General features: G+C 45.5%; 1 protein-coding gene and 1 long non-coding RNA gene across 6 annotated transcripts; one reads left to right on the top strand and one right to left on the bottom strand.

Moving 5' to 3' along the window:
- Positions 1 to 2,581: 2,581 nt before the first annotated feature.
- LOC144326170 (uncharacterized) lies at positions 2,582 to 32,886 on the bottom strand. The gene is made up of 3 exons (XR_013391336.1): positions 32,039 to 32,886; positions 17,940 to 18,003; positions 2,582 to 2,913 (listed from the first exon to the last, which is right to left on the bottom strand). It is a non-coding gene; the product is annotated as an uncharacterized LOC144326170 (long non-coding RNA).
- A 9,023-nt stretch (positions 32,887 to 41,909) lies between these two features.
- On the top strand, positions 41,910 to 141,772 carry MVB12B (multivesicular body subunit 12B). Of its 5 annotated transcripts, XM_077922401.1 has the most exons (11): positions 42,369 to 42,804; positions 55,424 to 55,546; positions 69,880 to 69,987; positions 72,816 to 72,912; positions 73,802 to 73,931; positions 74,123 to 74,245; positions 83,267 to 83,364; positions 117,887 to 117,942; positions 121,297 to 121,356; positions 123,782 to 123,821; positions 136,864 to 141,772. In XM_077922401.1, the coding sequence occupies exons 1-10, from the start codon at positions 42,739 to 42,741 to the stop codon at positions 123,794 to 123,796; spliced, it is 876 nt and encodes a 291-aa protein (XP_077778527.1). In that variant the 5' UTR covers positions 42,369 to 42,738; the 3' UTR covers positions 123,797 to 123,821; positions 136,864 to 141,772. The 5 variants fall into 5 exon arrangements, with proteins under 5 accessions (XP_028571240.1, XP_028571242.1, XP_077778527.1 ...); XM_028715407.2 differs by lacking the exons at positions 42,369 to 42,804; positions 123,782 to 123,821 and adding an exon at positions 41,910 to 42,113; XM_028715409.2 differs by lacking the exons at positions 42,369 to 42,804; positions 123,782 to 123,821 and adding an exon at positions 42,124 to 42,257.
- Positions 141,773 to 144,179: the final 2,407 nt, after the last annotated feature.

Here is a 144,179-nt window from a genome sequence, read left to right as displayed (position 1 = left end):
TCTTATTTTTCGGTCTCCAGCTTGCTGTCCATGAAAGAAATGGCGATGGTTCAAAAGAAGGGTTTGCATTCACATGACAGTTTATTCAGTTTCCACGGCATTTCCATAACTGTTAATTTCCACGTTATATTTGAGCTTTCATATAAAAGCAATTCTGAAAAATTAATGGAATATAAAGCTTATGTGTTTAGTGCTCATTTCTGTTTTATTTGATTCGGGGGGGGGGTGTCCATTTCTACCCTCTTCTTTTTGGGGAAATAACTAGGAAATACCAGTGAATCCTGAAGAGTCAAATGTGTGGGAAATGGCAAAAGAAAAACTGCTGACTGCCTTGGTTCAGAAAGGGCGGGGGGGCTTGACTCACTCTCTAGCCAGAAAAGCCCCCAGCAGAGTTTAAAACAGAATTCTATGCAGGGTTTGCAAATTGTGGGGAATATGGGTTGTTAGATCTTTAAATGTCCCAATATTAAGCACTTATGATTGTTCTTCACCACCTCTACTCCTCTTGGAGTGAATAGACCACAGCCTTAAGTAAGTTTAAATGCTTTACTTACAGTAATCCGAGATCTCACTCATATATCATTCAAGGCCACAGCAGAACACAGGTAAGGTATTATTGGTTACAAAATAGAGACATTAGTCTCAAGCATGTGTCTCAGTCTGGAGCCCCAGCCTCAGAGGTCTGCTTACTCCCTCCCCAAATGATGTAGCCAAGCCTTTTCTAGCTGCATACAGCTGTGAAGTCCTTAACTGACTGGAAATTACACACAGTTATGTTTGACTGCATAAATATCCCATACCCTTAACCTCAGAAATATGGGGGGGTGGGTTTGGCAAAATTTGGGGCGGTATACTGGCATGCAGTTCTTTCTTGTTGTTTTCTTGAGAGAATGGTGGAGAAACAGAAGCATGCATGTGCAGAAAGGTGGAAGAGTAGTGAAGTTGTCCGTTCACATTCATTGTTGTGTCACACCACACCCACTGGTGTGATATGCCAGGTTCCCCCTCCCCCATAAAATTTACACACTATTTGATTGGTTTTTTTATAAAAAAACAACAACCCTCAAAACAGTATATCAGTCAAAAGGTCACAGTGTCATAATGCAACAGGTGCTGCAAGGCAAAAGGAACATTAGAAAATGGGGCTGAAACACTAGCATTATAATCTGGAAAACTAGTGGAGTATTCGTTTCAGTAACTAATGCAGTATTAGTTTCAGTATTCACTACATGTGAATGCATGCAATGAGTTACTCTTGTTTATTGTATCTCAGGCCTGAGGTGCTGGATTCTATTTGTTTGTTTGTTTGTTTATTGTTGCATTTTTATTTAAGGAACTCAAGGTGGCATACCTGGTTCACCCCTCCTCCTTTAATCCCTACAACAACCCTGTGAGGTAGGTTAGGCTAAGTGACTGTCCCAAGGTTGCCCAACGAATTTCAGGGCCAAGTAGAATTTGAACCCTGGTTTTCCAGGTCCTAATCCAACACACTAACCAGTACCCCACACTGTCTGAGAGTCCTCACTTTCCCTCACATTGGCATTCCCTGATCTGCAGATATTAACCACACAGAATGATGGCAGAGAGTTGTCATTTTCTGGGAAATCCTAGAGAGTTTGGGGTCCTTGGGCAATTGGGCAGAACAGCTGGAGGCAGAGATGATCCACATAACACTTGCCTCTGTTGGGTGGTGGCCTTTTGGATTGTGCTTCCAGCTAGGAAACGAGACTGTGGCTGGTCAGCTGCGTCATCCGCAACTGCATCTTCTCACTGAGAAGCTTCTCAATTTTTTGCAAAAAAGCCCTGGGAGGAAGGTCGTAATTACACCAGTCCAAAACTGCAATAAATGTGATGCATCAAAATTTACTGAGAATTAAAATCTGAAACATCTGTGAGGGCAGCAGATATATGGCTCGTTGGCTTGATCAGAGAGAGATTCCCCTGGCCTATTAAGTCTTGGCTTGAAGACTTGGTGGCCTACCATGGAACACTAGTTTTCAGAATGCAACTCTTGGACATAGTTCTTTCAAGTTCTGTTCTGTCACATTCAAGACTTAAATGCAGGGCACTTTCAAATGAACCTTTTTGGCAGTGACAAACACTTCTCTTTTCTTTTGGTAGGAGGGTATCATTTTGAAAGTATTCTTCTATTCAGGGAACATGGCCCTCACTCTGAACTGACTTTTCCCTCAATAATGTTGGCACATAGCAACATTTCGTGATCCCTCCAATGAGCTGAGTGTGTGTGGTTGATCCAGTGAGTTCACTGCCCTCCCTCGCAATTGGTTTAACCTGCTTTGAGTGAAATTGCCACTTGGCTACCATTAATTACATGGTCCCTGATATTCTCAGGCTACTTGTTCACTGAAGCTCTTGAAATTAGGAGGAGGAATTTGGTTGCAACAGATGAGGGGAAACAATTGCAACCAAGAATGGAAAAAGTGTGCATTCACCAATTGTGGGCATTATGCGGGGAGGTATTTCTGCACCTCAAAATCCCTGAATGTGAACATTCCAGTGTGGGGACATACAATGCAGCCCTGGTCAGATATATTAAAAATAAGAAGCTCTAAGCCAAAAGGATGACTTGTCTGGGATTGGTACTCTTTATTAAACACATTTTTTCTTTTGTGCAGGCAATAGGGGAACATACACACACACAAGACAATGGAAGAGTGTCCCTTTGGAGGTGAAGTCAAACCATTGGAGAGTTACAGCACCTGCTGTGGCTGTGGAGGCCAATACAGAAGAGACTTTTTTTGTTGGAGCTGGAGCAGACGAAGCTATTCAGTTGTGCTGATGCAGGAGTACTATGGCGTCTCTTCTTTCTGCGCTCCTCCCAGCAGTCATTCCTCCTCTGGTCACTGCTGTGGATACACAACCTGCCTGACTGTCTCCAGGCACTGCAGTTGTCTGCAAGGGATTACCACATGGCGGGGTTAATGTTGCAAACCTTCGTGTCACTTTTACAGACATCTTTGTTACACAGAGTTGGTCTGCCAATGGGCCAGCTCCCCATAGACCACGTCCTTGGGGATCCTGATTTCTTCCCTGTGGATATGACCAAGCCGGCATGAACATCACTGAGACAGGAGTGAGAACATGCTGGGAACGTGGGCTTGAGAGAGCACATCTTTGTTTGAGACTCTGTGATGCCCAATATCTTCCTAATGCAGCACATATGGAAGGTGCCTCTATCACCCTCAGTCAGTAGGACTAACACAGGATTCAACCAAGGTTTATAAGAATTAACAATTTTGTGGTGAGAGCATCCTTTGGGAAGGGCTGTAACTTGGTGGCAGAGCATCTGCTTTGCGTGCAAGAGGTTCCAGGTTCAATCCCCAGCATCTCCAGGCTGAGCTGGGAGAGATTCCCTACCTGGAACCCCGAAGAGCCACTGCCAGTCAGTGTAGACAATACTGAGCTAGATGGACCAATGGTCTGATCCAGCATAAGGCAGCTTCCTATGTTCCTATTTCCACAAGGCTAGAACTCAGGGTTGTCCAAAGCAACAGATGTGTAGCATATTCAAAACACACAAATATAAGAAGCTTCATCACACACTGTGAGTGCCTTGTTCACTTATGGAACTCACTGCCCCAGGGTGGCTCAGCTGGTAGAGCATGAGGCTCTTAATCTCAGAGTTGTGGGTTTGAGCCCCATGCTGTGTAAAATATTCCTGATTTGCAGAGAGTTGGACTCAATGATCCTCACAGTCTTTTCCAACTCTACAGGGGAATTATGGGGAATTGCTCAATGGCAGCCACAGGGAAAAGCTCTGCTGCCGCCATTGAATATAGGCTCTGTCCCTGTTCCATTTCTTCCCACAACCCCCACCAATTTCCAAGGCCATATGGTAGGCAAACCCAACTGTGAAAATAAGGAAGCACTGAGTGTTTCTTGCCTGGCTGGAACTTGTCCTTGACACCATCCTACAAACAGGACAGCCTGATCTCAAGCCATGACATATAGCTGAGTTGTAGAGGGCCTATAACTCTATTAATAGAGGGCCATCTTTCCATGCATAAAGTCTTCATTTTGCTGCCTGGTGCCTCCAGGTGGCAGCTGATGAGAAAGCCCCTTCTCTGAAACCTTCAAGAGCCGCTGCCTGTCAGAGGAGAGCAGGGATGGGAAACCTCAGGCCCAAGGACTAAATGTGGCCACCCTAGGCCTCTCCGTCTGGCCCTGAGACACATCACTCCCCGGCCCTGCATTGCACCCTCCTGGACTAATTTTGCCTGGCTGGAATATGCCATTGAACCCTCATCATGCTTCCTGCTTGACTGGATGAAGGACAGAGAGAGGCCTATTGTACAAAAGTAACATTGGCATTTGTGACTTCGCCCACTTTTGCCTCTGGCCCCACCCACCACTGGCATGGGGCTGCAGGAAGGTTGCCCCAAAAGGAATGCACCCCTCCAACTCGAAAGGGTTTCCTTCCCCCTGGTTTAGTCCATATGCAAATTCTTACATCTAAGCTTGCAAGCGATCAGCCTGCACAAAGAACGTCAAAGATATTGTCTGAAAATGAGGCTGGATATATGCGCCTTTAGAGAGGTTTAAAGACATAACCCCTTTCCATTACTGGCTTGTCCATTAGCCGATAAATACCTGAAATCACTCCATTAGACACTAATATTCGAACTTGGGTGAATTATTCAAGTGGGATGACCCAACAAACCGGGCAATATGGGAGTATAATTGCCAGCACCTGGCAGTTAAGTTCTGCCAGAGCAAGATAAGGGTGTAAAATGTGCCAGAAAGGTCAATTATTCGATAATCTTAATTCTGTAGGACCCTCTGGCTGTTAGCAAGAGACAGCACCAATTAAAACCCTTTTGTCAATTAGCAAGTGAAAACTTTCAAGATCCTCCACTAAATCTGCTTTTTTCTCTTTTCCTTTTTGGACCCTTCTTAGCAAGGATAGCTTTAAGAGTTTCAGGATGGCTTTGTTATTTATGAGCTTAGATAAACCAGGGCTTTGAAATATTTGTTTCATTATCATTAAGAATAATAAAAGATCATCTGTATTGCAGTGTTCTTAGGGATTTGGTGGTGGTGAAACCTCTGGCAGTGATTGGCTGAACTTCCCTGATATCATAGAAGGATGGGGCAGGCAGAAGTGGCTCTGACTCCCATTGGTAGAATTTCTCCCATCCTAGAGCAGCGGTGGAGAGCCTCAGGCCTGTGCCAGGTGCAGCCCTCTAGACCTCTCTATATGGCCCTTGGGACTCTCCTTGGGCCAAACCCCTTCTCAAGCTACACCCATTCTCCCCAGATGACACCCATTCACTGGCCCTGCTTCACGTCTTCCTTGAGTGTTTCTGCCTGTCCACAATCTGCCCCTGAACTGATATAACTTGGATAGAGGATGGTGAGGAATGTGTGAATGGGAGCAGAAACCAGCCTCCTGTACAGATTTGCATTTGTTGCTGCACTCATTTTTGCTTCTGGCTGCTCTAGTGGCCCCTAGAAAGTTGCCCCCAGAAGGGAATATGGCCCTTGAGTTGAAAAATGTTGCTTACCTCCAGGGGTGCCAACTTGAATAAAATATTGGGTGGGGGGTGAGCTCCACCCCACATAATCCATCATAAGACATAGCACACACGTGTCATTTGAATGGCAATGCCCATCACCTTTGGGGAGGCCAGCCCCCTCAAATATTTCGGGGTGGGGGGCAAAGGCACCTCGGCCCCTAGGAGTTGACTCCTATGCTTATCCTTGTCAAAGCAGGCAGGGACTTGACAGCAGTTTAAAGGAAGGTTGGGGAAAAGGATCGTGCGGCTGGCTAATTTTGGCTTTTTAAAAGAAACTCTGGCACCTGAAGACATAGGAAGATTAGAAGAGTTTGGATTTGATGTCCCACTTTATCACTACCCTGATGAATCTCAAAGCGGCTAACATTCTCCTTTCCCTTCCTCCCCCACAACAAACACTCTGTGAGGTGAGTGGGGCTGAGAGACTTCAAAGAAGTGTGACTAGCCCAGGGTCACCCAGCAGCTGCATGTGAAGGAGCTGGGAAGCGAACCTGGTTCACCAGATTACGAGTCTACCGCTCTTAACCACTACACCACACTGGCTGAAGTTAAACAGGGTTTTTATTTTGCAACCAAACTGGTAAAACGAAAGATGTGTGAGGATACAGAATTATTTCATGAAGCAATGGGATGCACCCTGAGGAAGTATCATCCACCCTGGGGCTTCCCATAAAAAGCAAGTCTAGAGTAAGAAACTAGGGAGCTGTCTGCTGTTTCCAGGATCTCTTCTCATTGTGAGACTTTTGCAGGTGAGTCAAGTTTGTTGGACCCTGGAAGGACCCACAAGAAAAAAGAATTGGTTTGATTTATATATATATTAGTGACTTTGCATTGATGTAACATTTTTATATGTAACTCTGCATTATTGTAATATTTTGTTATTGATTCAGGTTTTTTTTTGTACACCACTTAGAAATATTTTAAAGTTGGTAAGTGGTATGGAAATAAACCCATCCGGAGTAAATATGCAGGGGGGCCATGTGTTCTCTGGCTTGGCAAGTGTGGAAAACTAGCATACTGGGCTGGGCAGGCCTTTTGGTTTGATACAGCAGGGCTCTTCTGATGCCTACAAAATGAATATACGTAGTTGTTTGTCGCCTGGCTTCAGGAGCCTGGTCCATTAGAATGAATGGGGCACTGCCCCACTCACCTCATTCTGCCCACAGCCAACCCTCACACCTGCCTTCCTGCTTGCTTATGATCAATTCAGCCCTGGCTATAACCTTCCTCCTACTTAGTCTCAGTGATACCCTTGAAGAACTCAGCAGGGAGAAGGATGGGGGACAAACTAGAATAAGTTGGCTCCCCTTTTTATTGACTCTGGCCTTACCAGTCATTGGCTCTGGCTCTCCTTGCTGTTGGTCTCTGAGTCTTCTGCCCCACCAGTCCCAATGGGCAAGAGCCACCATTTGTTCTGTCCTTCTCTGCTTCCTAATGCTCTCATTAAAAGCTCATGCAACAAGAAAGCCCTTCCTGTTGAATCAAAATGGAATCTGTGGTCAGAAGCAGTAATGCTTCTGAATGCCAGCTGCTGGAGACTGCAGGAGAGTAGACTGCTCTTGTGCTCAGGTCCTGCTTGTAGTTTTCCCATAACGAGCAACTGGCTGGCCGCTGTGAGAACAGGATGCTGGACTAGGTGGGCCACTGGCCTCATCCAGCAGGCTCTCCTTATGCTCTTACAATCTCAAACATCACTGGTTCCTATGAATGCTTGGACTACCAAATCTCTTGTTCTCTCACCCCCACCCCCACACGCTATCTGTACCAGCACGGTGTTTGCTGTCTCCAACCATGACAGGACTACAATACTTTATGTAAATACCTTCCAAGTGGAGCTCCTCATTATTAATGCAGACAGTTTCCGAAGGCAGAGGCAAACAGCGTTTGGCAGTGAAGCCTTTTTAATGAGGATGTCATTAAGGAATTCAGCTCGCAAACCGCCGTCCGATTCCCCATGCTCCTCCTCTCCCTCTCCTGTTCACATAACATTTTTTAAGCCTATTTATTTTTACAAACCTAGAAATCTGGACATTATCTTCTGAGTCCCCCACCCTTTTTTTAATTAACCAATTTATTAGTGGGACACATTCAGCCAGCTGAATCATGAGAATGCTGGCTTTTGACCCTCTTCCCCATTTTCCCCGCCGTTGAATGTGCAATAGGACTCATTATTTATCATCTTCGACCTCCAGGGTTGCTATAAATTCAGCCCTCTCCCTTCCGAAATTCTGGCACGCTGGGCAGAGTCGATAGGTGGGATTGGAATGAAAGAGGAGCGCCAGAAGGTTGGCCCTCAAATGAGTGGTCTGGAGGTAGCCTGGAAGCAGAGACACAGAAGGCCACAGTCTACTGCAAACCTTTGTTAGAGCAAATTGCTCAATCTGTGGTCTTCTTTCCCCATGAGTTCTGGCATTGGACCAGGACGTGACTCCACCACCATTTCACTAGCCATTTCACCCAAACCAAGGAAGGACCCACACACTCTCAGAGAAGGCCTCCATTACTTGACCTTCTTGAGCACTTATGGACTCTAATTCCAATCAGGCCCAGACCATGGTCAGGGATAATGGGAGATGTAGTCCAGCAACATCTGGAAGGCCACCAGTCTGCTACCCCTGTTTCCCAAGCATCACTATTCATGCTTCGGTTAGAGACGGGTCCCAGGTCTGAAAAAAGTTGAAGACTACTGTTCTGGAGGACAATGGCCATATGAGAGACCCTATTGATATAACTTCCCCAGGTCTGACCTATCTACTAGGCTGCAGCCAAGTCCAGTGGAACAAAATAACTTTTCTGGCTGAGTCAGCAGGGAGAAAGTGGCCTTCTGGATGTGACAAGAAGCTTCCTACTAACTAGCAAGAAGTATCAGGACCCTAAGAACCAGATTAGAGCTGTGGTGGTTGTGTGTGTGTTCAGCTGGCCCTAAGTGCCTTATTCCCTATGCCATTGTGGCAGAAGACCACCTGCTTTTCCTCTATGCTTCTCCCTCAACTGGTCAGGAGGGGTGTTGCAGTTGTCAGGTGACCTGTGTGACCAATAGTCTTTTACTAAGCCTTACCAAACTGCGGGAGGCAGTGGAAGACAGAAGTGCCTGGCGTGTTCTGGTCCATGGGGTCACGAAGAGTAAACGACTGAACAACAACAAAAGCCTTACAAAGGTTTGAATTGCCTGGACTGGTTTAGGTTCAGCACTTGTCTGGATGGCACCTGGCCTTCTGTCTTCCTGACTTGGAGAAAGAAATCTGAGACACTGAGTTATAACCAACTAAATTATGTTCAGAGTAGACCTATTGGAATCCATGGACCCAAGTTAGTTTATTAATGTCCATTAATTTCAATGGATCTGCTCCAAGTATAACTACCATTGGGGACACTCCATTGTATTCTGCCACACACAACCATGCATAGCCCATCCTTTGTGCAAGTCTGGCACAGAACGTTTGCAACGTGTAAAGGATCCTAATCTTCTTGTTTATTTATTTACTTTATTATATTTCTATCCCACATTTCCTCAGAGGTGCTCAAGGTGGTGTACATAGTTCTCCTCCTACTCCACATTTGATCCCCGCAACAACCTTGTGAGGTAGGTCAGGAGAGACTGTGACTAGCCCATGGTCAACCAGAGAGCTTGCCAAGTCTGCATTTGAACCCTGGTCTCCTGCATCCTAGTTTGACACTCTAACCACTACACTACATTGGCTCCTACAATCCATCAGCTCTTGCTTTTTGATCCTCTATTGCTACTCCCCAAAATGTTTCCTCTCCTCTCCTCCATTAGGAAAACTCCCATCCAGCCACTCAGGCTGTTCGTCCCTCTAGCTCATTATGCAGATAGCCCTGAATGCAAAGTTTCTGCAATCAATAATGCAGATGAGCAACAAGAAGCAAAATGTCAAGAAGGAGTCCTGTCGCTTTGGCATATGGCCAGCTAGCCAACAGAACAACACCTGAGCAGGTCCATCTATACTCTCCCAGTATTTTCTGTAGAGGCTTTCGGGGATATTGTTGGCAGGGTGCAATGACCCTGCAAGAGTCAGGTGGCAAAGTGAATAATTTTTCAGGACCAGAATCTGCTAGCTTGCCAAAATGAAGCAGGCGCAGGTATATCCAAGGTCCCTTGGGCAGAAGATCACTTGGTGGCCAGTGTGAGAACAGGCTATGAATATAATGGATACTTTAGGAGAGGAGTGGGGAGCAGTTTCAAGCCTGAGAGCCACATTCCTTTCAGAGCGACAAATGCCTGCCATGGCTGGGGCTAGAGGCAAAAGTGGGTGGAGCAACAAATGTAAGAATTACGTTTATACAGTAGGCTAGTTTTGGTCACACACTTGCACACCCCTCTCTATCCTCCATCTAGGAAAGCAAAAGACATTATCAGGGTCCAAGGACATATTCTAGCCAGGCAAAAACACTTAAGGAGGACCAGTGAGTGGTGCAGCCTATTCAGAGTGGCAGTGCTGTGCACCCTTCCTCTGTTTTGGCTTTGTGATGCCTTTGTGGTCCCTTTATGGCTAGGATTGCTTCAGGAACCTTTCAAAGTATCCTTGTTTTTGTTTTACATGGCAATAGAGATACAAATCAAGGTAAGGGAAGCAGCTGTGGAGAGTCGTTGAATAGCACACACAAAGAAAGTAGGGAGATGGTTAACCTGTCTCCACCACTCTATTGTCACAACTTGAGTATCTATCCAATATTGTCTGTGACTGTCTTTGTTCACTGGAATATAGCTTTCAAATTCTGCCTCGACTTTACACTCTTCCCATTTCCATACCATTTTGTGCGGCTCACCGTTCAACCAGCGCTAGAAAGTTTGCAGGCACCTCGATTGCTTTTGTAAGGTGTCAACAGCTCCACTGTGTGGTGAAAGGACAATATGCATTTCCAAAACAGGCATCTTCTTGGTCTGTTACAGCCTTCCTAAGCCTATTACTGTCTAGGTGTTTTGGACCACAACTCCCATCAGCCCCCAGCCAGAGCAGTCATAGTGCAAATCACACGGAGGGTTCCAGATGGAAAACGTCTGGTCACTTACCATGGCATTCAAAACATGCTTTGGAGAACTTTGGTGGTCCTCAGGAGCTTATTGGTGGATCCTCAATGAGAAAATCAGAAATGGTGGAGTCATTTCCCCAAGGCCTGCCAGTGTGATATAGTGTTTGGAGTGTCAGGCTAGTACTTGGGAGACCAGGGTTCAAATTCCCACTTAGCCATGAAGCTGGGTGACCTTGGGCCAATCACTGCCTCTCAGTCTGACTTATTTCGAAGGTTGTTGTAAGGATAAAATGAGAAGAGGAGAACCATGTGTGCCATTTTGAGAGCTGGTGAGGTGAGATTAAGACTTGCAAGACAAAAGTTCAAATCCCTTTTCAGCTGTGAAGCTCTCTAGTGATCTCTGGCTGGCCAGTTACTCTCAGCTTAACCTGCCTACAGGGTTGCTGTGAGGGACTACATATGTCACCCTGAGCTATTTGGAGGAAAAGTGGGATAGATATGTGATAGAGGAAAGAAAGAAAGAAAGAAAGAAAAAGAGAGAGAGAGAGAGAGAGAGAGAAAGAAAGAAAGAAAGAAAGAAAGAAAGAAAGAAAGAAAGAAAGAGTCTGCCTACTTCCTCTACTCTCCTCTCTTGCCAAGGAGTCTTAGATGATTTTTATATTAATTTTTGGAAGCACCTCTACACTATTGAACAAAATATTCTCCTAAGTACACTCCCAGAATCCTCTGTGAAATTTTGTGTGTGCTGAAACCAATCAGTGTTTGTAAAAGAGTGAGAGCTATGCGGAAGGACCATCCCATAGTTCAGTGAAAGAACATCTGCCTTGTAAGCAGAAGGTCCCAGGTTCAATCCCCAGCATCTCCAGATGCGGCTGAGAAAGGCTGCCTGTCTGAAATTCTGGAGGAATGCTGCTAGACAGTGTAGACAACACTGAGCTAGATGGACTTAGTATAAGGCAGATTCCTATGCTCCTTAGAGCTTTGGGGTTAAACAGACCTCCTCCTCAGAGTAAATGCTCAAAATTAAAAAGGAACATTCGATACATCTATGCAAAAGCATGGCTTTATGTCCTTTAAAATTTGTTTTAATTGTTTTCAAATAATAAAAATTAAAAGTTCATAATAATAATGATGATAGACCTATTACAAAAGATGAATGCCAAAGATTAAATCAAATTAAATCCTGTGGTTCCTGTATTAAGTAAGTCCATCACATTGTCAGGACGTCCATCGGTGCTCATTCCCGGGGGTCTCAATCGATTCCAAAATGGTACAAATAAAGTCCAATTTCCCCGAAAAGTCTCTAATGAGGTAGTTCTTCCCAGCAGTGCTTACAAATAGTTATCTTGTTCATTAACATGATATTTCTCATTGTTCCCCCTCCATAGTCCCACAGATGCTAAGTGCTCTGCCTTCAGTGATTTTGCTAACAATAGATGTTCAAATTAAAGGGGGAACGATTGATATGTCTGGGCAAAGAAACAGCTTTAAGTCCTTGGCTATGAATTGTCCCAGTCTTGCAACTACAAATTTCCTGCAGATGGCATTAGGCTGGGGGAAGGGTGGGGAAGGCCAGACCCCGGGGCTGAGAAGAGCCCCCAGCAACTTGGTCAGGCCACACCCCTCACCAGCCCTGCACTGCATCCTCTTTGAGTGCTTTTGCCTGGCTGGAATGTGTCGTTGAACCCTGATAATGCCTCTCCCTTGTGTGGATGGAGAACAGAGAAAAGTGTGTGAGCATGTGTAGAAACTAGCCTACTGTAAAGAGCTATTTGCTCCACCCACTTTTGCCTCTGGCCCCACCCAGGAAGATGCTCCCCCCCCCCCATAAGGATGTTCAGAAGGTAATGCAGCCCTCAGGCTGGAAATGGCTCCCCCACCCTAGACACACAAACACACACACACACACCCTTTTGAAAGAAACAGTTTGGCGAATGGATGGATGTTGTAAAGAGGCACATTTGACTTCTGTGTGGCTGCAATCTAGCCTACTATTCAAAGGTAAAATTTACATTCACACCTCAATTCTCTTTTGCTTCTGGCCCCACCCATTGTTGGCATGTGGCCCCTGAATAGTTGCCTGCAAAGGAATGAGGCTCTCGGGCTGAAAACGGTTCCTTATCCCTAGCCTAGGGCTTTGTCATGTGCTACAGCTAAGGTCTCAAGTTACTCAGAGGCATGTTGGGGGAAACCAGCAGTGGACCTGTCCCCTTTAATATTTGCTTGCCTGCCTGCTTGTTTTGTATACCACCCTTCATGCGAAGTTCACAGGGCTGTTCACAACGTAAAAATGCAAAATGAGAACACAAGATGCATAATAAAACAAAAACCAAACAAACCAATAGCCCCCACACCCACAAACACATTTAAAAGGCCACAGAATCAAACAAAGGCATCGTTATAGGAAACCGTTTCTGCCTGGTGCCTAAAGCAGAAATGGAGCCACAGCAGAAAAGGCCAACTCTTATGTTGCTGCCCTCCAGACTTTTGTAGAGGAGGCATGCAAAAAAGGGCCTCAGATTATGATCACAGAGAGGCGGTCCTTGATCCTGAGCCATTTCAGGCTTTATAGGTCAAAACCAGCACTTTGAATTGGGACCAGAAACTAATTGGTAGCCAGTTCAGTTGGGTCAGGATTGGTATTATATGCTCAAACTATTTTACCCCCAGTGAGCAACCTGGCCACCCAATTGTGCACCACCTGAAGTTCTAAACTGTCTTCAAAGGCAGCACCATGTAAATAACATGTTGCAGTAATCTAACCTAAGGGTTACCAGAGCATAGACAACAGTAGTTAGGCTATCCTAGTCCAGATAGGGGCGCAGGTGGGTCACCAGCCAAAGCTGATGGAAAGGGCTCTGCACCACTGAAGTCACCTGAGCCTCAAGTGGCAGCAAAGGATCCAGGAGTACCCCTAAACTATTTACCTGCTCCTTCAGAGGGAGTATAACCCCATCAAGAGCAGGCAACCTCTCACCCATCCGGTCTAGGAAGCCACTCACTAACAGTGCCTCAGTCTTATTTGGATTAAGGTTCAGTTTCTTGGCTTTCATCCAATCCATTACCAAGGCAAGGCAACGGTCTAGCACAATCAGTGAATACTTGCAGATAGAAATAGAACTATGTATCATCAGCAGATTACTCACAACATACTCTAGCACTAGGAATAACCCCACTCAGTGATTTCATTTAGATGTTAAACAGCCTAGAGCAGGGGTCTGCAACACGTGGCTCCGGAGCCGCATGTGGCTCTTTTACACCTTTGCCGCGGCTCTGGGGCGGATACTAGTGAGGGGAGGAGGCGCATCGTGCGCCCCGAAACTCCCCACTGTGGGGGTGCTGTACTGGCTGTGATGTCGCATGGGGGCGGTGCGTGCATTAGTCACGCACCGTCCCAACATCACCTTCCCGCCCGCCCGCTACATTGTAAGGGGCATGTACGCTGGTCACTGCATTGAAAGAGGGCATGTACGCTGGTCACTGTTTTGAAGGGGAGTAAAGAACACACACACACAAAAAGGTAACTTGTTAATTTAACGTTTGTTTCTATGAGGAGGAGTAATTCTGAGGGGTCAAACAAAGAAATAATAAAAAAAGTGACAAAAAAGTTATTTTTATAATGACGAGTTTTGCGGCTCCCAGTTTTTTCCCCCTTCGAAAACGGGTCCAAGTGGCTCTTTTTGTCTTAAAGGTTGCAGACCCCTGGCCTAGAGGATAAAACTGAACCTTGAGGAACCCCATACTTCGGCTCCACAAGGCCGAAGAACACTCCCCTAGCATCACCCTCTGGAAATAACCATCCAAGTAGGACTGGAAAGGTGCTGAAAGCCTAAATCTCAACTGGTAGTGGTCTGACCCTGACAAGGGGCTGGTGTCAACAACACCCACTTTCAGATCACCCTCTTCCTGCCTAGTTGAGAAAACAAGGTCCAGAATGTGGCCTGCCATATGTGTTGGGTCGGTGACATATTCTGACAGTCCTATGGTCGTAATGGCAGCCATGAAATCCTGAGCCACCCTAGAGCCAATTGCCTCAGCATGGATGTTTAAGTCCCACAAAATCAGCAGCCTGGAAGTCTTCAGCACTGCCTCCGAAACCAGCTGCCACCTCAGGCTAGGAGAGTGCTGGGCAGCGAGGCAGGTGGTAAACCAGCAGAATCCCTGATCTGTCCCAACCGTCCAATGTCAGGAACACACGCTCTATAGATGGAATCTATAGACCATAGCAACTGCCTCTCCCCAACCCTCAAATCTGCCCTGATGTTGCACCGAGTACCCAGGTATGACCAACTCCACCCTGCTCACCCACCCAGGTCTCAGTGATACAGGCTGAATCGGGTTCCTCAACTACAATCAGATCGTGGATGAGGGAGTCTTACTCTGGGCCCACCTGACACTCATCAACAGCATCCGCAGACCCAAGGGCTGGCTGATAGGACAGCCGCAATTGCCCAGGTCAGAGGAGGGGCCGCTACACAGCACAGTCGCCAGCTGCCTGTGCTGTGTGCCCCCTACCTGGCCTGCCCCACCTCCCACCCCATACCTCCTCCCCTTGCACTGAGCCCCTGCGATTAGACCATTCCACTGCTCTCTGCAGTTCTTCTCTTCACAGGCACATATTCCACACCTTAATTTAAACAAACAAACAAAACTCCAAATTTAAAAAAAAAAAAACGTTAAAAAACCTGTTAAAAACAAGTTAAAATATTTGCTTGTTGAGGATGCAGGGATGGACAAAGACTACCTGAAAATGGAGAAAATTCCCTCCCCCCAGTACTGAAAAGAATTAAGTCACCGTGAGAGGTTTTGAAGGCACTTACGAAACACAGATACACACAGAGAACCAGAAATGAAGTAAACAGCAGTAGTTTATGTTCAGCACCTATAGCATTAATTTACAGATTTCTTGGAAGGCTGTGGTGCGGCAGGCTGATAAAGGAAGCACGACATCAAAGCTCGCGTGCATTCTTTTCTTTTAAAGCCATCAGCTGATCCCTAGAAGGCTTCATTGCACCAGCTCTGTTTTCTCAAGATCTATATAACATTATTTGAAATGCCCCTCCCCTCCTCAAATAATGCATGTTTGAAAAACCAGTGTGATCTCCCCCCCCCCGCCGCCACCCCATATCCTCCCTATGTTTCCAGAACGTTTTCCTCAATCTGCCAGCGTCAACATGAAGATTCTACCCCAAATTAATCGGGATGCTACATTCCCTCTGCAGAATACATCTGATGAACACCTCTGGAGAACAGCCCACTTTCTATTCAAAGAACACCAAAGAGAAGCACACACGATCACCCAATCTTTATTCCTACCCCCACCCCACCCCACTTTCTCGGCAAAGATAATTGCATATTGTCAGGTATGACGGCACCTGAAAAAAATGTATTAATCTCAGAGGCATTGATACTGAGAAAAGTGTGTGTGTGTGTGTCTTTGTTGAAAAGGCTTGCTTTTAATAAAAGCACAGTGAAGGGTCGCTTCTTACTGATAGACCAGCTCATGCATGCACATTCCTCACTTCAAGACTGCAATGCCAGAGACCTTTTCAGACGGCAGTCATTGGAGGCTGATATGAAGTCCTGCCGGGTGCACATTGGATGCCCCCCCCCCATCCTGCATTGAAAGCTACCAACTCTGATTGCTTATGGTCCCTCCGTTATGGAAGGCAGGAATGCCCCTGGATACCAGCTGCTGGAAACCACAGGAGAGGAGAGCACTGTGCTGCGCAGGCCCTGCTTGTGGACTTCCCATTGGGGCAGCTGGTTGGCCTCTGTGAAACTAGGATGTTTGACTATCCAGGCCTTTGGCCTGATCTAGCAGGGCTCTTCTTATGTTCTCATGTTTTGCAGCATTCCCAATCATACAGCAGAAGCAGCAGCAACAACAACAACTGCCTGATTCACATCTTCTGATAGAGAGAAGTTCCCACACAACAAAACTAAATGCTGTGTGCACACCGCAACAAGCTGGGGAAATCAAAGTTTCACTGGCACCAGACAGGTGTCAACTGAGTGTTCATATAGTCAGGGCTTGGAATGTAGGAAGCTACTTTGTACTGGTCCATAGCTCAGTATTGTCTACTCTGATTGGCAGTGGCTCTCTGGGGTTTCCCAGCCCTGCCTGGAGATGTCATTGGGACCGAACCTGGGACCTTTTGCTTACAAGGCACATGCTCTACCATTGAGCTATGGATGACCCTTCCTCATAGCTCTTGCACTCTGCCACTGTGACTCTTCTCCTTGCATCCTAACCCTTCCTGGTGGATCAGTGGAGGATCTGATTCCGCCAAAGAACTTGGAGAAGGGAGGCCTCATGTGCTCAGCCTCTTGACGGAGTCTTCTGCCTGGGTATACTCACTGGCTGACCTTGGGCCAATCACTCACCCTTAGCCTAACCTATCTCACAGGGTTGTTGTGAGGATAAAATGGACAGAGATAGAGAACTATGTATACCACTTTGAACTCCTTGGAAGAAAGGTAGAATTGATATTTTTGCTTGTGAATCAGGATGTAAACAGGGGTAGGAAGCCTCTGGCCCATGGGCCTAATTAGGCCTACCAGCCTTCCCTGTTTGGCTCACAAGACCTTTTGACCCAGCCACCCTCACCTGCCCTATACCTGCCATCATATATGACATCAGGGGTGAGGCAGCTAAAGATGGAGCTGGGCCAAAGTCACTTTGCACTTGCAAATTCTTGTGCATGCTGCTTTGTAATCTCCAATGACCTGCATGTGCAAAAGCAGGTCATCTATTGTCACTGTGACATAAAGTGATAGACAGGTAAATGGACTCATCCACCTGTTAAACGTGGCCTGTGTGGTGTGGGGGATCTAAGGATCTGACCTGCTGGCTGGGTTTAGTTTCCCCACCTCTTCTGTGCCGCATGTGGCAAGATATATTATGTCTGAGGATCTAACAGTGGTGTGTCCTTTACAGCAGCTGTCTTGAACTCCCCAGTAAGGGGCGGGGACCTCCTCTTGCTCCCAAGGTCTACAGATGGCCTCTGCCCCCTCTTCAGAGAAGGTCCCGTCCCATCTGATTCAGGATCTCTGGGAGCTGCCAGGTCCTGACATTTCTTCACCATGAAATATACGTTCCCAAAGGCAGATGAGGATCATCGCCATGCCATTGCAGAAATTACCTGATGGAAATTCTGGTCCAGGGAGATGTGTCGGAGGCCCCACGGCAAATGAGTGCGACCTTCTGAGTACCCCTCCCCTGCTACGAAGGCTTGATGGGGCTAACATGGAACGGCGCTCCCAGGATCTGCCGTGTCCCCGGCGACACCTCTGAATGACAGCCAACAACCGGCGTCTCTGCACAGCAGGAGGCAGAGCGCGGCTTTTGACAAACACTCACAGGGAAATAATAAAGTGGCAAACTAATTTTGCATCGGACACACTTACCAGAGCATAAAGAGCCTCTGAAAAGGAGACATCTTGTGCCATCTATCTTCCTTAAACACCCAAGCTGTGACAAAGTGGAAAGCAAAATTATGATGAATGATGGGACATATTTCCGTCGGTACCTGGGCGCTTTAACCTGGCGGAATGGGTGCTAATGAAAGACAGAACTTCTGCCGGTGTTGCGGGGGGAGATCTACTTGCAACACACACACACATACACACAAGTCTGTATTATAAATTGGTGCTTCGTTTTCATCAAAAGCGCATAATGAAGGAGCATCTCGTGACATAAATTAAAACCGGCAAGTGATGGGTCAGCATTGCGCCATGTTGCGCGAAGACAAATGGCCGCCGATCCCTTGACAGTGGCTGTATCTCATTTACAATATTTTTCTCTCTCCCTGTGTGTGTGAGTGTGCGAGTACATTTCCCGATTGCAAAGGGGAACATAGCGAGGTTTTGTTCGTCAATGGCGTCAGCGTCATTTATTTTACTGCCTCATTTGAATATGATGAATACCAGAGTCCTTTATTTGTTCACAACAACCAAATAATTGTAGATCCACCAGTTTAGCTGCAATTAATCATGGGATGGGTTCTCCCCCTCCTGCCACCCCTTCTCCCCCAACAATCCGCTATAAACATGACATTGAACAATAAAAACATTAACCTCTGCTTGCAACAACGGAAATATGTGTGTGTGCATGTGTAAATACACACACACACACACACACACACACACACACACACAAATATGCACATGCACCTATGTACAGACACATGTGAGCACGCACACACACCAAAGATCTATCTGGCTGTTCAAACCTCTTGCAAGGTTAGTGGTCCATAGTCAATATATTTCCAGATGTGGCAACTCAAATTTATTATGTAATTAGCTTCAACTCTCTTCCTTTTCCACAAGCTTGTGGGGTGGGGGTGGTTAACAATGGCTAAAAATAAAACCACACAGAATGCAATTCCTATTTTTACCTCTGATAAGGAGCTCGATGCTGACGAGCTGCTCAGAGCTCAGCCTAGATGGGTGCAAGAAGACCACAGCGCAGTTCTGGGGGGCCTGATTTGAATGCAGAAGTTCCCCAGTTTGATTCCTGCCATCTCCAAAGAAAAGGGATTAGATGGCACAGGGCTTTGTGAACTGGTTTCTCTTCCCCTGCCCCTACCAGTGCTTTGTATTTTGATAATGTGGATGTTCACTACAAGCTACTTTGGGCACACGGTATATAAACTAAGTCAATTAAATGATCAATAAATCATCCAACCCCCTTCTTTATGTGCCCACTCTAAGTCAGGCCTGGAGACTGACAACAAGGGAGAGAGGGTCTTTTTAGTGGTGGCTCCCCTGCCTGTGGAATGCTCTCCCAGGTAAGGCCTGTTTGGTTAACAACATTGGCATCTTTTCATGAATTTGAGAAGTCTCTAAACTTGATAGTGAGTAGAGCCTGCCCTGTGTTAGACAGCTCAGAAGTCGGGACCAATGAATAACTAAGGTCGCAGGAATTCACCAGAACTCAGGTGCTGAGCAAACCTCAACTGGAACCTGAAGCCTTCTGGTATACTTTTTCCTGTCCTGTCCAGGAGGATCTAATGGCTAGCCTAGCTTCAGTCTGGGACCTTAAGGTACTTCACTGGGCACTTGCCATGGTCAGCAGTATGAGGTGGGCAAAGAGGTGGGAACAAGGGACCACAGGAACCAAGCAGGAAACAAGGACTAGAAGGAGGGATCAATTAGCTAGCCAGATGTCATGACCAAAGAATAACCAGGGATGCAGGATTGCACCGGAGCTCAAGAATATCTTACCGCTCAAGTGAAGCTCAAGCTGAACAGTAAGCCAGTGATACTCTACTCTGAGTGGGTGGAGTCCAGGGCCTGAAGGTCCTTCACTGAGAAGCTGCCACTTGCAGTTCAATGGCTGGTCACATGGGGCAGCTACACATTGACCCAGCAGACCCCCTACCCTATTGTGTGCATATGAAGGAGCTGGGCAGGAATCTTTCCCATTTCAATCTCTGGAGAGGCAGGGATTGAAAGTAGGATCTTCCGCAGGCAAAGAAAGGGGCTCCACTGCTGAGCTTCACCCCTTCCCCAGGAGCAGGAAAAAGAGCAGCTATCTCCTCCTAGCCTGATCTCTTGGTGTCCTGGTTACAATCAATAAGTATTGAAACATACCATTGTGTCTTCAGGGAAAAAAGCAGTAGGACTACCGTCACTTGCTCTTACTTTGCATTGCTCTCATTTGCCCTCAGTGATATCATCATGCAATACTACCACAGAGTGCTGCCACTCCATTTACTACATGAAAAGGGGTATGGGAGAAATTCGGTTTGGTTCATGTTTCAAGTTTTCCCAAAACAACATGTGAAACGGAAACACAGCTGTCCTTCAAAATTCACACTTTCAAAACCTGATGTTCTCCAATGACGTTTGTTGTGTCACACACCACACCCACTGGTGTGAATGAAATTTATCAATACATGTTGATTTCTGCATTGTATTTGAGATTTCACATGATGTGAAAGGCATTTCTGGAAAACCAGTGGAATATAGTGCACGTATGGTGCTCATTTCTGTGTTATTTGATTCGGGGGGGGGCACATTTTAACGCAGAAAATCTTGGGAGTAAAGTGATATAATTTGGAGGGTGGTGTTCTAGCACACAGTTATTTCCTGCTTGTTTTCATGGGGGGGGGTGTCACAGGGAATAGAAGCAGCACACATGTGCACAAAGGAAGAGGGAGTAGCAATGTTGTCCAATGACATTTGCTGTTGTGTCATGCCACGCACACTGGCGTGAATGAAATTCAGTGTGACATGCTTTTAAACTGTGAAAAAGCTGCTGTTCCATAAAACCACAGGTACTGCAGTATAAGAGGAATATAAGAAAGCGGGACAGAAGCACTGGTAATTATAACTTGTAATTAAAACTAACCCAATATTCCCCATAGCTGAATGCACACTAAGGGTAACTCAGAGTGGACCTACTGAAATTAATGAGCATAAATTAGGTCCATTAATTCTAATAGGTCTACTCTGAGTAAAACATAGTGGCCCACAATCCTAGCCTTAATAATTCTCCATGAAGTCTGCTGAAAAGCTCCATATCTGTACGCTCAGCTGTCCCTGAGCCCCCTCCCACAATCCCTTGCACCTGCTGCTCCCTGACAAAGTCCCATGGCGCACGTGCAGTGGAGAGTGTTCCTTTTAGCACTCTGATTCCAGCCCGAGGCTCTGGAAAAGGAATGCATCCAGGATGCCCAAATGACAGCGCCTCCGGCAAAAGACACTTTAGCGCTCAGCAGCAGCAAAGTAAAAAGGGAAACAAACTTGCAGGGCATGGGTGACAGCGGGAGATGAATTCCATCGCAGGATCAAATCATTCTGCTTCTGACAGTTAAAGAGGTGGAAGGAACTAACACAGGTTCCTCTTAAGTCAGGCCTGTTCATCTAGGACAGGGTGGGAAACATTCGGCCATCCAGAGGTTGCTGAAGTACAACTCCTGGATGCTGTTGGACTACAGTTCCCATTATCCATGACCACTGGCAAATTGGTAAATAAGAGAGCAGGCAGGCGGCTGGGGAGCTGGCTGAGGTTAGTGGGGCACTGCCCCATTGCCTCTAATGCAACAGCCAATAATAATAATAATAATAATAATAATAATAATAATAATAATAATAATAAATTTTATTTATATCCCGCCCTCCCCAGCCGAAGCCGGGCTCAGGGCGGCTAACAACAATAAAACAGTACAAAAGTACAGCATAAACAACCTTCTAAAATCATTCATTATAAAATTAATTAATTCAAGCCACTGGCAGCCATTGGGCCAGAGCTCCGCGAAGATTGCCGAGGGAGGGAGGCAGGCTTTGCCCTGGCCAAAGGCCTGGTGGAACAGCTCTGTCTTGCAGGCTCTGCGGAAAGATGTCAAGTCCCGCAGGGCCCTGGTCTCTTGTGACAGAGTGTTCCACCAGATCGGAGCCACAGCCGAAAAAGCCCTGGCTCTAGTTGAGGCCAGCCTAACTTCTCTGTGGCCTGGGACCTTCAAGATGTTTTTATCTGAAGACCGTAAGTTTCTCTGTAGGGCATACCAGGAGAGGCGGTCCCGTAGGTACGAGGGTCCTAGGCCGTATAGGGCTTAAAGGTTAAAACCAGCACCTTAAACCTGATCCTGTACTCCACCGGGAGCCAGTGCAGCTGGTATAGCACCGGGTGAATATGATCTCGCAGCGAAGACCTCGTAAGGAGTCTCGCTGCAGCATTCTGCACCCGCTGGAGTTTCTGGGTCAGTCTCAAGGGCAGCCCCACGTAGAGCGAGTTACAATAATCCAGTCTGGAGGTGACCGTCGCGTGGATCACAGTGGCTAGGTCAGGGCGAGAGAGGTAAGGGGCCAACTGCTTAGCTTGGTGGAGATGGAAAAATGCCGCCTTTGTTATAGCTGCAATCTGCGCCTCCATGGAAAGGGAGGTGTCGAAGATTACACCCAAACTCTTAACGGACGGTGCTGGCACTAATTGCGCCCCCGCAAGAGATGGGAGTTGCCCCCCCAATCCCATATCGTCCCGTCCCAGCCACAGGACCTCTGTCTTCGAAGGATTTAGCTTCAACTGGCTCCCACGTAACCATCCAGCCACAGCTTCCAAACATCTGGTCAGTGTGTCTGGGGCCGAGTCAGGATGGCCATCCATCAACAGATAGAGTTGGGTGTCATCGGCAAGACAAGAAGAGCCTTGTTCAATCAGGCCAAAGGCCCACCTAGTCCAGATCCTGGTCTCACAGTGGCCAACCAGATGCCCAATGGGGAGGATAGCAAGGAGGACCGGAGAATAACAGAACTTATCCAGTTTGCAATCCCCACTTCCATTTCCACTTCTTCCCCTCTCTTTCACAATTCTATGCCACCAGTAGAGGCTGCTGTAATTGAATGAATGGGGAGCACTGCTCCACCAACCTCATCCCCTACCTGCCTGACTTCCTTCCTACTTGCAAGTTAGGTGATGATATATGGACTGGGGAAAGAAGTCTTTTGCCACTTGGCACTTGGCTGCAGATGCCTAAGGAACTGCCCCCATGGCAGTTAGATCAACTCTACTGGCTCTGCGAGGGACACGGGCGGCGCTGTGGGTTAAACCACAGATCCTAGGACTTGCCCATCAGAAGGTTGGCAGCTTGAATCCCCGTGACGGAGTTAGCTCCCGTTGCTCGGTCCCTACTCCTGCCAACCTAGCAGTTCGAAAGCATGTCAAAGTGCAAGTAGATAAATAGGTAGGTTCCTGCCTCTGGCAGGAAGGTAAATGGTGTTTCCGTGTGCTGCTCTGGTTCGCCAGAAACAGCTTAGTCATGCTGGCCACATGACCCGGAAGCTGTGTGCCAGCTCCCTCGGTCAATAAAGCGAGATGAGCGCCGCACCCCAGAGTTGGCCACGACTGGACCTAATGGTCAGGGGTCCCTTTACCTTTACCTGGCTCTGCAGCAGCACCTACAGTCCAGGGGGTGGCACTGCAAGTAAACCCCCTTCTTAGTCTCACCATCCCTCCTTTAGTAACTCAGCAGGAAGGAAGAAGGGGAAAAACCCAAAATTACTCTTACTTTCTTATGTCCCTGCTTATGACTCCTAGCAGCTGGTACTGGGAGGCATAGTGTTTCCGACAGCGGAGGTATAACATAGCCATCGTGGCTAGTTACCATTTCACAAAATTATAGAATTGCAGAGTTGGAACTTCTTAACTGCCACTGCTGAACTAGATCTTCCCCAGCCAACAAAGACCATGCATTCTCTAGCCTTGGGTGTGTTCCTCAGACAACTGCACGGAGCCTCATAATACAGAATTGGCCCCGGCTGACCCAAAGAGGCCGGCAGAGCAGAGCAACAAAGGAATGCAATGCGGGGACATCCTCCCTGCGCGAGGAGTCCTTAGCAGCCTGCAAGAGTTTCCCGTGCGGTGAATGCAGCAAGCACATCTCTCCCCTCCTTCCTCTCCCCCTCCCTCTCCAAATGGATGGTGGCGAAGGCGCACTCCAGCTGCCGGCGCCTCGCTGCCCTTGTGCGGTTCCCTGCCAGTTGTGCGTTGCCGATTGCAATGAGCGCCACCATCTGCCGTGCCACGTGGACATCATAATCTTCCCTTAATTACATTAGCTGTGCAATCAGTTACTGCATTACAAGGCCGACGATGAGCTTTTAAATCTTGGTGGAAATCATAAATAATTGCAATAAGTGCCAGGCGCCAGATGCGAATGCCAACGCCGTGCGCGCTAGATAAATAGTAACCTCACGACGCAGCATTCCGCGGCTGTCCAGCCACCGGGGCCGCTGGGTGCCTTCACTTTCCCCCGGTCTCCCGCGTTTGTGACCTGTTTGTGATCGTACCATTCTTGCATTAAAAGGGAAGAACAGGAGGAAGCAAGGAGAGAATGAAGGGAAAGAAAACTCGACCAGTCAGGCCTTTAAAAAAGAAACTGAGATGTTAGCCTTTAAAAAGAAAAAAAGTCTTCTGGTCTGGTATCACAAACTTTAAGATGCACGTGTGGGGAGGAAATGAGCCATTCAGGGGTCTTTGTTGTGTAAGAGCTGGCACGCTCTCAAAATTACCAGGAATGGTGGGGCAAGAATGGAAGCAGACGCTGCGGGGCTGGAAGCCGTTTCTCACAACTGGAAAGAAAGAAAGAAAGAAAGAAAGAAAGAAAGAAAGAAAGAAAGAAAGAAAGAAAGAAAGAAAAGTTGTAATTGATAGCAGAAGAGGTTAAGGAAGGACCTCTTTCCTGAATCCAAGCTGCAGGGAGAGATTTTGCAAGCCAAACTAGTCTTCTCTGTCCTGCTCTGATGGAGGGGGGAATAAATATCATCCATGGATGTATCATAAATGGTACTTCACACAAAAACACACATGGAATGGATGGGGAGGTGAAGTGTGTGTGTGGGGGGGGGTTCCATTATTTTCACTTTCTGAAACAAGACATAAACTGAAATGCACTTAGCCTTCAAAATTCACACTTCCCTGAATTGTTCAGTGCAGTGCTCCAACCAAATCATGTTTACAAAAAGTTATACAGTAGGATGAAATGCCTACAAAAATGTATATATCATAAGAAATCTGCACTAAAATTCTGCCAGGTTATTTCATTGACTTTTAAGAAAAAAACAGCAAGGTGGAGAACTGGGCTTAAGACTGGAAAAATAAAAAAGGAAATTGATAGATTCATTTTTCCCAAACGTATCCTATAGATATAAAAATGCATCATATAGATAGATGATGGATAGATAGATAGCTGATAGATAGATAGATGATAGATAGATAGATTAGATAGATAGAGATAGAGATAGAGATAGAGATAGAGATAGAGATAGAGATAGAGATAGAGATAGATAGATAGATGATAGATAGATAGATAGATAGATAGATAGATAGATAGATAGATATAGATAGATAGATAGATAGATAGATAGATAGATATAGATAGATAGAGATAGATAGAGATAGATAGATAGATAGATAGATGATAGATAGATAGATAGATAGATAGATAGATAGATAGATAGATAGATCTCCTTATTATAATTCAAAGGCTCTGATGTGTTAATGGATATTTGGCAATCTCTGGTTGAACAACAGTGGTGTTTCTTCATGCACATGTGAGTTACTTCTGTAACAGATCTAAAAGCATGGGCAGAATTTCTGGATCACCTCTAACACAACACTTTTCGCACATTTGGCTGTCACTTATGACAGCTTAGCTTACGCATGGTTGTGCATCACTTGTCATTCCTATCACCGGCTGCTGGTGTATGGTGTAAGGTCCGGGGGGGGGGCCTCTTGAACAGGGGACTCTGGGAGCAGGGCCCCAGGCACCTTACTCCTTCTGCCCACAGGTCTATTCTTGGACTGTCCAAGGAAGTTTCCAACTTATCTGCTGTGCTGGAATGGTCAAGGGCACTATTGCATCTCGTCAGCCCAGCTGCACTAGGTGACTGGAGGAATTAATTGGGGCCTCATTTTATCATCCTCAACCTGAGCAATTTGTCCACCTGGAAAGGTGCTAATCAGCTGTGCCTTCTTTGGAAACAGGTCACCAGTCCAACTTAGTCTATTTGCCGCAATAATTTTCTCTGCCTATTCTAGAGCCTGGCTACTAGCTTGTTTAAACCACCATACCATCTTTCTTTCTTTCTTTCTTTCTTTCTTTCTTTCTTTCTTTCTTTCTTTCTTTCTGTCTGTCTGTCTGTCTGTCTTTCTGTCTGTCTTTCTGTCTGTCTTTCATATTTCATCCTACTGGACAGCTGCTGCCAGTCAGTGCAGACAATACTGAGCTAGATGGACCAATTGTTTCTCTCTGTAGAAGGCAGCCTGCAGCATTCCTACCTGAGTCAGTCCCTTATTCATTTAATTTATAGCTTGCCTTTCCTCTCCAATGAGCCCAGGGTGACTAACAGGCACACAATTAAAAAACAAAGCAAAATCATTATAAAACTGATCAGAACATGCTAAAAACAATCTCAGGGATGCTAGGGACAGTACTCTTCAGCCACCAAATGCCTGGGTAAAGAGGAATGTTTTCAAATTCCTCCTGAAAGTTAGTAACAATGGAGACAGGAACATTCCATAATTGAGAAACCACCACTGAAAAGGCCCTGTCACAGGTAAGTGCCAACCTGTCCGCCCCCCCGGTGGTGGCACCACCAGCTAGGTCTGAACTGCAAATTGTAGGGTCTGAGGTGCTTAGCACTGGGTCCAAACTACTTGGGTCCAAAGCCATTTAGGCAGGGCTGTCTTAAGCATATGCGGTGCCGGGGTGCAAAAATCCGCCTGGTGCCCCCCTCCCGATGGAGCTGCTGTGGCTGGAGCTCAGTCGGATGCCAGATGTTGGTGACAGGGAGGGGGTTACAAATCAAATAAAATGGCCAGGGACTCTGCCGAGCCGATTTCTTTGTCACCTGCGTTGCCCTCCCTGCTCACATGTCGCACTCCGTCTCCAGCGAGGCGCCTAAAATTTGGGAAGCAGAGAAAGGGAAGGAGGAAAGTTAATGCTGGCGGCTGCCGGGCACCTAAGTGGCAAGCCTCTGCGGGCGGCTCGTGAAAGCCTGTCCAGGGGCCCGGAGCGCCTGCTCACTTTGGTCCCACGGTGCCGTGGCACCTTAAGACTTTGATGACGACTCCGCCGTCAGACGCTGGGCAGGAGGGCGGGGGGTTGGAGCGGAGAGCCACCCACAGCAGAAGAGCCCGCCAGGGCGCTCCGACAGATGGGCGGGCTCTTCCCCGGACTCAACTCTTGAGCCCCAGACTCTCGGCCTGGCGCCCTTGAGAGCCTGGTGCCCGGGTGCCCCGCACCCCTAGCGCCTATAGGTAAGACGGCCCAGCATTTAGGGCTCTAAATGCTAGTGCTAACACCTTGAATTGTGCCTGGTAGCTCACTGGCAGCTGGTGCAGTGCTTTCCGGACTGGGGTCATATGACCTCATTAGGCTGCCCCGCTTAACCTAGCAGCCACATTCTGCACCAGCTGCAGCCTCTGAACAGTCTTCAAGGGCAACCCATGTAGAGCGCATTACAGTAGTCAAAGTAGTCCTAAGAGCCACTGAGCCTCACCACGTGTCTGCTCAGCAAATCTGCTGATATGCACCACCTCAAATGGGATGACTGTCATCCCATCCACAACTGTAAAGGTAAAGGTAAAGGTACCCCTGCCCGTACGGGCCAGTCTTGCCAGACTCTGGGGTTGTGCGCCCATCTCACTCAAGAGGCCGGGGGCCAGCGCTGTCCGAAGACACTTCCGGGTCACGTGGCCAGCGTGACATCGCTGCTCTGGCGAGCCAGAGCCGCACACGGAAACGCCGTTTACCTTCCCGCTAGAAAGCGGTCCCTATTTATCTACTTGCACCCGAGGGTGCTTTCGAACTGCTAGGTTGGCAGGCGCTGGGACCGAACGACGGGAGCGCACCCCGCCGCAGGGATTCGAACCGCCGACCTTTCGATCGGCAAGCCCTAGGCGCTGAGGCTTTTACCCACAGCGCCACCTGGGTCCCTTCCACAACTGTAAGCCATCCCAATTTGCAATCATCAGAGCATACCCTCCAACATTTCTCCGATGAAAATAGGGGCATCCCATTCCATAATGATAATTTTACTATTTATACCCCACACATCTTACTGGGTTGCCCCAGCCACTCTGTGCAGGTTCCAACATATATAAAAACATCATAAAACGTTTTTTAAAAACTTCCCTATACAGGATTGCCTTCAGGTGGCTCAGGGGATCAGATAATTCCATACTCTCCAACATTTCTAATGAAAATAGGGACATCCTAAGGAAAAGTGGGACATTCCAGGATCAAATCAGAAACTGGGACGACTTCTGTAAATCAGGGGTGGCCCTGCAAAATAGGGACACTTGGAGGGTCTGTCAAAGTGTTGAGCAACTCTGCCTTCAAAGGCAGAATACTTCCATTCACCAGATGCTGGGACAAACTGTAGGGATGGCTATTAACACCATAAAGCCCACTATTTGTGATGTTCAGGCATTTGGCATCCTTATGTAGCCAAAACAGCACTACCCCATGCAGAGGAAGTAGGGAAGGATGCTTAGCAGAGCCAGGAGGTTTTCAAAAAGGCACTGGTGGAGGAAGGGGGTATGGAGGGTACGGCTCACCCCTGGTGTCATCCTTGAGAGTGGGTGACATCGCTGCGCTGCCCCCTGGGATGCTAGCCCCGCTCCCGCGAGTGGCTAGCCCCGCCCCCGGGTGCACAGCTAGCTCCGCCTCTGCAAAAAGGACAAGATAAATCTATAGGGAAAAGGAAAGTCTAAAAGGGGGCATCTTTAGAATACTGACTAGCTTGGGCGGGGAGATGGAAAACAAGGATGGAGAATGGAATCAAGAGGCTGAAATCCTAAAAGTTTGCATTTTATAGAATCACAGAATTGTAAAGTTGGAAGAGACCACGAGGAAAATCTAGTCCAAACCCATGTAGCCCAGGAATCTTTTGTCCAACGTGGGGCCTGAACCCACAATCCTGTACACAGAAGTTCCCTTTAGCTATTTTGCTAAAGCAATTACTCTGTGAAATGGTGTTCCTGTACTTGTTATTTATTAATGGCTTCTAAGCAATTTAGAAGTGTAGAAAAAAACATAAGTATGAAATCCATACATTATTAAAACACAAAACAATACTATCAAAACATTAGGATGAAAAAAACCCCAATGATTAAAATTTACAATAAAACAAGCCAGTTAAAAGCTATGCCAACTAAAACTGTTATAACAAGGATTAACACAACCAGAATCTGGAAGTTCAGGTTCAGGGAGAAGCCTGCTAAAACAAGAGCTGGCGGAATGCCAATATGAATGACACCTCTCATATTTCTGCAGAAGGAGCATTCCAGAACCCAGGTGCTGCCAGTGAAAAAGACCTCCTCTGTGTTAGCACCAACTGACAATCATCAGGCTGTGGCAAAACTATCATCTATGATAATATCCATCAACGTATCTTGTGGCAGCGAGTTCCATAAGTGAACAATGGGTGGCATGCAACCTCCAGAGACCATTTTAGTTGAGATTCCTGGAAGACCTGCTCCCTGCCTCTCAGGCATTTTCCATCTGGCCTAGGAGAATAGGGCCCTGACTGACTCCAGCTACAAAAGCTGAGACTGCTTGGGCTGGGATGTTACTTAGGGGGTTTTGTTGAGAGGGAGGGGTTGGTTGGTGCTGTCACTGATATTCATTTTTTGTATCTTTATTTTTAGTTCTTACTATGATTTATGTGCAAATTGTTCTGATGTGTTTTATTGTTTATGACTGCTTTTGTTATGTATCTAAATATTTTTTATGTTACAAGCCGCCTTGAACACAATTTTAAACTATGGAAAGGCAGTGTACATATATATTTTATGTTGATGGTGGTGTTGATGAACTCCAAGCAGGGGGGTGGGCTGCTTGTGGGCCTCCTAGAAATGTCTTCATTCATTCATTCTATTTATATGCTGTTCTTCATCAAAAGATCTCAAGGCAGTTCACAAGATAAGAACTGATAAACCAATTAATCAGAAATAAATAAATTCCTAAGCAACATACATTTAAAAACCAATTTATTGTGGCCAGCCTTGGCCCTACTCAGAGCAGACTCATTTAAATCGATGGACATGACTAATTCAGGCCTGTTTATTGCAGAGGGTCTACTCTGAGTAAAACCTACTTGAATAAAACCCAGAATTTGCTTGGCCTTGTTGGAGACAGGTAACTGGGTCTGATGCCCCCTTCCATTTTCCAAATGTGGCCAATTTACACATTCAACCAGATTACAACTCCGAACACAATTTACTCACCGGAGGCTTTGCTGGAATTAAGCAAAACCATGCCACCTGACAACACCTGCCAATAAATAAACTGTGGTGATTCCTTCTGGCCAGCTACAGAGAGGGGGGTAATCTGACAATGGTAGAGAGCAGGACAGCAGCTCCCTCTTCAGGTTAGTTATGATACTGCCACACAATTAAAATGTCTGGAAGTTTTTTCTTTGAGACCTCTCAGCTGCGAGTCAGTGAAATGGGCATCTCCAGCTTCCTTCAAATCAGTAAATGTCCCCTAATGAAAGGTTTTCTGCGCAGATGGCATCGTTACCAATTTATGTGCCTTGCTGGATTCAGGCAAGAAGGCAACTTCCTAACTCATAAATGCTTTTGTCTGCTTTGTTTTGCCAAGGCAGGGTAACTTTCCCTTTGATGAGTTAATGAATACATTGCTGTGTTGGAAAAAAACACACGAAAGCACCACCATTAATGGGCTGAGAGGAATCTCTAATTTCATTCGCCGTCCCATAAGGGAAGTGAAAAATCTGTCCAAGAATTTCTCCATTGCTCTTCAAAATAAGTAAAGAGAAATAACAAAACTCCTTAATGACGGAATTTATCACCCCCTCCCCAATTGCCACCAAAATGAAACTAATTTTTCCCCACACTTCCCATCTTCCAGATTTCTGAACAGCTGAGATTAAAAAAATTTCAGCTGTTATATTTGTCAGTGCAACAGAACAACAAGAGAAGAGGTGGCTTTGAGAGTCAGTCTTATTCGTGTTCAGTCAGAACACATTGTTGGAGGCAAGACTTCTTTTAATGGCAGTTGGTAGGAATCACAATAAGGGGGAGTCCATCTGGTTGGCCACTGTGAGAAAAGGATGCTAGAGTAGATGGGCATGTTTATACAGTGGTACCTCGGGTTAAGAACTTAATTCGTTCTGGAGGTCCGTTCTTAAACTGAAACTGTTAACCTGAAGCACCACTTTAGCTAATGGGGCCTCCCACTGCGCCGCCACCACACGATTTCTGTTCTCATCCTGAAGCAAAGTTCTTAACCTGAGGTGCTATTTCTGGGTTAGCAGAGTCTGTAACCTGAAGCATCTGTAACCTGAAGTGTCTGTAACCCGAGGTACCACTGTATACTGAATTTCTATCCTGTCCTTCATCCCAAAGGAGCCCAGATAAAACCAGATAAAACACCTGGTTTTATTTGGCATTTTAAAGGTATACATTTTCGCCATTAAGGTGTCAGTCAATGCTGTTAAATAAATAAGTAAAATACAACCCAGACATGTAATTTTGTCATGGGTTTTAACATGTAATATGTGTATTTACGTGTGTGGAGAGAGAGAGAGAGAGAGAGAGAGAGAGAGAGAGAGAGAGAGAGAGATGCAAATGGTTAGGTCGCTTTTGTTCACTTTAGCACCTGAACAGTGTATTCAGTGTTAGTCCTACTCAGAGTAAACCCTTTGAAAAATGAATACCGTTTATTTTGCATACTAATGAAAAGGGTTTACAAAACACATTTTCAGCTACATTGCTACGTATCTGCATGTCATGACTATGTTATACTTGTTGCTATTTTAGTCGGAGAAGGTGATTTTAATGAGTAGGGCTGTTTCCATACACCCCTGATGGAATAACATGGAAGAATCCTGCCGAAAAATTAAGTACATGAATATTATTACAATGGCATGAGTACCTATCGTACTCAGTCGCAGGGGAGGGAGGTTTTATGTTGTTATTTACATTCATTATCTATTTATGGGGTGTGTGGGGTGTGTTGGGAGGGGGGTAATACCTCTGGTGGAGGTCATCTTCCTTCTGGAGTAGTTTGTCCATCTTTGGCCCTCACTCTGCACTCAGCTCTCACCTGTGGCTCCTAGAAGCTATCAGCTTGTGACAGTGGCCAGGCCAAGAGGGGAGTCTTTCTGAATGGGCAGCCCAAAACCTCCATACAGTGGTACCTCGGGTTAAGAACTTAATTCGTTCCGGAGGTCTGTTCTTAACCTGAAACTGTTCTTAACCTGAGGTACCACTTTAGCTAATGGGGCCTCCCGCTGCCGCCGCACAATTTCTGATCTCATCCTGAAGCAAAGTTCTTAATCCGAGGTACTATTTCTGGGTTAGCAGAGTCTGTAACCTGAAGCATCTGTAACCCAAGGTACCACTGTACACACTACCCAGACTTGCACCCCAGGCAGGTCACTTTAGTGCTGCTAACACAGATGTTTGACTTCACCCCTGGAGGTGTACTCCATTGTGTCGTGAGACAGATGCCAACAATATATTTAAGAAAACTATTAAAAAAATACTTCACATGCCTAGTTTTGATCTGTTAATTTCAGTGGGTCTACTCTGAGTAGAACTTAGTTGGAGAAACCCATAGTTTATATCAGTATCTTTTATGATACACTTTAAATTGTGTGATACAAATGCCTTAGAGGGCTTGATGATTATATGAACCCCACTAAACAAATGCATAAATAAAATAAAGGAATTACAGTGTGGCAACACCTACACTTTGGAACTCCCTGCCTATTGATAGCTGACAGGCACTTTTGTTGCACTCATTTCAGTGTCTGCTAAAAACATTTTTGTTTTGACAAGCTTACCCAGAGACCTAAGTTGATGTGAATTTTAATCTGTTTTTAGTTTATCCCCCCCCCTGTTTTTTTTAAGTCTCAAATTATTGTTATTAATTCTAGATATTGATAATATTATTTCTTTATCTTTTTTTGCAAAACCTCTGAGGGTTTTTTTTAAAAAAATACAATCAATGTAGAAACTTTATTAAATAAAATAAATAAAATTTTGATGAGGACACTGCATGAAACCTCCATGTGTGAGCATCCTCGAATCCATGGCACTCTTTTTCCAGCAAGTCAGGATAGGGCCTGCACCCACTTTTAGTTTAGAATTGTCATTGGAAAGTGACTTTGGACTGGTTCAAGCACTGGTTATATAGAAGACTTATAAGCTGCTTAATCAAAGAAGCTCTGTGAAGTGGCACATACAACTGTAATTAAAACACAGCTAAAAATCCACAACACTTTAAAAAAGATTTAGAAAGCATTATCAGTAACACAAGAGATAAAGTTATATAGGGGACTAAATTATGCATGTTGGTGGGCTTGCTGGCTTTTCCTTTTTTTCAATACAACAACCGGAGCAGTATTCAGCTAAGAGGAGGTGATGGCTAGTATCCCTTGGGACTGGCAGGATGGAAGGCAGGGAGCCCAACAGAGCCAGAGACAATGACAGGTAGCACCTATTTGTTCTAGTTTTGTCCCTATCCACCTCTCTGCAGAAATCCACAAGGGCAACATTAAGATTTCAGAAGAGGAAGCTGACTGGGTGTAAGCAGAAAGGGAGGTGGCAAGAGGGGACAACTGAGAGCAGTCTGATATCGGAGAGGCTGTGCCCCATTTGCCCAAGCAAACCAGTCAGTCTCCACTAGCACAGGCTTGAACACTAAAAAGGTAAAGGGACCCCTGACCATTAGGTCCAGTCGTGACCGACTCTGGGGCTGCAGTGCTCATTTTGCTTTATTGGCCAAGGGAGCCGGCGTACAGCTTCCGGGTCATGTGGCCAGGATGACTAAGCCGCTTCTGGCGAACCAGAGCAGCGCACAGAAAAGCTGTTTACCTTCCCGCTGGAGTGGTACCTATTTATCTACTTGCACTTTGACGTGCTTTCAAACTGCTAGGTTGGCAGGAGCAGGAACCGAGCAACGGGAGCTCACCCTGTTGCGGAGATTCGAACCATCGACCTTCTGAGCGGCAAGTCCTAGGCTCTGTGGTTTAACCCACAGCGCCACCCGCGCAAAAAGAGGAAGCGCATGTTACATTTTTTTGCATGAAAAGTAGCTAGTCCCTATGAGGCAGGGCGAGATGGGTGGGGAGACACACAGCTTGTTGTGGACGATGCCTCCATCCTGAAAAAAATTAAAACCACCACCATATGTTTGCAATATACACAGCAATGTTTCCTGGCTACTAAGTACCAATTAGATGCTTCCTTGGGAAGCCATGGGTGCCCCCTTGCTGCCGGATCTTATTGAAACGCAAGGTTTATAAAAAATATTATTACACTAAAGATTGTCTCAGTAACAGCAGATCCATGGGGAAGCATTAACACTTCAAAATGTGTGCCAGTTTTTTCAGTTTGAGGAATCTTCTTGCATTTGTTAATGGGGCGTTGGGGGCATCTATTATGTATGGGGCGAATATTCCGCCTGCCAAACAACGTTGCTGTCTTAAAATTATTCTCCATTCTAAAGCAAAGCGGGGGCGGTGGGGGGGCAGCGGCAAGATAGACCATTGTATTTCTGATAGCCTTAAGACCCTGAAATGAAAGGAAGCGCAATATCAAATTCAGAGATCCAAGCTAGATCTGGACAATATGAGCCATACTTCTATTCCATAGCTTCTGGATTGGCTAGCGGAATGGCCATAGCTCTGTGATGCAGCACGTGCCTTGCATGCAGATAGGTTCAGTCCTTGACATCTCCAGGTACGACTGGGAAAGACAATAAAGTCAATGCTGCACTCAACAGACCAATGGCCTGATTCTGTATACTCGGGTTAAGTACTTAATTTGTTCCAGAGGTCCATTCTTAACCTGAAACTGTTCTGAACCTGAAGCACTTTAGCTAATGGGGCCTCCCGCCGCCGCCCCGCCGCCAGAGCACGATTTCTGTTCTCATCCTGAAGCAAAGTTCTTAACCTGAGGTACTATTTCTGGGTTAGAGGAGTCTGTAACCTGAAGCGTGTGCAACCTGAAGCGTATGTAAACCGAGGTACCACTGTACAGTCATAGCTCGGGTTGAATGTGCTTCAGGTTGAGCGTGTTCCGCGTTGCACTCCGTGGCAACCCGGAAGTAACGGAGCGCATTACTTCCGGGTTTCACCGCTTGCTCATGCGCAGATGCTCAAAATGACGTCACGCACATTTGCAGAAGCAGCGGAAAGCGACGCGCATGTGCGCAGATGTGCCGTCACTAGTTACGTTTGCTTCTGGATGCGAACGGGACTCCAGAACGGATCCTGTTTGTATCCAGAGGTGCCACTGTATGTGGCTCTCCAGTGTTTCATACAAAGGGTTTCCTTTCTGGCCTTACCTAGAAAGGCAGTAATTCAAGGCACCAGGAAGGAAGGCTGGCCTTAAAGGAAGGCAACAATGGAGGATCAAGGAGGGCAATGGAGGGATGGGGTGGTTTGCAGAGGAGAAAAGGAAAGCATTTGGAACCTGTTCAGCTCCCAGTAAATCACTGGGATTGTGACAGCCTTAAGAATTTTCCATGCCCCAAAATTTGTGGCGGGTAAAAGGAATCACAAATCAAACCAAGAGGCATTGTCTTGTCACTTGGATATTTTCTAGAAAGACAGGATAAGCACTGTGATAACAGATAAGTAAAATAAACAAATGAGCATTGTTATCTATTTATGGATAAAAAAAGATTTGCAAGCCACCGTTCAGCCTTAACAACTTTCTGAGGCAGCTTTTGAATCCTGTGAAAACTGCTAAAAGTTTTTTTTGGGGGGAGGGGTCATTCAGAATGATATCTGTGGACCCCCTCCAGGCCTATGATCCCATGAGGTGTCAGGAACTGGAGTCAGGTGTAAGTCAGCAATAAAAAAAAATGGTTTTGGTGAAAACTCTTTATTCAAAGAAGCCAAAACAGTGCAGACCTAGTGATCACAGCAACTCTTCCCAGTAGGTCTTCCCCCAATGAGGCAGTTGTAAGGACTGAACATCTCTGCCTCCCCACAGCTACCTAAGTCCCCGACTCTCCAGGGTTTCCCTCCCAATCGGAAACTGTGTTTGTGCGCAACCAATCTCTTCTCTGCTCTTTTCATTTCTCTGCATGTTCTGGGAGACCAGGGGAGAGTGAAGCTGGTCACAGCAGGAGGGAGACTCCCTGGACTCTTCAGCAGCCTGCTTCATCCCTGTCTCTTGGCACCCATCCCCTCCAGCCTCTGAATCAGGACTGCTTTCTGCCCAGCTTCTTCCTGCTCACTAAACCCTGTTGCCTCTTCAGCTTCCAGCACCTCCTCATCCCAATCTGCTCCCTCTTCTCCTTCTGACCACTGCATCATTGACCGACCACCAATCCCCTGGCTCTGAGCCTTCTTCCTCTGGGGGTTCCCAGACCCTCCAAGTGCCCCTATTTTTCAGGGACATCCCTGATTTAGAGAAGCCATCCACATTTCTGATTTGATCCCGGAATGTCCCACTTTTCCATAGAATGTCCCCATCTTCATTGGGAAACGTTGAAGGGTATGGAGTTATCTGACCTCCAAGCTGTCCAAAGGCAATCCTGTATGGGGAAGGTTTTTTTTAAAAAAATGTTTAATGTTTTAGTATCTTTATATAGATATTGCAAGCTGCCCAGAGTAGCTGTGGCAACCCAGTGTAAGATGTGTGGGGTATAAATAGTAAAATTATCATTATGGATTGGGACGTTCCTATTACCATCAGAGAAATGTTGGAGGGTATGGGTTCCCTAGCTGGTGCCTCCCACCTCTCCTCTGAATCCAGCCAGTCCGTTGCCTGAGGTTCAGGATCTAGTCAAGAGGCTGCTAAACTGGTCAGACAAGTCTGTTTATAAGATAATCGCCTTAGCTGGCTGGCCAGGTACTGCCATTTACATGTCCAAAGATGTTGCCCCATTGCTGTGGAGACAAATAGGTGAGTCTTTCCCCACCTCACCTATTTGGATGCCACCGTCACCCTAGGAGGAAGCACAATAGGCTGAAAGGATGAAAGGAGCTGACACCTCTTACAAAACCATATAACATATCAAAAAGGCAACAGGCTAAAAAATAAATTAAGCACAGCATGTGACCAGAAACTGTGTGCAGGTTCTGATTAAAACAGCCATTACATCCAATTACTAAAAATTGCAAGATGAAAAGCTCTGGCAAAAAGGACCAGCTTCATCTGATGGCAAGGGGAAGAGATCACAGAACCAGGGAACCACCACTAAGAAGGCTCCTTGCCCACCTTGTGATAGAAAGCTGCTTTAACACATTCTGGTGATTACTGGTTCATCTTATTGCAACAGTGGGGAGCCTCAGACTTGGAAACCAAATGCAGCCATCTAGGTATCTCTGTCTGGCCCTTGGGGTGCTTCTCTGACCACAGCCCCTATTTTGTCTGTCTCTTAGTGCAGACCCAGGTCACTGAGCCTGAGCTTCCACAGTCGCTGCTTGCCATTAACCACCCTTGTGTTGCAAACGGAACAATCTGACAATCCAAAAGCAACACGGTAGGCTAATAATACACTTACAATACTTTTATATCACTACTGAATTATGTCTTAATTTACAATCAGATAGCATGCAATATATACATGGTGACACACCAACTAATGAGAGTTTAAAAAAATGTCTCATTTTAAGGCTCGTATAATGTCCCTAACTTTGGGACATTTTTTTAACTCACATTAGTTGGTGTCACCATGTATATATTGTTTTATTCTTTTGCTAATTATGGTGTTTTAAATGTGCATTAGGGACGCGGGTGGCGCTGTGGGTAAAACCTCAGTGCCTAGGACTTGCCGATCGTCAGGTCGGCGGTTCGAATCCCCGCGGCGGGGTGCGCTCCCGTCGTTTGGTCCCAGCGCCTGCCAACCTAGCAGTTCGAAAGCACCCCCGGGTGCAAGTAGATAAATAGGGACTGCTTACTAGCGGGAAGGTAAACGGCGTTTCCGTGTGCGGCTCTGGCTCGCCAGATGCAGCTTTGTCACGCTGGCCACGTGACCCGGAAGTGTCTGCGGACAGCGCTGGCTCCCGGCCTATAGAGTGAGATGAGCGCACAACCCTCGAGTCTGTCAAGACTGGCCCGTACGGGCAGGGGTACCTTTACCTTTACCTTAAATGTGCATTATATATTTTACGTCCTTTAGTAACGTTTTCTTTTGAAATCTTTAAGATAATGCTTTGCTTTGAATGTATACTTCATATCTGACTTTCTTCAGTCATGTTTTGCGTATTCTGGATTGTTTTATTTGATGTTTTAAGGGAGGTTGCAAAACACTTTTGAGATTTTTTTTAAAAAATAAATAAATAAAGCGGTATAGAAATAAAATTAGTAACAGCAGCAACAACAACAACAATAAATCATCCAGACTACAGCCAGTGTTCCTGCTCCATGCCTTCCTTGAGAGCTATTTCACTCATTCATGTCCGGAATTCTTTGCTGCAGGACAAAATAATAGTTGCCATTTCAGATTACTTTACATAGGAACAGAGGAACCTGTCTCATTCCGAGTCAGAGCCATTGGTCCACCCAGCTCAGCACTGCCTATACTGACTGGCAGAGGCTCTCCAAGGTTTCAGGGAGGGGTCTCTCCCAGCCCTGTCTAGAGATGCAAAGGAAACTTTTATAAGTGAACCAGGGAGCTTTTATATGTGAAGCAGATGCTCTGCTCTCCAAGTTACAACCATGTTATGAACAATAGATCTATGGTCCAGGGGCCAAATACCTATGAATACCTATGTAGGAAGAAACCCAAGGAACATGATGAGATTTCTTTCGGAGGCTATGGGCATATAGTGGGGATCCGACAGTGTTGATTGTGATCATCCCTACTTTTTTCAGTGTGTTTGGGTTCCCTGAATGTAACGCTGCTCCTTTGAGCTGTCTCCAACTAAGTTCCACTTAAAGAAATCCCTCTGAAATCAATGCACCTACGTTAGGCATGTCCACAAGTTTGAATGGGTCTACTCTGAGTTGGGCTAACACTGAGTGCAACTTTTTGAATTCAATTTTGGTTTTAAAATTGTGAAATGTTGCCACTGATGCATTTTCAGCTACTGATGGCTCACTGTTTTGCCAATTAACACTGCAGGTTCCTTGGTAGTCAATTGCTGAGGAAAAATATATTTTCATTTGAACAGAACAGGAAAACCTCCTCAAACAGCAACAAACCGCCCCAAACAGTAAACCTCAAATAGTAAACAAGAAATAACCCCAAAGAAATAATTTCCCCCACCAGACCTTCACCCACATACAACAGAATCAGTGGTGAGAAGTCTCAGCAGTGTTTGGTCCATCCTCCTCCTACCACATTGCCCTCCACTATTTGTACCTGCCTCAGCCAGGTGAGGCTGGATGTCTCCACGGCTGCCGCCTGTGCTGATTGGCGCTCCTAATATTGGCAGGAAAGGTTGGCTGCATGAGGCCAAACCTACACCTCCTCGGTTTTTCTTTCACATTTTCCACTACACTCACCACCCGTATTTGGGATTAATTACTGAGAGGTTTTATCCAAGTGTGGATTTTTTTAAAAAAGCTAAAGATTAGTGTTTTTCCATCTTTAAGGAAAATCTGTACTTGCTAATACAAATTTAAATATTATGATATACGCTTGATATTTTTAGGATTGCTATTTTGAGTCAAAATGGTCAGTACTTTTAAACTGTTTTAAATTATGGAATCTGTTATGCTCTTTCTTTAAAAGGCACATTCTTTGTGCATGCATATTATGTGGCCCCCCCCAAGCTGTGATTGTCTTAATAACCCTGTATTATATCGGATATTTATTGTCTGCAAACCAACTAAACTACTACTTGTTTTATTTATTTGCTTCCATTTATGAATAGCTTCCCATAAAAACTCTGGAAAAGGAAAAGGTGTTTGACAATGAAACGGACTACCTCAGGTGATGAACTCTCCTTCATTGGAAGCTTTTAAACAGAGGTTGCATGGCCACCTGTCAGGGATTCTTTAGCTGAGATTTCTTCATTGCAGGGGGTTGGACTAGATGACCCTTGGGGCCCCTTCCAACTCTACGACTCTATGAAATACCTTTCCAGTAAAAAAATATCAAAAATAAAAGCAATAAAAACAATTCCACATGTAACAACAATTCAAAACAATTCCGTATGATATATAACTCAAAACAATTAATAGAATAATAGAACTGTAGACTTGGGATCCCAAGGGTCATCTAGTCCAACCCCCTGAAATGCTAAGCATCCATGACATGGTGATCCATCCAAAGCATCCCCACCAAAAAAAACAACAACAACAAAAACAAAAAACCAACCTTTACAACTGTAAAGTTGTTGTTAGCCGCCCTGAGCCCGGCTTCGGCTGGGGAGGGCGGGATATAAATAAAATTTATTATTATTATTATTATTATAACATCAAACATTGATTAAACTGCCTGTTGGAATAAAAATAAAGTTTTCAGTAGGCATCAGAAGTTCAACGGGGGGAGGGCTGTCTGATCTCAATTGGGAGGAGTTTCACAAATCCATGCCCATAATACTGAATGCAAGGCTCCTGGTGAATTCAAGGGGTGCACCTGAGGCAGGGGGCACCACTAACATTGGCTCCCCCAAGTCCTCAGTGGCCAGGGATAAAAGGGATCGGGCAGTCCTTGAAGTATCCTGGATCCAAATGGTTAAGGGCCATGTGAATTAATACGGGACTAAATGCAGTAATGTAAGGGTGTTTTTTAAAAAAATTATATATGCAGTGGCGTTTTTTCTGGCGGTCCTCAGGGATACACAGTACTGGCACTTCTCTTCCCCCCCCCCCCCCCATGTTCAAAGTGCATCACCAGCATCAAGTGAATACTGTACTGGCACTTTTTTCTATAAATAAAAAAAGCACTGTATATATAGATACACTGGCAGAGGAACGCGGGTGCGGACCGCCCCCGGCACCACTATTCTGGAAGGGTGCCATCACGGCACACACACCCCGGACATGTGCCATGCACCACGCCCCCACAGGCAGCGCCCGACGTCCCCAGAACGTGTGCCATGCCCGTGGGCGGCACACCACGCCCCCAGGGGGGTGCCAGTCACACCCCCGCCTGCTCTCTGCCCCCAGTAGCGGAGCATGCAGCTTTGCCACTGTATGGATATGTTTGTGCGAGCCACTTTGAGAATAATTTGGAAACATGGCAAATAAATACATTTGACGCTAATAGCACCCTATGGAACTCACTGTTACAAGATGCAGTGACATTTGCTGATAATACGATGAACTCTAAAAGGATCTTTTCAAACTGGGTGAAAAGGGAACAAAAAGGCAAATGCAATTTGATGCAAAAGCAAGTGTAAACTGATGCACACTGGGGCAGTGTTGTGTACTGGTGAAGTGTGTTGGACCAGGACTTCGGAGACCAAGGATCAATACCCACAGTCATGAAGCACCCTGGATGAATTAGGGCGGGTCACTGGCCTAACCATAGCTGTCAACGTTTCCCTTTTTTAAAGGGAAATTCCCTTATTCCGAATAGGATTCCTCGCAAGAAAAGGGAAAAGTTGACAGCTATGGGCCTAACGCTCTTCACGGGATTTTTGTGAGGATAAAATGGGGGAGAACCATACACACCACCTTGAGCTAACTGGGGAGAAAGCAGGGATATAAATGCAATAAATAAATAATTCCTAATTTCATATATGCAACAGCTAGGGTCTGAAATCGAGATGACGGCCCAAGGAGGTCTGGAGACTGCAGTGGATCGCTCAATGAAGATGCGCAGCAGCCTTGAGAAAGGGCAAAGGCCCATCTAATCTGGCATCCTGTACTCACAGGCTAATGGAACGTTTGAAAGCGTGGCCCGCGCGCAACAGCGACTCTCTCCGCTCGCGGTGCCCAGCAGCTGCTATTCAGAAGCATTACTGCCTCCTGCGCTGGGAAGCTGTATATGCGCTCCTGAGCCAAAGCTGCATAGGATTGCAGCCGAAGAGGCACCTCTAGCTCTCGTGTTCGCCAGGTGCCACCCTGGGGCTCTTCTCAACCACCACCAGGAGACGCCTAGGGTTCAACCACGTGCACGCCGTGCGTAGGGAAGCGAGAACAAGGCGTTCGGCTAGGGGCACCTCGCCCTATCGGGAGCCTCCCCCAAGGTAGTAAAGAGGGCGGGCGTGATTTTTAATTTTACTGTATTTTTAAACGGCAACTCTACGGGAGGCCTCGGCGTGGTGGAGACGACGAGGCCAAAGGATTCCATTTGGGAAGGGCTGCCTGGGCGTGCGCCCTGGGCGCAAAGCGTAAGTCTCCGAGGGGCCCCTGGTGGTTGCGCTTGGGACGCAGGAGGCTCGTTCGGGGCGGGGGCCAGGCTCGCCCATTCATTCTCTCTGGGCCGGTCAGGGTGCTTGGGAGGTGAATCGAGAAAGCAGAGCGAGCGGCAGTGCGGGCTCCGGGAGGCAGGGGGCTCTGTGCTTGCGCCGCGGCGCCGGTGTCTTCTCCTCCTTGTCGGAGCGCCTCAGAGGCGGCGCCAGGCTCGACTCGGCCGCCTTCCTCCGCCCTCGCCCATGGCTCCCGCCGGCGGCCTCGGCTCCTGATGGGCTCCTGCGCTCGGTGCAACGGGCTGTTGGGGAGCGGGGGCTCGGTCTAGCGCGCCCGCCCGGGTAAGGATCGCCGCCGCCGCCTGCGGGCCCTGAGAGGGCCGCCTCTCCTTCCCACTTGCCGCTGCTTCTCCGCTTCTCCTCCTCCTCCTGTTCCTGCCTCCGCTCCCCGCCCTGCCGGGCAATGAGAAGCTGCTTCTGCTTGAAACGGGGGAGCCGGGATCAGCCGCCGCCAGCGCCCCGGGCAACAGTTAAGTGTCTCCCCTCCAAGGAGCCTTCGGGGCCAGGCCCGGCTGGCCCACCCACCCCCTTTACCCCCCACTCCGGACTGGGCCCTGCGCCTTCTCCTTCCCCTGCTTCTCTTTTCTCCCTGGGGGTGAGGGCTTTGCATTGCTTCCTTTTCCCCCTCCCCACCTCACCTTTTGGTTTTGTGACCTCCAAACCCTACACACACCTTGTGTTGCAGGGGTGCCTTTTGTTGTAAGCGGGGCTTCCTCCGCAATAGGTAGGATGCTTCTCCTGGATTGAGAGGGGGGGAGGTACTCAAAACAAGCCGACAAACAAACAACAAAACGTGCTCTAGGGTGCTAGTGATGGTGGGGGCATCCCTCAGCCGCTTCCTTTCATTGTGTGGACACAGCTTTCCCTTGTTCGAAATCCTCTGGGAGCCTGAGAATGGGTCTTGGTTTAAGGAAGAAATAAATGATTTCCTGGTAAGGATTCATAACAATGGACTGGCCTTCAGCCTAAATATCTCTTCCCATCCCTTGTCCATCTCCTGATCCAGGGGAAACTATAAGTATATATCCCAAACAATCAGAAGATCCTAACCAATCAGTGGAAATCCAGCCAGGCACATGCCGTGGGGCTAGACCTACTCAAAGTAAACCTACTGAAACTAATAACCAATGCTTAATCAGGTCTGTTGTTTCCACTGGGTCTACTCTGAGTAGGCCTAGCATTGGATACAACCGCTGATGTTATTCAATATGTCATGTGATGCTTTGGCTAGGTATTTATAACCCTCTGGCTACCAGCTGGTACCACCCTGCCATTTGTCGACTTTGTGAAGCACCACTGTGTACTGGGTTGAACTGTTGACTGCTTGGCCTTGGCTGGTGCGCCCAGCTTTGATTGGCAGCTGATTTCCCAGTCCTTTGATGAGAATCTCTCTACACACATGATGACAGGTTTAATACAAGGGTTAAACCTGTCATCCACTGTCTTCTTGGTAGGGTGTGTTTCTGGGCAGAGCCACAGCATATGGTTCAAGCACATTTAACAGAGAGCCTGGGGACTGTAGTTTTCCCCTCACGATTCCCAGCACACTTGACAAACTACAGTTCCCAGGATCCTTTGAGGAGGGTGTCACAGGCTTGAATGTGCTTTAAATGTATTGTGTGTTTCTTCCTGTTTAAAAAGTAAGGTAACATAAGACAGATCCATAGGACAATACATTTATGAGGCGAATACAAAAGTCACATCCTTGTGAGTGAGCTCTTGAGTTCTCCAGGCGAGGTCATGGTTTGGAGAACTTGTGGTCCTCTAGATGTTGCTGGACTCCAGCTCCCATCAGCCCCAGCCAACATTGCCACGGGTCAGGGAGTAATGGGTATTGGAGTCCACCTGGAGGGTCACAGGTTCCTTATCTGTGAGCTAGTTGTCAAGCAAAGTAGAGAGGGAGGCGAGAGGGAACCAACTACCTTAGTGTTAAGACCAGGGGTCAGCAAACTTTTTCAGCAGGGGGCCGGTCCACTGTCCCCCAGACCTTGTGGGGGGCCGGACTATATTTTGAAGGGGGGAAATGAACGAATTCCTATGCCCCACAAATAACCCAGAGATGCATTTTAAATAAAAACACACATTCTACTCATGCAAAAACACAGAGTCCCGGACCGTCCGCAGGCCGGATTTAGAAGGCGATCGAGCCAGATCCGGCCCTCGGGCCTTAGTTTGCCTACCCATGGTTAAGACCATCAAGTCCGCATTGAAGTTGAACATTGGAAGATTCAGAACGGATAAAAGCCAAGTGTTTTTTCATGCAGCGCATAATTAAATTAGGGAGCTTGCTCCCACTGGAGGCACTGGTGGCCATTAGCTCGGGTGGCTTTAAGAAGGTTGGACATATTCATAGAGAATAAGACTGCCAATCAGTTCTTCTTCCACAGTCAGATGCAGCAGTGCTTCTGAATACCACAGGAGAGGAGTTGTGATTGGGTTCTGCTTGAGCGTTTTTCATTGGGGCATCTGGGCGACTGCTGTAAAAACAGGATGCTGGACTAGATAGGCTATTGGCCTAATCCAGCAGGCTCTTGTGGCCATACATTCTTATGAACATGGATTTTTTTTCCTTGTTCTTTTTAAAAAACAAACAACAAACAAAAAGCCTGTGCAATTTTTCATCTCTTCACACCCACCTCTTAGTTACCACTTCAGGTAGGATGATTTCTACAACACTCCAGCCCCAGCTAATGTCAGCCATTTAAAAAACACATTGCAGTGAGATATATCATATTTTTTTTAAATACCGAAAGTGTACAATCTTGCAATCAACAGGACTTTGCAATTTGAAAGGGAAGCTTTATCATTTTTTTGAAGATAGAGTCACAGAGCTGTGGAACTCCTTGCTGCATGAATACAAAGGGTATTATTAAGACATATCGCCGTAGTATTTTGGGGTGGAGAGCTCTGTCCTAGGAGCACTTTAAACAAAGTGATAAACCTTGCAGGAAATGAAAACAGCACCTTTGTTGGGGTGACTGGTGTTGTGATTGCTCCATCACGGCTAGAAAAATGAACAGCAATGTGCAGCTCCAGATTGTCAAGGGGTTAGAGCACTGTACTTGCAAATAAAGGGTCACTTAAGTTTAGAACAGGGGTGGCTAAGCTGTGGACCTCCACATGTTTCTGAACTACAACTCCCATCAGCTGCAACCAGTGTGATCAATATTTGGGGCCCATGGGAGCTGTTGTTCAGCAATATCTAGAAAGGGTACAGGTTCCTCAACCCTGGTTTAGAAATGGAAAGAGGGCGCGCCACATAAATTCACAGAATTACAAATAGTTGTGTGTGCACACACATACAGAGCAACGTTCCTTTTATAAATCTAAAACTCAGGATCATTTGAATGAGTTCAGGGCTCTCAAAACATAGCCTACTTTTTCACACGAGGCATAATTGACAGTACGATTCTAAGCATGTTCATTCAGAAGCAAGTGTTGTTTTTGTTAGTGGGAGTCGGTGGCCACTAGTTTAAAAGGGATTATATAGGAATTAAAAGTTCAGGCAGCCACATTCTGCATTAATTGAAGTTCCCGAGTGGTCTTCAAGGGCAGCCCCTGTAGCAAAATATCGCAGTAATCCAATTGGAGAGGTTGCTAGACCATGAGAGTACACCTGTCCAGAAATGGTGACACAGCCAAAGCTAGAAAAACAGACCTTCTGTGACACCGAGTCCACCTGGGCTTCTGGTGACAATGCTGCATCCAGGGTACATACACCTGAGCTGGCAGGTCTGTTGATAGTAGGCCTCTTCCACCCAGCTATACTGGTCACATTAAACAGATTCTCAAAGACACTGCTCTCTTGCATGGCCTTTTAATTGATGGGGCTGTAGCTTAGTTGAGCTGTGCATTTTTGCACTCAAAAGGTCCGTGCTTCAATCCCAGGCATTTCCAGGTAGGACTGGGAAAGAATCTTTCCTGAAACCTTGGAGAGTCGTGGGCAATGAGTTTGGGCAATTCTGAGCTAGATGTTTGCAGGGAGCAGATATAATTGTTGTGGGGGGCACAAACAATTAGCATACCACATTGTCTGTATTCTGATGTTTCCTTAGGTCACATTCTTAGATCTTATGTTTAAAGCACCATGATAGTAAAAAAACCACCTGTGGCTTCCTCCGTAAAATGCTGGGGACAGAAGTTTGCTAAGAGTGCTGAGAGCTGTTAGACTTCTAACAGAGCTACAGTTCCCAGCACCCTTAATCTCCGGGTCCCAGGATTCTTGGGAAGAAGCAGCGACTGTTGGAAGTGGCATAAGAGGGCTTTAAATATATGGTATGGATGTGACCTATATTAGATTAAGGTAGCTTCCAGGGAGTTGTGTGGCAGGATACTCGAGCCAAATTTTTTAACATCTTAAAAAGTAGGGAAGGAGAGGCAGGGTGTCATCCAGGTTGAAAGCAATGTGTGTGACTTCCAAGGTGGATTGACTATGAGAGTGACATTTGATGCTTGTCACACTTGCAACAAGTATGCCAGCTTGTAGTGCAACATGAATTCTGATGCTCAGTCCTTGTTCATAGATCACATTGAGATTCCCCCATTTTGCTCCTTGCTGAGATACTAGCCCTAGAACAGCTGCCCAGCTCATGTTGGGTTTCTTCAGAGGATGTAGCCGAGTGCATCTGGTGCAGTTTTGTGTCATTGCAGCAAGACTTCTTTCCTGGTGCAAATTTGGGTGAGCATTTTTAGAATGAGTATTTTGAGCTTGCTGAAACTGCACTTCCTTTGCTCTCACTCCAGGAAGCTTCACAGGAGGGCTTAAAGCTTCTGTCTGTGCAGGGCTGAGTGACATGCTTCCTGTTTGATAACAATGCTGGTATCAGGTGTGATGTGAAGGAAATGATCGGATTTCCCTTCCCCATTGCCGCATCTCCTTCAGCTCAGAGCAGAATTGACCTTGCAACATGCCTGTGGTAGGGCTGAGCTGCTTGGAGATTTTCCAGGACCTGTTGAGTGGGGAAAGTGTTGTGGTTTAGGGAGCAGAGCATCTGGTCTGGCTCAGCCTAAGGCAGCTTCCTGTGCCCCTGTGCTGGGAAAGGAGCATAGCTCAGTGGTACAGCTTCTGCTTTGCATGCTGATGGCCTCAGGTTCAATCTCCAGCATTTCCAGGAATGTCTGAAGCCTGGAGAGCCACTGCCAGCCTAGCTCAGTTTTGACTGGGCATGAAGGCAACCAGAGTGATCTGGGATGGAGCGACCCCCATGTGAGGAAAGGTTGCACTATTTGGGACTCTTTGGTTTAACAAAAATGCAAGCAAGAGGCTACATGATAGAAGCTCATTAGAAATAAGCATGGTGTGGAGAAAGTGGGTGAGGGTCACAGTAATTCTTCTGAATCCAATTTGCTGGAAACCACAGGAGGGGAGAGTGCTCCTGTGCTCAGGTTGGCCACTGTGAGAACAGGATGCTGGGCTAGATGGGCCATTGGCCTGATCCATCAGGACACTTCTTACTTTCTTAAGGCAGCTTCCTATGCTCCTGTTCACTGTTTCCCCACCGCAAACACTTGCGTTGGCAACTGAAAACCAGGATGTTGCTCAAGAGCTGAAAAGACATGCCATCTCCCAACCAGGTAGACATGCCATTTTTCTGTCTCACCTGCAGCAACTTCCAAAGCTAGGAAATCCATTCCTTGTTGCTCCTATGACAGTCATGGCAGCTTGCTATCAGGTGGATGCACAAGGAGTTCAAGAGCCCAGGAGCCCACCAGCCGTGGTGAGTGTCTGCAGTATTTTGGCCTGGTGACTAGCTTGGCTGCAGTCATCATAGCAGGGCTTAAGGACCAAAGGAGGGGTCCCCCCCCCCATTGCAGTAATGCATGGCTTTTCTTTTCTTTTTAAAGAGAAGTCATCCTGAAGTTGTGTATCAGACACAATACACAGCGGCAAGTTCAAAATATGGTAAATATTAAAATAAAACAAAACAGGTGGGGTATTCAGGGGACCCAGCCAGCTGCTTCCTCTGATAGCAAAATCTAACGGTCTGTGTAAGGTTCAGAACAATATTTATCTAAATCTCCCAAGCGATATCCGGTCTCTTTTTAGGTCTGATTTGGACACATCCTGTAGGCAGAATAATAATGCCCTTAAAGAGGCAACTAGCAACAAGACAAAACAGCTTGTTTGGATCAATGGAAAAACACCGTGTAGCAAGGAACAATTCTTTGTGTTTGAGGTGTATATCCAGAAACACACAGGATTTCTACGAGGCTGGATTGTCTTTTTTGAATTTTGTCTTTCCTGTGTCCAATGGGTTAATGTTTTGCTGAAATTTTGAGCCATTCCTTTCAGGCCAGGATAGAGCAGCAATTCTAAAACCTTTCAGCACCCAGGGCCTTCTTGAGATGACTGAGAATTACTGCCTCTTCCCGCCCCCCCCCTGCCCCCATTACAAAATCATAGTGTAAAGGCAGAGTCAGTCACAAAATGGAGGCAGAGTGTGGAATAATAATTTGGCAGTTAGTGACATCAGTTTCTATTGATATCTCATCCATCTTTGGAGATGGTTAATTTTTTTGCCACAGTGTTTTCATTGTGGCAAGGAATCCCGTAGCTCAGCTTTCCTCAAGTTACAGATACTTTGCTCTGGAGATATTGGGCCTTGGCCTCCTCGTTTTAGGTAGAATTTGCTCTAAGCCAGGCATAGGCAAACTTGGCCCTCCAGATGTTTTTGGAACTACAACTCCCATCATCCCTGACCACTGGTCCTGTTAGCTAGGGATGATGGGAGTTGTAGTCCCAAAACATCTGGCGGGCCAAGTTTGCCTATGCCTGCTCTAAGCCAAGAAGGCTTTGTCTTTTAGATTCTCCCTTCCCACTTCCACAATATCCCCCATCCCCATCCTTTGTAATTTCTTCTCTCATTCATTTCAGCTTTGTACCTTATTCTCCCCCTCAGCCAAACAGTTTCTTTCATTGCTCCTTCCTGGTTCTTTTAAATTCACCTCTTCCTCCTACAACAACTTTCCTCTCTTATCCCCTACCATTCCATTCCCCACAAATCAGTCAGTTGATTTGTCCTGAACCACCAGCAAGGCTCTTACTGCATTCCACCTCCATTGATGGAGGCAGCAGTACTTCTGAATACTGAAGTGGCTGGAAACCACAGGAGGGAAGAGTTGCTGTTGCATTCAGGTCCTGCTATTGGGGCATCTGGTTGGCCACTGTGAGAACAGGATGCTTAATCATATGGGCCACTGGCCTGAGCCAGCAGGCATTTCTTTCGTTCTAGGGAGTCTACCCCGCTACCAGGTCTGGCTGCTTGCCCTTCTGCCCCAGTATTGATTTCTCTTGTCTGGCAGTGGTCCTACAGGGTCATAGGCAAAGAGAAGAGGCAATGTTTCCCATCGCCTGTTACCCGATCCTTTTAATTGAAGATGCCTGGTACTGAATCTGAGACCCCTTGCCTGCAAAGAGTGGCCTCTGGAAATAAAGACATAAGAAGCTCTCTTCCGATTATGTGAACATTCTAACATCTTAAAGTCATCAGGATAACCTTTTGATAATCTTTCTGGGAGCTTGCATAGCTTTGTGTTTATGCTAAGTTCATGCTAAGCTGCCACCTCTCTGTCCCATTAACACCAAAAGCCCATTAGGTGGTGACAGGAGAGAGAGGCCTTTCTGTGGCTGCTCCCCTAGATAGGATTCCCTCCCAAGAGAGGTTAGATGGGCTCCCTCCTTGTTATCCTTCTGACAGGCCTTTGGAAACGAAGGAGCAGAGGGTGCTGACCGCTGGGCTGTCGTCAGGGCAAACTGTATTTTACTTGCTGGTTCTAAATGTGTTCCAGTGTATTTTAATACAGTGGTACCTCAGGTTAAGTACTTAATTTGTTCCGGAGGTCCGTACTTAACCTGAAACTGTTCTTAACCTGAAGCCCCACTTTAGCTAATGGGGCCTCCTGCTGCCCCCGCACCACCGGAGCACGATTTCTGTTCTCATCCTGAAGCAAAGTTCTTAACCTGAAGCACTATTTCTGGGTTAGCAGAGTCTGTAACCTGAAGCGTATGTAACCTGAAGCGTATGTAACCCGAGGTACCACTGTAATTGTTTTTAATTAGTTTGTTGTTATGACTTGATATTTTATAATAGATTTTTTTTAATGTTGAAACCCATCTTGATTCCCAGCTTCAGAGAAAAGTAGGATATAAATACGTTTGATATAGAAAAAGAGGGGTCGTTGGCTTTTGCTGCCAAACTCCCCAATGGACTGAGTCCCCTAAGTCCGTGATCGGTCGGAGATGAATGGGTGGAGGCAGGATGCAGTAAAAGCAAGGCAGATCTTTATTTTTCTGTTGCAACAGACTTCCCTCCCCTCCTAGCAAGGAGACATGAGAGACCCATAACCAAGAAGAAACATCTCTTTTAAGGGTTTGCATTTTGGCGTGGAGAAGGACATCCCCTCTACGAACAGTCAGAAATTACATCACACATAAAGTGGGGTTACTATGGCTAAGGCAGGCCAAGGTGTGATATTCTTGAGCTCTGTTGCAACAGAAAAGTAAAGACCTGCCTTGCTTTCACTGCAACCTGCCTCCATCCATTCATCTCTGCCCAATCATGGACTTGGGGGGGCTCAGTTCCTTGGGGAGTTGGGCAGCAAAAGCCAAACACCCCTATTTTTCTGTATCACATTTAATCATAAATATAATGGTTCTGATTATGGTTGGGCTTAGTGTTAGATATGAGCTGAGCCAGTGTGCTCAAATGGACCCAGTGGCCTGACTGGGCATGTCAGTTTCCTAGGTGTGCTGTTCCCGTGAGAGATAGTGCCTCTCTCTTTCTGCTCACCATCCTGGAGATAATAAGTGACATACTATGCATATTCAAATAGGTGAGCCAGTCCAAAGGGTCTAAGCAATAGGAAGCCCAGAAGATTTGTTTGGGGGTGGGAGATATGAGAGAGAAGGGGAGGGGGAAATGGGGCAAAATAAGTGTGTGGGAAAGGCACATCGCTAGTTAGCATGCAAGAACTTCACTCATCAGCATTAATTAGACATTGGCGTCTTTCCACCACAAGTTGACTCCCCAAAGTGGAGAAAAACAGAATGCACAGTGGATGTAGATTGGAGTGTTCAGAGGCACCTGGTGTTTCCTCTGCTGGAAAGTGGGGGGGGGGGTGGGCCCTGTTATTTGCTCCCCCATTCCGCCCCCTAAGAAAGTGTGCAGTTGCCCCCACCTAGTACAGAAGGGCCTGAGTTTTTTCCCTTTCCGCCTTTCCTCCCCCCCCCCCTTCACCATCCACCCCTTTTATAAAATGGGTCTTTGTGTGCCCAACGACAAAGTCCGAATTGATGCTGGGTTTCCTGCCCGCCCCCTGCCGCTCGCTCCGAGTCACACACCCACAAGAAGGCTTTTGTGCTTCCAAGCCGACAATGGCTTTGCTCTTTCTCTCTTTTTTACTGCGTGCCCCCCCCCCCCGCCCCCACCGGAACCCAAAGGCAGATTATTGTTGGCATCTTCTAACAGGGGTGAGAGAACGTAGTTCTTTCTGCCAAAGACATCCAGGAATGCCTGACTTGGTCACTTGGCAAATGCTGCCCTTTTTCTGAAAGATGGCCACTGTTCCACTAGGCTGCTCTTTATCATTATTTTAATTTATTAAATTACTTCTATACCACCCTTTATCTGAGGATCACAGGGTAGTTTACCATGTGAAAACACAAAAATAGATACAGTGGTACCCCGCAAGACGAACGCCTCGGAAGACGAAAAACTCGCTAGACGAAGGAGTTTTTCGTTTTCTTAGCCGCTTCGCAAGACGCATTTCCCTATGGGCTTGCTTCGCAAAACGAAGCTTGCCCCGCAAGCTCCGGGGATAGCGGGGAAGCGCAGCGCGTCTTCCCCACTGTCCCCGGACCCCTTTTGAACCAAGGGATGGCAACGGGGAGAAGCGATTCTCCCCGCTGCCCCTTCCCTTGCTTTAAAACAGGTCCGCGCACGCCTTCCCCTCTGTCCCCAGAGATTGCGGGGCAGGCAGCGGGGAGAAGCAATCTTCTCCCCGCCGCCCCTTGCTTTAAACAGGTCCAGGGACAGAGGGGAAGGCGTGTGCGCCCGGAGATTGCGGGGCAGGCAACGGGGAGAAGCAATCTTCTCCCCGCTGCCCCTTGCTTTAAAACAGGTCCGGGGACAGAGGGGAAGGCGCGCGGCGCTTCCCCTCTGTCCCCGGACGGTCTCCATAGGAACGCATTGATTGATTTTCAATGCATTCCTATGGGAAACCGTGCTTCGCAAGACGAAAAACTCGCAAGAAGAAAAAACTTGCGGAATGAATTAATTTCGTCTTGCGAGGCACCACTGTAATATGATAAGCAACAAAAAATACCTCCCCCTGTTTAAAAGGCCATAGATTGTTTAATCAGCGAAATGCCTGGGAGAAGAGGAATGTTTTTGCCTGGTCCTAATGATGTATAATGAAGGCGTAAGGTGGGCCTTCCTGGGGAGAGCATTCCACAAATGGGGAGCCGCTGAAGAAAAGGACTGCTGTCTTGTTGCCACCCACCAGCACACGAAGAAGGGCCTCAGATGATGGTTGCAGGGTTCAGGTTAGTTCACTGAGGGGTCTTCAGCCTTGACCACCTTGTAAGTCTCTCCGCCTGCCTGTTAACCCAAAGTGTTCTTTGGCCCTAGATATATAGTGGTTGGTTGATCACATAGTAAGGGGGAACACTCTGTAAGTCAGGGGTGCAGAGCAGTTTTCAGCCATATTCACATCTGCGGACCTCATGCCAAGGGTGGTCAAGACAGAGGTGAAAGTGGATGGGGCAGCACAAGTTAATTTGTACTGTTGTATTAACGGCCACATCACAGCAGCCAGGCACACACCAGCGGTTTCCACACACCTGCGTCTCCATCATGGCAGGGGAAATGCGTCATCACAGTTCAAGGACACACTCCAGCCAGTTAACAGCACTCAGAGAGGTTGAGGTTTGTGGCCTGGGTGGGGATTGGACTGGGAGAATTTGAAGGCCTCACTTGACCTCCTGGCCCAAGATTCTCTACCCTTGCCATAGTTCTATGTGCTTTCAAGAGATGCTCCACTCACTGTCCTTCACTCATAGTTGGGCAAGACAGGGAGGAGCCACCCACTAAGCCAGGGCTGATGCCCTCCTGATGTTGCGCTGAAGCTTCACTGGGGCTGATGGGAGTTGTAGTCCACAGCTTCTGGAGGACATCCACATGGACAGCCCTGTGCTAATCCCTGACGCTGTGTGGCAGCTGGACCAGCCTTCTTCAACCCAGACTTTGTTGGAACTACAATTTGCATCATCTCCAGCCAGCTCAGCCCAGTGGCAAAGGATGATGGGAGCTGTAGTCCAACAACAATACCTGGCGACCCAAGTTTGAAAGAACACCGTATTACAGGAGATAGTGTTGAATTTACACCAGAATTAATTTTTGTTTTCTATCCTTATGGGACATAATAGGGATCTCAAGACCAAGGACTTCGCATTTCCTAAATGCGACATCATACGGCAGTGGCAAAATCTGGATGGCCTAAACCTATCAGCTTGGTACCGAACAATTTGGACTTTAGCAATAATGGGAGAAAATCACATGTAAAATATGGGTTAGTCAAGGAAAAAAGTTACCGTAGTCATTTTACACCACCCAGCAGAACTTTGTTGCATATGCATGCAGCAAAGACTAACAAAAACACAGATCAAGGGCAGTTATGGACATTTGGCAACACTGGGACTTTTTATCCCCTGAGGACATCATGATATGTCATGTGTGTTGCACCTGCCTTTTTACTGTAATTTCCCCCATTTTTCGGAGTGTTATATTGTATTGCTTCTATTTAAAAAAATGTATTTTTTTTCTTTTTTGGATATATACATTTGTGGATGGGGGGCTGCCTTTGGGTCACATCCCCAAGCTATATTTAAAGCCCATGGCTTGAGCCCCTAAGAATCTGAGAACTCTAGTTTGTTTTAAGGGTACTGAGGACTGGAGCTCTGTGAGGTGTAGACTACAGTTCCTAGGGTTCTTCGGGGGAAACAAAATGCTTTAAATAGATGGTGTGGGTGTGAACTTTCAATGTAAGTGAACCTGCGTTCCACTTTTGAATCCTTTTTATTTCTTCCTTGCTTTAGTATCCTGCATCATCACTTTACTGCCTGATTTGTCTCTTGTTAAGATCTGTGAGATTACAATTTCCCACCCACCCATGGGTCTGATCCTAGTCACCTGAACGCAGCTCAGTGCTTTAGGTGAACTATTCTGTGCTATTTGCTTTAGCCACTGAGAGAGGGCCCAAGGCAGGTGCTCACTGTGCACCTGGGGGTCACCTGTCTCCTTAAATAGGGGCCCTTGCAATGTTAGCATGCTGTATAATGTGGGTGTAGCTTTCTGAGTCTCCAACCACATGGAAATGATTGTATAACATGCTTCTTAGCCCTTAGGCCAGGGCTGGAGGACCTCTGCCGTCCTTTACCTAAATTGGAGCACTACGAAAAGTTATTTATTGCTGTTTTCTCCTGTTCCACATTCTTTGCTAGATTTAATTGCCCCCCTGGGCTTTGTCACCCAGGTGCAACCCCTTTCTCCTATGATAGGAGCTCCCCTGGAACTCCCACCTACATGTTGGTTCTCCTGGTACTTGCAGGGGTTGCAATCTTGTGTACCACTGAATGTTTCCACTCTGCTTTGAGGTCTGAAGCCTATTGGTCTTGTTTTGCCTCCTTCAGGTGTGAGCTTTTGGGGGACTGGTCCTTAAGGACTCTAGTCCTTAAGGTTTTCAGTCAGCAAACCCATTATTTGCAAATGCAGACCTGGGTTCAGTTTCTTTCTCCTTTTTAAAAAGTAGGCTACCACCCTTGGGCGTCTTTTGCTTCTCTCGGATGAAGACCCGCCTGGGTTAAACGTTCCTCAGGCAGTGATCCCTAGCTGAACCTCGTTGAAAGCCTATCAGAAAAGGGAGTCAATTCAAGTGAGTTTTTATCAGCTGCAAATGCCACTTTGAGTTAGGTGTGCCCCAGCCAAGGGTGTTTATTTTGGCAGCCTCTTGTTATACTGTGTGATAGGGCAGCCCACTGGCGTTTTGCCCGCTGACCTTGCCCTCCCTCTAAATCTTCTTCACTCTTTCAGGAACAGTCCACGATGCCTGAGGTTAGAGAACTTGCTGATGCCTTGCCAGATGTGCCCATGGACCCAATCACTGGAGTCGGGGTCGTTGCTTCCCGGAACCGAGCGCCTACAAATTACGATGTCGTAAGTACAAAATGAGTTGTCGTGTATTTTCCCTCCTTAATACAAAATCCTAAATATCTCTCTCTCAGAGTTTTCATGGCATTGAATCTGGATTATGTGGGTTTCGAATTCTTTTTAATTTCGTGCACAGAAAATCTGCATTCATCCTGATGACTTGTCTCTAGTTGCTTTGCTTCCGTAAGCACTGCTTACTCACTTACTTCCTCATATCCTAATAAGAAGTAGTTTTCTAGCGTATGAGATTTTTAGTTTCCAGGCTCCCATCTTTGCTCCGAGGTCTAGAGCTATGGGGCCACATTCCCTTCTGGACAACTTCCCTGGGGGCCAAGTGCCATAGTGAGTGGGGCAGGTTGTCCCTGGCTTCTGTGAGCACACATGTACACCTCTCTGTCTTCCATCCAGCAATCAGAGTTCAAGTTTGCCTTCCCGCCAGGCAAACATGCTTGAGTTCAGTGAGGGACATGGCCTTGGGAAGAGTTCCAAGAGCCACATGGAAAGGCCTGGAATGCTGCCATCAACCCCAGGTCTGAGGTCCACCACCCCCTGGACTAGAAGTTTGGGGGTGGTGAAGCAAATCGAAGTTTTTTGAATGCTTATATTGATATTCTTGAGCTTGGTTACATATTCCTTTAATACAGAGTGTAACACAGGCTTCCACGTTTTGGTCTCCTTTCCTGCTATTGCATGGGGATCTGCCTGGGTTAAATATTTTTCTGTTTGTTCTGGCAACAAGTCTTGCTATGTAGCGATAGGCCTGTTGGCTTCCTGCCTACTGACCTCGGTTCATGTTACACATTTTGCTATGCAGAAAGCGCCTTCTGGAGATTTGCCCTCCAGTGGCTGCCATAACCTGGAGGGCTATTCATGCCTGTCATTAATTTCTTTTTGTTCTGCTTGTGTTATTTAGGTACTGCATAATCATTTGCATTTCTGAGCAGTGTGCATATAAATAAACCACACAGAGAATAAAAAATCTGTCACAAAAGCAAAGGCTGACCAGCAGGCATTTTCTGCTGGAGTGAGGAAGACTTTGTCATGTGCCTGAAGTTCAGCCAGGAGGGTGCCTGTCTCATAGAATTGGAAGGTATCCCAAGGATCATCTAGTCCAACCCCCTGCAATGCAGGAATCTCAGCTAAAGCATCCATGACAGATGGCCATCCAACCTCTGCTTAGAAACCTCCAAGGAAGCAGAGTTCTCAACCTCCCAAAAGAGTCTGTTCCACTGTCAAACAGCTCTTACACTCAGAAAGTTATTCCTGATGTTTAGTTGGAATCTTCTTTCTCGTAACTGGAAGACGTCTGTTTGAGTCCTATCCTCCAGAGCAGGAGAAAACAAGCTTGCTCCATCTTCCATGTGACAGCCTTTAAGATATTTGAAGGTGGCTATCATATCTCCAGTCTCCTCTTTTCCAGGCTAAACATACCCAGCTCCCTCAACCATTCCTCATAAGGCTTGGTTTCCAGACCTTGATCATGTTGGATGTTCTCCTCTGTTCACTCCTGTGTCATTTTCCTCCAGGGTTTTGTCTCTGGGAATGGGCGGTCTCCCTCCTCCCTAGGGGCACCCCACCTGTCTTGCTCTTCCAGTACAGTTCACTCAGGCTGTATCGAAAAACTCTGCCTCTTGTCCTGTAGCCTGAAGTGTGGCTGGGTGGGCCTCAGGTTGCTGCACCTTCTCTTCCAGCAAGGCAACCAGTTTGCACTTGCTAGAAGTATACTCTTGCACGTTCTGTAGCAGGAATAATAATAATTTATTATTTATACCCCACCCATCTGGCTGAGTCTCCCCAGCCACTCTGGGCAGCTCCCAATCGAATGTTAAAAACAATACAGCATTAAATATTAAAAACTTTCCTAAACAGGGCTGCCTTCAGATGTCTTTTAAAGAGATGATAGCTGCTTATTTCCTTCACATCTGAAGGGAGGGTGTTCCACAGGGTGGGCGCCGCTACTGAGAAGGCCCTCTGCCTGGTTCCCTGTAGCTTTGCTTATCGCAATGAGGGAACCACCAGAAGGCCCTCGGCGCTGGATCTCAGTGTCTGGGCTGAACGATGGGGAGTGGAGACGCTCCTTCAGGTATACAGGACCGAGGCCATTTAGGGCTTTAAAGGTCAGCACCAACACTTTGAATTGTGCTCGGGAACGTACTGGGAGCCAATGCAGATCTCTCAGGACTGGTGTTTTATGGTCTCGGCAGCCACTCCCAGTCACCAGTCTAGCTGCCGCATTCTGGATTAATTGCAGTTTCCGGGTCACCTTCAAAGGTAGCCTTACAAATATGGCACAGGTGTTGCAGGTCACAGCAGCAGCTCCTTCACCGTCCAGAAGAAGAAGAAGAAGAAGAAGAAGAAATAATTTATTATTTATACCCTGCCCATCTGACTGGCCACGCTGGGCGACTCCCAATAGAATATTAAAAACACGGTAAAACATCAAACATGTCTCGTCTCTGGTGGGTGGGAGTTCCACAGAATTGAGCCCACTGAATGCATGGCTTTTGAAGTTACAAGCTATGCACCTGAGCCATTGGGGGCCACCAGCAGAGACTCCCCCAGAAATTTCAGGGTTCGGGCAAGGGTCTAAGGGATCAGGTGGTCCTTAAGGTATTCTGGACCCGACTTGTTAAGAGCCTTGCAAATGGATACAACCTGCCCCAGAATGTATGGCCCCACATGGAAGCATGCATTGTTTCAGGCTTCAGAGCAGCACTGCCCACTCAGTCGCAGCCCTCTGCGGAAGTGGCTCTCGTGCAAGTGTCGCAAAATGTTTGTTCCGGACTTGCGAGAAATCTATATTTTCGTGTGACAGCATCTACTCTGGAACCTCACGCCTGTTGGAATGCCATGCATACAGTCCAGCCAGGGAGAGGAAGGGGCTGGGAAGGGGAAGTGACCTAGGGAAGAGTCCCAAGGGTCAGATTCTGCTCCCAGGCCTAAGGCTCCCCTCCTGTGTATTGTAAGGATACAGGTGGCAGAACCTAGGAAGGAGCTTAAGAGAGTCAGCCAGAGCGGATGCTTCTGAGTTAGGTTGACTGGTTGATCACCCTATATCTGAGCTTGGATTTGGGAAGGGAGGTGCTTTTTGGGGACAGGGAATCTGAAACCAGCCAGCTGGAGGTATGTAGCGAAAAAGCAGATGCATGAACCTGATCCTTGGGGGGGTGGGGGAGAATGTGGATGTTGATGAACTGTTGTTGAACAAGAGTGTGAAGTCTCCCCGGAGCTCAGCTGGCTTTTTGGTTCTTGTCTTAGAGAATGTATTCTGATTGCTAAAAAGGATGCCTAACCTATGATGGAGCATTCTAAGCAGCGACTGCACAAATTCAGCCGTGAACAATGTTAACATAAAAAATTATTTTTTTGGGTGGGGGGGAATACAACTCTTTTCTTCTACCCACATTCCTCAGAAACCTGCAAAAGATTATAAGCATGGGATGGGATGGAGGTGATAGATTTGGGGAATGCAGGGTGGTGCCTTTTAATTTATCACTAATTGGAACATTAGGCATTTACCTGGGAGTTAGGCCAGTTTGAATTCAAAAGTAGACAGTTTTTAGAATCATGGAATTGTAGAGTTGGAAGGGACCCCTAGGGTCATTTAGACCAACCCCTGGTAATTCAGGAATCTCAACTAAAGCTGATCTGTGAGGGTTTCCGACTGGCAACTGTTTAACAATAGCAAAAACAAAATCACTTTTTCCACCTGATCAAGGAGGCTGAAATGAAGAGAGCTCGTCAGAAGATTTGTGCATAAAAGTACAGTGACTTCAGCTCAACCAAAATGATGAAAACTAATTCCTACACTCGGAATATGCTCAGAGACATTCTGGAGTAGCCGGTGTTGGTTCAGAGTAGACCCAGTGATCATAGCTAAGTTAGGTTCATTAATTTCAGTGGGTCTACTGTGAGTAGAACATGGTAGAATGCAGTCCCATGTCTAATCGGAAGTATGTCCTTTCAAATTTAGTGGGGCTTACTCCCAGGTAAGAGGGGATAGGATTGCAACCTTGTTTATTCATATTAATGCAAACTAAACATTTAGTGTATGTTCCACCCCCTTTTTTGGTATGATTTTGATAGAACTGTATGCATTGCATCATTTGGTGTATAAACAAAAGCCATCCTGAGGGGTATGATTCCAAAAACAAGCAACAGGTTGCTAGTCCTTATGAGTGCAATAAAACTCTTGAAAGTGCATGAACCGTGGTGAAATTCAAGAGATTGGTGGGGGATGAAAAGGATTGTGCATGGATCTTTCATTCCTCAGCCCTCTGGTTAGCAAGAGTTGATCAACCCTTGCGAAAACCATGCAGGCTCTCATCTTTTGCATGATCCATGCAGGTTGTAGATACTTAAGCTTCTCTGGGTGTGGAATTTGGAAACCCTTGGAGCAGATTTATCTTCTACTTTTGATGCAGCAGAGAGGGTGGGTAGCACAGGTTACCTAGGTAAAGGTACCCCTGCCCGTACGGGCCAGTCGTGTCCGACTCTAGGGTTGTGCGCCCATCTCACTTAAGAGGCCGGGGGCCAGCGCTGTCCGGAGACACTGCCGGGTCACGTGGCCAGCGTGACGAAGCTGCTCTGGCGAGCCAGCACCAGCGCAGCACACGGAAACGCCGTTTACCTTCCCACTATAAAGCGGTCCCTATTTATCTACTTGCACTTAGGGGCGCTTTCGAACTGCTAGGTGGGCAGGAGCTGGGACCGAAAGACGGGAGCTCACCCCGCCGCAGGGATTCGAACCGCCGACCATGCGATCGGCAAGCCCTAGGCGCTGAGGTTTTGCCCACAGCGCCACCCGCGTCCCCTACAGGTTACCTACTTGATGCTTTTAGCACTAAACTGCAAGGGAGCTCTGATTGGGGAAGGGCACCTGCTTTGCATGCAGAAGGTCCCAGGTTCAGTCCCTGCCCTCTCCCGGCATGGCTGGGAAATACACTTAGTGGAAATCCTGGAGAACTGATGCCAGTCATTGCAGACAGCACTGAGCTGGATGAACCAATGGTTTGACACTGTATAAGGCAGCTTCCTATGTTCCTAATAATTTTCACGCTGGAGCAGGGAATTTGAAAGCTCTGTTTGGGCTTTAACAGACCGCTGTTGCCTAGGAATGCTGTGTTTTCCCAGCTGCAGTTGGAAGTAGCATTTTGAAAGGAAAAGGTATATGTGTCGGAAGTTTGGGGGGGAAGGCACTCCACTGAGCCAATATTCCTGAGATGAACAGTATTATCTCTGCTGGCTCATGTACCTTTAGTTTGCAGCCCGTTTTCTCCAATACATTCCAGTTCCTCAAGATCAGTCTTTCCCCCAACCCAGATGTTTCTGGGGCTACTGTGTCCATCCACTGGCATTCCCAATGGTTGGTGGTGATGGGAGAGGCAGTCAGCACCATCTTGAGGGCACTAGGTTGGGGGTAGATCAGCCTCCCGCAACCTAGTGCCCAAGTATTGCTGGAAGTCCTAAGAAGTTGTAAACTCCAATATGCACAGCTTGGCACCTTGTTTGAATCTGCATGCATAGGCATGGCAGCTGGAGGCTCTGCTCCTTTGCCTCTCAAACATTTCTCCTCCACCTTTCCACGGAACGAGGCTCGCAAAGCAGTGTACGAAGATCAGGGCTGCAATCTAAAAGCCACAACACGAAAGGAAAATGAATTGGGGAGGGAGGAGGAGGAAAAAAACCAAGGTCAGGTACTGGGTATTAGTTATAGAGTTCAGCAGGTCATGGAGCTTAATCTAAGCAGCAAAATGAATGGGCTGCTTCATTCTCTACCCTTCTGGTAGTCTCACTGATGTTAGGAGAGACAGAGAGGGGTTTCACTTGTTCACATGCTATGACCCTGAATCAGTTGAACCAACAGAAGGGTGTTGCAGATTCAACAGTTTTGCCCCAAGTGATTCCTTAGTTGTCATTCCTGCATTGCAGGGACTTGATGACTTTTGGGCTCCTTTTCAGCTCTGCAGTTCAGGAAGGAGATGAGAGTGTCCTTTTGAGAGGCAATCCCTTCACTTGATCCATGTCTTTTAACAGGAAAGCAGTAAGGGAGGTAAAGGTAAATAAAGACATGGGGATAAGGGTTAGGCCAGCGCTGCCCCACCCCCAGCTCCAAGAAATCTCCCCATCTCCCTTCCAGAATGTTGTCACATCCATGTTGTTGTTTTAAGTGTGCCTGTTGGGTTCAAAATATGGATTTAGAGGGGAAATGGTGCACTTGGAAAACTGATAATGTGCAGCTTGAAAAAAATGGGGAGGAGGTTAGACGTGTTCGGTGTATGTATTTATTAAGCACTTAAATAACAGGTAAAGGGAGGGACAGCATGTACAGGAATTATATCAAGGTAGACTTAAGTTTCCATACTTAAAATGCTCAAACCATATTAAAACACCTTCTTTCTGGCTGGAACCACCTCTTCTTCACCTTCAGGCAGGTGATGCTCCATTGCATCCTTGTAAATACCCTTAAGGTGCTGCTTTTCTTTGGCGCCTGTTAGTTCCTGAACTAAGGCAGATTCATCAGTGAGTCATCACTGTATTGGGCCCCCACCTTGGTGCTTGCTCCCAGATCTTGGAACTCTCTCCCTCCCTCGGGAAGCTAGACTGGCTCCCTCCTTGTCCTGCTGGTGGGTAAAGACTTGTTTAATTCCAGCAGGCTTTGTGGAACTGACTGTTTTTAAGGAAACAGCTTTTAATACCGCTGTGCTGTTTTTTTACTACAATTGTACCTTGGAAGACAAACTGAATCTGTTCCAGAAGTCCATTTGACTTCCAAAACGTTCGAAAACCAAATTGCGGCTTCTGGTTGGCTGCAGGAAGCTCCTGCAGCCAATCAGAAGCCGCAGAAGCCCTGTCAGACATTTGGGTTCCAAAAGAACGTTTGGAAACCGGAACACTCGCTTCCGGGTTTGCGGCATTCGGGAGCCAAAACATACAGGTTACAGGGCATTCGACATCCAAGGTACGACTGTATCGGCATGTTAATGGATTTGTTTTCCTAGTGTTTTGATTCTGTTTAATTACTTTTTAACTCTTACCTTTTATATATTTTTAGCTTTCTTTAGTTTATCCATGTTGTTTTAATTTTTGTAAAGCATCTTGAATCCTGGTCAGGGATTCATGATGCTAATAATAAATAATGCTAATAATAATGATGAGAGATAAGAGTTACTTGCTGCTGTGGAGGAATAATAATATATTTCTTATACCGCACCCATGTGACTGGGTTACCCCAGTCGCTCTGGGCGGTTTCCAACAAAATATAAAGGGACAAAACAAAACATCAAAAGCTTCATGAGACAGGGTTGACTTCAGATGTCTACAAAAAGTCATATAATTGTTCAACTCTGACATCTGACGAAAGGGCGTTCCACAGAGAGAGCTCAACTACCAAGAAGGCCCTCTGCCAGGTTCCCTATCACTTATTGCAATGAGGAAACCACCATGGATACATGGATGGGGAATTTGCGCAGTTGGAAAATCTGCTTTTAAAAACAAAAAAACCCGATCGCTAATATACAATTCAGTCAATCAAAATCATAGGAGATTGCTCGACTGGAATTCCCTCGCCTATCTGGGGAATGGCAGTGTTCTGTAAAAAGTTGCCTGACAAGTTGGTGGAGAAAGTAGTTAGATGAGCAAAAAGCTCTGTTGATTCACTGATGCGTGATATTCCAACCCACCCTTTCCCCCAGGCCCTACACAAGTTCCATAGCTGCAGAAGCGGATACAAGTGAAAAAATTCTTCTCTTGTCAAATGCAAATGTTATGCCCTGAATTGCTGTGACCTGCCCTAATATTTGGCACACTGAAGAGGCCTGCAGATTTTTGTGGCATTCTTAGTGATAGGTTGGAGGATATCAGGTAGCATTCCCTGAGTGGGGGGCATGCTTTAGAATTACAGTGGTACCTCAGGTTACATACGCTTCAGGTTACATACGCTTCAGGTTACAGACTCCGCCAACCCAGAAATAGTACCTCGGGTTAAGAACTTTGCTTCAGGATGAGAACAGAAATCACGTGGCGGCAGCGGGAGGCCCCATTAGCTAAAGTTGTACCTCAGGTTAAGAACAGTTTCAGGTTAAGAACGGACCTCCGGAACGAATTAAGTACTTAACCTGAGGTACCACTGTATATCAGTGCTTCTTTCAGGATAAAAAAATGAGGTGCTGGTACACGTGATAAAAATGCTGTGACTTCCAGCACAAAATGGCTGCCATAGGCAGCAAAAACGGGTGACAGTAGTATGTACCAGCAAGTATGCACCAGCACAAAAGCAGCACCATTTCAAATACCCAGGAGAGAGAATGGCTGCATGGTGAGACCTTTTATCCGAGGAGCTCAAGGTTGATGTACACACTACTTCCCTTCTCCATTTTATCCTTGCAACAACCACGTGAGGTTGGTTGGGATCAGAGACAGAAACTGACCCAAGGTCACCCAATGGGCTCTGTGGCTGAGAGGGAATTTGAACCCTGCTCGCCCAGGTCCTAGTCCCACACCCTGACCATAGCACCACACAGGCTGGAGCTGGGATGTAACCTGGAAGTACTTTATAGGATGCCTGGGTCAATGGGAGCCAATGAAAAGAAGAGTCAGAGCTCTCTGTGACCCTGCCAAAATCAATGACTGTTTTCAGTGGTCTTCCTCTTCCAATCAAAACCTTCTTTAGCCATGGAGTCTTCCATTTGCTAGAGAACGGTTTGCTTTGCTTGAAGCTATTGGTATTTTGTAGACAGGACCTCCTGCTTTGTGTGTGCGCGCATGTTAATTATTTAAATGGCATGTCCTTAAAAACCATTAACAAGTCCCCAAAGATAAATACAGGAGCTTCTTCTCAAGCTATAGCAGGAAATGAAATGACTTGTGGCTTCTGTTAATTATCTCAAATTGTTAGCAAGAAGGGCGGCTCCCTTGAAGCTTTTAATTTATCTGTTGGACTTGGAGGGGCTAACAAACGTTTTGTGCAGTGGTGGCAGAGGAGGAAATCTGTGTCTGTTGTACAATTTTCAGCATACAGATTGTAACTCAACCTGTGTGTATCTGTGGTGAGGGAAGTGAGATGGTTTTGACAAGGGCTGGTGCAGCTGGGGTTTAAATAGCTTATGTATGTGTGTTTACCTTGCACATTTATGAACATTGATTCTATATTTGAAACCTTTGAATTCTTATAACAGGGGGAATAGGGATCCCCTTGCAGCTCTCATTACCTTTAATAAACTGCAGCTCCCAGGATGCTTTGGGGGAGCCATGCATGTTTAATGCTGTATAATAGTGCTTTAAATGTGTGACAGTGGCTGTATTGGTAGCTGTTTGTAGTACAGCACATAAAAGGGCCTTGTGAATGTGGCCTCAATCTGTGGGGTGATAAAGAGCTACTTAGACTTGGCTGCTGTTACTCATTTCTTAATTGCTCCTTCTCTCACCTTCTTAGGCTTCCGTTTGCCTTGTGATGAGGTTCCTTTAAGTGTCTTCTTGCAAGCTATCCTGCTCAATTCCCTTCAAGTAATTAAGTAATACTCCATTTAAAGAGGAAGGAAGGAACCAGAAGTTTAAGGACACAATTATTTCTCTTGGTGCAAACCTTCTGAGTTTAATTTCTCTGACACGTGTCCTGAGGCTGAAACTTCAGCCCTTGGGGCCAAATGTGACCTTCCAGACCTCTCTACCTGGCCCTAGGGATTCTCCCAGCCTATATGTCATCCTCAGCAACACGCCTGTCTCAAGGCCACACCTCTCACTGGCACCAGCTGACTCCATATCTTCCTTTGGAATGTGTCCTTTAAACTTTGATTATGCCCCTTTCATCTCTGGGTTTTAGATAGAGGTGTGTGTGTGTGTGTGTGTGTGTGTGTAAAATCTAGGCTGCTGTACAAAGGTAAAATCTGCATTCATTGTTTTTGCCCATATTTGTATCTGGCCCTCTGTACAACCGGCATGTGGCCCCCAGAAAATTGCTCAGGTGGGAATGGGGCAGGATTTCCCCCCTAAAGATATTTTAAAAGTACTTTCTGAATAATAATAATAATAATAATAATAATAATAATAATAATAATAATAATAATAATTTATTTATACCCCGCCCATCTGGCTGGGCCTCCCCAGCCACTCTGGGTGGCTTCCATAAAAACCACAAATACAGTAAAATATCACACGTTAAAAACTTCCCTGAATAGGGCTGCCTTAAGATGTCTTCTGAATATCAGGTAGTTGTTTATCGCTTTGACATCTGCTGGAAGGGCGTTCCACAGGGCGGGCGCCACTACCGAGAAGGCCCTCTGCCTGGTTCCCTGTAGCTTTGCTTCTCGCAATGAGGGAACCGCCAGAAGGCGCTCGGCACTGGACCTCAGCGTCCGGTCAGAAAGATGGGGGTGGAGACATTCCTTCAGGTATACTGGACCGAGGCCGTTCACCTTCAGGTTATCCTGAGCCTGCTTGCAGCTTCCTTTTTTCTGTGTGGATGACACAATTTTGGCTGCTTAATAATAATAATAATAATAATAATAATAATAATAATAATAGTTGTTATTGTTGTTTCATTACATTCCACTTTTCTCCCAAGTTGAGATTCAAGGTGGCTTCCAACATTTTAAAACATCATTATAAAATAAAAAGTAATAAAAACAAACTGGTTTAAAAACAATAGTCAAAATGCATCTAAGCACATTGAGAACCAGCAACTAGTATCTAGTAGCCCAGTGGCCAGCATTGCCTGCACCTTAGTTTTCAAAGGCCTGTCTGAATGGGAAGGTCTTCTCCTGCCAGTGGAACTATTCCAAAGAGGGAGCCTGTCTAATGTGTCAGGGAAGGGAATCCCACAATGTGGAAGCAGCCATCTGTCACCAACATCTGTGCTTCTGATGCTGATGGAACCAAGAGAAGGTGCTCACCCATGGAGCTTAGCACCCAGGCTAGTGCCTTGGCACACATAGCCTGAACATCTGAAATGGAAGGACGTAGTAATATATGAATACATTTTTGGAACCCTGGACTTTGCTTTTCTCCTCCTGTATCCTTCACATGCAAATACACAAGTGAAAATAATTTCCCATCTCTAGTTATGAGCTCCTAAGAACTGGATCAGGCCAGTGGACTATTTGGTTCAGCCTCATGTTCTCACAGTTGCCAACTGGATGCCCCAATGAGAAGCCTACAGGCAGGACCTGAGTATACCAACTTTTTCCCCACGGGATTCCTAGCATCTGGTATTCAGAAGCATGCTCCCTTTGGCGGTGGAGGCAGAATGTTGCCATCATGGCTAGTGCCCTTTTATAGCCCTTTTTTGCTTAACCCTCCTTTCAAACCACCCAGGTTGGTGCCCAGCACTGCATCTTGTGGAAGCAAATACCATAGTTTAGCTGTGGAATGTGTGAAGAAATTCTTTCCTCCTAAATCTTCCAACACTCAGCATGCTTTATCTCTGCTGGAGTGGTTCTACATTGGCAAATGCCCCAGACCCCTTCTTTACGCTGGATTATTCTAGTTTTGGATTTGGCTACTTCTGCTTTTACAGAACGGACTTCACCCCTTTTATCCAAGGAGGTGTTTGATCACAAGCTTTATCTGCACAGAAATGTAATTGTATCGTGGACATCCTCTCTTGGGTACATCTTGCAGCAAATATTTTCCCTTCAAAGTGGCTTTAGGGGAGGAAATTGTGGGGAGGTAAATGAACTTTCTCTTTTACTGGGTTTTTTTTCTTCTTCTTCCTTTTACTTCCTTGCAACCAGCTTGGGAATTTTCTTCTTTTAACTTCAAATGTTGTAAACCAGGGTTTCCCAAACTTGGGTTTCCAGCTGATTTTGGACTACAGTTCCCATCATACCTTACCACTGGTCCTGCTAGGTGGGGATGATGGGAGTTGTAGTCCAACAACAACAAAATTCACAGGAGTGCAGAAATAGGTGAGTTCACATGGAAATAAAAGGCACGGACCAGATTTCTCTTGCATTCCAACTCTCATTGGCAGCAGCTCCCCAGGGTTTCAGGCAGGCGAAGTTCCCAGCTCTACTTGGAGATGCCAGGGATTGAAACCTTTGAACCTTCTGCATGCAAAGCTGTTGCTGTTGCTGTGACCTACGTTCATTCCCTTGGAAGCAAGGGGGGAAAATAATCAATTGGGCGCTCAGCATTAAACAAGGAACAATCAAAACAGGAACCTTCAATTTAGGCTTATTTAAGTTTGCGTGTGTGTGTGTGCTCGCGCGCGCACTTGCACGTGCACATGTGCAAAGAGAGAGACTGAGGCTTTAAAAGCCCCTCTCTGAAGGTAGTGCAAACAGGATCTTAAGAACATATGCCAGTAATTAGATTAGGCTTTCAGCCCAAACCCTCACATTGATCATGCTGATAACAACATTACTTTTGTAAGAGGATTTTAAAAAAATATTTTTTTAAAAAAAGAAAATGCAAACCTAGAAGCTAAAAATAGCAAAGTTGTCTAGACATGTCGTTACTTTGTAGGGATTATATAAGTCACACCATACCACTTCTGGCCGTTTCCTTGTGTCCCTTAATGTTCTCATCTGTGTTGCTAACAAAAAGCAGTGTTGATTAGGCTGGAAGAAATAAGTATTTGCTCTTAAATACTTAGTTCTGTCTCCTTAGATTTAAGGTTAGTATAGTAGACAGACTTTGTCAAACAGGAGGAAATTCATCCTCAAAAAAAGAGAGAGAGAGCTCTGAATAAAGTATGCATCTCTCTCACTATACCTTAGTTTTATAAGCAAACTGTAGTTCTCATGGTTGCCAGTAGGCTTGACGAAAGAACAGGTGAGTGAGCAAATGGAGTGTTGCACAGCCCATACGATTTGTTAAGGAAGGAATGGCATTTAGTGGATGGGGCTGCCTCCTCTCCCTTAAGAGGATTGAGTCTGTAGTGAATAGACTGTTGTTCTTTTTATGAGGGGTGGGTGGAACCTGAGTTCAGATCCTTACTCTGCCACGAAGCATTCTGGGTGGCACCAACAGAATCACTTCTTTGGTTCTCACAGAAAGCCTAAATGGTCAGAAGCCTCTACTTGCCTGTAGTAGCTGCTGATTCTGACATGGGATGGTTAGGCTAGAGAGTTCCACTGCAACTCCTTGAGGATTGCTACCTTGCTTCCCTTCTAGTGGAGCTGGGGTTCTTGCTGCAGCGCCAGTGGCTTATAGAGATTATGCTGCGAATTCTTCTTTCTTTCCTGCTATTGCAAAGAAGGAGAAGAGTTTCTTTGAAAAGGAAGGTGGGCATATGAATTGTATTAAGTGAGAAATCATCCGAATGAATAAATAAAAGCATGCAAGATGAACTGGCAAGCATCAGCCGGTGTTCAGAGAGAGAGGCTCAAATGGGGTGCTGCAGTTGACAACAGTCCCTGTCACCATCTTAAGCGATAGCTGCTACTGTTGAATGAAGGCTTCTGACAACTAAGCATGTGTTTCAGATACAGCTCAAGCTGGGCAGTCCATGCCTATCAGACAACAGTAGCAAAGCCACTTCAGTTTCTCCATCCTGTGAAGAAGCTGGTGCTGGAATCTTTATACAGTGGTACCTCAGGTTAAGTACTTAATTCGTTCCGGAGGTCCGTACTTAACCTGAAACTGTTCTTAACCTGAAGCACCACTTTAGCTAATGGGGCCTCCTGCTGCTGCTGAGCCGCCGGAACCCGATTTCTGTTCTTATCCTGAAGCAAAGTTCTTAACCTGAAGCACTATTTCTAGGTTAGCGGAGTGTGTAATCTGAAGCGTATGTAACCCGAGGTACCACTGTATAGGGGTCAGAGAAGAACACATGATTTTCTCCAGCCTATCACTGACCAGACTCATCATGCTGGATTTGCACCATATCTTGTCAACGTGTTATATTTATGAACTCTCCGCGCCCCAGCACCAAATCTTCAAATGGTTGTCTAAATCGAAGGGTGGATTAACTGACTGCCTAGCAGGGAGTATTTCTGCCTACACACCATGTGACCAATTTCCCTTCGTTTTTCGAACCACAGGCCTGTGAGGAAGGACAGAGGCTTTTGTGTTTCTCCCTTTAACCTCCAAACCACCTCAAGAAGTAGTAGCCAAAGGTAGTTTTAACTTGATTAATATTTTACGTGGGGTTCTCTTTAATCAGTTGACTCGCTGGTGACAATATTTTTAGGACTGACACACACACACACACACACACCCTTTGCTTTTGATCCTTCTCTCCATTGGAGGAGAGAGACTTAATGAGGTAATAAAAGCCTCAGGCCAGCGTTAATTAGGTGTAAAAGGCGAGCTGTGCCCCCTGTATTAGCTATAGTGTGCTTTACCTGTCCTTTTTTCCTCTTCCTTCACCAACTCTTGGCTATTGATATTTTTTCCAGGTTGCACAGACGGCAGATGGCTTGGATGCTGACCTCTGGAAAGATGGCCTGTTTAAATCCAAGGTCACACGATATTTGTGCTTCACACGGACCTTTTCTAAAGAGAATGTGAGTGGCTTGCTTCTCAATCTTGGGTGTTTGTTTCCTGGGCTGGTCAGGGAACAAGAAAGGTTGTAGTAGGAAGCAGAACAAACCAAATTTCTATCAAGCTTTCTTTCCTGGTTGCCTGTTGAAGGTTTTTAACTCGCCACAGGTGAGCAGGTAAATGTACTGTTCACATGCTGCATTAATGTTTTGATGTCCCGCTGAAGGAGAAAGTGTCACATAATCTATGGATATTGTTCAAGTGATTTGTTGCTACTTTAATACTACTGCCACCCACTACATTTTGAGTTAAGATGCGTCCTGTTTGGCATCAGTACTGATTTTCTCACCAATATTCACACATGCTTTCATCTCAGATGTCTTGATGATGGAATAAAAGCTCACACATTTTGCTGCTTAAGAGAGTTTTGTGATTAAGTAGTCTAAGTGTTTCTTTTCTTAAAAAATAAAAAACAATTTGGAAATGTGGCTTTGGCAAGTCACCCCTTTAAAAACAAGTTTCAGCAAGGGGTATGCAGACATCTTTGCATGGGATACTGTTGGAATGGGAGGATCCTAAATACTGACCCACATAGGCAGCTTGGGAAATGCTGGCTCAAGGGCAGTCAAGTATGCGGCCTTTCAGATGTTCCTGAGCTACAGCTCCCATCATACCTGACTAATTGGCCATGCTGTCTGGAACTTACGGGAATTGCAGTCTAGCAACATCTGGAGGAGGGACGCAGGTGGTGCTGTGGGTTAAACCACAGAGCCTAGGACTTGCCGATCAGAAGGTCGGCGGTTCGAATCCCAGCGACAGGGTGAGCTCCCGTTGCTCGGTCCCTGCTCCTGCCAACCTAGCAGTTCGAAAGCACCTCAAAGTACAAGTAGATAAATAGGTACCGCTCTGGCGGGAAGGTAAACGGTGTTTCCGTGCGCTGCTCTGGTTCACCAGAAGCGGCTTAGTCATGCTGGCCACATGACCCAGAAGCTGTACATCGGCTCCCTCGGCCAATAAAGCGAGATGAGCGCCGCAACCCCAGAGTCGGTCACGACTGGACCTAATGGTCAGGGGTCCCTTTACTTTACTTTAACATCTGGAGGGCACCAAATGGGCAACCCCTGTGCTACTTGAAAAGGCTAAAAAGCGGGGTGGAACCTGCAACAGACAGTTGCAGTGTGAAGTGCTTCCTGTTCAGAAACGGCATTCCATTCCCCCTTCCTCCAGTTTCCCATTCCTCCTGCTCATTCCACGTGCATTCCATGGCCATTGACCACACCCAGTCTTAACTGGGCTGGGCTTGCCTCCCGCCCCCTGCTTTGTTCCCCTCCTCGCAAATATTTTTTTGTACTTTTACAGACATTAGGATTTCCCCCTCAAGCCTGCAGGCTCCTCCCACTTTCTGTGTATATTGCACCTTTTCGCATACATTAAGGAACGGCACTGACAGCCCGAACATCAGAGGATCTGTTGGTGTGTTCATGAGGTTTTTCTTTCTCCAGTGCTTGATTAATCAGGGAAGACGTCAGTTTGGATTCCATGTACTATTCCTTGTTCCAGCTGGCTTGCAGATGCTGCTCTTCTTTCTTTCCCCCCAGGAACTTTTCTTGTTTTTGGACCTTGCAACGAAATACATGTAGAGCTAATTAGCCAGATTCATTACATATGTCTTTGCTCTCCAGATAAGAGCTGTTTGCTGGATATGTTTAAGCACCCTGGGTTGTGTCCAATACTAGTCCTTCTCTGAGTAGACCCATTGATATGAATGAATCTAAGGTAGTTGTTTCCGATTAACTTTGGTGGGTCTACTCGATGAGTAGGATTAGCATCAACTATAACCCTCTCACTCTCCCCCAAAGTTCGTTTGATCAAAGTAGGGTTCTTTCAATGTCACAATGGCCGTGTACACAGAATGAATTTAAATCACATGACATCACCCCCCCCAAAAAATTGACTCTTGGGAGTTGTAGTTTGAGGGTGCTGGGAATTGTAGCACTGTGGGTAGTAAATTACAGTTCCCAGCATTCTTAGGGGGAAGTCATGTGGTTTAAATGCGTGGTGTGTATGCAGCCAGATTAGTTCCCCATTTAAATTTTGAAGGCAGCCTTTTTGCCCCTTTCCCTGTCCCTAAATGCAACCCCCACTGAATCCCAAAGTACTTGGGTAGCTTTCCACACCCCACAAGCACAGCAACACATAATTGATTGAAACTGATTTTTTAAAAAAACTAAATTTCCCTCCACAACTGGGCAGCAGGTTGAGTGGAGCTGGGCTAGGTGAAGAATAGAATCATAGTGAATGAATTTCTAGATCAAATAGACAGGTGGCCTCTTCTTAAAAACATCCAAGGAAGGAGAGTTCACCACCTCTCATGGGAGTCCCCTCCACTGTCACAAACAGCTCTTAATGTCAGAAGGTTCTGACAGCTGTTAGGACAACTATATCCCCATCCCAGAGCTACAATTTCCAGAGTTGCCTGGAAAGAGAGGTTAATTGTTAAACCGTTCTGAGAATTGTAGCTTTGTAAGGGGTCTCCTAACAACTCTCAGCATACTTAACAAACTACAGCTCCCAAAATTATTTGGGGGGAAATCATGACATAAGCACAACTTAGTTGGATGCAAACCTGTTTGTCGAATTCAGCGTCCTGGGAATGGCACTTTTAATAATAGTACTGTAATAATAAAGGAGGAATTAAGTTTCTAGTCCTTTTGATTGTGACAAGTTCTTGCTCCATTCGCACGCTGTGTATGTGGGGCAGGTGCATAACTGCATGCTCAATTCTAAGAATTGTCATTTTGTTTGGGTTTCATCGCCTCTTGGCCATCACTTTCCTTCTGTCTCCCAACAGAGCCACCTGGGCAATGTCTTGGTCGATATGAAGCTCATAGATATCAAGGACACTTTGCCTGTCGGCTTCATTCCTATCCAAGAGACCATGGACACACGTGAGTTGAGACTGTTGGTCTTTGTGCTGACCAGATTCTGTGCATACCCTCTTAGAGAAGGTGCTTTGTAGTGGTGAGCACTGCTGTGGGAATTCTATCCATCTTTTGTCTTTCATCCAGATTTGCTCCCACACTATGTGTGATTTGGATTTAGAGGCTGTGCACCGCAGTCAAGTGGGGAGGGGTGTCGGTGGGCTACCAGATCCCTTTGATGATGCGGTCCAGGTTCTAGGTTTGTCTCCGCAGAAAGAAAAGAAGAAAAAAGAATTGTACATGGGCTCAGGGGTTGGCCAATGTCTAAAGATGCCAACATAACAAAGTAGACCTGATGATGATTTATGGACCATTTACTATCTGAAGATCTTGAAGCAAGTTACAGTAGGTAAAAATACATGAATCGTAGAATTACCAAGTTGGAAGGGACCCTAAGAGTCATTTAGTTAATCCCCCTGCAATGCAAGAATACAGGGGGTTGGACTACATGACCCTTGAGTTACCTTCCACCTCCATGATTTTATGATTTGGATATTTTTATGTATTCTGAACCATTTTGAGTTTTTCACATATTGAGCGATCTATAAATCATCATCAGGGCTACTACATGAGGTTGGTATCTTTACCTATCAGGTAACCCCTGAGTCCATGTACATGAATATGCATGTAGAAGAAACATAATATGTCAAATGATTTACACAAAAAGCAAATACTTAAAACAGCATCAATATCCACTATTGGTATAAAAATCAGGGAGTACTACAAGGCGTTGGGGGGGGGCGTGGGGGTGTTCAGAGGAGGGCTACACTTAAAGAAGGTCTGGGTTTTGTAGAGAGGTTTGGAGTAAGAGAAGAGGGAACCTACCCCTGAACTCTCACGCTGTGGCGTTTTGCAGAAGAAACTGCTTTCCGGAAGAAGAGGCTCTGCATCAAGTTCATTCCGCGGGATTCTACGGAGGCCGCAATTTGCGATATTCGGATCCTGGGCCGGGGCAAACAAGCCCCTCCGCAGTATACGTTCATTGGGTAAGGGTCCCATCTCCTCCTCACCCTTTAAGTCAGGAATTTTGGAACTGAGGTTTTTCCAGATAGGAGTCCAGCATTCCCTACCAAAGGGACCCCATGCTGTTTGCGTCCTTCCAAGTGCTAGCATATTTGTTACCTTGACCATTGACTTGAGCTGTGTGGCTGATTGTCTTCTCTTGTCTGCTGCAAAGGGAACTGAACAACATGGGCATATGGTACCGCATGGGCAAAGTCCCCAGGAACCATGAATCGTCTCAGCCCACGACACCTTCTCCACAAGCTCCAGCTACAACGCCAGCTGCTAACCTTCCCAGGTGAGGCTCTTCTCAAATTCTCCAATGCCAGTGGGATTTTTATACAGTTTTATACACCACTTGACAGTATAAAGTAATAATGATGATGATGATGATGATGGTGATGATGTAGTTTACTAAAGCGTAAAACAATGCAATTGTCAATAAGAATTAATAATTTAAAATGTTCTAAAAGTTAAAATAACAATAGACTAAAAATAGATTAAAACTTGCATCAGCTTTCTAAACATGTTAGCAGGTTTGTCTAAACAAGAATGCTTTTAGCAGGTGGTGAAAAGAGTACAGAGAAGGTGCCTGCCGAATGTCAGTAGGCAAGGAGTTCCCAAGTGTGGGTGTTGCTGGACTAAATACATTCATACCACTTGTTACATCCGCTTCATGTTACGTTCTTTCAGGTTACGTCCCGTGGAGACCCGGAAGTACCGGAAAGGGTTACTTCCGGGTTTCGCCGCATGCGCAGAAGCGCAAAATGACGCCATGCGCAGAAGCTGCGAATCGCAAACCGCACATGCGCAGACACGCCGCTGCGGGTTGCGCTCTTTTCATGTTGCGAACGGGCCTCTGGAACAGATCCCGTTCGCAACCAGAGGTACCACTGTAATCAAGTTCTTACAAATGCAGAAGTATTATGGGATACCTGTTAACTGTGAGCATAAGGACATAAAACAAGCCTGCTGGATCAGGCTGGCTTGATGCCTGTGGGAAGCCTGAAAGCTGGGCATTATTACATAAAATATAGTCATTATTGCTACTATATATTTATTTATGCTCCACCTTTTTCCATGACAGGGACTCAAGACGGCTTATGGATAAAATAAGAACAGCTAAATTCATTGGGGGAACAGCTAAAAACAATTAAACTGTAATAGAATAAAAAGCATTATATATATATGCTAGCACTAGTCACCATATCCCCACTTAGAGTACTTCAACAAGCAATATAAAGGGTTCCTAGCAACTAGTATTCAGAGACATACTGCCTCTGACATTGTGACTAGTACAGGGGTCGGCAACCTAAGGCCCATACGCTGCGAGTGGCCCCCCATGGGGGGCCCATGGACCCCCACTGACCGCTTGGGGACCTCCGCCACCCGCTCAGTCGAGTCCCGTGCACCGCACTAAACCGGCGCGGAGCAGAGTGGGGACCGCCTTCCGCGATGCTGGCCGGCTTCCCATTGGCTGCAGGAAGCTCCTGCAGCCAGTGGGAAGCTGCGCATACCTCCTCCATGCCAGAAGGATCGCTGGAAATAGCGTTTGCGCATGCGTGCGCACACACACACTCTGGCCCACTGCGGCATCTGTGGGACCATGAACCAGGACAAGCCACAAAAACCCCTGGACTAGTAGCTGTTGATAGCCTATTCCTCTAATAAATTTTCTGAGCCTCCTTTAAAGCTATCCAAGTTGGTAGTCATCACTTCCTTCTATGGGAGCACATTCCAAAGCGTAGCTATGCCGGGCAAGGAAGTACGTTAAGAGCATAAAGAGAGCCTGCTGGATCAGGCCAGTGACCTATCTGGTCCAGAATTCTGTTTTCACAGTGCCCAGCTAGATGGTTTTCAGCAACCGATACTTGGAAGGTGTGGAGGCAAAGCATAGCCATCTTGGCAAGCAGCCATCATTAGCTTTCCCCATTTGTCTAATCCTCTCTTAAAGCCATCTAAGTTGGTGGCCACCACTGCCTCCGGCAAGAGAACGTTCCTCAGTTTAGCTATGTACTGCATAAAGAAGTACTTCCTTTTATCTGCTCTCTGTATTCCAACATTCAGCTGCCTTTGGATGTCCACAAGTTCTAGGCTTATAAGAGGAGAAAAACTTTCTCCATGCTATGCATCATTTTATAAACTTATAACATGTTTTCTCTAAACTAAAAAATTCTAAAACATTGCACCTTTCCTCATAGGGGAAAGATAATGTGTTGTATGCATGCTTTTTCTAAACAGAATTAATTCACACACTGGTTCAGAGATTCGTGGGAGTGAACTTACAACTAGGAGGGGAAATTATTAACTTGAAAGAACCAAAAATGGGCAGATTTGCCTATCTGTACCCAGGCTTACCCTTGGCGTGCTTGGGATTCATTCCTGCAGTGCCTCTCTTGCTATCCCTGAAACGGTCTCCAAACAATCTGTCAGCTTCAAGCAAAGATGTCATTCCTTTCTCTCTGTGTTTGTGCGTTCCTCCTCCCCACCCCACCCCCCAGTGGCAGATATAATTGTACTTAACATCCATGCAGCAACAACAAAAAAGTTATCAGCTTGCGACAGACACTTTGGGAAATGGAACACACTCCAATTGCAAAAAGATGTGTCGGCTGCGTTTCACGTCCCACTTGCCCAAGACTGGGGATTTTGGTCTCAACTTCTGCATGCTAATGTTGAATTTCGCCTCTCCTCCCTTCCCAGCTCTGATCCTTGAGTGCCAAATAGCTTTTGATCCTGTGGGTGTGTGGAACATGCTCATGTGATTGCTAGACATAATGTCAGAAAGATGGGTGCAACGCGGCACCTAACCTAGTGTGTCGGGGTGGTGAGTCAGAGGTCAGGGGCACAAGTACATAAGAAGAACCCTGCTGGAACTTTGTTGGATTGCCCTCCCATAAATGTGTAAAACAACAGCACCAATGGTCAATGGACCCTCCAGGTTCATGGGCAGTCTACCTCCAAATGCCAGTTACTTGGCTTGGGGTAGGGAGGCACATAAGATTGCGAATATTATGAATATAGGATGGTAAAGGGACCCCTGACTATTAGGTCCAGTCGTGACCAACTCTGGGGTTGCAGCGCTCATCTCGCTTTATTGGCCGAGGGAGCCGGCGTACAGCTTCCGGGTCATGTGGCCAGCATGACTAAGCCACTTCTGGCGAACCAGAGCAGCGCACAGAAACACCGTTTACCTTCCCGCCGGAGTGGTACTTATTTATCTACTTGCACTTTGACGTGCTTTTGAACTGCTAGGTTGGCAGGAGCAGGGACCGAGCAACGGGAGCTCACCCCGTCGCAGGGATTCGAACTGCCGACCTTCTGATCGGCAAGTCCTAGGCTCTGTGGTTTAACCCACAGCGCCACCCACGTCCCATATAGAGTTGTACCTTATATCAATCCAGGCATTGCTCCATCTGGCTCAGTATTATCTACACTTACTGGCAGTGGATTTTCAGGGTTTTGGGCAGGAGCTTTCCCCAGCCATCCCTGAAGACAATAGGGATTGAGCTCAATACCTTCTACAAGCAAAGCAGGTGTTCTACTACTGAGCTATGGTCATTCTCTCAAGTTCTTAATATGCTTATCAAACCCAGAATCTATGGAATGCAAGTATGGCTCATAAGCATCAGTCAAAGTAGATAATGCTTAATTGGAGGGATGAGTTTCAAGCCTGGTCGAGGATATCTTCCCATGTCTCTGCTTTCAGGCGAAAGGTCTTAGAATTAAACCCAAGGTATTTCCAGTTAAAAGGGTAATGTAACAGGCAATGGGGAAAGGGGGCTTTCTCTTTGCTCATTACCTTGGAATGCCACTGCCTGCCAAGAGAACGGAATACTGGGCAGAGGGGCAAGCAGCCAGACCCGTTAGCAGGGTTGGCTCCCTAGAACATCAGAAATACCTTCTGGATCACATCAGTGGCCCATCTGGTCCAGCATCCTTTTCTCACCGTGGCCAGCTGGATCTCCCAAATAGAAAGGATCTGAGCACAGTGTGGGATCCTACTTGTAGGATCCCCATAAGTTGGATCTGAGCACAGTAGCACTCTTCCTCTTGCAATTCCCATCAAGTGGTACTTGGAAGCTTTATGCCTCCAGCCGTGGAGAGAGAACAGAGCCCAGAGGCTGTTTCCAGAATGTTGTTTAACAGAACCCACACGATTTGCATCTTGCTTGGATGTCAAAGCACCTGAAGTGGTTCCAGCTCAGTGGGTTTCGTCTGCAGACGAGGGTGAACTTGGGGGGGGGGGTGTCTGGCTCTGAGAGTCACTTAAAGGAGCTGAGGGAGAAGCAGGGGAACTTATATTTTAATGGGCTTCGATGAGAGTTTTAAACATTTACAAACGCTTTTAACAGTTGGCCCTCCCTGCAGAGCCCTGCCTGGACGAGAAACTTAAAGTACGTTGATGTTGGCTTCAGTTTTGCAAAAGAAGGCATAAGCGTCTAACTCTGGTGGTCTGGCACTAGTGGCTCTTTTTCTTTCCAGTGTATTTTAAAAGCTTGACTTGACATTTGCCTGTGATTTGCCTTCCAAGGGGGCCTTCAAAAGCAATCAACCACACCTCATATAAGGATATAAGGAAACTGCCTTATATTGAGTGAGACCATTATTTTGCATTGCCATTTTGTGTTTTTATGTTGTGAACTGCCCTGTGATCTTCGGATTAAGGAAGGTATACGAATTTAAATAAATAAATAAATGTGTTGACTGGCTGCAGGTCTCCAGGGTTTCAGCCCCAGCCCCACCTGAAGCTGCCAGGGATTGAACCTGGAGTGTTAGAGACGTTCAGTCATAATCCCAGCATTTGGATGATCACAGGTTCTCCATCCCACCTTTAGATGATGTGCATTCATTGTTAGATTTATTAATTTCTAATAAAAGTTGCTGCTCACAACTAAGGTGTTGGTAAAATGATTTTGAAACTGAATTAAACCTGGTTGTTGTGGTGTTTTTTTTAAATGTCAGGGCAGAGGAAAGCATAAAATTACAGCAGCCAAATGTAATATTTGTTGTCGTTTAGTCGTGTCCGACTCTTTGTGACCCCCTGGACCAGAGCACGCCAGGCACTCCTGTCTTCCACTGCCTCCCGCAGTTTGGTCAAACTCATGCTGGTAGCTTCGAGAACACTGTCCAACCATCTCGTCCTCTGTCGTCCCCTTCTCCTTGTGCCCTCCATCTTTCCCAACATCAGGGTCTTTTCCAGGGAGTCTTCTCTTCTCATGAGGTGGCCAAAGTATTGGAGCCTCAGCTTCACGATCTGTCCTTCCAGTGAGCGCTCAGGGCTGATTTCCTTAAGAATGGAGAGGTTTGATCTTCTGGCAGTCTATGGGACTAAGAGATTAAGAAGGTCTGTTTAAAAAAGCTTGGTCAAATGAGGAGTCGTTTGCCTAATGCCAGCAAGAAATGACAGTAGGCAACAAGTGAGCACAGGACATTAAAAGTGAGAACAACAGGCAGGTCGAAAATGTAGGTAAACATGAGGATCAGGAACTTGCTATGAATGAAGAAAGCAATGGAAAAACCAGTGTAATTTTTTTAAAGAGAGGCATTAGAAAGGGTGGAGACTGCTTCAGAATAGATTGGGATGTCAGCTTCCTGTGAGTAGATTTTATTCTTTGTTTCAGGGAGGAAGTGGGAGGGTGGTGGTGGCCTTCTCCTGAGTGTTTTTGTCCTGTAATGATGTTTCTGTCTCTTACCTGACCCCCATCTCTTTTGTGCCATTTTAATGCTGGTGGGGATGGAGTTGGGAGATTCTGGCTTTCCAGCATGTGCAGGAGAAATGATAGTAACTGGCACTGGCTCCTATAAATGAGAGCCTTCCTCTACCTCCCACCTCTCAGCATTACAGATTCTCCTGAAGTCTTAGTAATTACTGTTAATGTCGTTCAGTGGCAACTTTTCACAGGAGCACTGTTGAATGGCTTAGTTGCCTGCACACCGCACATGCAAATCGGCTCCTGTGCGCACCTAGTGATTTTGTATCCTCACTTCCGTCATGCCGTTTGCCGCAAGTGGAGTTGTAAGCATGTCATGCATCGCCTGTGCGTTCAGCAAGTGTGTCAAAACACAACTTCAATTAATTTGCTCTAATTATGGCTCCAGAGAGAGACTAGGGGCTGTATTGTTCCTCATTAAAAGACATTCTCCCTCCCCTCCCCCATTCTTTCTTCCTCATCTGCAGTCTCCCACCGTCGCTTGTGTATCCCATACGGGGAGAATTTCTGAGCAAGAACACTGACTTGCATTTTAGGGACTGGGTAGAGAAGGATTTGGTCTTTGAAAGGCTCCACAATTGCCCATTCAAGTGTTGCATCCAGTTAGTGGAGGGGGAATACCGGGGTGGCCTTAAAATATCTATGGAGGAACTTCCAGCCCATGGGCCTAGTTTGGTGGGATATAAATAAAATATATCTGTATAGAAATGAAACTGTTGGTACCAGGGGAACCTCTCTTAGGAAGCATTTTGGAGGTGGGAGGATAAAACAGCTTGACCCTGGTCTGGCTGCCCACCTCTGATGTCAGAGGGGGAGTTGACTTGATGGTCTGAGAGAGCGGGTAGGGAGAGAGAGGGTACAAGTAGCCAGAGTGGTGTCCTCCAGATGATAGAATACTACAACTCCCAGCAACTCCTCAGCCAGCATAGCTAAGGGATGACGAGAGTTGTCGTCAGGCAACATCTGCGGGGCTACAGGATTCCTTGTTCCTGATTAAGTGCTTTAAGAGTCAGTGTTGTTAATTATTATTACTATTGTTGTTGTTATTATTATTATTATTATTATTATTATTATTATTATTATTATTATTATTATTATATAATATAAAGAAATACTGTTCCAGGCAGCCCTAGGGTGATTGGCTGGAGGAATGTTCTAAACTTATTTTAAGATTATTATTATTATTTATTTATTATTATTTTTTTAAAAAACCCTGTAACTGATTTTAGATGTTTTTAATTGGAATTGTTTTTAGAATTTTTAAATCTGTGTTAGAATGTCTGCTGTTTGTTTGTTTCATTCAAACAATACATCTGTTTTGCCACCCCGGGAGTCCTTTGGGAGGGTGGGTGGGTTAGAAATTCAACAAATAATAAATTATTTAATTTTTACGTTGGGCTTGCACTTGCTTATTGATTGATTGATTGATTGATTGATTGCCTGCCCTTCACTCCAAGGTCCCAGGGCTGCTTACAGTAGTTAAAGCACAGTATCGAAAGCAGTTTAAAACAACTTACGAACAGAAAAATAAAGAGTCCTAAACAGATACACCTAAAGGGTCAAAAGCCAGGGTGTATATATTTTTTTTTAAGGGCCCATCTTATTTTTGTGGTGGCAGCCAGTGGTGAGCTTTCAACCCACGTGATGACACTGTGCCCATTAAAATCCTGGTTAAGTGATCATGCTAACAGCAGCAGGAATGGTTGAAAATGAAAAGGACCCCCACAGCACCAAATCAAGTTTCTCTTTCTCCCCCCCCCCCCAATCTGTGTGTCTGTCTTCATTTGAGTGTTCCACTTCTTCGTATAAGATCAGAGCCCCTCCACCACCACTCCCAATTCATTTCTAATAAGCCAGCTTCAATGATTACTCCTCTTCTGTTTTTTATTTTTGCTAAATGCCTTCGCAGCCGCATCGGAATTAGCCCTGCGGTTTTGAACAGGCTCAGTGCAGCTTTTTGGCAGCTCCGATCAAAGGGATTTGGGGGTTTGAGTTGCGCCTGTTCTCCCTCCTCACGCACACCAGCCTCCCCCCCCCCCCAATCTGCAATAATTTGATGAAGAACTTCGCCCTAATTAAATATTCAAATGCAGGGCCCGCGTCAATATGGCTTCCCGTTGGCTCGGAATGATGATTAATTGTATTCAAAACTCTGGCGGCCGCTGTTCATTTCAACTCTTCCATTGTTTCCAGATTGTTCCTCTCTCCGGCTTGCTGTTTCTCTCCTCCGCTCCACACCTCCATTCTCTCTCTCTCTCTCTCCCCCCCCCCCCAACCTGCTTTTGTTCGGGTTGGGTGTGTGCGTGTCTGTGTTTCGGGATTGAAACTAGTAATTGATTTGCCATATGGTGCCAAGCTGCTCACATTTAACAATATGTGTTTAGGAACTTGGGGACTTTTATAAATTGGGCTGTTGTTGGTTTCTCGTGTGTGTGTGTAAGTGTAAGAGAGAGAGAGAGAGAATGTTCCACATCTAATTTCCTGTCTATAGAATAAAATGACAAGCAGTTTTAAAGGCATAAGGAAAACACATTTCTGCTGTTGGCTTGCAGAGATAAATAAGTTTATATCCATCCTGGCCAACCAGCAACGCTTACTTAAAATAAGGTCCCATCTGTACTATACGTTTAAAGCAGTACCCTGTCCTTTCATGGCTCTCCCCTCCAAAGAATCCTGGGAACTGTAGTTTGTTAAAGGATGCTGAGAGTTGTTAGGAGCCCACCGTATTTCCCTCCCAGAGCTACAATTCCCAGAGTCCCCTGGAAAGAGGGTTGACTATTAAACCACTCTGGGAATTGTAGCTCTGTGAAAGGAATAGGGTTTTCAGTGAAACATCAACACAGAATCATTGGTTGGATAAAAAAGAAAACAAAAAAAATACTGCAAACACCTATCGAAGTTTTCAGTAGACATCTAAAAGAAGACCGGGACAATTCCTTCCTAATTTCTACTGGCAAGGAGTTCCGCAAGGAACCGGCCTGCCCCACTTAAGGCTCAGTTCCTAGTGAAGGCCTGCGGAACCTCGGGAGCATGTGGAACCACCAAAACCATCCCGTTGATTGAGACGGAACATAAGGAATCGGACCAGAAATGTTTAGGGCTTTCTGAATGCAGTCCACTCGCAGCTCATGTGCATTTAACTTGGGTGAATTCAGCTTTATGTGCTTGTCTGAGAAAAGGGGGAGGAAAGTCAGCAATCCAACCCGCCATTACACTCACCATTGGAGAACATTTGGAGTTGCACGGAAGAGTGTTCAGCAGGCTTGGGAGACTCTGTGTCCCCTTGGGAGAACACTTGGAAGTGAAGGGAAAGTGTGTTTTGACCATATGCAGTTTTGACTTGCATCCCTGGAATGTAGCCCCTATGTAAGTTGAGAGTCGACTGTTTCTTGACCCTGGCCCCAAAGGAAATCAGCAAAGTATTCAAAAGTTTTGGTGTCACCACCAAGAAACCTGTTTTCCCTACCACCCACCTGTTGACCTCCTAAGAGCAACAAGACCTTTGGAAGCCAATCTCAAGACTTAGACAGGTCATGCTTGGTTCTAGGACTCCTATTGCTGGCAACCTTGATCTTGTAACAACTTGTTTTGTTTTTCCTTACTAGGCATATATCTCTGACACTTCCGGCCAGTTTTCGAGGGAAAGGGCATGGCACTCGACCAGACTTTGAGTACCAGCACTCCAATTTATATGCCATATCAGGTAAGCCAAAGTGTTAGTTACTCGGGGTTTTTTTTAAAAAAAAAATGCTAGATAACTCAGAGCCATCTTTGACTGCCCAGGCAACTCAAACAGTCCCCTGGTAGAGTCACTCTACCTTTATAGGAGCATGACGAAGCTCAGAATCTGTTGCAATTCTGCAGAAGATGATGGGGTGTCATGCTCAGATGTTGTTCTCACAAGTCTTAAAAGGATCCTCCGTGTCGCTAGCAGAAGCTTCAAGTTGTCCGCAGAAGCAGTTGGTCTGATTGGGTGCTGGATGCAGGGCTCAGACATGGTTCTTAAAAGGAACCACCCTGTGATCAGAAGCCTCAGTTGCCTGTAGCAGCTGTTGGTTCAGTTGGGTGCTACAGTCTGTGGGAAAGTCCCATTCCAGCCTCATCTCTCTATGCTGTTGTCAGCTGCCCACTAGTCCTTCCCACTGATGGGCCCCAGCAACTGGTGTTTAGAGCTGTACCAGCTGCAAGGCCATAGATTTCATATAGCTATCATGACTAGGCACTGTTTTTAGACTTTCTACTATGGCTATGGCTATGCCAGGGCTGGAGAGCCTTAGGCCCAGGGGCCAAATCCAGCCCTCCAGGATTCTCTGGCTCTCTGGACTCCTCCCAGGCAACACACCTCATTGGCCCTTCTCAACCCTTGTCCTTGAGTGCTTTTGTCCAGCTGGGATGATTCTTAACTTGTCCCAATGATGCATGTTGGAACCTCTGTTTAAAGCACTCTCCGTATCCCTGCCTGTTGTGGCAGCAAATTCCATAGCTTCAATATGCGCTGAATGAAGAAGGACGCCATTTTATCTGACCTGCATCTTCCAACATTCACCACAGTAAATGCAAACCCAATGTAAAAGAACAGTATATGTCTGAATAAGAGATGCTTGGACAAACTAGTTTCTACACCTTCTTCATGAGCTTCCCAGGGTCATCTGGCTGGCCATGGGTAGAATCAAGAGTTTCTAGATGTGATGGAGTTGCAATCCAGCAAAGTGACCCATTGAATTTGCTGGGCCCTGCCAAGGGGAAACTGGGATTTATCTTTTACAAAGGGAAAGAAAGTAAGCTGTGAAATTCTGGCAGGGGAGTACTATTGCACTGCAAGAAATACAAAAAAAAAAAAAAAAGTGGGGGGGGGGAAGTGCTGTCAGCTGGTTTTCCTTCCTTGGCTTTTTCATGTGTTAATGGTGACTGGCACTTATAACAGAAGAACATGGCATTAACTCATGTACCTTAATGAAGGGGCTGATCAAATGGTAATCCTGGTAGGGTTTTGTTTTTGTTTTTACTCAAGCTGCCGCTGTAGGTTTCTTCCAGAGATGGAATATAACGATCGTATAATTCATGTAGGTGTTCATCCCCCCCCCCCATTTCCTCCCTTGTTACTCTGGTGTGGTCTTAATTGGTTTGGAAATGAGGAGAGCGGGAATGCTGCCCTGGCAATGATCCCGGATCGGGGAAGAAGGTTTGGGAGGAAGTCGAAGAGATTTCCCTTCCCCACCTCTGTGGAAACCACAGCTCTGCTCAGTTTTGGATGGGCTTTTCTGCCTTGGGATGGCTTGGGAGGGAACCCGGCATTTCCATGAAGGAAATCGCAAATGCTTGGCTGGATCTGACTATAGATCCACCTGGCCCTGCATTCCTTCTCCAACAGTGGACAGTCATAGGGACATAGGAAGCTGCCTTATACTGAATCAGATCATTGCTCAGATCATTGCTCAGTGTCGTCTACACCAGGGGTCAGCAAACCATTTCAGCAGGGGCCGGTCCACTGTCCCTCAGACCTTGTTGGGGGCCAGACTATATTTGGGGAAGGAGGAATAAACGAATTTCTATGCCCCAGAAATGACTCAGAGATGCATTTTAAATAAAAGCACACATTCTACTCATGTAAAAACACCAGGCAGGCCCCACAAGTAACCCAGAGATGCATTTTAAATAAAAGGACACATTCTACTCATGTAAAAACACGCAGATTCCCAGACCATCCGTGGGCTGGATTTAGAAGGCAATTGGGCCTGATCCAGCCCCCGGACCTTAGTTTGCCTACCCACGGTCTACACTGACTCCCAGCAGGGGTTTCAGGCAGGGGATGTTCCCAGCCCTCCTTGGAGATGCCGGAGTTTGAACCCAGCACCTTTTGCATCCAGAGCAGATGCTCTTACTGAGCTGCAGCCTTGCCCCAGAAGCCTCTGGAAAGCCCACAACCAAGCATGAAGGCAGTTCTTAAATTATGGGGGAAGTGAAAGCTGGGGTGGGAAGGTTATTAGAGCACCCAACCCCATTTCTGCCCCTCACTAATTTTAGCCACACCACGTCCCCCTCCGTCTAGCCTTCTGAAAACAATTGTGAGCAGGGCCACCACAAAACAAAAGGGGTCTAGGACATCCCTCTCCTCCCCCACTGGTAATTTGAGCACTGCATAACAGTGATGCTATCCTGCTGCTTTCCCCTGGCATCTGATTCTTCAGGGGTGGGGAGCATTTTTCAGGCTGAGGGATGCCTCCCCTTCTGGTCGCTCTTCCAAAGGCCACCTACCAGTGGTGGGCGGAGCTAGAGGCAAAACCAAGAGGAACAAAGGATGTGAAACTTCCCCCATTGTACAGTAGGCTGTTTTGTACACGCCACTCTATTCTCCACGCAGGCAAGCAAGAAGCGTCAGAATCCAGGGACACATTCCAGCCAGGCAAAGGACACTCAAGGAGGATGTCAAAGAAGGCCAGTGAGGGGTGTGTCCTTGCAGAGAGGGGGTGTGGCCTGGAGAGAGTTCCAGGTGTTAGGCAGGGAGGCTACATTAGACCCCACCAGGCCAGAGGTTCTCCTCCCCTGGAGTACTTGAAAGTGAACACAGGCTGTCATGGCTAGTAGCTGTCAGCAGATCTATCACTCCTGTGTCATCTGCTCCATGCCTTTATAAGCGTTGCTTGCTGGTTCCTGAAGGCCATGCGTGCTATTAAAAGACCCAGTGGGAAGCCCAGCTGTGTTTTGTTTTAAGCCCGCTTTCTCTCTATATATGCATGGCCTCACCTGTACTTCCGTTTCTTGGTCACAGTGAAGTGTGGCAGACAATGGCGATAACTGGATTGAGAAGTCAGAAACTGGCTTAATTAGGTTATGGATACTGTTTCCGCCCACATACGATATGGCCCACGAGGCGTAATTAAAAGTGGTTGCTTGGACCACACATCTCAGGTAGCACCGTTTGAGCTTCTCTAAACCAGGAGGGCAAGCAGAGAGCAAGAGAGCAGCGAAATGACAGAGGCCAAGGAGGGATGTGTATTTACACAGGGGCAACAGATAATAAAGCATGGAAGTGAAGCAGAATCCTGAATGAAGTAGAAGTAGAAGGGGGGGGATTATTTATAATAATGGGAGTCAAACAGAAGGGGGAATAAGTCACTTTAAGGGTGCATAAATTTTTACGATGGCGCATAAACAGCCATAGCTTGTCTTGTCTCTCTCCCCGTCTGTCCCCGCCAATAACGAGGGACGGACGGCGCCGAACATAAAGGAGGAATATAATCAGGCAGAGGGAGGGGACGGATGGGAAGGCCTGGTGGATTGATCGCAGAGTGCGTTTGTATATCCCAACGTAAAAGGTTGGAGGCTGACAGGTGGCCGGGTTTTTCCACTGTATAAAGCCATGTGGGGGCTGTCAGCCCCACGCAGGCGGCCTCGTTGCAATTGATGAATTGCCTGCTTTCTTGATTAAACCTTCCGTCACTTAAGAAACAATAAGCCCAGGCGTGGATGGGAGAGAGAGAGAGAGAGAGGGACACGTCAAGAAAAGTGTGTGTGTGTGTGTGTGTGTGTGTGTGTGTGTGGTGGGAGTCTGTTTTACCTTTCTGCAGATGTTGGGCACAGAGTACAATGTGTATTATTAAAATGAATGTGGCATTTATATTGTCTTGTTTCTTTTGTGGGAGAGAGGGCCTGTAAATTATATGTTAATAATCAGATGGTAAGCCCTTTCCAAGAGAGCGAGAACTGAGGTCTTCAATCAGTTTAATTGGTAGATTAATCAACCAGAGCTTTGGTTGACTAATCAAAGGACTGAGGATTTATTTTTGTGTGGTTATGTTTGTGTATTTTGAAAACCAATACGCCTTTTTTTTTTTTTTTTATACTGGTGTGTTACAGGATTAACTGTGTGTTACTGTAATGCTGAATGAAAAAGGAAATATACACAATGGCTTTTCTGCTAAGAATGAGTGGATTAGTTTGTCGTCATCATGTGCTTGCTTTGGTATGTGAAAAAGCCACCTATGATTAGATTTTGGAAATAAGGCAAGTGTGTTTAAATTTAAATCAATGTAGTTTGTTAAAAAGCAGAGTAATCTGCTAAAATATCCTTTCCTCAGTTGACAGCCTTCTTAGGCTTACAGCACAAAGCATTGTTGATTGTCGCTACAAGCAATGTGTGTGACTGCAACAGCGGTCGGCTGATTGTTTAGGGTTGTTGAATTTACCTGAGTTTCTAGTAGACTCTGAAGATCTACCTGCAAAATTCAGGTCCTTTTATAGTTGAAAAACAGTGATGTCTCTAAGCATATTCTGAACCTAGGAATTTGTTTTCATCATCCATACTGAGCTGAGGTCACTGTCTTTTTATAAACAAATCTACTGAAGGGCTTCATTTCAGCCTCCATGTTTGGGTGGAAAAAGTTGGGGGTTTTGTGTTTTGTTGTTGTTGTTGTTTTGCTATTGTTAAACAATGCTAGTCAGAAACTGTTAATGATGCTTTATTGAGCTTCTTGCATTGTAGGGCGTTGGAGTGGATGACCCTCAGGGTCCCAGCTCTACAATTCTATGATTCTATGAAATTGGGGTTTTTTTTTATCTGAATTCCTCAAGTGTGACAGTGTTCTTTGCTATAGCCTTTGAAACAAGGGTGTTAAAGGGAAGGTGAGTCCTGAGTCAAAATTATCTGTATATTCAAACTATTTTAAATCATGAATTATGCTCATATTTTAAAAGGCACAATCTGTGTAAATATCTGTTGGGTTGTAGCTAGTGTAGTGCTTCTTAGAGTAGACACTCTGAAATTGACTTTTAAGTTCATCAATTTCCATGGGTCTGTTCTGAGTAGAATATTCGGGGGGGGAGTACTTATTCACGCAGAACATAGTTAATCTATGGAACTCACTCCCACAAGAGGCAGCGAAAGCTACCAACCACAGCTGGAGGCAGTAAGGCTTCTGAAAGCCAGTTGCTGGAAACCATAGGCGGGAGTGCTATTGTGCCCAAATCCTGCTAGAGGGCTTCCCATAATGGGTATCTGGTTGGCTACTGTGCGAACTGGATGCTGGACTCGATTGGCCATTGACCTAAGCCAGCAGGCTCTTGTAGTCCAATGCTATTATGTTAATTTATGTGGATACTATCCACTCTTCATGCACACAGGCAGTACCTTTTAGAATAAGAGCATAACAGAACCCATGGTTTAAAATAGTTTGAGAGTATTTGTTGTTCTTTTGTCTCTGCTGTGGTTGTTTTAATAACTGCATCTGGTTTTTATGGTCTGCAGACCAAATAGAGTAGTATTGCAAAAAACAACCCCTCAGAAGTCTATTACTAGATCCAGGTATGTTTAATCTCTCTCTCTCTCTCTCTCTCTCTCTCCCCCCGCCCCCCTCCCCCAATTTGCAGAATACAAAAAGACACATTCTTCTTTCCTCCTGTCTAAATTTTGGCATGGAGGAAAGTGGTGGAAATGAAAGAAAGAATAGCTATTCAGTAGTTTGCCATCCTGACCATTGAGTTGCATTAACAATAAAAATAATGATTTAGACTTATGTCTATAAGCAAGTTCCAGCCATGGTTAAGCATAGGCATAGGCAAACTCCGGCCCTCCAGATGTTTGGGACTACAATCCCCATCATCCCTAGCTAACAGGACCAGTTGTCAGGGATGATGGGAATTGTAGTCCCAAACATCTGGAGGGCCAGAGTTTGCCTATGCCTGGAAGCATATTTTGTTTCAATGGTTGAGATGCTGGTATACTAAATTATCCAACTAATATTGAAAGTAGCCTTATTTTTGGCTACCTCATGCTCTTTATTTTTAAATAAATATCAATTCATAGTGTGTGTTATTTTAATAAAATCAATGTACAGTAACAGAAAAATCAAAGGAGCTCATTATAACATTTGTAGTTAATTTGAACTACAGTATGCTTAATCCCAATTCTTTCTGCGCCATTGATTACAATGGGACTTAGGTGTTCTGTTCAGCTGGCCACTGGATCATATCCTTTGAAAGATGTCAAATTGAGGAGTGCAAATATTCCATCAAAAGTTTGTTCTAAACGGATCAGCTTTTTAACACCTTGGCAGCTTTTGCAGTGAAGTTAATAAACAGCTTGTTTCAGGACAATATGTTAATGGTCCCCAAAGGGAAGAGGATTGGCCTGGCTTCCAAAAAAGTGTGTGTGGGGGGGAGGAATTTGGCTGCAAGCAAAAGCCGTTTCAGTTGCAAGATGTTTCTTCTCTACAAACTCAAATGGACACACAAGCTTTCAGAAAGTTTTACAAATGAATCGTGCATTACAGACAAATTGGTTGCAGATGTTTTTTTCTGGTACTTTTTTCTGTCGGACTCAACACTTGCAACTATGTTAGCTTAACCATTTAAATTGCCCTTACTTGGCCTCATTGATGCCCTCATTTAGCCAAACCTAATAGACTCTCTAGTGTTGTGACATATCACCCTGTGTAGTGCAAGGATGTGGACTGTGACTCTTATCAATGTTGCTGGACTCCAACTCCCATAATCCCTGAGCATTGGGCATAGTGGCTGGAACTGATTGGTGTTGGCATCTAGCAACATCTAGAGGGCTACAAGTTCCCCATCCTTGACATAGCCTGCAGGGTTCTAAATCCATTTGGAAAATCTATGTATGTAGATCAGACGGTCAGACCTTCCCAAGCCCAGCATGGATAGCATGGGGGAGAGGCATAGGAACATAAGAAGAGCCTTGCTAGATTAGGTGAATTGCACCTTCCCCAATAGCAACCACCTCAGGTCATATGACCAACAAGGAAGGCCTTGTTCGTAGTGTTGCTACCGAGGACTGCCTGGTTGCCCCCCCCCCCCCCCCCGCGGGAGTGCCAACTTGAATAAAATATCGAGGCCTCAGGTAAACGCTACCCTGCATAATTGATCACAAGATGCAACACACACTATTTGAATGGCAATGCTCATTAACTTTGGGGGGAGCCCAGCCCCTCAAATATTTTATGGAGAGAGTGCTGAAGGAACTTCAGCCCCTAGGATCCACAACAGGGCCATTTCAGTGGTGGTTCCCTGGTAGTGGAATGCCCACCCAAATGAAGTGCACCTGTCTCCATCTTTCAAGATGGATTTGAAAACATTCCTGTTTATCCAGGCATTTGGTGGCTGAAGAAGACTATTCCTGGCAGCCCCAAGATCACTAGATGGAAGAAAGTTTTTAAGCACTCTTACAACATTTCTTAAAACTGGAACTGATTTTTATATGTTTTTCAGTTGTAATTGTTTTTAGAATCGATTTTAGAATGCATGCTTTGTTTTAAATCGTACATTTCTAGGGGGAGGGGCTCAATAGGCAGTAAGCAACAGCTCAGGATCCTCTTCTCACAGTCACCAACCAGATGGGAAGACTGCAGGCAGGACAGGAGCACAACAGCCCTCTTGCATTCCTCATTAGCAGGTCTCCAGAGCCATAGTGCCTCTGATGCTGGAGGGGTCTATTGCCATCATGGCCAAGTAGCCATTGACAGCCTTATCATCCACAAATTGTGTGTAAACCTTTTTTAAAAAAAGTATTTCCAGATTTGGTGGCCATCACTGTATGTTGTGATAGCATATATTTAGCTGTGACTTTTTGCATTGCAGGGAGTTGGACTACATGACCTTTGGGACATTTTCCAAGTCTGCAAGTCTATGATTCTGTATTCTGTGGGCTAATGATGCAAGTACTTCATTTTTATCCATCCTGACTCCCAGTGTTCAGTTTCATTGGTTGATCTTGAGTTCTAGTATTCTGAGAAAGGGATAAACACCTTAAACTAATTTCTTTCTCTCAGCTTGACCTGCCTTTATAGACTGTGAGAAGAATGAAGTGTGATTTTTTTTGAAGGGGGAAGTGGGCAGGGCAAGAACTAGATACACCACCTGAGCTCTGTGGGTGAAGGGATTGCGGGGAAAACATTATTCTGGCTCCCTGGCTTTTAGCCTCAGATTCCAAGAAAATGTAGCTCAGAGGGGAATACAAGTCCTTAACAACTCTCAGCATCCTTAACAAACTCCAGTTCCCTTTTTGGAGGACGGGGAGCAAAGTCTGTTTAAAATGGTATCATGGCACTTTAAATGTGTGACTGTGGCCCATTGACTCAACGCTGATTGATTGCTGGATAGCAAACCTTGCATCATCTTCTGCCATACCTAGAGCCCTTTTGAAGGCTCTGTTCTGGCTTGAGCCAGCTTTGACCCCTCTTTTGAAGGCTTCTTGCTGATTTGAGCCAACTCAGACCCCTGTTTTGAAGGCTTCCTACCGGTTTGTATCCATCTGTGCTTCTATATTGTCCCCTGGGAGTTGTTGACTTTAAAACAAAAGAGAGTGGCAAAGCTGAAGATGAACATCTTGGCTGCCTTCACTGTAAAGAACATTAGGTCCCATAGATTAGACTTGAGATGGAACAGATCTGTCAGCTCGCTGAAAAGGAGCTCATTATTCCGCAGATTTGTCTCCCCATTGTCTACAAGACAATGAATGATGCCAGCCTGAGATCCTTTGTTATCTAGAGAGCTGGGTTTTTCCCCCTCTTCCCCTCAGCCCCCCTTCCTCCTACATGCCTGGGTTGTTTTATGGCATCAAAGATCTAGCGATCCACCGATAACATGGCATTCTCAGTTCTGCGTGAGACACCGATAATTTGACAGCCGCCGCCTTCTGCTTCGTTTCATGTCTTGCACCAGGACTTCCAGGCCTTACTCCATCAGGCAGTGCCTTGACATTGTGTGTGCATAGCTGTGTTGTATCCCCATTCCAGAGCTTGAAATAGATACACGGGTGGCTTACAAGTCCCTTAACCAGCAGTGTTTGGGCAAGCAAGTTGGGGTGAATGGACCCGAGGAATGAAGGAGCAGTCATCATCCTGCATCATTGTCACCATAAGGTATGAACATAATATAAGAGCCTGCTGGATCTTATGAAGCTTTGTTCTACTGAATCAGATCATTGGTCTGTCTCACTCAGTATTGTCGTCACCATCCTTTCTCAACCTTGAGTCCCCAGATGTTGTTGAACTTCAACTCCCATCATCCTTACCTAGCAGGACCAGAGGTCAGGGATGATGGGAGTTGTAGTCCAACAACATCTGGGGACCCAAGGTCTATACTTCTTCAGGGTTTCAGGACATTTCAAGCCTCATGCAGAGATGCAGGGTATTGAACCTGGAGCCTTCTGCATGCAAAGCAGATGCTCTAACCACTGAGCTACGGTCCTGGATAACATTTTTAGTTCATATTAAGTCTCTTAGCCACTATGCTTCTCTAGCTCTCACATGGAGTTGCTTTGGGCCTCCAGGTGCTGGTCCCTTTAGTAGGTTGCTCTTTGGACTACACAGCAATGACTCTTCTGGAGAGGTCCAGCTACCACTTGCTCTGCTGCTCCTTTTCTATAGGGCATGGCCATTGCTCAGTGATAAGAAATGATGCTTTGCATATTATAGCTTCAAGTTTCATCTCTGGGAAGGATTCCTGACTGAATCCTAGTGGAGTCACTGCCAGTCAGTGTGGACACTAATGAGTTATATGAACTAGTGGTGTGATCATTTCCTATGAAGTGGAATATCACAGGTATCACGTGGCAAAATATTTGTGCCATCTGCGATAGATTTCCTACTAATGATGGGGAAATGTCTGAACGTGTTTAGTTGGTTGTCATTATTTAAGTTACTGTAATTCATGGGGGTGATTTTGTTTTATACAGTCATACCTCGGGTTACAGACGCTTCAGGTTGCGGGTTTTTTGGGTTACGGACCACCAAAACCCGGAAGTACTGGAACGGGTTATTTCCGGGTTTCGGCAGTTGTGCATGCGCAGAAGCGCCAAATCGCAACCCACACATGTGCAGACGCGCCGCTGCAGGTTGCGAACACTGCGGGTTGCAAACGTGCATCCCGCATGGATCACGTTCACAACCCAAGCGTATGTTGTAATCAGAAAAAGGATATTGGGAGGAACAAATGTGGTATGGTGGTTAGAGGGTCAGACTCTCTAGACCTACAAGATCAGGATTCAAACCCTCATTCATCTAGGAAGCCCACTGCGTGACCTTAGGCCAGTTACAGTCTCTCAGCCTAATGTACTTCTCTGGGTTGTTGTGGGGATTAAATGAAGAGGAGGACATTCATGTAAACTCCATGGAGGAAAGGTGGGATACTAATAGTAATAGATAATAATTTACATTTTCCCTCTTTTTTGTCCTATCACCATGTGCATTTATAAAATATAAACCAAACTTTGGAAAGAAGCACCTTGGCCAGAGCCCTATCGGAAGATGAGGTCCAAATTTCAAGATAGCAGTTGGCGTGGAAAATAAAGCCTCCAGCCAATGGTTTGGTAACAGCTTTGTCTCAAGCCTGGGTCTGTTGAAGTACTTTGGCGTTGATTAATGAGCGCTGGTGGCAGCTTGAATAGAAAAAATGTCCTTTCGCCATTTGCTTTGAAAAGGCAGAATGGCTGAAACCTCCAATTCTCTTGCAGAGAGAGGGCGGGAAATTTCATCCCATGTTGCCAAAAAAATGCCTAGTGCTCCCCTCCATGATAACTTTGTGCTCTTCAATGTGCGTTAACAGAAATAAAATAAAACCCTGTATCATTTCTTTGTAGGCGATGAGAACATTTTAATCAGGGCTTAGCCATTTATTTTTCACAGAAAAACTATTGTTTTGATCCATCTCTTCCCCCTCCACCCCTCTCCTCACTTTTCAAAGATAATTAAATAGTTCACTAAGCACAGTGTGGTGGCGCCTTTATTAACATAGGTAATTTTGAAAGGAGGATAAAGAAAAAGAGATGCCATTGTTTTAATTTGCAGCGAAAAGAATTGCTTTCAGCTTCTTCTTGGAAGGAACATTAGGAGGTTTGGGCAGTTGTTGCTGCAGTGTTTGTCTGATGTTTGGGCCTGAGGGTCTGTTGCCAATGTTAGGCCTACTCTGAGTAGGCCCGGTCAGATTAATAGGCATGACCAGTGTAGGTCGACTGATTACAGTGGTAAAATAGAAATGATTTCTGAGTAAAAGAAAACCTTAAGGATCATTCATGGCAGGATAAAAGTCTGTAATTTTATCAGGACAAGTTATTTGTTGTTTACTGTTATAACAATTGTTTTCTCAAAATTTATCTTCTGTGCCATGAAAATAAATAACAACAGTATTTTTTTTAAGCTTCCCTGCCGCACTAAATGTTGGTGCCCCATTTGCTATGGAGAAAGTGGAGAGGTCATTTTGGTTTTTCAGGAGGTGTACGAGGGTCACAATGGCTTCTCCCATTTTCTTCATTCAGCCCACCTCTCTCACACAAATGCACACAGTAGGATTCTTCCAAAGAATGATGCTGATGATTTCACTTCCTTCTGAAGGAGGAATTTCTGGGGTGAATGGGGAGGAATTGTACTTGTCAGCCATTTTGTTTGGTTTTGGTTTGGGTTTTTTAAAGGTCCTATCACAAATTCTGAAAAGATGTATATATTTATGTACATATATATGTTTCATAAAATCTATACACCACTATTTTAAAAAATCTTACATTAAAACATAGAAAAGTTAAAATACTAAAGCAGATTAAAAATTACCTCAGCTTTCTAAGCTTCTGGGTAGACAAGAATGCTTTTAGCAGGTGCCAAAAAGAGTACAGTGTGGGCATCTGAATGATCTCAATAGGCAAGGAGTTCCAAAGTACAGGCACTATAACACTAAACGACTGAGCTCTTACAAATGCTGTTATGTGGCACCTATAACAGTGTGTTGTGTTGATCGAAGTGGTTGAGTGGGCACATGTAGGAGAAGGCAGTCTCATATCTAAACTTGGTCCCAATATGTTAAGGCATTATATGCTAATAGTAACAACTTGAACTTGGCTCAGTAGCAAATCGGCAACCAATACCAATTTCTGAGCACAGGTGTTATTTACATTCTGCACCAACTGCACGTTCTTGGATCAAGCACAAGGGAAGACCCACATAGAGCATATTGCCGTCTTGAAGTACCCAGTGCATGAACTACCTTGGCTCCATTTTCTTGGGTGGTGTTCATGGCTCATTTGCTTTCTTTCTAAAGAACATATTTGCCATTGCTGCCTCTGGTGCCAGAACCCATCTTAGTAAGTCACCATTTTCTCCTCATATGTGCCCCCAGAATGGCAATGCATTTTGAGGATCAACACAGATTGTGACATAACATCATTCAGTTTCTGTTCTACCAAGTGGGGTGTTTTCTTGAGAGGGAGGGGAGAATTAATTTCTGTGTTGATTGGTTCTGCTCTGTTTGATGGTTTAACAACTTTATGCTGTGTTAGTGATTTTTATTGTACACCACCATTATAATAGGGGTGGCCCTCTCAACAGGCCTCTATTTCTATTGGGATTAAAGGTGTTTAAGAGTCTTTTGCTATTCTGTAAATAAGCAGAATAGAATAATTGTGTGAATGATTTGGGATGGGGGAACTTGGGGGCCAGGTAGTCACATTCAGGAGTTTCAGATGCAAACCAAAGCACATCTGGAGTTCCAGATTTAAGAATATATACCGAATTTTACACAAATAAGGTAAATTTTAAAGACATATTCCTTTAGAATGTCAAGTGTGTATACCCGCACACATGTTTTGGTTTGGTTTCTTCACATTAAGGCTTTGGCATGGAGGGAAACTAATTTAAATCTTAATTTAAATATGGGAACCTTTGGCCCTCCTGTTTTTGCCAAACTTCAACTCCCATCAGCACTGGCAATAATGGCCAAGAGACAGAGATATGGGAGAAGTAGTTCAGCAATATCTGGGGGCCAAAGTTTCCCCTCACCTGTCTTAACTACTACGTCTTGGCTGATTTTAAATACGTTACCAAGTATCAATATCCCCCTTTTTTTTTTGCCCTGGGGTCCCCCCCCCCCCAAAAAAAATCCTCATTTCAGTCTATGATTGCAAATGCTGGAAAAAGAATTGATGTTGGAGAATGTCAGTTAAATTTTTTGCAAGCCTGCTTGAGCAACAGGGAATTTCCTTGAGAAACTCTTCCCCTTCTTCCGAGTTATTGAGTGCTTTAATTTGCACTGTGCACAATCCTATGTTCTTCTTTTTTAGAAAAGAAAAGAAAAGAAATCCCCCTGCAGGATTGACTTTAGTTGCCCAGGGCCATCAGATGACATTACATCTGCTAGGCGTTCTTTTGTGGTTTCAGCAGGGCCAGCTTCATGAGTGGGTTACAAGGCTCTGTCAACATAGGAAGCTGTTTTATTCAGAGCCAGACCATTGATCCATCCAGCTCAGGATTGCCTTCATGGATTGGCAGCAGCAGCTCTGGGATTTCAGACGGGGATATCCCAGAAATTGAACCCTTGGACCATCTGCATGCAAAGCAGGTGTTCTGCCACTGAGCTTATGCCCTTTCTCTGCTGCATTCCACTTTGCTGCTACCTAGAAAAAACTGCTTAGCATGGGCAGGAGGTGGAAATTTATTGAGAGCCAAACCCTTTCCTGAGATGTTCAGCCTGGCCTTGCCCCAGTGTTTCTTAAAATGATAAAGCAGAGAACCTGATCATGAGAACATAGCTGGCAGCATCACAGCAAAGGCCCATCTAGTCCAGCATCGTGCTTTCACAGTAGGCAACCAGATACCTTAATCTGAAGCCCAGAAGCCAGACCTGAGTGCAGCAGTGCTCTCCCCACCTGCGATTCCCATGAGCATACTGAGGCATGCCATATTCAGAGGCATACTGCTGCCTCCGACAGTGGAGAGCATGGCCATTGGGACAAGTAAAGGTAAAGGTACCCCTGCCCGTACGGGCCAGTCTTGCCAGACTCTGGGGTTGTGCGCCCATCTCACTTAAGAGGCCGGGGGCCAGCGCTGTCCGGAGACACTTCCGGGTCACGTGGCCAGCGTGACAAAGCTGCATCTGGCGAGCCAGAGCCGCACACAGAACGCCGTTTACCTTCCCGCTAGTAAGTGGTCCCTATTTATCTACTTGCACCCGGGGGTGCTTTCGAACTGCTAGGTTGGCAGGCGCTGGGACCGAGCAGCAGGAGCGCACCCCGCCGCGGGGATTCGAACCACCGACCTTTCGATCGGCAAGCCCTAGGCGCTGAGGCTTTTACCCACTGCGCCACCCGCGTCGTAGGAGGCTTGTAATTCAGGCAAGCCCCCTTCAGGCCTTTGTGGCTTTGGTAGAGGGGCAAGCTGAATAATGGAGTTTGTGTACATAATCACCCCTGCCTGTCTGTATACTTTTACTCTCATGTATCCAGGCTGAACACATGAAGAAGACTGAAAGGTTAGGAGTGAGGAGTGTCAATTTCGCATTCAATTTAGTTGATTCTCAGCCGGGAACCGCTTCAAGTTTCAGCATCCCCATCTTCCAGTACAATGCACTGCTAATCACACATGCTTATGCGCATCATGTACTAGTTGTGGTAAGAGTCGCCTGCCTTTATCAGGAATCTGCAGTGTATTTGTTTTGCTTGTACATGCCCCGCCGTTTTAATTTTTTTAATAGGAAGCTGCTGCAGCGTTTGGATATTTAAACAGTTATTAAAGGAATGACAATTAACCGATTGCCGACAGAGATTTCCTCGAGTGGGGGGGGGGACGCCTCCCCGAAAATGGAGTACAGTTTGCAAAAAGTATCGCGGTGCAGTAATGACAATGAATTTTGATTTCCCGGAACTGATATTAGACTCCTTATTAAACTATGTACATCTGCTTTTAATTTAGTCCAAATAATTGGAAAATGCAATGAAGCTTTCCAATTAAAGCGGGGGCTTTATGCTGTTTAATAATACCCCCATAATATTATAGCTTATGAAGTGACAGGTGAGTTGGGTGAATGAATGAATAAAACATAAATGCGGCAATAAGGGACAGGAGAACGGGAGACAGTTGCAGGGGATTTTAAATGCTCAATGTAATTTGCATATATTAATCTCCTCTTTTCAGCCTTATCAAGCATTCTTCAGTATTTGAAGTTAAAATAGCGTTGACAGGCGAGAGCACGCTTAGTTTTTTCGAGGATTTATTACTTGTATAATTTCTGATCTTTAATAAGCAGATATGACTGATCCTCATAGTTCTATAGAAATCGTTTAATTGTTCCAGATGGCGTGTACTGATTATGCAAAATTACTTTTCACACAGTTTTTTTCACCCCCTCTTTTGGTGCTTGTATATGATGTGTGTGATGGAGTTCGGAGTAAAATTTTTTAAAAAATTATAGCAGCCTTATTGTGCTGTTTTATGGTGTGTTAAAACACACACACATTCAGTTGAATTTAATCTACTGAATTACATTGGCCAACAGCTATTATAATGTAACAGAGAGATCTTTTTTCTTTTTCCACTTGGAGGCTTGATGAAGAATAATATAACACATTCACTATTGTTCATTACAATATCACACACATACATACACACACACACACACACACACACACACACACACAGCATTTCTAGAGAGAGAGAAGCCTATGGCATAATGCATAATTTGTGCACTTAGATAAAATGCAAAGGAATTGTTCTCTTCGTTTTTGGAGAGCAGATCCATGTGCAGAACAAATGAAATAACCTTGTTGTGACTGCTTTCCTCTCATCAAGAATGATTTTCTTTTAATGATCAGGGTGGCAAATTGTATTTTAATTTTTAGATCACTGGCACGGGCTGTGTCCTGTTGACAGGTGTCACCGCCATCCTCCTTCATGGCTCGTCTAATTCGGATATCTCAATGGTCCCTTTTTTGTAATTGAAAAGGCATTTTGTAGTAGAGAGCGGTGGCTGTAATTCAGTCTCTTTTAAAAGCTCCCCCACCTCATGCTATGTGTGTGCAAATGTGGTTGTGGGAAGTCCTAGTTGAGAATATATGAGCTTACACTGTGGGAATAGGAAACCATTAGCTCTATGGATGTTGTTGGTCTCCTAAGTCCCATTATCTCTAACCATTGGCTATGCTGGTAGGGGCTAATGGGAGTTGGAGAAAGTCTGAAGGTCACTGGTAGAGCATCTGCCTAGCATGCAGAAGGTCCTAAGTTCATTCCCCAGCATCTCCAGGTAGGTCTGGGAGAGAGTTCTGCCTGAAACCCTGAAGAGCCATTGGAGACAATTCTGAGCTTGATATGTCAGTATATGGTTCCATATGGAATCCAACAATTTTCCAATCCCTTATTATTCCACCTCTTGAAGGACTCCATTCTGAAGACTACAACGTAGGGATGGAGAATCGGGGACCCTGCAGCTGTTATTGACTAAAACCCATTATCCCTGAGTTGGACCATTGACAGTGCTGGCTGGGACTGATGGGAGTCCAACAACCTCTGGAAGGCCTCGGATCTCCATCCTTTTTATGCTACAGTCTTGTTGTACAATGCTGTCTATCTATCACTGCCACACCAAGGTTTCAGGCACAGTCTTTCCCATCACTTGCTAACCATTTCCTTTTAACCAGAGTTTCTGGGTATTGAATCTGGGGACCATCCACATGCAAAACATATGCTCTGCTACTTAGCATGCTTGGTAATAAAGTTTCAGTTCAAGAGAAGCTGGACGGAGAAGGATACTTGGGTATGTTTGTAAAAGCACTTTTATTGTGTCTACATTAGTCAGTATGAAAGGGGAGCTGTTTAGCCAGCAAGAATTGTTCTCATCCTTAGTGTTGATTGGAGCCAAACAGTGTAAAAGGAGGTGCATTGCCCACTGAGAATTGGCCCATAGGAGAAGACATGCAGGAAGAACATCAATGAGTAGTTATTATATTCTGTGTTTTTGCCTGACAGGGGCTCAAGGCAGCTTACAGCTAAAATAGAAACAGCTAAAAACATAGTGGGGAAAGTAATATTAAAAAACAATTATTGATGTATTTACTTGCGCACATGCACACAAATATACATATATTAGGAACATGGAAAAGAAAAGGTGCTTCGTTTTCAAGAGAATTATGTGCAAGTTCTGTGCCCATGTGTGTGCACAGAAAATAGTAGATCTGGCTGAAAAGTGATACACGGAGAACTACATTGGCCATTGCAATGCATCCCTAAATAATAATTTTGTATAATGATAGGATTATTGTATAATCTTAGAAAGGGACATGGCTGTGAGAGGGCATGGCTGTGACTATCATGAAGGGACCCTGCACTTCTGAATTTGCCACTACACTACTAGACATGACTAACATAGGTCCATTATTTTAAGTGGACCTACTCCCAAAGCCCAAATGTCCAGCCATGCTAACATTAAACAATTGCTGAAGATTCCAAAGTTATTAATTAATTTATTTTTTAAAGGTGCATAGTAGATCTGTGGTAAAATGCATAAACATTGTAGGCCACTGGGAGGCTTTCCTAACACATTATCAGAATATCTATAGCTCTAATAATATAAATCAGGAATGATTAGAAAAATATTTGTCCTAATGAAGTAATCATTTGGTCGTAATGCATTTCATGACTGTAGCTTTCGGGTGTGTTAACCGGATGGACGTTGTATGGATTTTCTCATTTTCATCTCCAAAACGCTATCTAATGTTTCATTAAGAGTCACATATAATGTATCTTAAGTACAGTCATTAAATATAGTTTAAGGAGATTTATGTTTCAATATTGCTTAAAGATGGTTTAATAGGCCCATTTACTTGGGCAATATTAATGAGCTCTTACTACCTAATTTTAAGGATCTTAATGAAGAGTTTGTGGCTGCACAAAACAACTTGGAAATGGCAAGGCAGCGGACAACTCCAGAGTTGCCATTGAAGCAAAACCCTCCAGTGCAACTGCATTCCTAACCCTCTAGCATTGCTCAGTTGATTTAAAGGGTTGAATCCCCCCACCATTTGGCAAGCCACACGGGTGCCCTTCACCTGCAACATGTTTCCAGTCCTCATGGTGACTGCTGGCATTCCAAACTCATCTTCCCTGTGGCTTTGTGAGATGAGTCTGATCCAGCAAGACAGTTATCTATAAAGGTTCATCTAGGCCAGCTTTCCTCCTTGCCACCACTCCCAGTGGCCAACTGGAGGCATCTGGGAAATCCCCAAGCAGAACATTGAAGCAACAACCCTCCTTTGTTGTAGCAACTGGTATTCAGAGGTGTTCTAGTCCTGGATGTTGAATACCATGACCATGAGCGGTACCAAAAGAATATAGGAAGCTGCCTTATACTGAGTTGGACCCTTGGTCCATCTAGTACAGTATTGTCTACACTGATGGGCAGTGGTTCCCCAGGGTTTCAGGCAGGAATTTCTCCCTGCCCTACCTGGAGATGCCGGGGATTGAACCTGGGCCTTCTGCATGCAAAACGGAAGCTCTCCCACTGAGCTTATGGCCCTTCCCTAAACATTGATATCTCTATCCTCCTCTTCCACAAATTCTTCCAGTTTCATTTTAAAGTCATCTAAGCTAATGACCATCACCCCCATCTTGCAGCAGTGAATTCCATAAGTAGAACAGGGATGAAAATGATCCAACTTTGTGCAAATGATACTTTGGGTATCATTTAAAAGTTCCCTCCCCACCCCAACCTTGGCCATTTTTCAAAGATAATTTCTGAAGCTGTTGTTTCTCTGGGAGCCTTTTCTTTTACTCTTCATTGTCTTGGTTTGCTTTCAGTGATGTCTGCTAGCCTTATCTGATCATGATGTGATCTTATTCACAAAAATAAGGAACCCACTGTATAGGAACATACACAAAGAGAAAAAACGGGTTCAGGCTTGCATACAAAAATACAATATATGGCAAACAAAGTACAACAGATGTACAGTGGAACCTCAGTTTTCGAACATAATCCGTTCCGTGAGTCTTGTCTGACTTCCAAAACATTCAAGAACTGAAAATCAAAGGGTTGTCGGCAAAGTGAATGGTGAAAATGGAAAAACGCGCCATGGGAGCTGTTTGACTTCCGAGGCGCGTTTGAAAACAGAAGCATTCACTTCAGCAGCTGAGACATTCGAAAACCGAGGTTCCACTGTATTCGTCACAATGTACCTGCTATTACAAGGCATACAGTACATGCAAGCGGTACTCCAGAATCATCAAAACAAGTACAATATTACAATTAATGATATATTTTCATTATCTTCTCAATACAATCGCACCGCATGGGCTGAATACATCTTTTGATTGGGCTGTTTCTTGTAGTCCTTCTTTAAGAAACCCTTGGTGTTTCACAATCTCTTCTCATAAATGTCCACTAGTGGGCTTCCTCTGTGCTCTGCTAGCCAGCATACAGCAGTTGCCTCTGCTTGTACCCGATGTGGGACCTTGTTCACTTCACAGGTGAGTCAGCCTGCTCATGGTCTGGAAAAGTTTGCACTATATTGTTTGGCTTGGGTTGCTACCATTTTCTTTTATATTGTGAGCTGAATAGGAGTTTTCTCTTTGAAACTGGGATCAACCAGACTCCAGTCCTGTTTGCTACAGCTGCTCTGCCACTCCCAAGAACTTCCTTGAGTCGGAAATAATGAAAATATATCATAAATTGTAATATTGTACTTATTTTGATGATTTTGGAGTACCGCTTGCATGTACTGTATGCCTTGTAATAGCAGGTACATTGTGACGAATACATTTGTAGTACTTTGCTTGCCATATATTGTGTTTTTTGATGCTGGCCTGAACCCCTGTTTTTTCTATTTGTGTATATGAACTAAATCACAGCAGGATTCCTGTGTTGCTGATCCAGGAAGTGTTGCCTTTGGTTTTCCACTGGATATGTTTTCCCTCCATAATCTGGTCATGCAGCCAAGACAAAGTAATTGATTGTTGTTGTTTTACTTTTCCCCCCAGTTTTCTTTTTCATTAATTACATACATCTCATATCCATAACATTTACTATGCATTCCTTCCTCCCTCCCCTCCTAGGCTTCCCCCAACTTCTGCTTCTGGTTTGTTTCTCCTTTCACCCACCTTAAGGTAAAGGTAAAGGTACCCCTGCCTGTACGGGCCAGTCTTGACAGACTCTGGGGTTGTGCGCCCATCTCACTCAAGAGGCCGGGGGCCAGCGCTGTCCGGAGACACTTCTGGGTCACGTGGCCAGCGTGACAAAGCTGCATCTGGCGAGCCAGCGCAGCACACAGAACGCCGTTTACCTTCCCGCTGGTAAGCGGTCCCTATTTATCTACTTGCACCCGGGGGTGCTTTCGAACTGCTAGGTTGGCAGGCGCTGGGACCGAGCAGCGGGAGCGCACCCTGCCGCGGGGATTCGAACCGCCGACCTTTCGATCGGCAAGCCCTAGGCGCTGAGGCTTTTACCCACAGGGTCACCCGCTTCCCTTCTTCACCCACCTTGCTACCTCCTAAAAGAAAAAAATACTAATAACATATTTATAAAATAAACACATAAAGATGAAAATAAGTACACCATATTATTTCTCTACCTTCTACACATTTTCTAATACTAATGATGTGAATGTTTATTTGACAAAGTAATTGATTGGGCCGGGGGGGGGGGGGGACGGACGGGCGGAGAGGATTGCACCAAAGCAACAGTGGAGAAGATAGCAGAACAACACTAAATAGGACTGGGCAGGAGGGAAAGTGAATATTCTCTCAATCAAGAATTTTCTCAGAAAATATTTCTCACATGCTGTAAGTATCACTTCTGATCGAGAAATCGAACAGAGAGCATTTGATGCAGTCGAGTTCATATGATTATATCGTACAGCCTTTCCTATTGTTTTCTCATTCTCGAAGTCCTCAAATCATTTCTTAAACAAAGGTCTTCTATCCAGCTGCTATTTGGCCTCTTATGTACATTGTTATGAGATTGTTCTTGTATACGTCTTCTAGCTTCAGCGATGTTTCAAGCTACTCAGGTGGTTTATTAGTAGGAGATGATAGCAAATTTCTTATTTTCATAATTGGACATTTCTTCCCTATGGACTCATGTTTAAGATACACATTGGAGGGGGGCTAGAAATCCCCTTTCCTCCCCCCACCTCCATCCCCATAACTAGCTAATAAGTGTTGCATTGTCATCAAGAGAGTAATGGTTTGCTGATTAGCGCAATTAATGACAAATGGTGGTTGGAGCTGGTGGATTGGTTTAGCAGATGATGAATGCCGTGTGGCCCAGGTTGATTCCTGCCAAGAGTGCCTTACCTGGCTGCCTGGCCTTCTGTTCTCAAGCAGGTAGCTCTCATTAGTCACAGGGCATAGGTGCCAGCTTAAATTCGCTGTCATTTCGGGGGGGGGGGACAACTTAGGAACACAGGCGTGCACTTGTTCTCGGATTCCTTTGAGAGTCATCTGATAGCTTTCCCTGTATTGCTGATGTGGCTTTTGTTTTTATCTCTCACAAATGTCTGCTGTCTGTCTTAATCTAGTTGGGCCGAAAGCTGGCAGTGTGATAGACAGGGTCCAAGGAAGCTGACCCAAAGTAGAAGGCAATCCACAACAGTGAGGAGCAGATAACGGGAACCTGTCAAGCTTACAGGACTTGGAGAGCTCCCAGGGCCAGCAGGATATCGAACTGGCTCTTTTATATGCCCAAGCAGGGTCAGGTGACCTCCAGAGCTACACACCTCTGCGTAAGGCATCTGGTAATTTAAAGGGGCAGGATGCTGGCTTGGAGTAGTGGATATGATTCCATTATATGGGCTTTCGGTAATCCCTTTTTCTGCTATTTCTAGTGGAGAACTTAAAAGAAAAGAACAGTTTTGATTGATGGGTTTATTGTGATTCTTCTCTCCCACACACCCCAAAGGCTTTTGCTGGATCCATTCTTGGGGTCTAATAACCTTGCCTTGTGGATGTCCAAGGATTATGACTTTCCCTCCCTAGAATTCAGTGGGGATTTGGGGGGCTGTGCAAGAGGGATAACCAGAGGCCTTCCAGAGCTTACCCACACGATTTAGTGATGGCCACCAGCTGTAAAGGAGAAGAAGAGGAGGAGGAGGAGTTTGGATTTGATATCCCGCTTTATCACTACCCTAAGGAGTCTCAAAGCAACTAGCATTCTCCTTTCCCTTCCTCCCCCACAACAAACACTGTGAAGTGAGTGAGGCTGAGAGACTTCAGAGAAGTGTGACTGGCCCAAGGTCACCCAGCAGCTGCATGTGGAGGAGCAGGGAATCGAACCCGGTTCACCAGATTACGAGTCCACTGTTCTTAACCACTACACCACACTGGCTCACCATGCTGGAGGACTAGACAAATTCATGGAGGACAAGGCTATCCAATGGCTACTAGCTACGATAGTTGTGTTCTCCCTCCTGTTGGAAGCAGTATGCCTCTGAATACTAGTTGGGAACTGGAGATGAGGAGAATGCTGTTGCACTCAAGAGTGCCCTGAGAAAAGAGAATGGTTATTAAACCACTCTGGAAATTGTAGGTCTGTGAAGGGAACAAGGATCTCATAACAACTCTTGGCACCCTTAATAAGCTACATTTCCCAGGATTCTTTGGGGGAAGCCATGACTCTTTAAAGTGGTGTGATACTGCTATAAATGTATAGTGTAGATAAGCTGAAAGTCTTCCTTGGTTCATTCAAACTTCTGGTAATGAGTTCTGTTTTAGCTTTAGTTTAGTTGTGGTGTATGCAAGTTGTTCATACTTGACTTGCCTGCTCAATATTATCTATCGAGGGCTTCCTGACCGCTGAGCTAGTTCACGGATGCTGTTATCTATTCTGTCCACACTGTATTGTGCTTCTTTGCTCTCCCCCCTCCCTTTTATGCTGACAGGGTTTTTATTAAGTCATCTTTAACTGCTTTGGGCAGAAAGTTGAGCCACCAATCTTTTAAATAAATGGGGATTCTTCCCACTTCCCCATTGATTTTGCTTCTCATGAAAAAGAGGACCTCTCCTAATGCTAATATCAGATGCAGTTGTCCATAGGGGAAAGACAATATGGTGTAGTGGTTAGAATGTTGGACTAGGATCTAGGAGACCCAAGGTTCAAATTCCCAAACAGCCATGAAGCCCACTAGGTGAGCATGGGTCAGCCACTCTCTCGCAGCCTAGCCTACCTTGCAAGGGAATTAATAAAATGGAAGTCATCAATGTCCCCTTGGTGGATTTTGAACAAAATAATTGAATAATCAAGGCTTAAGTTGCCTTTGAAGGAATAGTTAATAAGCATATTTACCTACTGAATTTTGAAACAGTGATGGTTTTCCTAGGGACCTGTTTTGCCTGGTAGTTTCTCTTTAAGTAATGTTGGGGGGGCACCCAAACCTTTTACTAATATGGGTGAAAATCCTTAATTTTGTGTTAGTGAAAGGGGGCTAATAATTATATAGTTAATTGGCATCTGGAAATTAGGACAATCTTAATTACAGAGCACCATTTCCCTAATAGCTACAAGGCTTGGGCATTTGATCTATATGGAGATTGGTGGCTATTATGCAATTAGCAATTACATTAATGGGGGCATCCTATTTTGACGAAATTTGCATATGCAAATAAAACATACCTAATAGAAATAGCATTGCTGCCCTAATGATTCTGATTCCCTTCCCTCCCCCAAAAGACCCTTCCCCAATGTTTTTAAATCACTCTCAACCTAATTGCTATCTCTTTTGTTTTATCTCTTCAGAATGGAACTGCATGCTAAATATGCATTCTTAAGGAGGTTGAAGGAACCCTTTAATATAGAGACACATTAAATGAATAAATATAAATTTAATTTCAGTGATATGGAAGCATGGCATGTAGCTATTGCCACATGTGCTTTGGGGGGGGGGTGTCTTTGCATGTGTTGGCACCGCTGTTAAAGGACCACAAACAGTATTTATTTATTTATACATACATACATACATACATACCCGTCTGGGCGGCTTCCAACACATATAAAAATATAATACAAAAATCAAACATTAAAAACTTCCCAATACAGGACTGCCTTCAGATGTCTTTTGAAGGTTATATAGTTTTTTATCTCCTTGATATCTGATGTGAGGACGTTCCACAGGGTGGTGGTGGCTACTGAGAAGGCCCTCTACCTGATTCCCTGTAAGTTCACCTCTCACAGTGAGGGAACCACCAGAAAGCCTTCAGAGCTGGACCTCTGTGTTTGGGCAGAACGATGGGGGTGGAGACAGTCCTTGAGGCATACAGGGCCAAGGTCATTTAGGGTTCTAAAGGTCAGCACCAACACTATATTTTGAAACAGAACATGTCAAAGCGTTGGTTAGACAGCTATTTAAAATATTCAGAAAATAATTAAAATCAACTAGGGCTGCCATACGTCCGGAATTTCCTGGACATAGCCAGGACTTGTCCGTCAAAAAGTGGCATCTGGGCGGAATTTTCAAAAATCTGTTAAAATGTCTGGGGAAACCCGGGCATCTTTTTGGTGAATTTCCTTTAAAAATCACTCCAAAACTACTACTTTTTTAAAGATTTTTTTTTGGGGGGGGGAGGAGCGTTTGTTTCCAGATTTTCACTTTTTAAAAATATGGCAACCCTCAATCAACTATAAGCTAAAAGCAGATTAAAACAAATGCCAGCACATTGCCAGATAGGCTTGTCTAAACAAAACATTTTCTAGTGGGCATCAAAGAGTGTACAGTAAAGGTGCCTTCCTTGATGTCAATAGGCAAGAAGTTCTGAAGTGGGGGGGGGGGGGCTGCCATGCTAAAAGATTGATTTCTTACAGATTTAAGAAGGCATGCTTTGTAGGGGCAGGTGACAACTTCTCTGGATTTTGCAGTGTTCTCCAGCCATGTAACATGTACAAAAATGCACACAGGCAACTCCCCATATCCATGGGAGCTGCTTTCCAAGGCACTGCATGTTTGTGGGACACGCATAAGCCCGCTTCATTCCACCCTCGCCCTATTCCGTCCCCTTCTGAAGCTGAAAACTGTGTGCGCATCAAGTGATCAGACTTTTCTCAAATGCACACAGATGGGGAGTTGCCTGTATACTGTGAAGAAGTGTCCATAAAAACATATGTACTGGTAAAATTAACATGCAAAAAAGCATTATATTAATGGAAATCGCTTTGCAAAAATGTGAATATGAGGTAGAATTACTAATATACATTGGGGTGCACTAAAACACTGATGAATTTTCATTGATGGCTTTTAAACAATAATCAGGGGACAGGGCGGGGGGGGGGGGGAGAAGAGGGAAAGCTCCATTACACAGGAGTGCTTCTGCTGATGGGGATCATTAGGTGAATCCCCACCCCACCCTGTGCTGAAGTGTTTTAGCCAGTGCTACTCCTACTCAGAGTAGACCCATTGAGAATAATGGGCATGACTAGCTTAGATCGGTTAATTTCATTATGTCTTTTATGTGTAGAATCTAGTTGGATACAGACCATATTTTTCCTGCAAATTTAAAAGCAAGCAAAAGATTACAGATCGATGCAGAAATGGGACGGAATAGATTTCTAAATGAACACAGGCAAATTCCCCCACCCATCCTTTGGAAGGATCCCATCCTGGATGCTTTGAAGAATAGCTGTCTGGATGTGTGGGGCTCCTGGAACCCAGCTGGTTTGGGCTAATCCTCTTGGAAGCAGGATGGCAAGGCAGCCTCTGCTGAATGTACGACAACAGATGGCAGGCCCAACCCGCAAAATATACAGCAGTATGTCTTTGCCATGCAAAAGCAGCCTGTTTGTCTTCTCACGGTGTTCTGTTGGGTTAGAGAGTTCGCCTGTTTCATTCACTTTTGCCACCCCATAGCCAGTCCTCCGTTCTCCTTTTGTATAGTTTATTATTTGCACCCTACTTTTATTTAAAAATAAGTCTCAAAGCTGCTTGCCGTAAAAATAAAATGCAGCATAATAGAACAGCAGACTAACTATTATTACTATTATTATTATTATTATTATTATTATTATTATTATTATTATTACTGTATTATTGTCTGTTTTATAACCCATGCTTCCTTCACAAGGAGCCCAGAGAGGCAAACAGCTTCACAATTTAAAAGCAAAGGAAGATCGTTCTATAAACACTTTCAATTAAAAACATCTAAAAACAGTTGCATCGTTAAGGGGTTTGTGGGTGTGGGACGGATCCTTAAATGTTTCTCTTTTTTTGTACTTCTATCAAACGTGGAGTTCCCCTGATCATTCTGATACCTCCTTGTTTCTGAGGTTTCATAAACACTTATTAATTTAAAGCACATAGACCCTAAGAATCCTGTGAACAGTAGTTTGCCTGTACACATCTACAATTCCCAAACTCCATGTTTAATAAGGGACAGTTCCCAGGTTTCTTGAGGGGCTGGATGCTTTAAATGTATGGTGTGCCCATAGCCTAAGTGGTTTCGTTCTGTTTGCAATCCTTTGCACTCAGCAACTGAGTTTTCTATTACAAGGAGTTAGAAGGATGTAAGAAGCTCACTGCTAGATCATACGAAGGGTTCGGCTTCCTGCTTCTAACAGTAGCTAACCATGTGTCTCTGGAAGCCCTCAGACAAGTCCTGAAGGTAAAAAGCTTCTCCATGTTTATGCTCCTCAGCAGTAGGTACTGAGAGACATGGTGTCTCTGTAACTTAAGTAATAAACCTTTGCAATAAAGCATAAAACAAGGCCTCCATCAAGTCTGCCTGATTCTCATGTTATGGATGGACCACAAAACAGGGCCTCTGAGGATTATCTCAAAGGAAGCCACTTAGGGCTTTGAATGACTCTTTTCAGTATTTTAATTCAAGCCCAAAAACAAATAAGCCTGGACTGGGTAACCTCAGACAGGGGCCATGTGTGGCCCTCTGGACCTCAGAACTCTCCACAGGCTGCACTCTTCACTGGCCCTCCACACCACATGGTTGGAATGTGCTGGCAAAGTCTGATAGTGCCTCTCGCTTACCTAGATGAAGGGTAGAGAGAAGCTCCCCTACTGTACAAAGGTAAAATTTACATTCTTTGCTGTGCCCACTTTTGCCTCTAGAGTGGCTCAGCATTGGAATATGGCCCTCAGAAAGTTGCCACAAGGGAATGTGGCCCTCAAGTTGAAAAGGGTTGATTGGAGTTGTATGTTCTGGGCCTCAGGTGCTGGATTGTCTGACAGCAGCGTTATGTGCTAATTTGGGGTTTTAGGCTGATTCCAAAAGCAACCACAGTGCTGAACAGTAGCTATGATAATTGCAGCAACAGTACCACATAGTAGATACTAAGGTGTAGACAGAAAAGTAGAATGCCCACTCGATGCGTTGGGTCTCTGGCTTCCCTTGGCTTTTCCATCTTCCCGTGCTGTGCTGGTTCATCCTGCAGCATACCAAATGTCCAACATGCTTCTTCAGGAGAGCCTAGTCTGACAATGGCAGCATTTTTCACTTCTCTTATGTCCCCATTAATAAAGCAATGATCCAAAAGCAGCTTTGCTGAGTCTGATCTTTATGCTTCCATCACTCATGACGAGATAATTTCACACAGGATCATTTTTAAATTAAATGACGACGAAGGCGCGCAGGGCTGTTTTCCCCCCCAGTGTTCTCTAGTTCATGGGAGTCTATCAAGTCATTAATGTGTCGTGACAAACCGCTTGACGGAAACAGGCGTAATTAATTATTTGCATAAATAATGACATGGAGCGGGCTCTTTTCGGCCTTATCTGTGAGGCTGACTGCTGAACCACTCAAAAAAGAATGAGGTATTTACATTTGCCTCAAACCATGCTCCGGCTCTGCAGAAAAGGGGGCACAGAAGGGGCTGTCGCTCTTCAATGCCTGGCATCTTCAGGTAGTGCTGAAATCATGGGCAGCTGCTGCCAGTCGCTGTGGGCAGTACTGAGCTGGATGGACCAAGTGGTCTGACTCAGTACAGTGGTGCCTCGCAAGACGAAAAGAATCCGTTCCGCAATTCTCTTCATCTAGCGGTTTTCTCGTCTTGCGAAGCAACCCCATTAGCGGATTAGCGCTATTAGCGGCTTAGCGGCTATTAAAGGCTTAGCGGCTGAGCTGCTAAAAGGCTATTAGCGGCTTAGAAAAAGGGGGGGAGCGGGGGGGGAAATGGCAAGACTCGCAAGACATTTTCGTCTTGCAAAGCAAGCCCATAGGGAAATTCGTCTTGCGAAGCAACTCAAAAACGGAAAACCCTTTCGTCTAGCGGGTTTTCCGTCTTGCGAGGCATTCGTCTTGCGGGGCACCACTGTATAAGACAGCTTCCTATGTTTCTAGAAGATTAGGCTCCTTTGGTTTCAGCAAAGTTGAGGTGGCAGCAGGGAGGGTCTGTTCATAGCCCAAATATACACAGCATTCTATGCCATCAAAGACGTGGGAGTGTTTATGCAGGCAGTACTTTCTTTTGGACTCGGGTGGCGCTGTGGGTAAAACCTCAGTGCCTAGGACTTGCCGATCGCATGGTCGGCGGTTCGAATCCCCGCGGCGGGGTGAGCTCCCGTCTTTCGGTCCCAGCGCCTGCCCACCTAGCAGTTCGAAAGCACTCTTAAGTGCAAGTAGATAAATAGGTACCGCTTTATAAAGGGAAGGCAAACAGCGTTTCCGTGTGCTGCGCTGGTGCTGGCTCGCCAGAGCAGCTTCGTCACGCTGGCCACGTGACCCGGAAGTATCTCCGGACAGCGCTGGCCCCCGGCCTCTTAAGTGAGATGGGCGCACAACCCTAGAGTCAGACACGACTGGCCCGTACAGGCAGGGGTACCTTTACCTTTACCTTTTTACTTTCTTTTAAAATACGTAGCCCCTACTGCACGTATTAAGTCTGGGGAAAGCATTATCACTTCCCTCAGTTGTATAAAATTTGTTCTCATTGCCATATGTTCACCGGAGGTGATAGATGTCTTAACTTCTGCTGGATTGTACCTTGCTGTTACTGGGTTGCTGGAGCATGAAGCCTGAGTTCCTAGGACTTGGGGGGTTTGAGGAGAGCATCCAAGGTGAAGGAGCAAGAACTAGGGGAAGTAGCTCCCTAGCAAGAAAAGGCCAGTGCTGAGCCAGGTACTTTTCATAGTTGGGTGGGGAGAGACTAGTGGGCTGTTAGGGTGGCTGGAGACTTTGTCTCCTGGCAGCTCTCACATTTGCAGCTCAAAGTGACTCCCTCTGAGGGACAGCTTATCGGCGATCCAACAGTTCCTGGTTCTACCAAGGGCTTAGGGGAAATGTCCCCTTGTTTCTCATCTGCTTTGGTAATTTTTCATTTGGAAAGGTTGCAAAATGGAGATGAGAATACCTCTTTAGAGTGAAGAGAGGAGACATTGCACTCACTCTGATTTGGCTTTGTGACATCACCTAGCCAATTCCAGTTAGCTATGCTTCACTGTGGAGGGGGAAATAGGTTTTTGTTTGAGGACCCTTATTCTGGTTTTGAAAATTGAATTAGCAGCTTGATTTTGTAATATTACTACATTATCCGTATGATCCCTGGTTGGCTGGAATTGCCTCATCAAGACATGAGATAGATAGACACACATATACATTGTGTGTGTATTGTAAATGAAAGTGGGGAGGCAACAGAAAAAAATGGAAAACAGGTGCATGAACTGGTGTTATTATGTAAGTTTTCAATCCCATTAAAACTTCCATAAGCAAAAATTCAGCAGCCCTTACTCTAGCCTCACAGCTCCTGACAGCTATATATGGCATACCTTTTTCCCCTCACCCGCTTTTAGATAATTTTTCTTGAGCTTGTCACATTCTTTGTTCCATAAAGTTCTTTATTAACATTGATTTGAAGAAACCATCTGATCTTTGAATGAGTCAAAAGGAACAATTGCACGCGTTTTCATAATCACCGTGAAATGCTGCAGATATGTATATACATAGGAGATAATAACAGCAATTAGTAGTTAGAATTCCTCCTGTTTCTGATCCCATTGTTTGTTTTTTTCCTTTTGAGAGAACAAGTGCTTATTATTCATGGAAATGTTGTTCTGTTTCAGCTAAAACTCTCTTTTCTCCTGCAACTCAGTATATTTAGCCAATGTGACCAATGGGAATTCACCAGTGTGTTTAAATTTGGGGTATTGTTGGTAGCCTTTGCTAAAAATATAGCTATTCTGGAGGGAGATGAATTGCCGGTTTGACAATTTGAGGTTGAAGCAGAGGGATATGATGCACACAGAAGAAGAGCAGGCGCATTAGAGTACATAATGCGCCAGTGCCTGGAGAAAGTGTGACAATGTGCTTTCAGATACAATTGTATTCACAGCCCATCTTCTCCAAAGTGTCAGCCCTCTTAACAAAACAATGCAGAAATAGAACACTGCAAATAAGACCTTAGCTAATACGTTATGATGTCACAGGTTTTTAACATGTCAAAGCTGGTCCATAGTAAGCCAGGAGCCTAAAAGCAAGTCAGGGCTGAATGGAAAATCAGGAAGCAGAAACAAATCAGAGTAAGGCCAAGTCCAGCAGCTTCATAGGGCTAGTTGGAACCCTGCTGGCCCCTCATCTCATCTGTCCCCTATTGTGCTGATAAATGTAATGCCACCTTTTGACCTTCAGCAACAGAGGGCACCAGAGAGCAAGTTAGCAGCTTCCTCCTCCAGCATGGGCTGACAAGGAAAGAAGAACATGAGAACATTTCAACATTGCCTTCTCTGAGTCAAACCATTGATATATCTAGCTCAGTATTGTTTACACCAGGCATGGCCAAACTTGGCCCTCCAGCTGTTTTGGGACTACAGTTCCCATCATCCCTCACCACTGGTCCTGTTAGCTAGGGATGATGGGAGTTGTAGTCCCAAAACAGCTGGAGGGCCAAGTTTGGCCATGCCTGGTTTACACTGACTGGCTGTCGCTCTCCAGGATTTCAGACGAGGTCCATCCATACCAGGAGATACTAGAAATTGAACCTGAGACCTTCTATGTGTCACACAGATTCTCTACCATGGAGCTACAGCCCTTCTCAAAAAGTACATTTGAATCTGGAGTCTCTAGTTTGAGATCCCTAGCAAGAAATAGGGGGCAAGCAGCAGAAGATATTGTTGATTATTGGAAAGAGAGCGTCCCACACTGACTGTGATAAATGGGTCATGGCAACAGTTTGCCAGTACTCTCTCCCTAAGGAGCAGCCATTGAACATGTCCATCTCTCCGGTCTCTCTTTTTCCCGTCCACCCACCTTGATACTTTCCGAAGCATAGACTTCACAAATAATCTCTTGATGACAGACCTTGACAAGACTGATTCTTGCGACTCCGTGCTCACTTCTCTTTGACACAGCAGCATTAATAACAGATTTCATTGTGCGTCTTGACATTCTTATCTTTTTTTAAAAAGGCACAATCGTTCCGATAAAGGGCATCTGCTTAATTACAGGTTTCCTTAATTACAGCTCTGTGGAAGCTCATCTGCTTGGGCAAATCCACATTGTAGCGCTGAGTCGTTTTGGCATATATTTCCCCCACTTTTCATCTGCTGTGGGTTTCTCCACACGTGCCTTTCAAAGCCTTTCTCCTTCCATGAAGGAGCTGAGGACACTCTCCAGTTAATCCTCACAACAATCCTGTGCAAAATCTCCCCATGAGCCCCATAGCAGATGGGCTCTGAACCTGAATCTAGATTTTTATAAATATTTGGGTGCTTCCTGTCTTCTCCAAAGCTTCTCAATTTAAAGAGGAGGTTTGGGGAGCAAGGGTTGGACTAGGATGTGGGAGACAAGACTTCAAATCCTCATTCCTCCATGAAGCTCACTGGGTAACCTAGTCTCTGCCACTCATCCTAACCTACCTCACATGGTTGTTGTGGGCATTAAATATGGGGTGGGGGGGGACTCATGCACCACCCTGAGCTCTTAGGAGAGTAAGGTGGGCTGTAAAGGTAAAGGGGACCCCTGACCATTAGGTCCAGTCATGACCGACTCTGGGATTGCGGCACTCATCTCGCTTTATTGGCCGAGGGAGCCGGTGTACACCTTCCAGGTCATGTGGCCAGCATGACTAAGCCGCTTCTGGCGAACCAGAGCAGTGCATGGAAACGCCGTTTACCTTCCCGCCAGAGCGGTACCTATTTATCTACTTGCACTTTGATGTGCTTTTGAACTGCTAGGCTGGCGGGAGCAGGGACTGAGCAACGGGAGCTCACCCCACCACGGGGATTCGAACTGCCGACCTTCTGATCGGCAAGCCCTAGGCTGTGTGGTTTAAACCACAGCGCCACCCGCGTCAAGGTGGGCTGTAAATGCAATTAAATAAACAAACAAGCAGCCTTCTGTTGTGCCAGGCCATTGTTCTATGCTCAGTATTGTCTACACACTGACTGATAGTTGTTCTCTATGTCCTAGCTCCAGTCTGAAGAAGCACTTGAGCTCATATTATGGTTTCTGCCTGAAAATTCAATGAACAATTCAGTATAGTATATCAACAAAGCAAAAATAAGAGAGAGGCATGGCAGGTGCAAGGCAGTGACAGTGAGTAACCAGAACTTAAGAATGACAGGAACACACCAGAATTCAGAAGGCCTCTTGCTCAAGCAAGTCCCTGCTTAAACGGGAAGTCCTATGTACTCTCTTCCTGCTTAGGAGGATCTAGTGACCAGCTCAGGTGGGTGGCTGCAATCCAGCTCATGAAATGTACCTCCACTGAGAAGCTGCCATTCCCTAGTTCACCACATGAGGGAGCAGCACACAGATCCAGTAGCTTCTGCTGTTTATAGTTCCTTGCTGTTCCTTATGAGTCGTAGAAGTGGGTTGAAATAAGTCCTGGGGTTTAATCGGAAGGCGCATGAAACAGCCACCTTCCGAAGTTAATGTGTTCAGTACAAGGATGGGAAATGGAGCAGAAACCCGTATGTACTCTGCTATGCATTCCACATGCATAAAATAAATGTGATTTTTTAAAAAAGTCCTCATGAAAGTTCATCAGCATTTTAACATGAATTTCTCATAATGTGTATGCTTTTTTCACACAGTCTTCCAAAACTGTTTTATCTAAAGCACTGCATTTTTGTATGTGATTTTCACCAATCTATCAGTTTTTATGCACCCTTTTCCTGATTGTGTGCATTCTTTGGCAGGGGAAGTGTGAATTTCGAAGGATAGCTGTGTTTCCCTTGATCCCTTGATGCATGGCTTGAGACAGCGCAAATTAGGGAGGCAAACTGAACTTAAATGCAAACTGAATTGAATTTCTCCCTCATCTCTAATCCAAGCCCAGGCAAAATGAGGCTGAGAGATGGGGAGGGAGAGATGTTTCCCCAAATCCCAAAGTGTCATCATTTGGAGGGCATGTCAAAAAATTATGTAGACAAGACCAGCTTGAGTGTAATGGTTGTGCTGTGAGGGGCTGCATTCTGACATGGTGGTGGTGATTTATTAAAATTGTATACCGCCCTATACCCCTAGATCTCAAGGCGTTAGTTTTTCTGATTGTAATGCAAGTTCTTCTGTCCTGTTTTTTAATGTTTCTTTCACCTTACAGCACCTGCTGTGCTACAGAATTGTGGCTTTTTGACCAAAATATAATAATAATAATAATAATAATAATAATAATAATAATAATAATAATAATTTTATTTATATCCCACCCTCCCCAGCCGAAGCCGGGCTCAGAGCGGCTAACAACAATAAAAGTAACACAGCATTCTAAAATCAATTCATTCTAAAATCAATTTAAAATCAAATTCATGGCAACCACTGGGCTAAAGTTCTATGAGGATTACCAAAGGAGGGGGTCAGACTGTGCCTTGGCCAAAGGCCTGGTGAAACAGTTCTGTCTTGCAGGCCCTGCAGAAAGATGTCAAGTCCCGCAGGGCCCTAGTCTCTTGTGACAGAGCGTTCCACCAGATCGGGGCCACAGCCAAAAAAGCTCTGGCTCTGGTTGAGGCCAGCCTAACTTCTCTGTGGCCTGGGACCTTCAAGATGTTTTTGTTTGAAGACAGTAAGGTCCTCCATGGGTCATACCAGGAGAGGCAATCCCGTAGGTACAAGGGTCCTAGGCCATATATCAGCATTTCACACTAAATTTCACTCCCACCAGTGGGTGTGGTGCGACACAAATAGTGTAATTGAACAATGTCACTACTTCCCCACCCCTTTCCACACAAACGTGCTTCTGTTACCCCATGATCCCTCCATGAAAATAGCAGGAAATAGCTGAATGCTAGTCTATCACCTCCACACACAGTTTTTTCATTGTACTCCCCCAATTTTGCAGGTTAAGGGGGCTGCAAACAGATTTGTTTTCTGGAATCAAATAACACAGTATACTCTCGTTAGTTTTCTGGACCTGGCTTTTACGTCGTGTGAAAGCTGAAATGTAATGTGGAAATTAATAGGGGAATGTCAGGGAGATGCAACAGACTGACACGTGAGTACAGTGTGAGAGAGACGTAGATTTTGGGGACTTGACTGAAAAATAGTGCTGTGAATCACATCAGCATTGAGTGATGGCTAATGCTGCTTTCTTTGTGCTTGTAGCGATGGAAGGAGTGCCTTTTATGATCTCGGAGAAGTTTGCTTGCGCTTCCGAAGGGGTAAGTTCTTTTATCCATGTACATAAGTGTATATTTTCTCATCGCTCTGGCCATCCTTCCTTCTCTCTGCTCCTTCTCTATTTATTTGCAGCATTGGTACTCAGGCCTCTGGCCAAAGGAAGGCTCTCAGTGTGGCTTATAAAAATCAGTTCAGAGACAGTCCCTGACCTCAGGTTCAAAAGACATGGCATGTGAGGAAAAAGGAGGAAGAAGCAGAAGGAAAAAAGCAAGCTCAAACACAAGTTTTTAAAAGTTACAGTTGATGGCAGTCCTGGCTATCTTGCCATTGATATAAAGAGCAACCTTCCTCCTGAACCACTTTTAACATGCACCCATTCCAAGAGCAGAACTGGTGACAACATCCAGAACAGGAAAATAGGACAGCTCCTAGCACACAAGTAATACACATACAGAGGAACAGTATTAGTTTTCCTTGCCTGGATGGCTCAGATGTAGTGATGGCCAGAAGTTAGGTCTGTATCTATTGATAGATTTATTGGGGAATGACCATGTTCATTCATTTCAATGGGTCTACTCCAAGTAGAATTTAGTTGGGCACAACCCCAGGTGAATCAAATGGCCTCCTTCCCCTGCGCCTGTGCTGTCCCCAGCCAAATGAAACCCAACCTTGCACCCGCCGCCCCGACTCCCTATTTCTGGGAGCTGCTTAGACCTTGAAAAATGTGAGCTATTCCGCACATGGAGCGCAAAGTAACTTGAGCTGACCCAACTCCTCTTGGTTGCCGTGGCGACGTTGGCTGGCTCCCAGCTGCCGCAGAGAAGGACAGCCTCGCTGGTCCTGTTTACCAATTCCTCTCTCAGAAGTTGAGAGGTCATTACGTCCTAATGAGGCAGCAGATGGACCTCGGCTGGAGTCCGGGCAGCAGCAACGCAGCCTTAAGAATAACCTCGTCCATCTTCCCTGCTTCTTCTTCCCCCTCTGCCTGGAGAACACAGTCAGTGCCCAAATGTCTGTTCATACCGTAAAAGCTCCTCTTGGGCAGTTAGCGTATTAGGTCAGGAATGGGATTTTATTTTTTTCCAGACCAAGAGCTGCACTCCCTTCCGGGCAATGTCCCAGGATCCACATGGCAGTAGTGGGCAGGGTGAAAGGCAATAGCAGGCAGAACAACAAATGTAGGTTTTACCTTTGTACAGTAGGCTCCGTAAACTTAACACACCCTGCGCTGTCCTCCATCCTGCCAAGCAAGAGGCAGCATCAGAGTTCAAGGACACATTCCAGCCAGGCAAAATCACTCAAGGAGGGTGCAAAGCAGGGCCAATGAGGGGTGTGCCTGAGGAGAAGGGGTGTGGCCTCATGAGAATTCCAAGGGCCAGATAGAGAGGCCTGGAGGACGGCATTTGGCCCCTGGGCCCAAGTTTATGCTCCCATGCTTTGGATGGTAATGTGTATTACTTGACAGACTGAGATGTGTTTAGGCAGCATTGCTGCCTAGCACACTCAGCACACCTTATTCTTATTGCTGAGTTGGGCCCTGAAGTCCAACTTGACAGCACCCCTCTAGCCCATACATGTCCAGTTTGCAAAGCAAAGAAGCTGGCCTGAGGCCACCCCTTTCACTGCCCCAAGAATGGCAAGTGGGGCTGGGGTAGTGGAGTGCCCTTCTCCTCCCCATCACATGGGCCATTGCAACAGGCAAATCCATATCTAGTTCTTCCTCCCTTCCCCCCCCCCCTGCAAAAAAAACACCTCCCTGCCTGTTACTCAATTCAAAGGAGCCACTTTTCATTTATTTATTTTATTGCACTTCTATCTTGGCAACTTTCTAAGAAATTTCAGGCAGAATACATGTTTCCTCTCCCAACCTGCACACAAACACACATCACATAGTATTTCCCCAACAACCCTATACGGTAGGTTAAGCTGCAGAGTGCTGATTAGCTAAGAATCACCCAATAAGCTTCCTGGCTGAGGATTTGGACCTGGGTGTCTCCCCAACCCTATCACACAGCTGAGACACTTAAAACCGCTAAGCCACACAGTCTTTTCAAATCAAGACCCTGGGTAATCCAGCCCAACTGAGAGCTCCAGTTCTCATTGCTGCAGCACGAACATCAGGGACTGCTCTCTGTCACAATTATACCTTGGTTCTTATTTGACACACAGAAGAGTGAAGCCTTGCAGCTGTCCCCTGGGAGCCTCCCCCTTTTCCCTCAGCCTCACGCCCTGAGGAAACCTCTCTGGCCTGCCTCTCACGCAGTTTCCTTTATGCTCTGTCCAGCACCCTCTTCTGTACATCCTTATCCATCCCAAATACAAAGACCAAAACATACATGTAAATAGAATTAACATTGAGCTATCTAGAATTAAAAATCATAGAAAAAGCAAGATAAGAAGGAAAGGGAAAGGAAAAAGAGTGTCTCGCGATTCTCCGTCTGTCAATTATTCAAAATAATTATTCAGTTATTCAAAATATTTAGGGCATACATTCCAGAATAATTTCTAAAAAAAATTCCAAATTTTTAAAATTGATTTTCCACATTTATCTCAAAATGACACAACAAAGAAAAACACACCACAATACAACAAAATTAAACACAGAGAAAAGTTATTTCTTCAAATACCTAACTGATAACTGACTTCCTCGAATCCCCTCTAACTGAATTTCATTAAAGCACCTTTATAACAGTTCTCCAAGTTCATACATTCCAGAATAATTTCTAGCTGCGCTAGTATCCAGTTTTTTTCCAGTCTGCTAGATGGTATTTTCTGAGTCTTCCCTCCCAGGCATCTCAGATTCAAAACTTTTCTTAAAGGCCACACATGTGAGACATAATTGTCTTTCTTACTTTAGCAATTAGAAAAAAAACTGCACAATTTTTGGGATGGGAGAGAATGCCAGCATTTGAAGAATCAGAGAGGCCACTTGTTCATCCATTGAGCCAACCACATTGATATAATTGGTATGGGGCTGCTCTCAGTACTTTTTAATGGAGTGCAGAGGAGCAGTGACCTCCATTGTGATAATCAGATATCTGCTTTGGCAGATAAGTATACTGATAACTGAGACAAGCTAAGTTCTACACAGCTCTCATTGAGGGTGAAGTGGAAAGAAGTTCCAACCCAGTGGTTCCTCTTCTGGACACTGATAGTGTCCTGATTTTAAGCTTAATTTTAAATGGATTGTCCACTTGTTTTTTTCAGGGGAGATACCTACGATGTATTGGGATCCTGTGACCCACTGGACTTTTTGTGAGCCTCTTAACTAATCCCTGCACTTGCTAGGAAGCTGGAACATGCCATTTGCTGGAATTATCATTTTTATAAACTGATTGTTCTTGTTGTTGTTATTGCTATTGTTATTGTTATTGTTATTTTGCATTTCCTTATAGATGCAGCCAGTCGATCTCCTGGGCATCACTATTAAATCCTTGGCAGAAATCGAGAAGGAGGTAAGTCCCTTCTGGAATCTTGTCTTTCCTTGATTTCTTTTCAGAGCCTGGATATGATTTATTCGCTTTACAAGGCTGTGGGTGAAATTCTGCACCACCATAACCCAAATTCTGCAGCATTCTGCAGCGTCTGTATTTTGATGCAAATATGCATAACTTTCCCCACTTTGCACAATTTATTTTGTGCATACAGATAAAGCTTCAGACCAGCACTTAACACAAGCTTGCTGTGGTTCCCTGTTGGGATTCAGTTAATCACTAAAATAATATATACAACACGGTGATTAACAAACAGATTTTACTTCTGCTGCAAAACATTTTGGCTTTCGCCTTTGTCAGCTGCTCTGGTGGGGATATATTTATATTTTGAGACTGGGAGAACCCATACAGGGTGGGATGAACTCTTGGCTTTAAAATTTGCAGAAATCTAACTCAGCCTCTCCTCCAGTTTCTGAGGTTGTTATTACTATTACTATTACTATTATTTAGAGGCAAAACTGGGTGAGGCAATAAGTGTTACTCTTACATTTATAAGAGGGGTTCTGCATTCACCTTTCTCCATCCAGGGAAGCAGGAGGCAGTATCACAGTTCAAAGACACATTCCAGCCAGACTGACACACTCAAGAAGATTGCAGTGCAGAGCTATTGAGGGGCATGGCCTGGGAATACTGTATTTTTTGCTCTATAAGACTCACATTTTCCCTCCTAAAAAGTATGGGAAATGTGTGTGCGTCTTATGGAGCGAATGCAGGCTGTGCAGCTATCCCAGAAGTCAGAACAGCAAGAGGGATTGCTGCTTTCACTGCGCAGCAATCCCTCTTGCTGTTCTGGCTTCTGAGATTCAGAATATTTTTTTTCTTGTTTTCCTCCTCCAAAAACTAGGTGCGTCTTGTGGTCTGGTGCATCTTATAGAGCGAAAAATACGGTAGTTCTGAGGGCCAGATAATGAGGCCTAGAGGGCCACAATTGTTCCCCATCACCCAGGCATGTGGGGGGTAGGTATGGAGAAAGGGGATGGAAAAGGTTTTTCTCATAACACTTGGACTGGATGGCTTTCAAAGATTAGACAAATTCATACAGGATAGGGCTGCCATTGGCTACTAGCTTTGATGGCCATACTCTGCCCCCTCAGAGGCTTTAATGCTTCTGAATATCAGTTGCTGGAAACAGCGGGAGGGGAGAATTTGCAGGTTTTCCATGGGCATCTTGGTTGGCCACTGTGAGAACAGTATGCTGGACTAGAGGGGGCCTTGGCCATTCTTATGCTTGAGGTTTCCCATCCCAGGTATAGGAAACATTCAGCTAAATGGACCGCTGGAGTCTGACTGTGTAAGGCAGCTTACAAAGTGCTGATTTCTAGCCCCAGGATCACTAATTGGCTATCCCTGTTTGACAGTAACATGATGCCACAAGTGCATACATTTTAAGATAAATCAGTCTCTCAAGATTCGACAAGGGAAGTGTTGTTGGCTTTTATGGCTTAATTTCACCATCTCAGCAAAGCCTCTTCAACTGCATTTCAAAGGACTTAATTTTATTCAGATCCTCCCAAGTTGCTGCCTCCCTCCCTCCCTCCCTCACGCCCCATGCCCCCACTCCTTCTCAGCAGGCCTCCCCTCCTGAGCACAGTCACATGTAATGGTCTTTAAACGAACACACTTGCTAACTGGCAGGAATTCAGGTTTGGTTGTTCATTTGTTTTTTAAATGTTGGTTCCAGCGATTCAGCTTGGGAGTTTTGGTTATTTCTCTCCCCCCCCCCCTCACACCCCAATCCCAAATGACTGGAGAAATTCGTCTTGATTATAATTGCTCTTACCCACGCATATCTAATTTGTATCTTTTTAAGTGTTAATTAGTAAACAGTTTGAGCTGACATCTTTATGCGTTTGCATCTGTGAAAAATAGCGCTTATTGCTGCCTTAGCTGCGGGCCCTTGCTGCTCACTGCAACATTGCGACATTGACATAAAATTAATGAAGACATGGGTGCCAATTTTTTTTTTGAGCTGCCTTTAGGAAGATCTCCTCCTTGGCGACACTCTCCTTCATGCCATTTAATTTATTTATTTTTTTAAGGAGAGGGAGATGTGTACTCATACATCACTTTCTATGCAACATCTTTGCTAAGCAGGCGTCCGTATTAATTTTCCAAGAACGTGGTGCACATTTCCCAGTTACCTAGGTAGCAATCAAACTTGCAACCGGGATAATGCCAAAATGTTATTCTCCTTTCTTTAAAACTTTCCCCAGCCATTAACTTTCAAGATAACCAGGTGTTGATAATAAAACAATGCAAAAAAAATAAAAACAAACAAACTCTGCTCTCTTATAGTCACACAGTGTCATCTAGTGGTGGCATTAAATATTGCATTGGGAGGGAATGTACTTGTTCATTGCATTTATATTATTACTTTTTCTTCAAGGAGGCATACATTTAATCCCCACAACAACCATGTGAAGCAGGTGAGGCTGAGATGCAGCGACTGGCCCAAGGCCACCCAGCAAGCTTCATGGCCAAGTGGGGATACAAACCCAGGTCTCCCAAGTCCTAGTCTGACACTCTAACTACTACAGTGGTACCTCGGGTTAAGTACTTAATTTGTTCCGGAGGTCCGTTCTTAACCTGAAACTGTTCTTAACCTGAGGTACCACTTTAGCTAATGGGGCCTCCTGCTGCTGCCACGCTGCCGGAGCACGATTTCTGTTCTCATCCTGAAGCAAAGTTCTTAACCTGAAGCACACTTTCTGGGTTAGCAGAGTCTGTAACCTGAAGTGTATGTAACCTGAAGCGTATGTAACCCGAGGTACCACTGTACACCACAGTAGGTCTCATACATAAAGTAGATGAACAGGGCATACAGTGGTACCTCGGGTTACATACGCTTCAGAAATATTACCCAGAAATATTACCTCAGGTTAAGAACTTTGCTTCAGGATAAGAACAAAAATCGTGCTCCAGCGGCGCAGAGGCAGCAGGAGGCCCCATTAGCTAAAGTGGTGCTTCAGGTTAAGAACAGCTTCAGGTTAAGAACGGACCTCCAGAACGAATTAAGTACTTAACCCGAGGTACCACTGTATTAACTTGCTCACAAAAATGAAATTGTGACATTATGTTACTGACAGACAGGGATAGCCAGTTAGTGATCTGGAGCTGGAAATCTTCCCTCCCCCACGAACATGAATCAATTAGTCCCTGGTGGCTTAATCAAAATAGCAGTTGATCAAAATAGCAATTGAGGGTGTGGTAAAACGTTCACTCCAAAAGAGAAGGCATGGATGTCTTTTGGATTTTTAATAATAATAATAATTTATACCCCACCCATCTGGCTGGGCTTCCCCAGCCACTCTGGGAGGCTTCCAACAAAATATTAAAATACCGTAGTACATCAAACATTATGCAACAGAACTCCCACTCCAGGTATGACTACAGTTCTGATCTCCTCACTTCAAAGCTAATATTGTAGAGTTGGAAAAGGTTCTGGAAAACAGTGGCTGAAATGATCAACAGAATGAGGTGACTCCCTTTTGAGGAAAGATTGCAGCATTTGGGGCTTTTTAGTTTAGAGAAAAGGTAAGGGGTGACATGACAAAGGTGTGTGAAATTATACACAGTGTGGAGAAAGTGGACAGAGGAAGGTTCCTCTCCTTCTCTCATAACACTAGAACTCGTGGACGTCCAATGAAGCTGAATGTTGGAAGATTCAGGACAGAGAAAAGAAAGTACTTCTACACACAGCACATAGTTAAACTATGGAACTCATTCCCACAAGAGGTAGTGATGACCACCAGCTTGGATGACTTTAAAACATAATGCTACCACTGTCTACTAAACACGATAGCTGTGCTCTGCCTCCACAGTCTAAGGCAGTATGCTTCTGAATACCTGTTTCTAGAAATTGCAGGAAAGGAGAATGCTTTTGCATCATTGTAAAACAAAAACATCTTTGCCTGAGGTCAAAACAATCTCAGTTGGCACCTAGCAGTCTTCCTAGGGGAGAGCATTCCATAAACAGAAGAACACCTGTTCTCTTTTTACCTCCTGGGGTTTGGTCACATTCATAGGGGGGGAAGCTTTTTTCCTTCAGGTCACTGCCCATTCCACAACTTAATATGGCTTAGTAACTTCTGAATATTCATTCTATTTGTTTACCACCTATCCTACTAGCAGCTACCAGTTACATGGGTTTATCACTAAAATTTGGAGGAACTTACCTAATGCTAAGAGCTGTCTCTAGGGGGATGAATTCTGTGATCATATTTTATCCTCACAACAACCCTGTTATGTAGGGCAGGCTGAGAAAGAGAATGCCAGTGCTCTGTCTAGTCAGGTTGTAAGGGATCAGTTCCAACCTGTTATCTCTGAGGATGTGGACAGGCTGCTTAGACAAGATAAACCAACCACTTGTTTTCTCGATCCTTGCCCATCCTGAGCCAGAGAGGGCTGAGCAGTGGGCTCTGTGAAATAGTGAATGCTTCTCTCTGTGAGGCAGTCTTCCTGGAACCCCTTAAAGAGGTGGTTATTAAACCGCTTCTTTAAAAACCATCTTTGGACCCGGCCACTATGGCCAGTTATCACCCTGTCTCAAATCTTCCATTCCTCGGCAAGGTGATTGAGTGGGTGGTTGTGGAACAACTCCAGGCGCGCCTTCCAGTAAGGATTCAGGCCCCATCATGGGACTGAAACTGCCTTGGTTGTGCTGGTCAGTGATCTCCAGTGGACTAGAGAGAGGGGTGAAAGCTGTTTCCTGGTTCTGCTAGATCTTTCAGCAGTTTTTGATACCATTGACCATGGTATCCTTCTGGACCCTCTAGCAAGGCTGGGTTCTGGGGGAACTGTTAAGCAGTGGTTCTGCTCTTTCCTGGGCCGTGACCAGAAAGTAGTGTTGTGGGTGAATGCTAAGACCCCTGGGTGATCACTTGTGAGGTAAATCAGGGCTCCGTCCTCTCCCCCACACTTTTAACATCTATATGAAACCACTAGGTTTGGGCTGGGTGTTCACCGGTATGCAGATTATACTCAGCTCATTTAAATTAGAACAAGTGTAGATGGTGAATGTCCTATGTGAGTGTCTGGAGGATGGATGGTGGCTAACGGATTGAGGTTGAATCCTGACAAGACAGAAGTACTATATCGGGGGACAAGGGGCAAGTGGGTGTGCAGAACTCCCTGGTCCTGAATGGAGTAACTGTGCCCCTGAAAGACCAGGACAGCTGTCCATGGATGTGCAGATTAATTCTGTGTCTAGGGCAACTGTCTAACAGCTCCATCTGGTACACTGGCTGAGACCCTACCTGCCTGCGCACCGTCTTGTCAGAGTGGTAGATCCCATGGTTATCTCCCACTTGGATTACTGCAATGTGCTATATGTAGGGCTACCTTTGAAGGTGATTTGGAAACTACAACTAATCCAGAATGCGGCAGCTAGACTGGTGACTAGGAGCGGCCACTGGGACCATATTACAATGGTCCTAAAAGATCAACATTGGCTCCCAGTACGATTCCAAGCACAATTCAGAGTGTTGGCGCTGAGATTTAAAGCACTAAACTGCCTTGACCCTGTATACCTGAAGGAGTGTCTCCACCCCCACCTTTCAGCCCGGACACTGAGGTCCACCTCTGAGGGCCTTCCAGTGGTTCCCTCACTAAGAAATGAAATTACAGGGAACCAGACAGGGGGCCTTATTGTTAGTCACGCCCATCCTGTGGAACGCCCTCCCATCAGATGTCAAGGAGATAAACAACTATCTGACTTTTATAAGTTATCTAAAGGCAGTCCTGTATACGGAAGTTTTTGTATGTCTGATGTTTTGCTGTGTTCGATGTTTTAATTTGTTGGAAGCCACCCAGAGTGGCTGGTGCAACCCAGTCAAATGGATGGCATGATGATGATGATAGATGTTGTTGTTGTTAACTGGTGCACAGTCATCTGGTAAGTTTCATAGCTGAACGGAGATTTGAATCTGTTGCTGAGCCGTTAACTGTCCAACTGACTGAAACCTCCAGCCAATCAGACCGACATTTGCCTACTCTGAGCCCTAATCCCACCCACTAAATCTTAAGGCAGCCTCCCCTCTTCTGCCAAATCCTGTTACCTAGCAACCAACTGCCAAACAGGTTGTCACATTTTAACAAAACAAGACCACGTTGTAGTCACAGAGGTCACAGAATATATCTTCCTTTTAAACAAAAATGCAATATATACATACAGTGTTACCTCGGGTTAAGTACTTAATTCATTCCGGAGGTCCATTCTTAACCTGAAACTGTTCTTAACCTGAAGCACCACTTTAGCTAATCGGGCCTCCCGCTGCCGCTGCACAATTTCTGTTCTCATCCTGAAGCAAAGTTCTTAACCCGAGGTACTATTTCTGGGTTAGCGGAGTCTGTAACCTGAAGCATATGTAACCTGAAGCGTATGTAACCTGAGGTACTACCGTATACGTATAAGCACATTTCTCCACTGAGTCCAACAACACAGGCTCCCCATCCCTGATTTAAACACTCAGTTTCCTATTACATCCAAACTTGGTTGCCGGGCTTTATGTTCTGGTCTTTGGAAAAAATTCACACTCATAGCTTCAACATCCAGCACAATGTCTGTCTTTGCATCCCCCTCCCCTCATCATCCCCATCCAGCCCCACATAGGAATATAGGAAGCTGCCTTATACTGTGTCAGACTCTGCGTCCATCTACCTCAGTACTGTAAACACTGACTGGCAGGAGAACTCCAGAGTTTCCAACAGCACGTGTGCCCTGGCTCTACCTAGAGATGCTCGGGATTGAACCTGGGACCTCCTGCGTGCAAAACAGATTCTCTACCAGTGATCTACAGCCCTTCCTGGCCAAAAGCGTAGAAAGCTGCCTTATATTGAGTCAGACCATTGCTACCTTTAGCTCTGTGTTGTCTACACTGAATGGCAGCAGCTCTCCCGTTTTTCAGACAGGGGTACCTCCTAGCCCCTACCAAGAGATGCTGTGGATTAAACCTGGGACCTTGTGTACACAGATCAGATGCCCTGCCCTCCATTGCATAACACTCAGCTGGTGAAAAGCCCTGGACAACTCAAATGGTTGCACATTAGTTTGTGACATTTTGGTGGGCTTTAATGAAGGCTGTTGCTCTACTATGGCTTTTGGTTTAATCATGTCTTAGTAACCAGAACATCAAACCAGGATCATATTCCCTGCCAGTCATTGCCTATAGCAAGGGCAGCTAAACAGAGTAGTTTGTGTCATCGGAATCAGGCACTGCTTTGCAGCTTCTTTTTCCAGCAAGGTTTGCTCCAGTTTGGAAAGTTCTACAGTTGTACCTTAGTTGTTCAACAGAATCCGTTCTGGAAGTCCGTTCGACTTCCGAAAATGTTCAACAACCAAGACGCGGCTTCCGATTCGCTGCAGGAGCTTCCTGTACTCAGAAGCCACATTGGACGTTCATGTTCCAAAGAACGTTTGCAAACTGGAACATTCACTTCCGAGTTTGTGGTGTTCAGGAGCCAAAACATTTGAGTCGCAAGGCGTTCGACAACCAAGGTATGACTGTAGTTGCACTCCTTTTGCATCACACCTTGGCACCAGGCATTTTCTAAGTATGTAAGATTTTTTATTAAAGTTTTTCACAATACAATACAATAACAGCTACCAAAAAATGCAAACACAACAAGTAAAATGCAGAGTCTTTTCCTAAAAGTAGTTCTCAGTCCCCAGCTCGCTTCCCAGCTCTTGCCCAGGGTCCTTTTTCCTTCCAGCCTCTCACCCTGGGAGATCCACATTACTTTGTCTCCCACCCGAGGCTCTCCATTAACCATCTACCACCCCCATGAGTACACAATCCCTGGACCATTACAAAGGTCCCATACATAGGACTCCAAAGAGAAATGAAAAAGAAAAAAGAAAGAAACAAGAAGGGGGAGAGAGAGAGAGAGAGAGGAGCAAAATGAAATGAAATGAAAAAGACAAAAGGAAAAGTAACAGTAGAGAAAACTGATTTTCCATCTATCAGTTAACATTAGAAAGGGAAAAAAATATTTAAGACATTCAGTCCATGATCTTCTACACTTTCTGTTAAACAATATTTAAGTCAAAGTTTCTCAGAACCATTCATTTATGTTTCCCACGGAAAGTCCAAGAGGGTATCAACCATGTTTTTTCTTTAATTTTTACTTTACCTAGGGCTGCCATATGTCTGGAAATCAGTTAAAATGTCTGGGGAAACCCATGGTTTTGGGGGGGGTGAATTTCCTTTTAAAAGCTCGAAAACTACTACTACTTTTTATAGATCTTGCAAAAAAAAAATACAAAAACTTTTGTGTCCAGATTTTCACTTTTTGAAATATGACAACCCTACTTCAGCTCCCTTAATTCCCACCACCATATTCCTCTGTATTGAGCAATAGTAAATTCTTCCACCCATGTCCATGTTAAAATCTCTCCACTTTGAGCACATATTGGACTAATATTCCATATTTTTTTCCTTGTCACTTAATTCTAGCCTACTTCCATACGTTCAAATTCCATTGCCTGTTATATTTCCATTTCTTGTGTTTACAACTGTTGTGAGGAAGGCATTTCCATTTCACCATCTGCTTTCTTTAGTTTAGCTACATTATCCAGTGGCACCATTTTCCGAGGACCCCAACAAGAGAGGCATTGTCTGTCATGGACCGACAGCTTCTAGAATAAGTGCAGGTTGTAGCTTCACTAAAGGTAGGGTAGTTCTGTGGCACCAGGAGCAACTGGATCATTCAATCCCACACAGTTGCAGAGGCAAACCCAAACGCTCAAATCATGCTCCCAAATTCTGGGAATGTCAGAAGCTGCCTTATATAGAGCCAGACCATTGGTCCATCTAGTTTAGTGCTGTTTTTGGCTAGGGAACTTCAGACCTGAGGGTCAAATGTGGCCTCCAAGTCTTTCTGCTGTTATGGAGGCATCCTGGGTGGTGGCTCAAATGTATGAGGGGCAGGAAGGGAGAATTTAGAGGCTGGTTCATTCGTTGAATGTGGCACTGCCCCTCCAACCTCAGCCAGCCCCCACTTGCCTGTTGTGGGGGGGGGGGGATGATTAACAAAATCAGTCCTCCTGGCAAACTGGAAATATCCTCTCACTCGCCCAAGTTTAGGATATAGTCACACCTCGGGTTACAGACGTTTCATGTTGCGTTTTTTTTGGGTTACGGACTGCCGAAACCCAGAAGAACCAGAATGGGTTACTTCAGGGTTTTGGCGGTCGCACATGCGCAGAAGCACTAAATCGCGCTTTGTGCATGTGCAGAAGCGCCGAATCGCAACACATGTGTGCACAGACATGATGCTGCAGATTGTGAACATGCATCCCGCACGGATCACGCTCACAACCCGAGCGTCCACTGTATTCCACCATTCTTCAGCAGAGTTTCTTTTTCTTTGAGAAAAATAAGTGGCTCACGTAAATGTAAACTAAGCTTTAATAATAAAGAAAACTAACAAAATAACAGTGACCGAGGGAAACTAAAGCAACATTATGAGGCAAGTCTGAGGCAAGAAACAAGAAGAGGCAGTTGGTCCCTCTCAACTGACATTCTTAACTGACCACACCCTAAAGGGAGGGGCTGATTCTAGAGCAAAACACACAAGCTCTGCCCACCAGATACCAGGCACTCTACTATTCAAATTAGGCCCGAGTGTTTTTCTTACACTGCCTGCCTTCTTACATCTAAACCAAGGGCTGGCCCTGCCCATCAGCTTCTTATTCTTCAGGTCTCAGTATTGCCCTTGTATAAGCAGCAAAGAGAATGGGAACAAAATCAGAATTAGTTGGCTCTGCCTTTCATTGGCACCACCTCCACCTCCTTTTGGGGTCTCTCCAAATGCTCATTGTACGGAAATCCACTTATCCAGACACAAGGAATTAATACCCAAGTTGTGCCAAACACACCGTAGATTCAGATACCAAACAGCCTGACCTGTGTGTAGTACAGTACTACAAACAAAAAAGCAACCTTTAAGAAGCCTTACTTTCTGTGTTTTGCTGGTCCTTGGCAGCCACTTCATCAGAAACCTTGCAGGGAAGAAGGGGGAGAGATCAGACAAATAAGAGAACTTTTATTTTCATACTTGTTTTGCAAGGTTTTCCTAGATTTTCCTAGTTTTTCCCTGTCATTTGAAGGTTGAAATTCCATTATCGGGAACACATTAGATATTTCCCCAAAGGAACCAGTGGAAATCATTGACTCATTATGTGAACACTTGCCTAACGAAACAATTTCCTGAGAATATATTGCTTTCAGATAGTGAAACCTGAATGTGCTTCTGATAAATAAACATAAGCTGTCTTAAATTACACTCAGAAAGTCTCAGTGTTAACCTGTGCTGTTGCATACAAACTGCCTATGCTAACACAAAATATTTTTTTATTACATTTAGTTAGTTAGTTAGTTAGTTAGTTAGTTAGTTAGTTAGTTAGTTATTTCCCACTCTTCACCCTAAGGTCCCAGAGTAGGTTACAGCATTAAAACACATTATTGAAAACAGCTTAAAATAGCAAAAAAAAATAAGGTGGGTCAAAAAAAATATACACATAAGGTGTCAAAAGCCAAGGTAAAGAGCTGCACATTCAGCATTTGCTGGAAGCTGTATAATGAAGGTGTCATAAGGTGGGCGGTATTCAACAAAGAGCTCGCCCACACTTCCTCTTGTCCCAGGTCTGAGCGGTCTCTTGGTCACCCTGCTGTTTGCCACTCAGTCGGAACAAACATCATTTGGTTTTTCTGCAGATTGGCTTCTGCTCCAGTTCGCCAATGAGCAGTGGATTTCCCCAGGGTAAAGTGGCTGGACTGGCAGAAGTGTGGTTAAGCTCTAAATAAAAGTACTGGCCTGTGCAACAGGACCTTATCCCCTTTCCTGTCCCCTCCCCAAATATGCTCTGGAGGGTTGGGGAAAACTCCAGAACAGATTTGGTGGGTACCTTGCGGGGGGGGGGGGAGAGAAAGCAGTAGCTGAGTCAACTGCAAAGCAGTTCAATGCCATCTTTCTGCTTTGCTACGGCTCCCCGCTGAAGGGAGAGGAGAAATGCTGGACCATCCATGGAGGACACTGGACTACCCAGCAGCAGCTGGCCTTGACACCAGACTTCAGGGTGGGGTAGGGTGGGGAGGTTAAAGTGGGGAAAACAGTTGGTTTGATGTGAATGAGTTTTGAATTAGGGGGAGGTTAAGGTTTTTTTTAAGGGACGCGGGTGGAGCTGCGGGTAAAAGCCTCAGCGCCTAGGGCTTGCCGATCGAAAGGTCGGCGGTTCGAATCCCCGCGGCGGGGTGCGCTCCCGCTGCTTGGTCCCAGCGCCTGCCAACCTAGCAGTTCGAAAGCACCCCCGGGTGCAAGTAGATAAATAGGGACCGCTTACTAGCGGGAAGGTAAACGGTGTTTCTGTGTGCTGTGCTGGCTCGCCATATGCAGCTTTGTCACGCTGGCCACGTGACCCAGAAGTGTCTCCGGACAGCGCTGGCCCCTGGCCTCTAGAGTGAGATGGGCGCACAACCCTAGAGTCTGTCAAGACTGGCCCGTACAGGCAGGGGTACCGTTAAGGTTTTTTTGTTTTTTTACGAATTAGCACGTCTTAGTTGTGCTTTGTTTATTATTTGAGTATTTTTTATAATGGATGTTACGTTATATGAAATATTAATATATTACATGATTGCCCCCACTTCCCCATGGTAATACACATTGTTTTTTTCTTTTTGCTGTAAGTTGCTTGGATACCTTTGGGTGTCAAGTGACTAATGCGTCTAATAAAGGAAATGAATGAATGATGCATCTCTGTGGGGAGGGAGTTCCGCAGCTTAGGGGTCTCCACAGAGAATAACCCTCTCCTGGGCTGCCACCATCCCAAACTTCTGAGGGTGGAGGAACTACTAAGCCCCACACCCTGCTGATTTCAGCACCTGAGAGGGCCTAGGGAAGTAGAGGGTCTTTCAGATGTTAAAGGCATTTGTGGGTCGTGGTGTGAGGATGAAGCCTGTGACACAAGTTATAGTGATGGCTGCTGCCTTAGACGGCTTTTAAGAGCAATGTGTGGCTGCTTAGACACATTCGTCGAGGAGATAGGTCTACAAATGGCTAGTAGCTGTGATGTTAAATGGGGGCAGTCTGTCTTCAAATGGCAGGTCTTTGTTGTGCAGGGAATGACAGGGGTAGAGGACTCTTTTGACTGGAGGGTTCCAGGGTAGAAACAGCAATGCTAGGCTAGATAATAATAATAACAACTATTATTATTATTATTATTATTATTATTATTATTATTATTATTAATACCCTGCCCTCCCCAGCCAAGACCGGGCTCAGGGCGGCTAACACCAGGTATAAAAATAATTGATTAAAATACAACTTAAAAACAAGATTAAAATACAGCATTAAAATGCAGCCTCAATTCAGTAGAAACTCAACTCAAAAACTTTTTGGGGATGAAAACGTCAAATCTTCACCAAGGCCAGCTATCCAGACTGGTCCTACGTGGGCCAGAAAAAAGCCAGGGAAGTCCCCAAATAGGAGTTCCATCCCAGAAGGAGAAAGGAAAGAGGGGGAGGGGATCAAATTGATTCCAAGCCAAAGGCCAGGCGGAACAACTCTGTCTTACAGGCCCTGCAGAAAGAAATCCGATCCTGCAGGGCCCTGGTCTCATGAGGCAGAGCGTTCCACCAGGCCGGAGCCAGAGTTGAAAAGGCCCTGGCTCTGGTTGAGGCTAATCTGACTTCCTTAGGGCCTGGGACCTCTAGGATGTTGCTATTTATGGACCTTAAGGTCCTCCGTGATATGCAGATGACACAACCTTGATGGCAGAAAGTGAGGAGGAATTAAAGAACCTTTTAATGAGGGTGAAAGAGGAGAGCGCAAAATATGGTCTGAAGCTCAACATCAAAAAAAACGAAGATCATGGCCACTGGTCCCATCACCTCCTGGCAAATAGAAGGGGAAGAAATGGAGGCAGTGAGAGATTTTACTTTCTTGGGCTCCATGATCACCGCAGATGGTGACAGCAGCCACGAAATTAAAAGACGCCTGCTTCTTGGGAGAAGGGCAATGACAGGCCTAGACAGCATCTTGAGAAGTAGAGACATCACCTTGCCAACAAAGGTCCGTATAGTTAAAGCCATGGTTTTCCCAGTAGTGATGTATGGAAGTGAGAGCTGGACCATCAAGAAGGCTGATCGCCGAAGAATTGATTCTTTTGAATTATGGTGCTGGAGGAGACTCTTGAGAGTCCCATGGACTGCAAGAAGATCAAACGCATCCATTCTTAAGGAAATCAGCCCTGAGTGCTCACTGGAAGGACAGATCCTGAAGCTGAGGCTCCAATACTTTGGCCACCTCATGAGAAGAGAAGACTCCCTGGAGAAGACCCTGATGCTGGGAAAGATGGAGGGCACAAGGAGAAGGGGACAACAGAGGACGAGATGGTTGGATAGTGTTTTCGAGGTTACCAGCATGAGTTTGACCAAACTGCGGGAGGTAGTGGAGGACAGAGGTGCCTGGCGTGCTCTGGTCCATGGGGTCACGAAGAGTCGGACACGACTAAACGACTAAACAACAACAACAAGGTCCTCCGTGGGGCTTGAAGATCAAGCTGTTCTTACAACCCTAGTGACCTCAGCTGCCTCCTCTTAATCTGGATCCAGCTTTCCCTCTTTAACAGCAAACTTCAGAGGTTCCATGCCAGCATAAATGGCACAAAAATTGGGCTACTGTGAATGAAGCAATGCTTGTTTGATGTGGAACCTAAGATACGTATGCATGCAAAACTTTTTTTTATTAAAAAAAAAAAGCCAAAATGCGACGGAGGCCCCTAAACCCAGACCCCCTGAGGGACTGAGCATGCTCAGTGGCCTCCAGAAGCCACAGAATGTTCAGCATTGGGTGAGATACAAGTGAACTGGCACCCTCTTATTGTATGCTGCACGAAGGCATGGCTGAGTAGCTGGTTGGAGTCTAGAGCAGGAGCACCCTTGTTAGGAGGTGAGAATTCCATTGCAACGGCTTGTGGGCAGCTCCACTCTCAGGACACCAATGCTGGCTTACCCTGCAGATTGCAGCATGTGCTTTGAAGCCTCAGAAATACGCAAGAGCCTATTAATATTATTAGCAGGCTTCCTATGGTCATAGGTAATTCTGGGCTGGGTGGATCTCTGGTCTCATCAAGGAAGTAAGATGGGACCAGCCAGTACGGAAACAGTATTTAGTATTCAAATGTTTACTGTTGGTGTTGCACTGTGGTTTGGCCACAAGGTGGCAGTATTTCTACATGTACTGTTCACACTAGGCTTTGGAGTAAATGCTGATTTAAGTAACAGCTCAATGAAGACACTTCTCTGGTTTAATCCTGTCTGGCAGGAGCCATGGGCTTTTAGGGACATCTGCAGGAACAGATGATTTGGAATCCTCCACACACACCCTCCCCAGCTGAAAGAATTTCCAAGTGTTGAGGAGATGGTTGTACTTACTCTGCCACTGCATGTCAAAAAAAACCACACAAAAACCCTTAGGCCAAATAGTTTAATGTGGCCCCCAGGCCTCTCTGTCTGGCTCTCAGAATTTTTCCCCAGACCAGTTTAAATGTTAAAGCTTTGTGCACTAGCTTGGTTCCTTTCCATCTTCCATCCAGGGAAGCAAGAGGCAAGAACACATTTCAGCCAGGAACAGAAGCACTCAAGCAAGAAGGGTGCAAAGCAGGGCCTGTGAGGGATATATATGGTTTGGAGTGAGTGCCAGATAAAAGGGAGGGCCAGATTTGGCCCCTGGACCACAGCTTCCCTACCCCTGAACTAACACTCCCTCCACACACTCCCCACCCCAAAATCACTTAAGGAGATTACCTAATTTAGGGATTCTGGTGACATCCACACCTTACACTTAATGCAGTTTGTTTGTTTGTTTGTTTGTTTGCAAAATCATTATATGCACTTCCATTAAAATACAGCAAGGCGGAATGCAGCAGATAAGGATAATATGAGCAAGAGATGCATGAAACTATAATTTAAAACATCAGTAAATGCTGATGGGTTGAAAGGAAAAATATAGTGATGTAAAGACCTGACTAAATCTTTTTTCCCCTCCTGAAGTCATCTTCTGAAAGGGAAGGGTGCTTCGTGCCAAACCTCTATTGGCAAGGGGTTCCACAGGCCAGGGGCTGCCACATGAAAGACTCATTCCCTAGAGAAAGCCAACCAAACCTCAGTGGCTTCACCACCTCCCAAAGAATCTTGGGAACTGTAGTTTAAGAGTGCTTGGGTTTATAGTTCTGTAAGGGGGCAAGTTACATGTCCCAGGATTCTTTGCAGAGAAGCCATGTGCTTTAAATGCATGTGGTGGATGATGACCTAAGCCTCTCTTTGTTACCCAGACACAAGTCAGGTCAGCTTGGGAAAGAGTCTGCTTTAAAATCTCTAGGTGTCCATTCCTCAGCTACCTTGGCTTGGTTGTGTGGTGTGGCTTATCTGTGAATCCAGCTCAACACATCTCTATTTCTGTTTCCCACAGTACGATTACAGCTTCCGGACAGAGCAGAGCGCTGCGGCCAGGCTCCCCCCGAGCCCCACTCGATGTCCACAGCTCCAGCAGTCCTGAAGCCCCCACCCCTGGGTGCCACGGAGAGGGGAAGCACATGTACTACTGAGAGGGGAGAGTGATTCCCCTCCTCTCCACGTAACCTTTTCCCCAAACCCCTTTATTCTCCCCTCCCCACAAAAGCAGTGTTACTGGAACCCTTTCCAGCAAAGGGGACTCTATCTTTCTTTCTCTTTCTTGTGTCTGATGATTTGTCGCTGTCTTTGTACAAAATAACTGGATAGGATTTATTTCTTCTTTGTTTCTCTCTTTTTATTTTTGATATCTCTCCTTGCTTCAGAGATTTTGATTTGGCTGCGTTAACCCTTTTCATCAACTGTCTTGACCTCCCATATCTCCTTTCAGGGTCCACTCTGCATCATAACCGTGCTAACCAATGTGTTGAATTGATGGATGTGTTGGTCCATCACCTTTTTTATGATGATGTTCGCTTTGTTTCTGATAACTGGTTCTGCCAGGTTAAAATCCAGTGAAGGCATCTTTCTCCAAAACGCCTTGCACCATCTAGGAAGCCACAGCCACCTCATCTGTGGCTTTTAACAGTGATCTCCCAGCTCATTCTGGAATACCGCCAATCCAGTGCAGTCTTACTGGTCATGTGGGACTCTAAAATCACAGCATATCATTGGTTCTAAACTTGTACCTCAATCTCTATACAAGGTTGAGGTTTATGTCCGGACTGAACAGAGACAATAAACTGGGTTGTGCTTTTGGTTGGCTGGTGTTCTTCCATAACCTGTGACAGTTTCACTCGGCACTGGAGGAGGGAAGAAAGTAAATAAGAAAAGCCAACAATTTTGCCTTCTTTGCCATGAAAATCCCACACAGCACAGCCAATTGTTTGCAGTTGGAAATGAGCTGAAGACCTTTTGTGGCCTGGACTTCCCTCTGGCTCATGAAGAAGCCTGGAGATCCACTCTCCCAGTCCCACTAGCAAAGCCATTCTTCATCCAAAGATCATGCTATCCACCTTACTTGGTTTCCAAGGCCTGTTGGTGGGGGGGGGGGGCGCTTCTTTTTTCCAGCTGAAAAGAAATAGACCTAGATGTTTGCCTGGAAGCGTGGGAGATGCTATGTGGTGCCCTCTGTCTATCTGTCTCTGAATGCAGACTGCCTGGAAAGATGTCCAGACTTCCATTCTCTCCCCAGAAATACTTGAATGTGGCAGCTAAGAAAACAGCCAATCAAAACATGCCGGTCGCAGCAGCTGGCTCCTAAAGTCTTTGTCTCCCCTATTGGCTGCTTGATGATGAGAGCGACCACCATGTGTGCCTCTGGAAGCCTCCTGAGAAGGGAGTTAAGACTTCAGTTCACAACAAGTCTGGTCCCACTTCGCCAGCCCAAGAACAACTTTAAACTTCAGTCTCCAGCATGCTCACGACAAGTGTCTTGTTCGAGACCCAAATGCATGTCTTGGTGAAATCTGTTAACTGTATTATTATTTTTTAATGTTATTTTGGAAAGCCTGTGTGATCTCATGTGCTGCTGTTTGAGAGTCCCTGCCGGAGAGAACAAAATGTTTTTGAGGGGCAGCAAAGAGGGAGACAGGATTATTAACACTTCTCCCTACCCACTGCCCTCTTCAGGTGGAAAGGTTCAGCTGTGTAACATGTAAATAATGATTGTCTAACAGTCTTCAAATTAAAACACGGTGGTCATAGAAAGGCAGCTGCTCTTGTGAGTTGTTTGGTAAGCATGTTCTTTAATTGTTCTTCCGAGGTTAAGTGCATGGATGAAAGTTGATATAGACATACCATCTTCCTCCTGATGGTGTGGGATGCTCCTAGTACTTTATTATCTGTAGCCCTAATTCTATGTCTTAACAAAATTCAGATTTTTCCTATGATGACGACTTCAATGCTTTTTTGAAATACCAAATGTCAAGTTCTTTTTAAAGTGTCTTTTTTTCTTCTCTTCTTTTTTGGTGCCTCTGCTTTGCTGGTGCCCTAAGCATGTGCTTAGTCTATAGGCTGACCCAGTACTGCTTGCAACTACAGAGGTATAAGAATCCTCTCCAGCCGCAGTGGGTGGGTGGGCAGATCTGAAGCTTTTTGGTGGACTGAGTTGCTGCTGTTTCATTCACTCACAGTTCACAGCAGTGTTTACTTGATAAGAGTGTTTTCATGGGCCTTTCTCTCCTCCAGGTTTTTGACACACGTTGCCCCGCCATCTTTATCTGAAGAATCCGTCTTCTAAAGCAAGGGTAGGGAAGCAGTGGCCCTCCAGTAGCTGTTGGACTACAACTCCCATCATCCCTGACATTGACCATGCTAGCTAGGGCTGATGGGAGCAGGAGTGCCAGAGGTTTCCCACCCCTGATCTACATGCTGCTGTCTTTGTCACTGTTCTCCCTCAGCCCTGTTTTCCCACTCTGAACCCCAAAGATTACCCATGGAGCAGCAAAAGCTATGGCTGGAATGTACCACTTGAAGCTGCAGGTGGGGACTCACATCATAGACTGTTCCCCATCCAACACATACACAAAAGCCAATCCCCCATGTAGAGATCTAGCGTGTCAGGGGAAAGTCTAGGTTGCCCCCTTTTGACCTGACATGCTAGGTGGCGGGATTATTGTTGGGGATCAGGTCCACAAAAAGGCTTACCACCTCAGCTAAGAACTAGGCCCTATGGGTCATTCTTCTAGGATCAGAAAAAAATAGGTTGTGAGTGCCAGGGTGATTATTTTGAAGACCAAGGCCCTTTTCTTACAAACCTGGAAAAAGCTGGTGCGTTGGGGCCTGCCACTGTTAATTTTTCCTGTAGGGGGCAGGCTGTGCCTAAAATGAGAGTGTACAGAAACCACTTGAGTCCCCCCTGTTCCTTGTTGAGAGGCCCACAGAGACTTCCACAACCAGCCCTTTATCTACTGGAAAAGCACAGGTTGACCCTTGTCTTCCCCCACTGGAGGTTGCTGGTATAGCATTCAGTGTGTTCTGAACAGCCTACATTGTCTTGAGGCTTTTTCAAACCATGACAAATGCGTTTCACAGGTGATGCTTTGTCTCAGAAAAAGAAAGTGATGCAAGCTGTCTGTACATTGCCAAATGCAACAATTTGCACACACGTCTCTTTTGTTGTGTGCGCACATGTGCAAGTCTCACTGACCTTTTTAAGTGCTTCCTGTGGGTCATTCCAGCAACTGCCATGGGGGGAGACAAAGGGATTGGTTCCTTGGCATTGGCCATGTGTTCATCTAGATCAGGTGTAGGCAACCTAAGGCCTGTGGGCCAGATGCGGCCCAATCGCCTTCTCATTCCAGCCCCCGGACGGTCCGGGAATCAGCGTGTTTTTACATGAGTAGAATGTGTCCTTTTATTTAAAATGCATCTCTGGGTTATTTGTGGGGCCTGCCTGGTGTTTTTTACATGAGTAGAATGTCATGAGACAAAGCACTGGGCTGGATATAAGTGGTGTTACTCCTGTGATTTTATGGTGGCTGAAAAAAGTGCAGCTGCAATTGTGAAAATGATTCCCAGCTTTCCTCAGCAATGCTGATGCCACGACTGAATGCATTAAGGAGCATCTGATAGCGCATCTGATAGTGCAAAGGTTTAAAATTCACTGGCAGAGCACCTGCTTTGCATGCAGAAGATCCCAGTTTCAGTTTATGAAATCTCCAGGGCTTGGAGAGACCCTCCTGCCTCCAGTTTCAGTTTATGAAATCTCCAGGGCTTGGAGAGACCCTCCCTGGAGAGCTACTGCAAGTCAGCATAGACAGTACTGTGGTACCTCGGGTTACGAAGTTAATTCATTCCAGAAGTCCGTTCTTAACCTGAGGCACGCTTTTGCTAATGGGGCCTCCTGCTGCCGTCGTGCCGCCAGCACGCGATTTCCGTTCTCATCCTGGGGCAAAGTTCTCAACCCGAGGTACTACTTCTGGGTTAGCGGAGTTTGTAACCTGAAGCGTTTGTAACCCAAGTTACTACTGTACTGAACTAGAAGGACCGGCGGTCTGTTTCAGTACAAGGCACCTTCCTGTCTTCAAATCTGTGGAGTAAATTGGTTATTTTCCAAGTAGATATGGAAGACAATCTTCCATTAGTATTGGGTTGATTGTGACTCTTCAGGAGTTGCTGGACTACAGTTACCATCAAGGTTAACCACTGGCTGTGCTTAATGTGTGTAGGGAGTCTGGTTGTGCCTGCTCCAGGTGTTGTCGATGTGCTTCCCAGGTGCTGCTCGACAGCAGCTCCTGTCGTACCTGAACTTCGGTTATAGTTGCTGGGGCTAATGGGGGTTTTTGTTCACCAACATTTGGAGGGCACCACAGAACACCCCCAAAATTGTTGAGTTTTTGTTTTTTTTACAGAGACGCTAAGATCCAGAGCAACGGACGTTTCTACGACTTTCGAACTGGAGAGTCACACAACCCCAACCCCATTTCCCCCCCCCCCATTAATGATTAAGCTTGGTGCTCTGTTTTCAAAAAAACCATCAACTGTGGGTCTGTTTTGCCCAGGCGACTTATGAGTGCTCAAAAATAAAATGCATTAACAAGAAGTTGACAATTTTTTATGACATCAGATCATACAGGCAAAAAGAAACACTTTTTTATGCAGTTGGGAATCTTCAGTTGTATTGTATTTGTGCGTGTGTGTGCATATGTGCGGTGTGTGTGTGTGTATTTTTAAGATGCTATGCATTTTATTTGTGATGGGACATTGAAAGTGGATTAACTCGTTCATTAATTAATCCTATTAATATTATCCTTTCATATTTATTTTAGATTGCCTTCCTTGTATTTTAAAAGGGAAGTTTGTGTCTGAAAATTTAGCCTGTATTCTTAATATAATTTGTTAAATAAAAGTTTTAACCAGTTTCATTTTCTTCTTCTTCTTCTTCTTCAGAGTTTTGAATTTTGGTTCAGGTGGAGGCATTGCATGTTCAAATGCTTCCCCCACCTGCTGCTTGTGAAAATCTAGCAGCTCAGGAAGAAGTGTCCTTCTAACCTAGGCTTCTCCTTGAGATGCTAGGGCTTTCTTATTTAATGTGGTTGGCCATTCAGATATGCAACTCATCCATCTGCATTCTGATCTGATATTTCTCCAGACTGTAGTACGTCTGATTATTGGTTGCTGGGAAGCACGAGTGGCGTGAGAGCTGTTGCCCTCAGATCCTGCTTGTGGTCTTCCAAGAGGCATCTAGATGGCCACTGTGAGACCTGGACGCTGGACTACATGGGCCTTTGGCTTGATCCAGCTACAGTGCTTCTTACATTCTTATAATAGGCTTTCGGCCTCTGATCTTTTTGGAGTACCTCCAAGGAAGATGTGCAGGCAGTATTGAAAAAGGGCCCACACTGGGAAAGCTAGCACCTCAAGGATCAGGTTGGGTTAGACTGCTCCTCCCTGAGGCACTAGCTTTCCATACGAAGGAAGGCATTTCTGTTTAGAGGAGTATTCTCACACAATCTGAGTCTTCCGATTAGCACTCCATCCCAATTTGTTGCTCGTCAAGAAGCAAACATACTAGTTCCTTCCATATTTCTATCCAAAAAAACAAAAGCAGGCAGCGTCATTGGGACTTACCCATACACTTCAAAAGAAAGAAAGAAAGAAAGAAAGAAAGAAAGAAAGAAAGAAAGAAAGAAAGAGAACAGTTACAATGCATTAATACTTAATGCCAATACAGTGGTACCTCGGGTTAAGGACTTAATTCGTTCCGGAGGTCTGTTCTTAACCTGACACTGTTCTTAACCTGAAGCACCACTTTAGCTAATGGGGCCTCCCGCTGCCGCCGCACTGCCGGAGCACAATTTCTGTTCTCAACCGGAAGCAAAGTTCTTAACCTGAAGCACTATTTCTGGGTTAGCGGAGTATGTAACCTGAAGCGTATGTAACCTGAGGTACCACTGTAAATTGTTTTAAAAAAGAAATGCTATTAGCTCTTGGCCTGATTTCAAAAGCCCTCCTCAAGCAGTTAGCTCAGACTTCCAGCAAGAATGGTCTTCCCTTTCCTAGCCCTTTTGGGGTGGGAGTGCAATTTGAGAAAAATCAGTGTTGGGGTGGTGGAGGGGGTAGGAGAAAGAAGAAGTAGGCCCCACATGATCTTAGCTGTGGGTCTGCCTATTGCTGGTTTTGGCCCTTTCCACTACTAGCATGTGGCTTCCAAAAGATTACACACACACCCAAGTGCAGGGATAGCCAAAGTGGTGCCCTCCATATGTTGTTGGACTGCAACTCCCATCAGCTCCAACTAGCATGACCAATGGTCAGGAGTGATGGGTGCAGTTACGAGACTGATGGGATAGAAAGCAGAGAGCCCAACAGTAGGTGGTCCAGAGCCTACTAATTATAGTTCTGCCCCCATCCTCCCTGCTGAATTCTACAAGGGCAACACGGAGACTAAGGTGGTGGAAGCTGGCAGGCATTGTGACCCACTGGGCTGGTTGTAAGAAAGAAGGTGAGGGGCGCTGTCTGTCTGAGGGCAGATTGAGATTGGTGGGGCAGTGCCCCATTTGCCCCAATGGACCACCCTCCACTGGAGTGCACCTCATTGGTTACCTCAGCTCTAATAAAATCCTCTAAACAAAAATAAAAAATTCAGCTATGGGGTAACCTGAGCCCAGGGCGGGTGTGGGATAAAAGGCAAACTCTTCACCAAGTCCCATTGTCCCAGCCTTGTTTTGGCCGAAAAACTTACTTTCAGAATCCACCCAGTGCATTTGATGAATCTAGTAGAACAAGTTGTTAAAAATTCCAAGTGGGGAATTCTATGCTGGAGCCAACTCTGTTGATCCAGTTTTTTCCTTGGCCTTCTTCATCTCATTCCCCCAGTTGCTTCTTCCGCACGTCACAGAGCAACCTGGCAGCCGGAGAGGGGATTTCATCACTTGCTTGGCCACCCAGGCAGTTTCCCCCTGTTCCAGCCTTTCCTTCTTGAGGCTGGGCAGACGCAGGGTGTGGTGTCCCCCTTGTGTCTCTGTGTGGTTGCATGCTTTGGGGGTGGGGGTGGGAATATAAAATGGAATTATTTGGGGTGGGGCAGGGGGGAAACAATGCTCTATAATCGATTCAAGAATTCAAATGACAAAGAGTATTAATTCAAAGCCTATAGGAACAAAACACAGTTTTAGAATAGGCGGGGATCTGGACCAGCTTTTGTAGCTTGATGGCTGTATGGCTAGGGCAGAATGCGAGAAGAGGGCTTATGGCACAGTGAGTGAAAGAGCCTGCTCATGCCTTCAGGATAATTCTGTGGCATGGTCTGGTACCGCACAGTTTCAAACC

This window comes from Podarcis muralis, chromosome Z (genome assembly GCF_964188315.1).
Source record: "Podarcis muralis chromosome Z, rPodMur119.hap1.1, whole genome shotgun sequence".
NCBI classification, from domain to species: Eukaryota; Metazoa; Chordata; class Lepidosauria; order Squamata; family Lacertidae; genus Podarcis; species Podarcis muralis.
The sequence above is the reverse complement of the archived record's forward strand: the minus strand, read 5'-3'. Positions and strand labels throughout refer to the sequence as shown.

Bases quoted from the DNA above. Each gene is read 5' to 3' on its own strand.
- MVB12B (XM_028715404.2), top strand. From the start codon at position 42,739: ATGAGAAGCTGCTTCTGCTTGAAACGGGGGAGCCGGGATCAGCCGCCG. The intron at 73,932-74,122 runs GTAAGGGTCCCA...TCTGCTGCAAAG, and splicing joins CCGCAGTATACGTTCATTGG to GGAACTGAACAACATGGGCA. The intron at 74,246-83,266 runs GTGAGGCTCTTC...TTTCCTTACTAG, and splicing joins CCAGCTGCTAACCTTCCCAG to GCATATATCTCTGACACTTC.